The sequence below is a fragment of the Ostrinia furnacalis genome, unplaced genomic scaffold (genome assembly GCF_004193835.3).
Source record: "Ostrinia furnacalis isolate ACB-3 unplaced genomic scaffold, ASM419383v2 OfSCF4915, whole genome shotgun sequence".
Taxonomy (NCBI): domain Eukaryota; kingdom Metazoa; phylum Arthropoda; class Insecta; order Lepidoptera; family Crambidae; genus Ostrinia; species Ostrinia furnacalis.
Genome location: NW_021135154.1, coordinates 2,397,675 through 2,541,853, shown reverse-complemented (window position 1 = coordinate 2,541,853; position 144,179 = coordinate 2,397,675). Strand labels below are relative to the sequence as shown.

At 36.8% G+C, this 144,179-nt stretch overlaps 7 protein-coding genes across 8 annotated transcripts; 4 read left to right on the top strand and 3 right to left on the bottom strand.

Moving 5' to 3' along the window:
* Nucleotides 1-79,025: 79,025 nt before the first annotated feature.
* On the top strand, nt 79,026-80,056 carry LOC114360220 (uncharacterized protein C6orf203 homolog). Its single transcript, XM_028314835.1, has 4 exons — nt 79,026-79,284; nt 79,400-79,542; nt 79,628-79,700; nt 79,785-80,056. Exons 1-4 carry the CDS (start codon nt 79,108-79,110, stop codon nt 79,989-79,991), a joined length of 600 nt encoding a protein of 199 aa, XP_028170636.1. The 5' UTR covers nt 79,026-79,107; the 3' UTR covers nt 79,992-80,056.
* Nucleotides 80,053-92,331, bottom strand: LOC114360219 (DNA helicase MCM9). Of its 2 annotated transcripts, none has more exons than XM_028314833.1 (12): nt 92,187-92,331; nt 91,818-92,089; nt 91,204-91,442; nt 90,949-91,055; nt 90,529-90,748; nt 90,082-90,241; nt 86,743-86,852; nt 84,122-84,268; nt 83,124-83,248; nt 82,269-82,395; nt 82,015-82,160; nt 80,053-81,584 (listed from the first exon to the last, which is right to left on the bottom strand). In XM_028314833.1, the coding sequence occupies exons 1-12, from the start codon at nt 92,282-92,284 to the stop codon at nt 80,108-80,110; spliced, it is 3,228 nt and encodes a 1,075-aa protein (XP_028170634.1). In that variant the 5' UTR covers nt 92,285-92,331; the 3' UTR covers nt 80,053-80,107. The 2 variants fall into 2 exon arrangements, with proteins under 2 accessions (XP_028170634.1, XP_028170635.1); XM_028314834.1 differs by lacking the exons at nt 86,743-86,852; nt 90,082-90,241; nt 90,529-90,748 and adding exons at nt 84,813-84,922; nt 85,332-85,491; nt 85,728-85,947.
* Nucleotides 92,332-92,721: 390 nt separating this feature from the next.
* LOC114360206 (DNA polymerase delta subunit 3) lies at nt 92,722-94,397 on the top strand. The gene has a single exon (XM_028314814.1). It carries the CDS (start codon nt 92,825-92,827, stop codon nt 94,229-94,231), a length of 1,407 nt encoding a protein of 468 aa, XP_028170615.1. The 5' UTR covers nt 92,722-92,824; the 3' UTR covers nt 94,232-94,397.
* Nucleotides 94,398-94,533: 136 nt separating this feature from the next.
* On the bottom strand, nt 94,534-99,039 carry wda (will decrease acetylation). The gene is made up of 12 exons (XM_028314813.1): nt 98,845-99,039; nt 98,620-98,774; nt 98,052-98,426; nt 97,765-97,912; nt 97,613-97,688; nt 97,327-97,465; nt 97,064-97,243; nt 96,593-96,745; nt 96,327-96,474; nt 95,897-96,065; nt 95,182-95,413; nt 94,534-94,692 (listed from the first exon to the last, which is right to left on the bottom strand). The coding sequence occupies exons 1-12, from the start codon at nt 98,920-98,922 to the stop codon at nt 94,581-94,583; spliced, it is 1,965 nt and encodes a 654-aa protein (XP_028170614.1). The 5' UTR covers nt 98,923-99,039; the 3' UTR covers nt 94,534-94,580.
* A 935-nt stretch (nt 99,040-99,974) lies between these two features.
* On the top strand, nt 99,975-104,699 carry LOC114360175 (isatin hydrolase). The gene is made up of 5 exons (XM_028314753.1): nt 99,975-100,309; nt 102,403-102,524; nt 103,039-103,227; nt 104,005-104,181; nt 104,538-104,699. Exons 1-5 carry the CDS (start codon nt 100,104-100,106, stop codon nt 104,630-104,632), a joined length of 789 nt encoding a protein of 262 aa, XP_028170554.1. The 5' UTR covers nt 99,975-100,103; the 3' UTR covers nt 104,633-104,699.
* On the bottom strand, nt 104,696-119,991 carry qin (tudor domain-containing protein qin). The gene is made up of 23 exons (XM_028314752.1): nt 119,734-119,991; nt 118,475-118,716; nt 118,314-118,398; nt 117,820-117,951; nt 117,477-117,631; nt 117,304-117,384; nt 116,862-117,134; nt 116,668-116,759; nt 116,422-116,585; nt 115,904-116,083; nt 115,742-115,816; nt 115,504-115,656; nt 114,908-115,052; nt 114,004-114,138; nt 113,070-113,220; nt 112,142-112,270; nt 111,969-112,065; nt 111,603-111,799; nt 109,928-110,148; nt 109,199-109,426; nt 106,988-107,531; nt 106,624-106,898; nt 104,696-106,197 (listed from the first exon to the last, which is right to left on the bottom strand). The coding sequence occupies exons 1-23, from the start codon at nt 119,789-119,791 to the stop codon at nt 104,853-104,855; spliced, it is 5,157 nt and encodes a 1,718-aa protein (XP_028170553.1). The 5' UTR covers nt 119,792-119,991; the 3' UTR covers nt 104,696-104,852.
* A 1,801-nt stretch (nt 119,992-121,792) lies between these two features.
* Nucleotides 121,793-137,085, top strand: LOC114360235 (uncharacterized). The gene is made up of 4 exons (XM_028314857.1): nt 121,793-122,131; nt 123,544-123,720; nt 133,985-134,095; nt 136,754-137,085. Exons 1-4 carry the CDS (start codon nt 122,068-122,070, stop codon nt 136,981-136,983), a joined length of 582 nt encoding a protein of 193 aa, XP_028170658.1. The 5' UTR covers nt 121,793-122,067; the 3' UTR covers nt 136,984-137,085.
* Nucleotides 137,086-144,179: the final 7,094 nt, after the last annotated feature.

The following is a 144,179-nucleotide window of genomic DNA, read 5'->3' as shown; positions in this document are numbered from 1 at the left end:
GCGAATATCGCGAATATCTCGACGAATAAATTCTTTTTGATAAACTACTCACAAAAGCTATTTACGAGTAACTGGCTTGGACCAAGAAAAGAACGTGTTTTTTTAAAAGTACTTACACACGTTTTTCATGTAGATATTTAACGATTTTGAAGCCAATAGATATACCTGGTGAGTGGTGGTTCTGTTTAGGCTGTGGTAGTAGTAAGTGATGAAAGTGCCATTAATGGTGCTTTTATTACGCTCAAGTAATAATTTTATGTGCCTAGGAGTAAATTGTTTATTTAGTAGTTTACGGCTTGTTGAATTTTATGGATTCGTGATTCGACTATGTCGTTTAGTAGTGCTTGCAAATATATTTTTAAAACGCTGCTCCAATAGTAATTTATGTCAATTTCTTAATTAAAAATTTAAAAGCGTTAATAAATTGGTATCAAATAAAATATGCTTCTTTCTTTCAGGAAGCCGCTGGATGCAGACTACTTCCAACCAACCAATCTGGATATCATTGGGGGAAGCCTATGTTTGGTAGTATGTCCTCTGTATAAAATGAAGTCGGTTCGGCAGGCAGTAACACTCGAAGAACCTTAAAACATAAATTGAATTTGACTTAAATTTTAAACTGCACAATTGTAAGTTAAATTTCAGGGTCCTTTTGGCAGACATATCGATCGGCAGACCTGAGCATCAGATACCGTTATGGGGTGGCGCCATGGCGGTGGACATTATCGCCCTTTCCCGCCGTATCGCATTCGTTCTGCGTTCTAAAAGCGGAATAGTGTAGCCCCTTCACGTTGTCAGGTATACCCGTTTAAATTGTAAAGTATAACGCAGTAACCGTCTTATCAGTTAGTCTCGAGTAGTCTTTTCAAGACTCTATTTGATGACTGTTGCGGACACCATTTAAAAGACAAGAATGTACGACAAGGCAAGTGCATCTATCTGCACTTAGTTTTAGCGGCTTGAAGAGTTATATCGGTCTCCAATATACCAATTTATAAATAGTTAACAAGGTTAACTGAATTTCTCAAACTTTGATAAGTTTTTACAGACTCTCTTATCGTTTTCAGGTAAAACACATCTAAATTAGTCTAAATTATGAAGTAGGTTTTAATGACTTCCCTAAAGTTCCGTGACGAAAAACATTTGAACTCTTACTAAAAAAAGTACATGGTGGTATAGTTACAGCGAATTTCACATTTACAACCTGAAAAAATGTTTCCCTTTTAAAAGACTTTTTATAACAAAAGATAATCATGTCCTATAATTTCAAAACTAAAATTATCAAAATCAATTCAACGGCTTACACGATTTTAATAAAACAAACAAAAATAGAGACGATTATAGTGCCTTTCGGCTAAAAGTATCATTTACGAAGTTGGTTTATTAATATACCAAATAGAACAATGATATGAATCCCTTTCTATGAACAAAAGCGAATACCAGCATTAGGTACGGTTGTAACGATGCTGTCACTTTCGCTACCCCCGGGACCTCGCTAAAAGCGGACCAATGTCACGTTCGCTTAATGCACTCGATTTTTAATGTTAGGTTAATAAAATATTCTCTGTTAGTCCTCTGATTTGCTTTTAAGGTCACACAAATGGACTGAAGATGGAAAAGTTATATAAAGTACATTTCAGATCGAATTTAAGGTAAAAGGTAAGATTGTGTTCAAGACTCAAACCTAAAATAATATTCTCAAATCGTGTTAAAAATTAATAAAATAACAAATGTCATAATGTTCAAATGTCGCTTTTTGAAGCTAAAGCTAAATTAAGCTAAAGCTGAAAAATGCAGAAATGATAGGTAGGTACTCGTACCAAAGACACCATATTTTTAATTTCAAACAACAAACATTAAAATGCTAAGTAATCCATTCTTATAAACCATACCTCAATTACCTTATCATTCACAGACAGGATACAAGCTGTAAAGGACGAACGTAAATTGCAGAACATTGTAAAACCATATCGTAAGATCAACAAACAAACACAATAACGTATGAGTGGATAAAATTTTGCGTGAACGCTTTGGGGTATCATAATTCAATACGTATTTTCGGTTGGTATACGGGCCCAACATTTTATTTCGTACAAGGGTTAGGGCACATTATTGTTTACGTTATGCGCGGCCTCCGGGCGCAATTCGGCTGAATTATTGCCGGTCACCCCCTTTGTGACCGGCGAGCAGGTGTGAGCGCGCCTTTATTTATAGCTAATTTTATTATGTTTGGCTAAATGCTGATATAATTTTATTTGTTTTGGTCTTACAATTCAATTAACTTTATTGCTTTTGTTAGTTTGGAGGTCGTTAAATGTTATTGATTTATCGTGGCGACGTAATAAGGGAGGACCAAGATTTTGTTCCGTAACTTAAAATTTTCCATCCTGAGACGAATAAAATAATTGATATTTATATTCATCTCACAATTTATTCAATTTATATTTGCAAATCTCTCTGAAATAAGTCTAATTTTGTCGGATAAAGGAAAAGATGAATGGTCGCTGAGGCAGCATTCAATATCTCCAATATTGTCCCAGCAAGACATCGGCAAAACAAATAGACCATCACTCTTCCAACAATCCATTGTCCCCAATCCGGGATCGCCCAAGCTTATTGTAACGCGCAACAATATCAGGTAAACGAAGTGTTGGGCCAATGTTTGGTTAAATTGTGGCACATTTCGACCCTTTTTTGGGTTAAGATTATTTATTACATTTTTTATACCGGATCCATGCTCTTCTTACTCGTGCAAATACCTGAGTTGGCAAATTTTTAAAACACAGCTGACTGTTTAATCCCACCTAATTGTTCACACTTGTAGGTAACTCTAAATAGATAGGACCTAAATAAATGCTTATCACGGCATGTGAAACTCGAATCCGCAACCGCAGCCAGTATATCAATTGTAGGTATGCAATCAATATTCAAATTCGAATTGAATTTTCGAAAATTCTCAAATTTACGAAAAAAATACTCTAAGCGGTGAAAAGAGTATTTAATTTTCTGTTGCAGTTCATACAACATACTAATGTTATAGGCTCTAAAGGTGCAGCATGGCGCATCGAACTTAATCGAATCAAATCGATAAGATAACAAATTTTTGTCCGAATCCTCCCGAACAATGAAAGCAAATCTAGTCTATTTGTCACGGGACAGCCGCGTCGATGGTCCGCTCCGGGATATTACCGACTTCCCGCTGACTGGGAGAATGAGAATCCTTTCCCTTTCCCTTTCGTGTACGTAAATTTCGGTTTTTGCTGACTGGAAGGATAAATCCCGTATTTTTTCCTGGTCTTTATTTGTTTTAATTAATTATTATATTTATTTATTTATTATTTAGGTATATGCACATTAAATGTACCTATGTACCTACTGGAAAGTGCGTGTTACAAAACTAAGTTCAAGCTTTTTCAGCTTTTTTTGAAGCTTTTGTTTGGTTGAATTTCAATATGTCACAGAAACTGGGATTGAATTTTCTTGAAACTTTTCATTCTTAACGTTTGTGTAGGTATAATGATTGTTTGCAGAAACACTTTATTATATTTATTTATTTATTATTTAGGTATATGCACATTAAATGTACCTATGTACCTACTGGAAAGTGCGTGTTACAAAACTAAGTTCAAGCTTTTTCAGCTTTTTTTGAAGCTTTTGTTTGGTTGAATTTCAATATGTCACAGAAACTGGGATTGAATTTTCTTGAAACTTTTCATTCTTAACGTTTGTGTAGGTATAATGATTGTTTGCAGAAACACTTTATTATAGTTAAAGTGATCCTAATATTGCATTCAATATAACAAAAGTACCTAGTAAGTAACTACCGACAAATTACAGTGAATCGATTGCAGTATTGCAGTAATAAACACCAAAAATTTCGAAAATTTTCCCTAAGACTATCACATAATCCAAACAGATGACAGGGACTTGTTTATAGAGCACATTACTAAGTCTCCTGCGAGGCGGGATTATTACCAGTCTAGCAATAAGGCGCATGACGACACCTGGTAAATATGAAGGGGCGCGAAGATATTGCACGCTGTAACGCTGGTAATGAAAGGATTTCTTGATTAATTTTGCAGGAAGACAATTTCTAGAGACGGGACCCTGGCCTGATAGTTCGCGTATCACCTACGGTTGCTATATAATTATATGCCAGATGCCAGCTGGGAGCTAATCTTAGGCTCGTAGTATGAAACATAACTCAAAACTCGATTCGAATTCAAGCATTGATGCAATCATTATGATTTATTAAATATGGACCAATCTCAGATTTTATTCAAAAAGATTATTAAATGCTGTGTTTCTCCCGATTCGTTGATTAACATTTTCTCATTCTATTTTTTTATTCAGTCGAGGGTTTGCAATAATATGTTTGATTTTGTTATATTGTAAAATGATTTGCTGATTGATAGTTTACGAGAAAAATATAATTAAAAAGTATCACTGTAATCTTCAATAGCGCAAAGTGATTATTCTAGATTTTCCGATCCCTTATCACGATTGCGACAGAATATTGTAATATCACACGCTTGACTGATACCGAGGGATTTCTCCCAAATTATGCAAATACAACGTGTTGAAAGCCGGCGCTAGCGCAATCAAAGAAATCGCTCACGAAATTGGTCTCATTAGATCCCGAGCGCTTCAGGGCTACCAACTGGGTAATTTCTCTTCTGATTGAGGGAAAAGTGCGAAACGATTCAATTTAATACATTTAAAAGGAAATTTAAGAATACGTTAGATGAAAGCTTTATAGACATAATAAGTAAAACAACAAAGCTAGTAACTATTTATAATAGCAAATTATATTGTGTCGAAAAAATATTTTGTTGATTTGAATCTTGTCTCTCATCCACGGTTGTCTAGAATGAAGTCTGAAATTAATACTTTAAGTTCATGTATGTTTTTAAGTTCTTTAATTAGATACCTAAAAAACCTGCAAAAGTCATCATATGACATAGACGTTACACAAATACCTACATTTTCATACATATTATATCCAAGAATTGTTGCACCCGCCTTCCAAACACCCTGTATTTACAAACAAAGTAACTTTCCACAGAAAACAGTGGAACTCCGCCTTTGACCGTTCCAGGGTTCTTGCTAAGGGNGAGGTAAGTAAACTGCAATCGCCATCCCTGCTTAAACGCAATCGCTGAATCGCCCAGCTCGGAGTGAAAGAGCTCGTTACGTCATACTTTCCCTCCCGATGGAGGATTAGATTGAAATTGAATGGTGCTTTTAGCGGGAAATAGCCAAGTATAAAATAGGACGGCAAAAATCGAGAGTCTAGGAAATACATCGGCGGATTTCGGGATTTATGACAGCAGTAAGGGAAGAAATGAAAGTAAAAGACTTACTTCGATTGTACGCCCGGCCCATATCAATTTGAGGAAGAAGTTATTGTACGTGATATTTCAAAGACCCGAACGGCGAAATTGTTTCAATGTCTAATAAATTGTGCCTACTACTCTGTATCTAGATTGGAATCACGATTCGCTAGTGAATGAAGAAACTGAGTAGGTAATACAATTTTCTTGTTCATCTTAGTTTTATAAAATTAAAAAGAAAATCATGAAAACCAGCCTTATGAGATGAATAAAGTAAAAACCTACTCACAAGCATACAATTTGAACACTGATACAAAAGAGAAGATAATTACTTTTATCAATTTAAATGTGGCTGACTACCAAAACTGAAAATTTTCCAGTCAAGCAACGATAAAGCTTCCTGTCGATATTTAATATTAACAGCCGACTACAAAGCGAATAAAAAAGACGTGTGGAGTGTCAGCATTAACCGGCGCAGGGACCGTGATAAAGTCAGCACTAAAACATTATCTCCTGAGATGCTAATATTCCGCGCGAGATGGGGACGAACGAGTAAAGAAAAATTTAATCTGTTGACTTTTGGGTGACCACACGTCTTCACATTTTTTTAATGTTAGGTACTTTTTGTTGTCGTTTATTAGATACTCGCTTTAGAATAACATTCTGTCTGAATATGGCATTTCAGTTGTGTTTCTTTGTTTAAATCAATTATTTTTTCTTTTTTTAAAACGTGAAACTTATTTTAAATTGATTTTTCTTTTTACATAATATTAAAGCGGTAGTCAGTACGGTCACCAGTACGTCAGCTTGAGCCCATTTTTTTACAAAATTATATCTAACACAATTATCACAACAAAGCCATGAGAGGAGTTTTCGTAAAATAACGTGGTTCTTATTTTAACATAACAAATTAATTACTTTACTAAAATTCTTCCTTGTGTATTTAAGTTTAAAACGCCATTGTTCATTACTTCTAATCATGGCTACCTTACCGTCCTCTCCTGAGCGCGTCATAAAGGGGAAATTGCCTTCCTAGTTGAATTCATACCGTGGCCCGGCGACGCGAGCGCCACCTACCCTAATAACATCGCAGTTTCCTCGAAAATTTTAGTGTAGCAGACCAACGAAGCAGAATAAAGCTCCTAGTGATGGGGGTAGTGAGCTGAAATATCGATAATATTTTAACAACAGCTAATAATAAGAAAAGAACTAATAGTCAATTTGTACTTTATTCACGAACAGTTTTGATGACGAATATGAATAAGTAACACGACCACTCTGGCAAGAGTGTAACGACGAAGAAGAAGAAGAATTAATAACCAAGACCTCCAAAGCTCATTATCAGGTAGGTTTATTAGACAATTGAATTATCGACATGAAAAATGTGATATGGTATGAAAATTTCACCAGTCGCATTAAAGATAAACAATGATTTACGATTTTTCAGAGTGCTTTAGTTATTAATTTCCAAAAGCAGTACGAAGTTCGCCGGATCATCTCTATGATAATAATTTATGATACAGTAGGACGCCGATTATCCGAACGCCGATTAACCGAATCGCCAATTATCCGAATCGGTCCTAAGCTTAATATAAAAAATTAAAACCCAAGTATTTTTTGTTTTCTATTGGTGTAACAAGTTGGAACTCGCAGGAGTCTAGATATATTTCAACTGAGCGACTTGTAGAACTGTAAACACAGTTATTAAAGTTTATTCTATGTGTGACAGTTCGTTTTTAACATGCTTTTTCTTTATTACCAGTCTATGTCCGATTATCCGAATTTTCGATTATCCGAATCGACCCCGGTCCCAATTAATTCGGATAATCGGCGTTCTACTGTACTACTACTCTTTTTTTAAGCTTCCTCAACATAAATAATAAACATCGACAAACTTATAATAACTAGTCACAGCACTATCAACTCGTTTGCGCTCGTGGCATGCCAGCCGTGATAGAGGTCCGTCGCTTCCGGACTAACAAAGGAGGATAAGGCGCTGAATACGGGAAAATACGAGTTTTTACTACTGTTGCTCCACTAAAGACACGTTCCTCGGACGAACTTGCACGTCTGCTGATTTTACGGCGGCTAGCATGTTTAGAGTCGATAGCTTCACACGTCCGTTGATTAGAGATGTGGACACGTGAGTTATCGTATTTGCCGAGTTATGGCGAGGATAAAATCAAAAGTAGCTATTCAGTGCTCATTAATACCAGACTATTTTTAGAATAAAAGCTCTTCCTTTTATTTATTGACTTCATCTATTCGTGAACACATCACTGATGAATGAACAAAAAAATATGATCGTTCGTCTAGCATGCTTAAATCGATAGCTTCACACGTCCGTTGAGTAGAGATGTGGACACGTTAGTCAACGTATTTGGCGAGTTATAGCGAGGATAAATTAGAAGTAGCTAAACTTTAAACTATTTTTAGAGTATTTTTATAGCTCTATCTTTTCATTATTACTTCGCTGTCTAGCATGTTTAGAGTCGATAGCTTCACACGTCCGTTGATTAGAGATGTGGACACGTTAGTCAACGTATTTGTCGAGTTATAGCGAGGATAAATCAGAAGTAGCCATTCAGTTTTCATGAATACCAGAACACTTTTAGAGTATTTTTATAGCTCTTTCTTCGTGTATTCGTGAAGACATCACTAATAACTAGCAATTACATAAACAAGACCGGTCAAGAAGGTACTTAAAGCTTCTTTAAAAAATTGAACAGTTTTTAAATAGGTACATAATCTTCCATAAATGACTTTTCATTTCCATCGAAACGACTCGCTAACAGACATCGAGTCTTAAACATAATTAAATTATATTTTACGACTAGTACCTAATTACGTGAAATGTTCAATTCACGAATATGTCAAACGAGAATATAACTTCATAACAAAGTGGTGAGTTTAATCATATTATGATAATGAAGTTATCCGTAAGTGCGTTTTAATGAGTTATACAATGTTGGTAAACAGAATGCCCGCTGCTGCATCATGTGTCTTCTTCGTTATTGGATGCAATTTTGTACACCATTCATATTAAATTAAGTGATTTAAAACATGTTGTTTTCTGGCAGTTAGAAGTAAGATAGCTGGTTCCTCTGTGGTTGAGGGTTCCTGGTAAAGCTCGCTTCCAAATTCGGCCTGCGATGCAGTCTCACCTGATGGAGATTGGAGAGCCAAGCCAAGAACTTCCCAGTTGTGGATAAAAAAAGATATTACTCACAGCTTTCAGCATCTCCCAAAGATTGACTAATAGGATAATACTTATGCATTAAGTCCACCTTTTGTACGTTATTTGTGCAATCAAGTATTTAAATAAAAAATAAATATAATCATTTCAGCCATACGACTCACTCACTGCTGAACCTAAGCCTCCTTGAATGATTTCCTTATTGACCGATTGGTAGCGACCTGCATCCAGTGCCTTCTAACGCTGCGCTTTCCGGTACGGGGCCCTCACTCTAGAAACTTGCTGTCCCATTGGCCGTCAGTTCTGCGTAGGTACTATGTGCCCTGCACATTGCAAAAGAAAATACAATTCCTATGATATCGAAACCTACTGTATCTATGTATCTGTATCTTTAGTTCCTGTAGTTTGAAGGAGCCGCCGCGACGGGGCGCCCCTAGTGCTTGGACAAAGGACCCCCATAGCTTAACAACTCACAGCTAACGAATTAATTGTGGCCAGTCATTTATTGCTCTCGTAAAATTAAAAATTACTTACAAGGTGCGTTTTTGAAGAACACGATAAACGTTTGGAACTTGTTTAGACTAAACCAACGAGTGTCCAACTTTTTTTACAAAACAAAATATTAGATAAAACTAGTTTTCTCCTCTTAAGAGTTAACCTAAGAGTTCTTAAGTAATCATACTACCTACTTTACCTTTACCAAGGAGGTAATCTTAACATAATAAATTACAAAACGATTACTAATCATGTAATATCTATAAAACCCTGTTTTAATTTATAATTGGGTTTAACTAACTACAAAGTTATTTAATTAGACAGGCGAAATGTTTTGGTCTGAAAACGTAGTAACAGATTACATAGACAAAGCATAGTGTAAGCGGTTAAGCGTGGTTTGGTATATCTCGTAAGAATGTTCAATGGAGGTTCATCAAATATGATAGCGCAAGCACACAATCCAATAAACTTCAAATACCGTATCTCGTAAAATAACTCCAACAAATCTAGATTACAATAGTGCGACATGAACCGTTTTACGGCATTCACGGACCAACTCAAAGTTTTATAGAAAATATCGTAAAATCGTAAATGTACTCAAACGAAATAACGATACGCTCTCGAAGAACGGTTCCGCAGTCTTTTAGGAGATTTCAAAAAGATTTTAGTTGACTGGCTTCGATTGGCTTCTATTCGGTTCTGTTCAACGAAATGTTAAAACATCAACACAGCATTTTTCTCCTCTCTTCGAAAGTTAAACGTGCTTGAACACGCTATCTCAGGAACTACTAGTCCGATTTGAAAAAAAATGTGTTAGATAGCTTATCGAGGAAGGCTTTAGGCTAATACACACCGTACAGTCAGAAACGGGAAATATTATTCAAAAACTATTTTCACGCGTACGAAGTCGGGGGCACAGCTAGTTGGCTTATATTGATTAACTCAATTACTTAGAAGACGGTCAATTTAGCCAACCTATTACCTACATAAAACCGACGAAAAAGTTCAATATTACTATATGGTTTCCACGCGTGACTGCGTGACCCTACCGAATGTACATCGTAAACAAAATGCCGCGCATGTACTGTAACCGGACAATAAAATAAATGCATTCGGATGCAACCGAACGTAACTCAGACGCTCAGTGCCCCGTGGAGCACATATGCTCGGATTGAATATTGTAAAAGCTGTTAAAAACTATACGGTAGGTAAAGGGAAATTATTTCCCACATAACGTTGTAATATAGTACACTGATAAAGAAATGTGACGGGTTTGTGGCGTCTCGTGCTGTGTAGTTCAAATGGTGGTCTAAAGTGGAACGAAGTATATTTCGCTTTATGGCCTCTCTTATTGTTGCTACCGTTAGCCTGAAGAATGAATTATAAAATAAAGGTTCTTTATTATTATATTCTCTACAATTGATGTTTCAATAATAAAGGAAACGATTATTCTCCCAAAGTCATTTTGAGTTTTATTAAATTGAAGTAATAAACATTTAAAAGGCAACACAAGGGGTTATATCACATGTATCGCGGCGAATATGACAGAAACTTATGACATCCGATCAAAAAACCGATTGAGTTTGTCCAGAATATACAATAGCTATGTAAACTCCCGCCGCGCGAGTAAAAAGAATGAAAAATTCGACTGTCACGGGCTCGGTGCAATCTCGCTACATGCTTTTCAATAGGTCAATTGCGTATTTTCATAGGGTGACATTATTTAAGCTTCAATGTGAAATAAAACGAGTATTTGTGCAGTGATATTTTAATATAAATAAAATAACGAAAATTATGTGAAAATTCATTTTCTAAACCGTAAGAAAGTGATGTTGCAATGAAATCTTAAGAAATAAAGACTGCGGTCAATGAATAATTTCGAATCGAATTTTTCGATTTTGTACGTTTTTAGAAAGTTCTCAAAAAATCTCAAATACTTATACTTATTTTGAAAAACTGTTTAGATGAAATACTGAAATTTATTTTCATATTCCTTGATTACAAGTTTCACATAAAACCATAACATTCTCATTACCCCATTAATATGTCCAACATTTTGTACAACTTATTTATTTGAAGAAAGTTATATTAGACAAAAAAATACGCCAACAAAAATAAATATAATATGTAGGTATAGGTATCTTTCGAGTAACAACCTACAAAATAAGTAAATAGCCGAAGCGGGAAGCGCCCGGCCTCGATGTTTTGTCTCGGCGGTATCAGTCTGTGATTGTTCGGAGACTCCGACTTCCCCATAATTCTGCCTTCAAGATATTTCCCGTAAAATATTCGGTGCGATATGTTTTCGCGAAGTGCATGAATGGTAGTGTTGTTCGCAAGGACAGGAAAACGGTGATAAAGTACAGCGATACGTTGTCGTCCCTTTTTACGCGCTGAAAATATTGTGAAACAACATTTTTGCCAAATTACATGGACTAGTTTATAAGTTTTTAGTTTCAATCCAAAGTGTCACAATGTAATTTATGTAAGTAGTATACTAACGAGCCATTGTAGTGATGTCACAACATCGAAAGGGTTTCTAGTTTCCTCCATAATAATATTATGCATGTATTAGTTCTTTTTCTGTTACAGAACATTGATAAGTTCATAAGCTTCTTTATTTTTATCAATTGCCGTGAACGATAGTCTCATCATCAGTTGCACCATTAAAAGGAAACCCACACACATCCTACAAGAAAACAACTTCGAGGACAACTACATCTCCTATCAACGTGGAATTAACATTCAAATCAGTATCGCTGATGGAGCCGATAAAACCTGGACATTAAATGGAACTGACTTGTCAGCAGTCTATGCGCATACGAACAGCTATTTTGTAGTACATTTTATGATGGGTACTAAGGTCTGTCAAGGATGTACCGGCCACGATGTGACAACTATGACTGAATTAAGTAGTTACGTCACAATATGTTTGAAATGGACAGCACATTAAAACTGTGTCATTTTATGTAGTTGTAAAAGTTATTTTGCAATAAAAATCTATAGTCTGATGTAGAGTAACTCAACTTTTATTTAGGTGATAAAACAATTAAGTGACTAAACTACGTACGTAGTTTAAGTTAACGAGTACAAATAGCATTGGTATATTTAGTAAATATATACTTATACAGACAGAATATTCAACGCTGACTAGGTTACCTAACTTAGGCATGGTACAACTGCAGATTAAAATATTAAAATTGAGTATCCAAACTTTCAGCAATCTATATTTAGAATAGAGGAAGACCAAACAAAGCCAATAAAGCACCAATGACCACGAGACCTATAACCACGGGAGACAGTGTCACTGGCACAGAGCAGGCTCATTGTAGTTGCATGTAGTGTCTACTCTGTGAACACGGCTTTACGGCGAATCGCGGGATTTCCCCCGAGTGCACTAAAAAGCTCCTGTCAGACGACACTCCATCGGCAGTTCGGTTCGCAGTTGATGTTCTGGAGCGACACGTTGCAAATCTAACGCTTGGAATACAGGATACAGGTTTAGCAAATTTAAAACAGAGGAGCTCAATTTGGCTTACTTTCATGTTACGCTACCTCTAAGAAGCTCTGAGATGATGAAATGAATTGGCTAGAAAGTCGGAGGTTTTACTAGCTTCANTTGCATAATATTACTTTTCCATGATGCCTTTAACATAATGTTTTGATTTAAAGTGAAAAATAGGTTAAGGTGCGGCGGGGGGGGCCCCTGGGGCACCCCTAAGCCGCCTATTTTGTTTTTTTGGTACACACATAAAAGACCCCATATTAATCACATTTACCAAATCATGCGGTAATTATTCATAATAACCGGCGATTATTCATAATTTTCACATTTATCACTTTGACCGTAACATAATTTTTTTTTTTCAAAACAAAACCTTAAATAAAACTAGTTTTCTCCTCTTTAGACTTAACCTAAGAGTTCTTAAGTAATCATACATCTACTTTACCTTTACGAAAGGAGTAAACTTACATAATAAATTACAAAACTATTACTAATCATGTATCTAGTAAACCCTGTTTTAATTTAATTGAGTTTAACTAACTACAAAGTTATTTAACTAGACAGACGAAATGTTTTGTCTGGAAACATACTAACAGAGTACCTACATAAACAAAGCATAGCGTAATCGGTTAATCGTTCTCGTAAGAATTTTCAATGTAGGTTCATCAAATACTTATGATAGCGCAAGCACACAATCCAATAAACTTCAAATATTGTATCTCGTAAAATAACTTCAACAAATCTAGATTACAATAGTGCGACATGAACCGTTTTACGGCATTCACGGACCAACTCAAAGTTTTATAGAAAATATCGTAAAATCGTAAATGTACTCAAACAAAATAACGATACGCTCTCGAAGAACGGTTCCGCAGTCTTTTAGGAGATTTCAAAAAGATTTTAGTTGACTGGCTTCGATTGGCTTCTATTCGGTTCTGTTCAACGAAATGTTAAAACATCAACACAACATTTTTCTCCTTCCTTCGAAAGTTAAGACCAATTGTGCTTGAACACACTAATCTCAGGAACTACTAGTCTGATTTGAAAAAAAAAGGTGTTGGATAGCTTATTGAGGAAGGCTTTATGCTATATAACATCACATCAATAGGGGCGGGGCACTAAAAAAAACGTTGCAGAAACGGGAAATATTATTCAAAAACCATTTTCACGCCTACGAAGTCGGGGGCACAGCTAAATATGTAGTTGGCTTATATTGATTAACTCAATTACTTAGGTAGAAGACGGTCAATTTATCCAAGCATTGCCTCCATAAAACCAACCAAAAAGTCCAATATTACTATATGGTTTCCACGCGTGACTGCGTGACCCTACCGAATGTACATCGTAAACAAAATACCGCGCATGTACTGTAACCGGACAATAAAATAAATGGATTCGGATGCAACCGAACGTAAATCAGACGCTCAGTGCCCCGTGGAGCACACAATATGCCCGGATTGAATATTGTAAAAGCTGTTAAAAACTATATGGTAGTATAAAGGGAAATTATTTCCCACATAACGTTGTAATATAGTACACTGATAAAGAAATGTGACGGGTTTGTCGTGTCTCGTGCTGTGTAGTTCAAATGGTGGTCTAAAGTGGAACGAAGTATATTTCGCTTTATGGCCTCTCTTATTATTGCTACCGTTAGCCTCTACACGTGTATAATAAGAATGAATTATAAAATAAAGGTTCTTTATTATTATATTCTCTACAATTGATGTTTCAATAAAGGAAACGATTATTCTCCCAAAAGTCATTTTGAGTTTTATTAAATTGAAGTAATAAACATTTAAAAGGCAACACAAAGGGTTATATCACATGTATCGCGGCGAATATGACAGAAACTTATGACATCCGATCAAAAAACCGATTGAGTTGGTCCAGAATATACAATAGCTATGTAAACTCCCGCCGCGCGAGTAAAAAGAATGAAAAATTCGACTGTCACGGGCTCGGTACAATCTCGCTACATGCTTTTCAATTGGTCAATTGCGTATTTTCAATTTCATTTTCATTAAAAGCTTCAATGTAAAATAAAACGAGAGTTCGTGTAGTGGTATTTTAATAAAAACTAGCTGACCCAGCGAACTTTGTTCCGCCTTAATGGCAATAAATAAACAGACTTATTTATTTCAAACGGGATAAAAAGTATCCTATGTCCTTCTCCTGGCTCTAAACTACCTCCCTGACAATTTTCAGCTAAATCGGTTCAGCCGTTCTTGAGTTATAAGTGGTGTAACTAACACGACTTTCAATTAAATTCCATTTTTACGAGAATAATGTGACAATGAGTTTTCTAAACAGTAAGAAAGTGCTGTTACAATGAAAGCTTAAAAAAAAGAGAGCATGAATAATATCTGCCCGTAACGACTTTGGACGTTGTCAGAAAGTTCTCGAAATCTCAAATATCTATTCTGAAAAACACATTTCATGTAACAATCTATGAAATTTTCCATAAAACCAAAACATTCTCATTTTCCCTTCAATACGTCCAGCTGCAGTTTGGGCAACGTATTTATTTAGACTTGAGAAATCGCTTACTAAAATAATACCTATTTATCGAGATCAATCTAGAAAATAAGTAAATTGCCGAAGCGGGAAGCGCCCGGCCCCGATGTTTTGTCTCGGCGCCGGATCAGTCTGTGATTGTTCGGAGACTCCGACTTCCCCATAATTCTGCCTTCAAGATATTTCCCGTAAAATATTCGGTGCGATATGTTTTCGCGAAGTGCATGAATGGTAGTGTTGTTCGCAAGGACAGGAAAACGGTGATAAAGTACTGTATAGCGATACGTTGTCGTCCCTTTTTACGCGCTGAAAATAGGAAACAACATTTTTGCCAAATTACATGGACTAGTTTATAAGTTTTTAGTTTCAATCCAAAGTATCACAATGTAATTTATGTTAGTAGTATACTAACGAGCCATTGTTGTGATGTCACAACATCGAAAGGGTTTCTAGTTTCCTCCATAATAATATTATGCATGCATTAGTTCTTTTTCTGTTACAGAAAATTTATAAGTTCATAAGCTTCTTTATTTTTATCAATTGCCGTGAACGATAGTCTCATCATCAGTTGCACCATTAAAAGGAAACCCACACCCATCCTACAAGAAAACAACTTCGAGGACAACTACATCTCCTATCAACGTGGAATTAACATTCAAATCAGTATCGCTGATGGAGCCGATAAAACCTGGACATTAAATGGAACTGACTTGTCAGCAGTCTATGCGCATACGGACAGCTATTTTGTAGTACATTTTATGATGGGTACTAACGTCTGTCAAGGATGTACCGGCCACGATGTGACAACACTATGTCTGAATTAGTTACGCCATAATATAATATTTAAAATGGATAGCACATCAAAACTGTGTCATTTTATGTAGTTGTAAAAGTTATTTTGCAATAAAAATCTATAGTCTGATGTAGAGTAACTCAACTTTTATTTAGATGATAAAACAATTAAGTGACTTTCAAGCTGGATGTTACTCATTAAAAAAAAGAGTTTAAGTTAACGAGTACAAATAGCATTGGTATATTTAGTAAATAATTATATACTTATACAGACAGAATATTCAACGCTGACTAGGTTACCTACCTTAGGCAATGGTACAACTGCAGATTAAAATATTAAAATTTTGTATCCAAACTTTCAGCAATCTATACAGGGTGGAAACGATAAGTGATCTCACTCGATTATTTCTAAACTATACATAATATCAAAAAACTAGTTACTGATCCTGAAAGTGCTTTATGAGCTCTATCAAATGGCATTAAAAAAAGGTTACAGAATAAACTGGATCTATCCGAAAATTCAATGTTTCCAGCTTCCATACATTTGGTAAAGTTACATTATTTTAAAAACTACACATGATATCGTAAAACTGATTAATGATTCTAAAAGTGCTTCACAAGCTCTATCCAATGGTATCAATATTAAGTTACAGAATAAACGGGATCTATCCAAAAATTCAATGTTTCCTTCTTCCATACATTTAGAACTACCAGTCATGACACTCATCTCTTGACAATATTATAGCAAGTAAAGCCTACTAATGTTTTACATGAATAATTTTAAAGAAGATTACAATTTACGAGTTTATTTTAAGAGTTTATTATTAAATAAAAAAAAATATACTTCTAATTTTGTGTGTCTGGCATACATTTAGTATGGAAGCGGAAAACATTGAATTTTCAGATAGATCCAGTTTATTCTGTAACCTATTATTGGTACCATTTGAAAGAGCTCATGAAGCACTTTCAGGATCAGTAACCAGTTTTTCAATATCTTGTATAGATTAGAAATAATCGAGTGAGATCACTTAACGTTTCCACCCTGTATTTGTAATAGAGGAATACCAAACAAAGCCAATAAAGCACCCATGGCCACGAAACCTATATCAACGGGAGACACTAGCACAGAGCAGGCTCATTGTAGTTGCATGTAGTGTCTACTCTGTGAACACGGCTTTACGGCGAATCGCGGGATTTCCCCCGAGTGCACTAAAAAGCTGCTGTCAGACGACACTCCATCGGCAGTTCGGTTCGCAGTTGATGTTCTGGAGCGACACGTTGCAAATCTAACGGTTCGAATACAGGATACAGGTTTAGCAAATTTAAAACTGAAGAGTTCAATTTGGCTTATTTTTTCATGTTACGCAATAGGTAGTTGCGTAATACCTTTACGATTTGACTAAAATTAAAACAAAAGACGGTGGTAGTAATGATAAAAGCCAGAATTCCATTAGCAATTTATTACAAGCTTTGTTTTGACTAAAATTATTAAATTTTATTATACAAAGTACAAAATTGAGCTACAATGTGATAGGTACTTAATTTAATTCCTAATCCACAAAATGAAACTTAAGTAATTGGATGTTGTCTATAGATAAAACTCTTTCTGACTCGTATAAAAATCTAAAAATAACTTGTCCTTTATGCTCCGACTCGTCCTGTAGAATTCTACAATATCAATAGCGCCATTCCAGTAAAAGGATGTTCGCGGAAATGATCTCATTTCGAAATATTCTCATTACTTCGGATATCTTTTTACTTCGCTCCCCCTTTCTTGTTCGGTCAGTATTGCGAAGGTTCCCTCCCCATCGGGGAAGAAAATGACTAATAAGAAACGTCAATGATAGCAATCGACTGCACCCGAGGTTCTGCGTTAATTAAACTCAAAATGAAATGTTTGAAAGTAGAATAATTTCATAGAAAAGTTTTGATATCTCACTTAACACATGGGTTTAGGTAGGTACTCATTGACAGCCACAACGCTAGATGCAAAATGACGCAGCGACGCGAGCGCCGCACCGCCGCAACGCATTGTGTGCTTTGTCTCTGACTGTAAACCTTATAAGTACTATACAAAAGATATAAGAGAAACAATCAAAAGATATTATCGGTGATAAAAAAATTAAACGCAGTTTTACTTCTCTCCAATAAAAAAACATAACACGCACCGTTGACAGGACAACTGCCTTTCTTTCAACATCTTGATTTTAAAAAACCAATAAAAAGCGACCATTCAGATAACTTTACCGAAACGTAAAAAAAACTAGACACACTTTCGTTTCTTTTTTATCTTTGTTGGTAATAAATATGTCCGCCGCCCTCGCACACTTTAGTAAAATTCCCTACGTAGTTCTATGCTATAAATTCAAAAGATTAATGATGGATACCGAACTTATTTACCTGCGCCATGAAATGTAATCTGTCGTAATTCCAATTAATCTTAAACATACGTTTTTATGAACCGTAATCGCGGTATCATAATATTTAAAATAACAGGAATTACCGCACATGATTAATCTGAATTTAATGGCTAAGTGCAGTTTAAAGTGCAATGTTTTTGAATTTACATAATTTACTTGCTCAGTAATTAGCATACATATTTCTTGCAGTTTTGTTTACGTTGAGAACTAAGCTCGCTAGGAAAAACAGAGGATAGTTCTTTTCCCAGTTTTTTTTAATATTCCTGTGTCAGACAATAATTTACGCACGAGGCAAGCCGTGTGGTGAGGCTAGTCTAACATAATTAAAAGAACATTGCATCCCCACACTTTATATTTCACGGTGTATATTTCGCTGCGCTTATTGGTTTTAACAAGCAGTCCATAAGTACCAAACTGCAGCCCTAACCAAAGACACATTAGAGTCCTCGTGGGACCTCAAACCGAGTCCCCTGGCGGTGGGTAACGCGTGGTTCCGCTGCACATTTTACTTTACCATTAATTGGTGCATTTGGGGTACAAACCCCAAGTCCCCAGGGAAAGTAGGGGCAAACACAGCTTTTTCAATGTCAATTTATTTGCCACAAATGAATACTGATATGAATCCTACAAATGCTGTCTAGTTTCTTGTCGGAAAGTATTTACTTTTACTACATTGTAGTTGCAATAAAGTTTAATAGAAACTATGAATTTACGAGTGGCTTTGTTTGAGTAATAAAATTTTAATAGATACGAAAGTAGTACCTATCAGTATATTTTAATCTCTACATGTTAGTCTAATAGTTCGTATTATTTTGTCTAAGTTAAAAAATCAATATTTTCTATCTTCAGCAATAAACTCTTGCCAGCTGTTGAGAAAAAAAAACGATTACTGATAAGAAATATCACGTATCACAATGATCGGAGCGGCCAAAATAGTATGCATCATTTCCCAATTTCCTACTCCCACTTATTCAAATTAACCCTAAAATGCCGACGTCGATATTTCCCTCCTACATAATTTTTCACGCGCCGTCTTATGGTAACGAGGTTGCCCAACATAAAACTTCCCACATCCGTGCTCAAAGAAACCTGAGCGTTGTGCGTGCTCAAATTATCGGATCATCGCTGCCCATCGAGGGTTTTGCAGGAGTACAGAATTTCACGCGCTTGTGAAGGTTGACTCGTACCTGTAAAAAAGTATTTTATTATTTAATTGATGATTTCTTTAATGATAATTTTAATTGATGAATGATAAATTTATTTTACATCTAAATCTATACAATGACTTAATACTGAATCATAGATTTTCCAAGTTCACTGTTTCAAATTTTTCAATATAATTAAAAAAAAAATATTTCTACAATCTATGCAATATTAATTACACAAGCTACACAGCTGTTGACAACAATAGATACTATTTCAAGTGCTTGTAATCGACTGCATAATATAAAATATAAATAGGTACATTGTAAATACAGCTCTAGAAGCTTATAAGCCCTCGTAAACCAAAAACGATACAAATATTCAGCGGCTTACATCAAAAGCTTCATTTATTATGTTTACTTAACGACTTTTCCTTAGTAAATACTTCAATCAACCCCTACACTAATACGAGTGCGTAAGCTCTTATCTACCCTCATCACCGGACCTCTATAGGCGATAAAGGCTCCACTATATCATATTGGCACTTTCGACAGAGGATCGGCAATATTTCTTACGTCTTAAGGGATAGCGGAAATTCACTTAACACGCGAAGAAAAGATGGGCAGCAGTCACGCACCAACACCGCAAAAAGTCCTTCGACCGTATTGGATGACAGTTCAGAATTGTTGCTGCAGTAGCAGGGTTAACTTAAGAGGATATTTTCAAAATATGATTTGAATAAAATACTTTAAAGCTTTTTAACTATTATACATACTTTATGACTCAAATAAACGAAAAGAAGTAGTACCTCTTCTTTTCGTTACAAGTAGGGTTCCCAACTCTCCCGGATTGCCCGGGAGACTCAGCAACTANATTTTGTTGCCAGAGTTTCATCCCAGTTTTTGAAAGCGTGCGCTTAATTTTCCTTTGACAGACCAAAATTCACGCACGTGAATCCGCAAGTCAAAGCTAGTCTAACATAATTAAAAGAACATTGCATCCCCACACTTTATATTTCACGGTGTATATTTCGCTGCGCTTATTGGTTTTAACAAGCAGTCCATATGTACCAAACTGCAGCCCTAACCAAAGACACATTAGAGTCCTCGTGGGACCTCAAACCGAGTCCCTTGGCGGTGGGTAACGCGTGGTTCCGCTGCACATTTTACTTTACCATTAATTGGTGCATTTGGGGTACAAACCCCAAGTCCCCAGGGAAAGTAGGGGCAAACACAGCTTTTTCAATGTCAATTTATTTGCCACAAATGAATACTGATATGAATCCTACAAATTTTGTCTAGTTTATTGTCGGAAAGGATTTACTTTTACTAGGTACATTGTAGTTGCAATAAAGTTTAATAGAAACTATGAATTTACGAGTGGCTTTGTTTGAGTAATAAAATTTTAATAGATACGAAAGTAGTACCTATCAGTATATTTTAATCTCTACATGTTAGAATAGTTCGTAGTATGTATTTTGTCTAAGTTAAAAAATCAAGATATTTTCTATCTTCAGCAATAAACTCTTACCAGCTGTTGAGAAAAAAAAACTATTACTGATAAGAAGTATCACGTATCACAATGATCGGAGCGGCCAAAATAGTATGCATCATTTCCCAATTTCCTACTCCCACTTATTCAAATTAACCCTAAAATGCCGACGTCGATATTTCCCTCCTACATAATTTTTCACGCGCCGTCTTATGGTAACGAGGTTGCCCAACATAAAACTTCCCACATCCGTGCTCAAAGAAACCTGAGCGTTGTGCGTGCTCAAATTATCGGATCATCGCTGCCCATCGAGGGTTTTGCAGGAGTACAGAATTTCACGCACTTGTGAAGGTTGACTCGTAACTGTAAAAAGTGTTTTATTCGTATAGTCTTTTATTTTTTATTTTTATTTATTTATTTATTTCCACACACATCTTAAATGATAATTTAATTTTCATCCAAATGTATAGAATGACTTAATACAGAATCATGATTTTTTTAAGTTCACTGTTTCAAGTTTTTGAATATTATGTAATTCAAAAAATATTTCTACAACCTATGAAATATTGATTACACAATCTACACAGCTGTTGACAACAATAGATACGATTTCAAGTGCTTGTAATCAACTGCATATTAATATAAAATATAAATACATTGTAAATACAGCTCTAGAAGCTTATAAGCCCTCGTAAACCAAAAACGATACAAATATTCAGCGGCTTACATCAAAAGTTTCATTTATTATGTTTACTTAACGACTTTTCCTTAGTAAATACTTCAATCAACCCCTACACTAATACGAGTGCGTAAGCTCTTATCTACCCTCATCACCGGACCTCTATAGGCGATAAAGGCTCCACTATATCATATTGGCACTTTCGACAGAGGATCGGCAATATTTCTTACGTCTTAAGGGATAGCGGAAATTCACTTAACACGCGAAGAAAAGATGGGCAGCAGTCACGCACCAACACCGCAAAAAGTCCCTCGACCGTATTGGATCAATTGGATGACGGTTCAGAATTGTTGCTGCAGTAGCAGGGTTAACTTAAGAGGATTTTTTTAAATATGTTTTAAATAAAATACTTAAAGCTTTTTAACTAGTACACATACTTTATGACTTAATTAAACGAAAAGAAGTACCTCTTTCTTTCGTTACAAAGGCACATTTATTAGGTTATTTTTCGCATCTGTAATTTAACATTTTGTAGCAAATTAGGCCGGGTCATAATTTAATTGAAGCGTTTGCGATTGTATGTGCAGTAATGCAGTAGTAGGTAATCCATATTGCCAATGTCCTCATTAAATATTTTATAATAATCGGATTAAATTTTATCGGAAAAGGTTTCCAGCCACAACAATGCTACGAGTATGTCCGTGCTATGGTTGAATAAATTATAATTGGTTTACCGACATAATTTATGCACACGCGGACGATTCGGCTTAATTAAGAGCTCATTGTTATTGTCACAGTCCCAGTCCGACTATAAAACGAACGGAATCCATTTTGCGAGCCATATTTATCGCCAAAAATGTATTTGGGATTGGATACCTCAATTTGAATAATAGCAGAAGATAAGCATAATTTGATAACAATTATAGCTTTAAAAAATAAATCTTATTTTATATTAATTATACACATTTATCTCGATTTCATGTCGGGAATGTACGCTTTTTAATCAGCACCAAGTATACTATTTTCCCCGACCTATCTGTACCTCTAGTAGGAAAAACTTTCGAGTTCGTTTCGTTGCGTATTCAAAGTGTCATCGAAAAATTTTGTATGAAAAATTAAACAGCGCCCCCTATATTATAGCCGCCCTAGGCCACGCGGCGTGGCGTCCAACGTGGCCCTAGGCCACGCGGCGTGGCGTCCAACGTGTATTACAATTTAAGTTTAATCTTATTTTATACCTAACGTTTCAATCATCATTAACACAAAATAAAAGCCAGCTTAAGTAAACCGCAAGCCGTGTTCAATTTAGTAATCTGTGCCGAGGTATTGCAAGTTTTTGTTCCCTCATTACCAGCCTCACCCAACCGGTTGGCCAATATGCTGACGTGTAAATGTAAACAAAACAATGAGTTGCTAATTCGCCCCCGCATGACGTCACTAGGTGCGTCTAACCACAGATAGGATAATGACAAGATTTTATTAAGGATGTTAATAGATTCAGTATTATGAAAAGAAATATCTTTTATGGATCCGTATACGCTCTATCATATTTTCAAAGTTACCTACTTCGGCAGATTGACGGTGATTTAGGTAAAATATTAATGATTTAAACGCGTCCTAAATGTTACATGTCAATCGTATAGTACATACTCGTATGTAAGTTATATTAATTTTCACCTTGGTGTGAGGCTTTGGTCTAACGTGCATAGCCTAAGATTTGTAATGTTGATTTCAGGAATTGTAAGCTTCAGCCTAATTAGGTGGTCCAAAGTTCCTTGTGTTGCCTTCGTTTTCTTTCTAAAGTGTTCAGAGGACAATCGGACTTAAGCGGATCATAACCTCAATCGTTACAACTCACCCGAAACTGAACTTAAGGCACATTAAATACTCTTCTGATTCTTTAAGCTGCGATACAAGCATTAATTAGCTTAGTGCAGAAGCCGATGAAAATGTTTGTTCTATTACAAACTTAAGCACTAACTTATTTCCTAAAACAGCTTTATAACGCGTCCGCCTTTAAGCCACGAAATGCCGCTCCAGCGAATATTACATTTGTACCAAGACAGATGCCGTAATTACAAGAGGAACAAAGCTGGAGACGGAGATAAACAACGGCCTGATAAGAATATGAACACAACGAGGATTGCGTCGTGATTAACGCCTGCTGGATGAGTTTAACCCTGCAATTGCAAGCCTTTGTCTAGTTTGTTTCTGTTTTAAACAAAAGCAGCTTAATCTTGAAGACTGAAAACCCCTGCCTGTTAAGAATAACGTCTCAATGTTCAAAAATAAATGAGATCCTTTAAAAAATGCAAATTTTTTGCTTTTTTCGAATAAACTAGGCTCTGAAAAAGTTCAAAATTCATTTGATAGCAAGCATTNTGTTAACATACCCCCGGCCTTGGGAGTATCACTTCCAAAATGGGAACTTATTCAGGATCGGTTGTCATCTTCAATGGGCTGCACTGGCAGTGGGCAGATCTTGGAGAAGGCGCGTTGGACTATGCCAGATGCTGTGCGTATGTCAGCCACACGAGATACGCCGTCTTTGCCTGGGAACAGACGTATAACTCGTCCCAGCCTCCACTTCAGAGGTGGCAAGTGATCTTCTTTGATGAGCACAAGGCTGTGAAGCTTGATGTCTTCAGCATGCTGTTTCCACTTAGTTCTCAGCTGCAGCTCAGAGATGTACTCGGTTGCCCATCGCTTCCAAAAATGTTGTCGCAGTTGTTCTACTCGGCGATAGCGTGTCAGGCTGCTGGTTGGCTCACAGCTCAGGTCTCGTGAACCAGTCGCAGTCAGCGGTCGGCCGATGAGGAAATGAGCAGGGGTCAATGGTAGAAGGTCGTTTGGATCTGAGGACAGAGGTGACATGGGGCGGGAGTTCAGGACGGCCTCGATTTGAACTAATGCCGTGCTAAACTCCTCATAAGTTAAATTAGCGTTTCCTACAACACGTTTAAGGTGAAACTTACAAGACTTCACCCCCGCTTCCCAGAGACCTCCAAAATGACTTGCATAAGCAGGTATTCTATGGAACTTGATACTATTGTGCGTGGCAAAATTTGAAATTTGTTCAAAATTGTCATCTAAAAATATAGAAAGTTCTTTTTCTGCTCCTACGAAATTTTTCCCGTTATCTGAAAACATATCTACCGGTTTCCCACGTCGAGATATGAAACGTTTAAAGGCTAATATGTAATCATTTGAAGAAAGACTACTAACGAGCTCCAAATGTATAGCACGAGTAATAAAACATATGAATAAACAAATGTAACCCTTTATTAATCTAGACCCTCTTCCTTTTCTGTTTAATATCATCACTGGCCCAGCATAATCTACACCACAACGTATGAAGGGGTATCCAGGTTCTACGCGAGCACTAGGTAAATTCCCCATAATAGGTGATAAAGTTTTACCTTTGTTTCTGGTGCAAATCACACATTCACTAACGATTTTTCTTGCCAAATTCCTTGCTTTGAGAGGCCAGTAACATTCACGCATGTGTGATATTAGTAGAAGTGGGCCTGCGTGCATTAATTTCACATGTGCGTCCCTAAAAAGCAACATAGTGTAACGATTATTACTGCACAGTAGAATTGGATGTTTTTTATCGTATTCAAAACTTGAAGAATTACCTAATCTTCCTCTGATTCGAATTAGTCCAGCTTCATCTAGGAACACATTTAGTCCTAACACACGTTTCCTCTCATCCTTGTCACACTTATCAACTGACACTCCGCTCTTTAGGCACTCATAAACATGAGGAAACGTGTGTTAGGACTGAATGTGTTCCTAGATGAGGTGCCTCAGACTAGCGGATCAGGTTCAGCTGGGATAGGTAGTCTGAGGCGCAAACAAGGATAGTCTAACGTGCATAGCCTAAGATTTGTAGTTGATTTCTGATATTGTAAGCTTCAGCTTTGCTTCAGCCTAATTACGTGGTCCAAAGGTAGGCCTTCGTTTTCTTTCTAAATTTGGATTCAGAGGACGCACCATTAGGTCTAACTCATTATATCGTCAATCATACAGCTCTGTTTATGAAGAAATTTGAATATAAGGTACGCCAACTTAAGCACTAACTTAATCCCGAAAACAGCTTTTTAACGCGTCCGCCTTTAAGCCACGAAATGCCGCTCCAGCGAATATTACATTTGTACCAAGACAGATGCCGTAATTACAAGAGGAACAAAGCTGGAGACGGAGATAAACAACGGCCTGATAAGAACATGAACACAACGAGGATTGCGTCGTGATTAACGCCTGCTGGATGAGTTTAACCCTGCAATTGCAAGCCTTTGTCTAGTTTGTTTCTGTTTTAAACAAAAGCAGCTTAATCTTGAAGACTGAAAACCCCTGCCTGTTAAGAATAACGTCTCAATGTTCAAAAATAAATGAGATCCTTTAAAAAATGCAAATTTTTTGCTTTTTTCGAATAAACTAGGCTCTGAAAAAGTTCAAAATTCATTTGATAGCAAGCATTACCAAATAGAAGAAATTAGAAGCAATTGTATTGAAATATGTGATTGGACCTTTTATATTTTAGACAGCAGTAAACGTCATTACTTAACTGAAATGAACGAACAAAGCTTGAGAAAGCGGCGCCTGAAACTCTACTTCACGTAAAATATAATTTTGACGTACACAAACGCCAATTTCAGGTTATTTCATAGCAAACGGCAATTTCATATCATTATGTGAAAGCATTAAATAATTAAACCATCACATGGCTTTGTTCACGAAGCATCGATTAAGTAATTTCTTTCAGCATAGCGAAAATATAATTTTCCGTCGCGTGTCCAACGTTGTCGTGAGCCATTGTGGGTACCGATACTTCGCGTGCCGTTGTGCTACGATTTTATAACAAAGCCATAATGGTATTACAATAGGCTCAAAAACTAGCCGAAAAGTTGTGTCAAGTAATCTGTTATTTATGCTCCGATTATTTTTAAGCGCCGTATTTTGGATTATGGCTGTCGAAAATAGCGACGGCAGCTTTATTATGGTAATTTTTCTAAACAGAATTTTATTCCTTAATTTAATTGTAGTCCTACAAAGTCTCAATGAATTTATTAATTTGTTTTTATATCAGCAGGAACAGAAAATACGGAAGAAAGTTAGTGCTGAAATATTTTAAAAGTTGTCACTATAATAATGCACCACAATAACTTTGATTTTTTATCTTCAAATTCTTATTATTTATTTACCGACAAATCGAATAGAACAATTTATTATCTTTCTGCGATTGTACCAACAATAGCAGACAAAAGCGATTGTAATGTGATTTTAAGTATCGATTGCTACCATACTATCGTGTTCGATAACAAAACACGCTCGCTACATAATTGCGGTATAATTTACAAGTCACTCGTATCGCGAACACGAAGTTTTATTGAAAATACTTTTCTATTTTCAGCCAATTCTAGCCATAATGCTTTGTTATCGCCTATAATGTTAAGCAACTATTAACTGTTGTCGATGGCAGCTTTTAATGAGCTTTGTGACTTAACGAACAGGTGTATTGCAGTAAAATTATTGGTTATATTGAAACTTGGCAATCTCATAAGTAAGTGACCACTCAGCCCTTTCTATAAAAATGACAACGTAGCCAATTTATAACTAACTAGCGGCCGCCCGCGACTTCGTACGCGTGGATCTCGTTTTACCCCCCCCCCCTTCATCTATCTTCTAACTCCCGTTCCCGTGGGAATTTTGCAATATCCTGTTGTAACTAAGCTTTAAGTTTACTAAGGTACCTGCATGCCAAATTTCAAGCGTCTAACTTAAGCGGTTTAGATTTTTCATACAAAAGAATTTTCCCGCTAATTCCCGTGGGAATTCCTAAGTATGATATAACTTGCCCAGGAGTATGAAGAATAATTGTACCAAGTTTCGTTAAAATCCGTCAAGTAGTTTTTGTTTCTATAAGGAACATACAGACAGTAAGACAGACAGACAGACAGACATACAGACAGACAGACAGACAGACAAAAATTTTACTGATAGCATTTTTGGCATCAGTATCGATCACTAATCACCCCCTGATAGTTATTTTGAAAATATATTTCATGTACAGAATTGACCTCTCTACAGATTTATTATAAGTATAGATAAAGATTGTAGTATCATGTCTTCTTTAGTATCGTGTACAAACAAGAAAGATTTTACTCATTCGATGTCTTTTGTCTTTTCTTTAATTAAGCTTGTGAAAAGTCTATCTTCGAACTATGATTAGGTACACGTCTGATAGATTGAAACAAACAAATTTTAAGCTAGTAGTCGATACTCTTATCTTAGTACCTCTGGCCGGTTTTTCCTGAATTTTTTTAAAAGATTATTAGCAATTTGTAGGTATTACCCAAATTACTAATAGTCCCATTAGCCCCTCGTGTTAAAAGCTAAATAAGCTTGTGTTACGAGTGGGCTCTATTGTAGTCGAGCGGCGGTGGGATTCGAACCCGCGTTCCTCGGATCTCGAGGTGGCCACTCCGACCCCTTCTCCGTTCGGCTATCGTGGCTATAAATATCTACGAGTAATTATGTAAATCAGCAATGATGCATAGACTTGGCAGAATTCTTGCCGATACTGACGATATAACAGTGCCTTAACATGTTTTCTCCAAGTAAAATTTTGACTATCGCCAAGAACTCGTTTCACTGCATTATGCTACGTAATTCATATCCGATTTTCCAACGCTTATCGCGTAACAAAGTCACTTCGGTGTCCTAATATTAATGCATCGATTTTGTAAATTACGTGTATACAATTCCGCTGGCTATAATGACAGGCAATTGGCTGCATTTACCGGTGACCAGCACAGCCCAGTAAGCTGTCATAAAATGATACGACTCTATTGAGCTAGCGGGCAATTTGGGCGCACGTGGCTTGGCTCATTAAAAGCAATTTAACTAAAATTTGATAGTACATTTTAGGTACTTTTAGTGTTATTGGTTTATGTGCTATAAAATTAATTATTTTAATTGACAAAATATTATTATGACCGCTTTGCTCTTTCCAATTTGTGTGTCACTAGCTTTGCTGCACATCAGACTATAAAATGTAGAGTTTTATAATGCCAACGATTTTAACTTGTTTTGCTGTCGTCCGTAGTACACTAGTAGGTACATAATATAAGAATCTCAGCTCTAAGATATGACATTTTATTACGACTTATATATTTGCTGTTTGACTATCTAAAACATTCTGGTGCTAACAAACATAATAGACAATCATTTCTTCTGCAAAGCTAGCAAAACAAGACGCAACAAGGAAACAATTTAGCACGTACGGTCTCATGCGACCATTTGAGTGACTGTAACTTAATCACGCTTGTTACTGTTCACTCCGAAAAAATAGTGTGTTACACCCGAAATGTTCCAATAACTAGCTAGAGACAATTTCCACCCATTTTCACATTGCGTTTACACGCCATTTTGATTTCACAGCCAATTATGTCAGACCCCATGTCAACTAACCTGTCAGTCTAATGTTCGGTAATGCATAACCGTCGGACGATTAGCTCAAACAATGACTGATGCCAGGAAATGCAATTAACTATGTATGCATGTATGGAAGAGGAAATATCAATTCACTGAGAGGGGAGCGGCTAGTTTGAAACGGACCTGCCTCAATTATGCTGATGTCAATATAGAGGGATAAGAGGAGGGTCAGTAGCTGTATCAGACTCGGTCGGTGTTTTTGATGAAGTAAATCAATCATGCTGATTAATAAATCAAATATTGTTCTTCATCTGAAAAAATACTTGCTTGCTGGTAACTTAAATATATTCATCAAAAGTTACTCTAGAAAACAAAATCATAAAATCTTTAGTGAACCTGTGATTATGAGAATTATGTGTCTTTATTTCTATCAAAAGAAACGTATCGAGTAAGCCTGAACAAATGCTTATTTCAAAAGCTGTAAAAATACTTGGTGAAACAACGGAATTTTTAAAACTCTACAACCACTGCTAAAATTGAAAAGGAATCGGTATCCAAAGCCCGTTCTTTAAAACAAACCGTATTGGGTAAAACTCGCACGTCCTAGACGCAAAGTGAGCCAGACGAGACGCGACTCCAGCCTCTAAATCTTGCCTATTTTCCAGCTTTCCTTGCTTTCCATCGACATTTTACGTATAGAGAAAATCCACGGGAATCTCCGCCAATTTGGCGGATACATATCCGCAATTTATCCGATATCTCGACGCTCAGTGACGGGCATCGGTCTATTGTGCCGCCGGCTCAATCATGCCAAATGGATATCCGAAAATACGCAGACAGTCCTGCTATAATAGTCTCTATCTTCAGACATGCAAGATCGAATGTCACATGTAGGATACAGTCCGTAAGTGAACAGTATCTCTGCATTTTAGTCGATTTTACATTCCGATTCCGACTCGATAGAGCTATAGGGCTCGGAAATAGCTCTGTACAGGCCAGTTATGTATGTAAATTTCCAGTACGAGGCAGTTACGTTTGAACGGCCGAATATAAACTTATTAACTTACAAATTGCTTGGCTCACATGCAAATATTGGCTCATAAGCGTTAACATGTAGTACCAATAAAGGCTAAATTGTTATGTATGACCAATTTCACTGGTCGAGACCCTAACGGAACTACCTAATTCCCAATAAAATTACCCAAAGTTTGTCTGGAATTTAAGAAGCGTTAAAATTGTTTACTTTAAAAATTACGTACATCAAAGAACGGTATGGTATAGTCTGCCTACTTAAGCATAGTCAGATGCGAGCCATGCTTGGGTACAAATAGCTCCATACATTTTTCATGCACGATTTCTAGAGGTAAATATTTAATTAATAAAAAATACATTTATTGATACTCAGAAATAGCAGTAATTTATTTTGAAACCAAGTCAATAAGATTCTGATACAATTTAATTGCCTTATTTGTCGCTTTTGTTTACATAAAACCTTTCTTTGAATCACAAAACTTAATATGTACTAGCCTTGTGCTTAATATCTAGACTACATAGCAAACTCTATTAAACTATACTCACTAATTAACGTGATCCTTACAAGGGTTTTAGTTTTTTTTAACTTATAACGAACCCTAAAACTTGACAAATATTTAAAAAGGCTCCGAGCCACTCAAGCAATCGTTCAAATGTTTGCCGACGATCATACGCACACATTCCCGGTGATCTCACTAATGAAGTGTGCGCTAAATGCAAAAACATAATGATAAAATCAAAAAGCATCCCGCATTCGTATTTGAGTTATTTGTCGTCGCATTAAACAAGTGCGCGCAAAAAGTCGAGGGAAGATCAAAGGATGACGTGTCGAGTGAGTCTGAAATAACATCCCGAGTGAGGGCTGACAACTCCACTTTTTGCTTTGAATTAATGGCACGTAACCGTTGAATGTTGAGTTCGTGACGATTAAATTAATCAAGGAATGATTTTGAAAAACAACGCTTTATTTTCACTTAATAAAGCAATCAAGTGTTCTAGAAGATTTTTTTAGTTACTTCAATTCCAAACATTCACGAGAGAGAATCATAATCCTATGTTCAGCAGTGGACGTCCCATGGCTGAAATGTTGATGATGATGATGAATCATAAATCCTGCCTCAAAAGCCCAAGTTAATATTCCGTATTATTATAGCTTCGTTACCTACGCCTTTCTTTGTAGCTACGTATCTATTTTACTTCTTAGTCTAAATAAATTTTCAAAACAGTCGATGGTTACTCTTTATTCTTAGGTATGATTTAATTTTACCTACCAAACTCATCTTCGTAAGATATTCTCTTACAAACCATAATGTAAAGACCGGAAGGCTACTGAATTTTGAATGAGACGTCTTTGTGCAGCAACGAAATAATTTGAGAGTAATTTCTTCCTACTGTGATGTCAGTGTCTTTATTACTGTAATTAAATTAGATACCTGTGTGATTTTCTCGAGTTTTGATGGATTAACTATGTGATAATCAAACAACTTTAGAGTTACAAAAAGATTGGATCCATAATGAGACTGCAGACAAAGGAACAGCAGCTATCAAACGAAAAAGACTTAACGAAGCAATAGATACATACTCTATAAAATTGAAACGTCTTAATCAAAAAATATATTTTATTTATTTTAAACTAGCTTTTGCCAGCGGCTTCACCCGCGTGAAATTTAGTATGTCACAGATCGTCATAAATTATAGCCTATATGTTATTGTAGCTTATAAACAATAATACTGTAAAGTTTCATCAAAATCCGTTTAGTAGTTTTTGCGTGAAAGAGTAACAAACATCCAGACATCCACACAAACTTTCGCATTTATATTTGTAGGATTAGTAGGAAGTAGGATTTTCAAGCTTATATGCACTTAGAACACTGTACATAAGATATTGACAGCCCTATTCGACGTACTACAAACAGTAACAGGGATGTACATTGTACATATACATTCGTAAACAGAGAAAACCCACAGACCACTAACGACACTTGCACTTTGCTATCCGTCCGTTTGATATACAACGCGAGTCTCTAACCACATATTATGTTACTGTGGAGTTCAAACATATCAATGTAAACCACATTTGAGTTTGTGCCAAGTATGTATAGCTCCACGTTTACTAAAGTTTGTTTGTGAATGTTATACAAGCTAGACGTGCTTTTGTAGTTTAAATTTCACGTTTAAAACACAGAAAAAAATATTGTATTCTAGAAACTTATCACATAGCGTACCATCATGATTGGTCTCCGGTACTATTATTGTCTGTCTTTCTTTTCAAATTGCTACGAAGATGAGTCAATAAAAGTCCGCGCCAAATGGACGAGTCATTGTCATTCATTTATTTTGCATTTTTTTTCTCTCTGACAGACGTCATTCAAAGTTTAATTAAATCTAAACGGGAAACCGTGAATCCTTTGTGCATAATTATGTGCAGTATTCAATTAGCTAGGACTTGTTAAATAATGTCATCTAAAAATGATTGATCCTCAATGGTATCCATGATGAACAGTTCACCAGGTAAGAATTTGTTTATTTGCCTATACGCGCCACAGGCTGTATTATTGGATCCTCATCAGGTAGCCAATTAAACTATCTAATTAATAATGAAAATTCGAATACATTAAAACAAACGCACAGTTAAATGAGCTATCAAAACCGTAGAGATTTTATCCGCTAATTAAGGTATAAAATACCAAATAGATGGAACTGATGAGCAGCCTAACTACTAACTACTGTTGAATGGTAGTTTAATGAAATTCATTAGAAACGCTACTACTCTTAGGCTGAGTTGCACCACCTAGCTTTGACCGTAACTTTAACGATAACCGGTGGTTTTTGTATGGAGTTTGACAGATTTTTGACGTTTGTCAAAGTTAAAGTAAGATGGTGTAACCCAGCCTTAGATAGGCAGATGATAATCTCAATGTGGGTAGACTCCGGTAGCGGTAGCCATCAGTCGCCCGAGGCCGTCCATTATGAATGTGTAGAGATGTTCCACATACGAGTACCATGTTATAAATCACAGGGTATTTACCATAGTAGCTACTCGATATTTTTATTTGTGGCTGGCTTATAAATCACCATCAGTGTAATTTTCTTAAAGACTTCAATAGCATTTCGCTGAAGGGCGTTAAAATGAATATGCTGAATTACCTTAACAAGATATTGTTATTGTAGGAGTAATTTATTAGTACTTAAGTTAAGTACTTTGAAAAAATTAAAACGGATATATTGGGATTTGCAACTGTCCAAAGACGCTCTAAATTTTTCCCATAAATGTATTCCAGTTAATCCATATCTTTGTTGATTTCCACTTAACCGACTTGTAATAGATATTCTAGTAACTATATTTAGATATCACAAATTCCACTTTAAACGCACCATCAATTTAGATCCTGGAATATCACACTGAGTACTTAATGGCCTTGTCATCTATAAGGCTGTTAACATTCACTCTCCACCTCAATTTGAGTAATAAATTAGCCTAGAGCATTTGAAATGCGAAATTAAATTACCTGTTCGTGTCATAGAGTATCAGTGTCACATATCACTATCAGTAAGCTCCAGGTCTGGCACAAAATGTCCTGTACGTGAGCAGATAGTAATTATTTTAAATGCACTTGCATTAGATTGCAGTTGAGGTGGATGTTTGTTTTGATATTTTGTAAGTTAAACCTCGGACATTTTTATTGTGCGATATTAAAAGTACGTAGTTACTTCAAATAGTGCCACATATGTATGAGTATACAGGGAAAAGATAAGTGATCCCACTTGATATTATTTCTAAACTTTACAAGATATAGAAAAACTGGTTACAGACACTGAAAGTGCTTCACGAGCTCTATCAAACTGTACCAATAATTACAGAATAAACTATAGATCAATAAATTCCTATACTATAGGTATACAGGAAGAGTTTATGTATAGAGAATTGATTGACTTTACACACATACCTATTCAATTATTCATCCTTTATTAAGATAATATGGGAAGTAACTATTCCAATTCTTATTTGCATACAAACTGCAGTTGCACCAATCATACGGGGAACACGTGTTGGGCGTCTCTACATTTGACTTTGCATTTATGTAGATGCACTCAATTCATATTACACGCAGTACTACACACCTTAATTAAATTAGTCCTTGATTGCACAAGGTAATAAATCCAATGATAGAATGCATCTGAATTATACAAGCAATTTCGTGTAATCCATTGCATTAAAGGACTATACACTGGTCCAATTCCTATTACACTATTTGACGCAAAATATTGCTTGTTTAGCAATTCCTAGAGCGATTACAAACCGAACTGACAATATAATGTGAACGTTATTCCAATACTGAATAATAACTGGGGCTGGTCTACGCAAGTTATTGGTTTCAATTAATAATCATTTATTATCATGCTCAATAATAATTAGCATAACTAGACGATTTGTTGAAAATATTTTATCTAGTGCACCTGATAGATGAATGTTACCGATAAAAGATTTCATACTCAATCAATTTTGTTACTGCAATCGATCACAAAATCAAGGAAACTTGATTAGCTCTCAATTCCTAATTAAAAACAAAATAAGTTCTTTGGTTATGTTGAATATTACCAGTTTATACTTAAACGTTAATAAACAAACCACTTGTTATACTTATGAAATAAGTTAATATAAAGAACACTTTAGCATGAAAAAATATTATGCCACCTTTTCACTTAAACTTAAAAAAAGTCTTTCAGCTTTCTCTGTTTCAATTTAAAAAAAAAGTAACGAAGCGCACCCAACAGATGCAACTCCAAATACCTCAAAGAAAACTGCAACAGCAAATTTAGAAAACGGGATTATCACTTCACAAACATTCTCCCCTAGCCTGCACAAATCAATTTTGGCGATTTGTGAGTACACACAGGGTGTTTAAACTGGGGGTCCCGTTAATGGAGACACACGCATCAAACTGGCCCCTTGCTGGGACAACATTGACACGCGCGGGGGGCCTAATTAGTTTAAGCCTGCGGCTGGGTGCCTAAAGATCTGACATGTAGATGTGGAGTCAATGTCTAGATGTGTCCTCTTCAATTATTTAAAGTCATATTTTTGAATAATTGCAATAAAACTCCTCAAATTTTGAATAATGATGAATTTAAGCTTTCACTTTCGTTTGTTTTTTTTCTTCTTTCTTTTTAATCGACTTCCAAAAGAACTTTTCAAACGACGGGCTAACGGGACTATTAGTAATTTGTGCAATACAAATTACTAATAATCTTTAAAACAAAGAAAAAAGGAGGTTCTCATCCGTCTGACAAGTAGGTAACTGGTCTTTGTATTAATTTGTTCTTCTCAAAAAGTATAGTGGTCTAGTTGAAACCCATGGGTTCGATTCCCAAATGAAACACACAATTTGGTTCAATTTGGTAGTGAGCTTGAACAATCTCATTTTTATCTAACAACACCATGTCACCTTTCGTTTTTCTAAATCTAACCAGTGTTTTTGTGACCTCAGTTTTTAGAACCTAAACGAAGACTCATGTAAAAGTTTTCTTAGACTTACCACTTCCAGTAAGAGACTAGACTTCATGGTATTGTCCAGTGGGGGAACCACACGCCTTTCACATTTTAACCAGGGATCAAAAAGCTCGGACAACTCCATCGCATCACCATAATGTACGTAAGTAATTCCATTTCGTGTCTGTTAGCGGTTTCCATTTTCCATTCGTTAATGACGGCTAATTAATTCCATTTTGCGACGAAATTGAATTAACCACACAACAGATTTCCATTTTGAATTGTTATAATTAGACACGGGCTGTTGTTATCATTACTCTATTTAGAGAATAATTTTACTCTTTTTGCATTGATTTTTCTGTCTATGAACTTTGACGAATCAGACTTTTACGCCCGTTTGAATACGGGCCGATATAAACAATGTTTGCTTAAGTGAAGCAGCAAATCGGACGCACAGCGTTGAATACAGCACTGTGATTGGTTCATGTGTCACCCTGTGCGTCCAAGCGCACTGTGAGAACTCATAGTAATATTTGTGAATACGGGCATTTGTCATTGATTAATACTTACCTATAAACTATACATATTCCTAACTACGTATTTAAAAATGAACTCAACTTTATTTTTCAGATAAAATTCGCTTCGCAAGCCACATCTATGCCAGCAGTAGGTAAACAACTAAGCTATTTTCACAGATGAAACCATCATAATCCACCAAAAACCTTAGCAGTAAATAACATTTTCCCAGACAGGAACGATTTTTGGTAGGTGTAGGTCCGCCTGAAGTAATACTCCTTTGAAATTTCCTCATAACATTACGGATCTGTCTACCGCCCAAGCGAGATAGAGAGAACATCTACTAATGCAGGTAAAAAGAGAGAGATACATACTAATGCTGCCACTTCCCAACGCAGACACATAAATAAAACATGGATGCACTCGGCTCGTTCGCCAACCATCAAATATTTACCTGCTCTCATAATACCCGCGCCGGAATTGAAAGATCAACGTCATAATACTGAAATAAATAAATTATGGGATTTGATCGGCGAGACGTCAGTTAACTTCTGAATTAGTATTGTTGTGTTTTTATTTCTAGCGCAAGAAGGTAATTTTGTTGGATGCTTTTTCAGTATCTGCCGTTGCAATAATTTATTAGGTTTATTACCTAACGTCGATACTTACATAGTTACCTGGGGTTATTACTATTTTTTCAGGTAGCTGGTTAACTACAAAACACACTGCACATACCGCTCAATAATACTTATAAAAATTACATAACTGACACATAAACAATCGTAACATTAAAAAGAACACAACTAAGCCATCATGATAATGAAATGAAAAAATACAAAATGTTAGAGCCATTAATATAAGCCCTGTTTACCCGCATAATAAAATAAACAAAACGACCTAATTTACTCGTTACCTTAATGAATAGCCGACATTAACCTTAAACACAACAAGCGGTCTTTTTGTCGACGTATAAACCTTTTTTAATTTCAGTTTTATTTCAATTTTATCCTATACTAGACTGCAGCCGCGACTCTGCTCACTTGGTACGAGGTTTAAGTGATCTAAAGTTACTTACACTACATCTTATTCATAAAAATACTGGTAAATATAACTTATTTTTGTTACTTCATTTTACACATAATAGGCCAATGCCACACTTTTGGTGTGATGAAAGATGCCAGTTTTTTAATAAAAATACTTTTAGGTAGGTATGTATTTTTTATAATCTTACGCAGCAGAAGTCGTCCTGTCATTAAAAATATCCCCATAAAAAGTTCAGGTTTTCCCTAAAATGTTACCGGGAAACTTTTTCGATTTTTCTCTTCAAGAACTTTTCAATCGACGTCAACGAACGTCAAAGAATATTAATTTGAAAATATAAACTTTTGCAAATCTGTGTGCCTACCATGAGTTTACGTTAGGTGTGTTCGCTAGCGACTGCGTAAAAAAATGACATTTAAATGTATGACATATTGTGCAGAGCCCCTAGCGGCTACTTTCAAGAAATAAAATCTTCATAGAATTTTTTAACGTATTCGCTAGCGAGCTCACCTAACGTAAACTCATGGTAGGCATACAGTCCAGTCATCCTCGATTCGAGTTTTCCGCCTAGAAATACTTATCTGGTTACCTATCTACACTAAAAAGTAGGTACCGTATTAAATTGAAAAGATATATTGATTCGCGGGAAGAGCCTGGATGCGGGCAGCGCAGGACCGTTCATTGTGGAAAACCTTGGGGGAGGCCTTTGTCCAGCAGTGGACGTCATTTGGCTGAAACGAACGAACGAACGATATTGATTCAGAATCGAATAGAACTGTAATCATTTGAGCTTTACATAAACATAAACCAAAGCAATGCAAAATAACCCGTCATCATTCCGTAATATTCCCAAAAATAAATTCAGGCAGCCTGTGCTCACCAAATTCGATTTTGATACCTCCCATCAAAAAGTAATTTCCTATGAAACAAAACGCAAGAAAATTCGGATTCTTACCAATCTAAATCCAATTACTTCTACCCTATTGCCAGCGAGGAAAGCCTCGTATTTAAATAAAGCAAGTAACTTTGTATGTCACGGTATGATTAAGAAATGAGATTTTCTGTAATATTTCCATTTCAGGTAGCGAGTCAGAATATTAAAGAGGGTTAATTAAATAAGTAGAATATTGACAGCTATATTTATAAAATTTTGTAAATACAGTCAATATAAAGAGTTACCTTATTCCTTAAACTCTACTTCACGTTGACAACTTTCTTTCAGATTGATCGTATAAATTATATAATAATGAATCATTATAAAATGATTTACTAAAAACAAGTTATTTAAGTTGGTATTGTTCATATTTATTGATATGAAATCTAGTTTATAAAATTTGAAATGGTAAAAAGCGGATATTCAGTGAAACGTCTCTCTCCATCAATTCACCGCTACAAATTAACTGTAATTATTTAGGGGTGTAGCAACTAGTGGTGTTCATAAATTCGGGTTACGGTTCAGCTCAGTTGTCACGCGACTCGGTTTCCTTCTGACAACTCTGAGTTATTAAACCATGCTTAAGGTAATACCAGTCGAAACTTTTCCACTACGATTCGAAACGCCAACAAAACTAGAATGGTATTATACAAACTTTACAGTAACTTTCATATACATTTAAGTACTTTATCACTGAAAACTTTCGTGTCAAAATTGACAAAATTTGGGCGTTCTTTGGGAAACAATCTTATTTTCTTTCCAGGTATAGTAAGTGCACATACCTACGTGTTAAGTAAAAGTACATAATTCACTTGACCCAAATTACTTTAATACCGTTTACATAGAGGCAATACATATATTCTCAATTGTAACTATTAATTAGCCAAGCCAAGTAATTTCTAGAAACACAAGGTACTAAATTCCCGACTCGTAGAGCCGGCTGTACCAACGTAAATTAAAGGGTAAGAAACAATTTAAACAGGCATCAGCTAACGTGTAATTATCCGGCTGCTAAAACATCGTGTCGAACGTTGGTATTGCGTAGCTTTAATTACTTACTCTTAACGTAGGCAAGTACAGTCACACAAAATAAAACACGCGATTTTAGGTCTTATCTACAAACGCGATAAGTAATTCAGCAGCAGTGAGACAATATTGGACTCTACATTTCCTAAAAGACATTTAGAATCTAATTGCAAATAACACAAAATACCTACATAACATCAGATACATGCACCATTAAGCCTTCAGTTCTTTTTATGGCTGAATAAAATTGATATATCAAAGCTCCTTTATTCTAAAAAATCGTTATTAAAGTACGTTTAATCTTGACCTACCTACTCTACAACTACATCTATTACTATAAGTAAACGGTATTGGTTCAATGCCTACTCCATTTATTGGTAGGACTTATTCATAGGTTTTAAAAAACTCGTTCCAATAACGTTACATAATCATAGAAATGTTGACCGCAGAACTGCGGTCTCCGACTTTCGGACCACCAACAGTGGTATTAAATAACAGATTCAATTTCGCAGTCTTCCTCACTAGAAATTGGAATTCGAAATTGTGTGCGAACATACATCATCGTATTTAAATATTCGTAAACTTGTGCAATCTAAGTAGGTACTTGGTATTTCAATTTGCGTAGATACCACCTAAATAGGTACTCAATATCCATTCTAGTTCGTAGGTATACAAGTAACACCTATGTTTTACATTTAGAACTATAGTACGCAAATACACAAAATAAACAAACTGGGAAATATTATGATCTATCAAAAATCTTTTGACAGATGTTAAAACTTTTATTATATAGAGTACCTAGCTACGAAATTGAGGTTGAAGTACCAAATGTTTAAAAATATGGGTGTACTATATCTATCGGCCGCTATAAAATTTTATTATGAATTCAATTATTTACCGATAGCAACTACAGAATGTACAAAAAGTCACAACGCAGCGACGATTGATGGCCATAGATATCATAGAGCACTCAGTAATTCATTTCATTCCCTATCTTTTTTTAATGGAATTCTAAAAAAGTTCGTTACTTGTGATTTATTAACCGCGGCCTTTTAGCCGCGATAAGAGAGTAATAGAGGAAGCACCATATCGCATCCACGGGGTTAATTATAAAACTATTTTTCAATAAACTCTGAGTTATTAAAAGTTATAGTCAATGAATTTTATTGTTCAAGTTACGACATTTATGGTACAGATAACAAAATGATCCAGTTACGGAATCGCTGACGTTTTTATTACGCTGACTGTACAATTAAGATAAGGCGTATAAGAATTTTTGTTACTCTCCGATAAAATAAGTAATTTAAATTTAACACCGTTTTATGACTGAAATATCTAAAGTGCTTAGGATATCTTTTATCCTGGGGATGTGACACACGCGTTTACGGCAAAATTATCTTAAGAGGCTGAACGTTAAAAAGATTATGTTCTTTAAATCTGAGAAAATTTCATAAAACATCCTCATTTATAACGTAAATAAAAACAACTTTAAAGTTTGAACACTATTGTAAACTATATTATGTATTTCATATAGCTAAACGAAATAGTTCACTTTCGTACGTTTACTTTTAATTATTTTGTGAAGCTAATTTAAAACAAACAATGTAACATTGTAGCATTAAAACCGGCAGATAATATTCGCTTATAATCCGTCCGATAAATCTTGCTTAACCAAACTTATTTAGAGGAGCAAGAATACCCATTAATTGACACCTCTCTGTTAAAAATAAACCCCCAGATACCGTGGCGCAATGAATCACATGCACACCCCCGCACTTCCTTACATTCACACGATACTAGTGCTGTTAACGAATGCTCATATCGATAGAGTTGTTTCAATAAATTAAAATACAAATCTGGAAATTACTAGTAAGTATTTGATGACGCAACTCTACATAAGGTGATAGCCGAGACATCAAGTTTAATTTTCAAATCATTATCCAAGTAAATGCCCAAATGAAAAAATGTAGAGACCCCATTGTCTGCCAAAATCTTGTAAAAATATCCTCCAGATTTTCCATCCTATTTTCAGCAAGACCCAATTCGTGCCCCTTTTCCAATGGATCGTACTTGTACATTGGACATTTATAAAAGAATTTCAATTTCCCAATAACTAATAATCGGTTCACTTTTTATCCCGTATCGATGTTTAAAGATATTGTCGACAAGTTTATTAATACACTCACTACACTAGCAACCTGTAATTAAGCGCGGCGCACACGCAGAGGACGCGTCACTCTCGCCATAAACCTCCGGGACACGCCTCTGGTGACGCACCGACACCTTTATGTCCCACTGAGATCTGTTCATTCGGATGGTAATCGATTATCAACACTATTGTAACTTTATATTTATGAGGATGAAATTTCTAAATAGATTATATTTATATTATTGAATTTGTCACACATCATTCCAAAGGTCTACACTTTGACGGTCGCCATATCAGTGCCGGGTGGTTTCTACAGAAGTGCAACGATAGTCATAGTTGCGGATTCTAATCCTCATAGGGCAAAATATGATAGAATATCTTATAGTCTCAGTCCCAGTCTTCTCTGCAATTTAGGTGCCCAGAAGGCAATTTTTTCTTATCATCCTGTATGAATAAAATGGGATGCGCAGGAGTTGATGCAAGCGTTCGAAAATAGATGTATCAGTAACTCACCATCTCAAAAGTGTAGTAGTCAAGTTTATCATTTATAGCTATCGATAAATCATCCATCTCTGATTAACACTATCGGTGCATCTGCAATCGATGCTAGATTAACACTTACGGACTGCAATTATCCCTCGGGCAATTTGAATGTTTCGATATCCATACGTAGATGATCTTGTAATTTTCAACACGTACGATTAGATTACAATCTGGAATCCTTGTCTTCATGGTAATACGTTTTCAAAATAAATATTTTATTTTAACATCATCTTTCAATCAATGAGAGTGGTCGTATAAGTGTGGGTTATTGAAAGCTTATCATCAGGTCGAGGTGCATTAGTCTCTATTTGCTAGAATGTAGCTAGAATAGTACAACAAATCAAAGTTTACATTGCTTTTACCCAAAGTTATTTCGTAATTTGTCATTACCACATTTGCATCTTACTTGATCTGAGGTATTATTGAGCCAAGCCCGTGGGCAGACAGTGAATCACTAAGTGTTATACCAAACAACGGCGTACCGACAGAAGACGCAATTGCGCAAGACTATACGTGTGAAAGTTTAAATATCCAATACCCTTACTTAACCTAAAAGCAAAGATAAAACACCCATTTAGGCTAACTAGCCAATCGCAGATAAGGCAGATAGCTTAGTTACCGTCCTCGTAAAGATCTTTTGAAACAATCACATACAATCCACATTCCAGAGACTACAATTTTATCACTACATTCTTAAGTTTTCTTTAATCTTTCAAGAACATAATGCTTGAAACAATTAGTTGGTACTGACTCGAAAATTCCTTCTGTGTAATAATCTTGATATTTTTATCCATTTACCAAATCACATGTTGTGACCAAATTCAATCTAAGTCAGAAGTTCTTACTTTCACGTAAGCTACCTAAGTCTACTAAATATCAACTAAAAATACTGAACATTACTCTGAAGCTCTATTTAGCAATCCCTTTTCTGATTTTGTGTAATATTTACTTAAATCGTATCTATTTTAGTTTACTTGTACATACATCAATAAAACAGGCAAATTAAAATTGACAAGCCCGCGATTGCCACCCCTTTTAAAAGCGTCACTAACATCGTTACTACTAACCGATGCTCATGGGAAAACAGGAACCGTAGTCGTTTGGCGCAACTCCTCATTTCAGACCCTTGGACAGACAAAACCCATTAGGCCGGTGATAATGCACTTCGCCAGGTATTGTTTAGTGTTGCCATACAAAGCTCTCCTCGTCTGCACTATTACGACCCATTGTCTGTCTGCTTGTAGGAAATTAAAATGCAGCATTGTCTGCGAAGTATTGTTCTAATGCCCCGTGCGGGTCTTCGGAACTTTTGTTTGCTATCCGATAATCAACCGGTCATCCTTGTTCGTTAGCATCGTTAATTTTGATTGCTTGAATTAGGGGCTTTCTTTGGGTCAAATGAATTAATGTCAGAGCGAGATCGTTCCACTGATATGTGGCAGACTCCCAAGTTATATGTTAGTACGAATACTTTAACTATAGTTATCATAGTTTTATTACTCTCATCATTTATTATTAAAAATTATGGGTAATTCATCATCAATTAACAAAAGTTTTTTAATCTGATAAAAGTTAAACTGAAATTCATCATCCCAAGGGATGTCCGGGTACAAAATTAGCTACATGATGTTGTAACTTTCCCTGCAATGTTCTCAAGTTACCGCGCCGTGTAATTTTCCTCTAGGCCAACTTTTAAAACGGGCTCCCTTCCTACAAAAGTTTAAATTGTTCACTTTTTTTTCACTATCTTCGTACTGCACTCACTTTTTCCCATTTAAACTTTTTCGTTTTATTTTAAAAGCCTCTCTACGATTCTTCTGCTTAAAATACTGCACCTTGCCGTTTAGATCATAGAGTCTATAATAGAGTACATTTATCGAACACCGCAGTCAAAGTTTTTACATGATATAAATACTATTAAACTCTCCTTATTTCGATGTGGTTCCTTCAACTAAAGTCAATAACTTCCAAGCACTTGAAAATCACATAAACTTGATACACCTCGTTACTTTTATTTGACTTGGCACATCGTTTTCACTTTATAGTTCTTAGACAAAGTAAGTTTATATCCTCTTTCCCTATGATTTTTCTTTGTCGTCAGGTAATGCGTAGGATTACCATTTATTATAAACTTTGAGGACTGTTTGTCTTACAAAAGTTCCATACTATAATACCAATACCTGCTCAGGCTTGTGCATGCACATACAATGTTGCAGTGGTATCTATTGTATCTTCAAAAATATCACATAAATTTAAGATTTTACCGTTACCTTTAGATGTCACTGCTAAATATCACACATACCTCTACAATCGCTGCCTGTCTATTCAAATATTTCTATCACTTTGTTAACTCCATAATAATAGTCACTTTAATCTAACGGTGACTAAAAGCCCGTAAAAGCAATTTAACAAGAGTGTCTGCTCTTATCCCAGAAGAAGCGTAGTCCCACCTATATGTAAATCGAATGACCATCGAGTTCGAAGCTCGCCATTCTATAGCTCTCACTTAAGTCGAGTCGGTGTCGAGAGCACTCGAGTTAAGAAGGAGAATCGAACGCATTAGTGCTGAGTTAAAGCGTCGCAACTCGCGAATCGTTCCCGTTAATCTTTTTGCCCCTCAACAGTATGCACTTCTTAGAAAGACAATTCAGATAAGTATTTATGGCGGCCACGCATTCTCTTAAAACAGAATTAACATAAACTTCTCAGTTAGTCAAAACAATGGCGAGCGCTCGTCATTTGTTACGTGTTTGTTAAATGGACGAGAACTGCCCGAGGCGCGGCATACATTACGTGGGGGAGAATAAAATGTAAAATAAAGACTCATAATTTTTAACCCTTTTGACCCGCGCGAGTGGTACACACGCTACGTCCATAAAGTACCCACGTCTGTGTTAGTGCCTCTCGAATAGATTCCATATTTCTGCGTGGAATGCCGTGTGTGAGCATTCCATGTGTGAGGTACGGAGTTGTATCGCAATTTGTAAACACACCTCTGCCGTCAAAATTTGCCGGTTGCCATGGTAACCCCCTCTGCGGTTCTGCCGTGCATTCGGAATTGTTTTGGAATTTTCGACAGAGCCTCGCTGTTTAATCTCGTATTAAAACAATAAAATAGCTCAATACGAGCCAGCGCGGCTTTTACAAAAATATTTGCCGTGTGACGAGAGACTCGCAATTGTTTTTCCAGTCAGTCCCGTGTGGATTATGTCGGTTGGCAAATGCAGCGAATATTTTTTGGCTTATTATATGAGTATTACGGGTTTACTGCATGCTTTTACAAATGGCAATGCCAGATTTTGTATGGAAGGTGGCGTCTTTTTTTTTCGCGTGACCATCGACCAAACTTTGTTTTTTGATTACAAAATAGTGTAATAAACCAAACTTACTATGACATGTATACCTCTAAACTCAGTCTGAACTGAGTTACGAGCATTAGAAGTTTGATGATTTACATACTAGATTTGCTTTTTGCGCGCGAGTTTTGTAAGAAATTGCAACAAAATATTGCGATATTTTCTTATTGCGCTGATTCTACTCCACACCGATGTCTGGAGCCTTTAATGGGTGGTATTGTTTGTTTGCACATAGGTACAATGTCACTATTTTGTTGCAATTTCTTACAAAACATGCGCGCAAAAAGCAAATCTAGTATGTAAATCATCAAACTTCTAATGCTCGTAACTCAATTCAGACTGAGTTTAGAGGTATACATGTCATAGTAAGTTTGGTTTATTACACTATTTTGTATCCAAAAAACATGGTTTGGTCGATGGCCGCGCGAAAAAAAAAGACGCCAATTTCCGGCATTGTCTTTATTCAGCGATATTTTGTTCAGCTTAAATTGTTTTCTGTTGTCCGATTATTTTAAATCGAAATTTAAATAAACACTCATGCTGTCCAGAACTACTGTTTCCTTGTCAAATGTTCTGTTAGCTCTACATTTGATTTCCAATGTAAAAAAGGAAATATCTTCCCGAGTTGTCTATGGAAGCTTTAGAATTATTTGAGCATACTTAATTATCATGTACTTTCAGATTGTTCCCATTATAAATGCTAGAATAAAGCCGTGAACAAACCCTAGTGGATCTAGCAATTGGCTTTTCTAGTGCAATTTCCTATGGCGTAGCCGCAAACGCTTAAACCTGCTGTGGTGTACCCGAACACCATGAGCTATATGGAACAAGGGACCGTAATCGCTCGTTAAGGTTCATGGGCCGTGGCGACTGGGGGGTAGGGGGGCCGAAATATACCATACAGGGAAATGATAGTAATACACATCAAACAGATTGTTATTGATATGGCTGATATGTGCTCAAAATCCGAGCCGTTCGGCTTCGAGTGGTTAAGATCAATACGCCAGTTTGCGTCCATTTAGAGTTGATAAGTTTGAGAGAGAATCAAGATAAATAAACAGCAGTAAATCCCAAATTTCATATACCTACCTAAATCAATGAATTTCGCATGTTTGCACTTTTTTCATATGCAAGTTATAGTTATTTTCTACGCAATCACGGCACTACCATTATTGTGTAGAAAATAATCGCATGAAGATAATTTTATATGGGTTTACTTACTCATAGTCATCAAGGTATAAAGGTTTATTGCATTATGTTAGTACATTTGGATTACTTACATACATTCAGGCATTTACAGAAGTGGCTTTCTTTTTGGTAATGTGTCGCTATAGTTATTATCCACCGTTTTGAAGAGTAAGTCGTTTCGACCCAACCTGACTGGTGGATGCGAACAGGCCCATTGACCCTATATTCGGGTCGAGCGCTATCGTACAAATTAGTCTCGAGTATTGTAGAGTTGATTATTAATATTCACGTTATAGCAATTCTTGTATAGCAGTGTGGCAGAGCTTTATCAGAAAACTTAATTACAAGTACAGTTGACAACACTTAACTGTTATATTTGTTGCAAGATAGACCTGGTTAAAAGTTAAACAACAAATTAAGATGCACTAGAGCATTATAAATAATCTTCTGTTGTTTGTATCTAACTTCCAGAGAGAATTATCTATTTTTACTTATTACATACTTAGTTCCACAATGTCTTCTCCATAGATGGTAAAAAAAATCAGACTAAAAAATATTGTGTTTGCATTCGTTAAAATCCTAAAAATATGGCATAATTCCATACACAACTAAGTGACGTCATAAAAGCATGCAGACACGACTCGTCAATAGCATGACACGAGGGTGGTCGTTAAACTTCATGAAGCATGCACCACCACCACCATATCAACCAGTAAGGTCAGCCAGACCATCCAAACCCATGCATACTATGGTATCATTTAACAGTTCTAGGATTTCTTCATTTGTCATTGAATTCCATTCACTTAGACAATGTGATTTATTTTGGAGTTGGGTAGATACTAGTCAGTTCCAGCTTAAATAGCTCTTTCATGTTCAAAACCTGGCAAAACATATTTTCTTCTTTTACAGTGATGTAGAATAAATGTTACCAAGTATAAAAAATACGATTTGTTTGTCTTTACTAAAGATTTCATGGTACCAAATCTTATTTCAAATTATTTCCTTAAAGACATTTAATATCAGAAAATTGATTTTTCAGGCATTTCTGGGTCACCTATAAGAATTGCTGTAGAAACTTAAGTCAGAAACGTAGCTCACAAACGTTCGTACGAAATGAATAGGTTGTTTTCCTTGAACTGTGACTTCGATGCCATCCGAATGGCAAAGTGGAATGTATTGTATGAAATATTAAATACCAAGCTACGCCCGAGGCTTGACGTACGGTGTTTGTGGACTATGAGCCTTTAAAAAAATGCAAAAAATGTCCACTTTGTGTTCTGGTGACGCAACGAACAATTCTTTTTGTTCTTTGTTAGGATATTACTTTCCAAATGGCTGGAGACTTCCTTAAAGAATCTTTTTATTGTTTCAGAAACATCTTTTTCTTCGTTTACTGTAAATTGAAAAAATATTTTTCACTGTATCATCAGTGTTTTTTTTTTTTCAAGTCTTCATAGTTGGAAAGATCCAAGACTAGACGGTACCAGAAGTTTAAGAAGGTAATTACTGAAATAATCCTAACCTAAATTATTAGATTAAAGTTTAATAGAAATTTAATACTTACTCACAAACGTTTATTACCCGACTGTGCCAGAAGGAGGGTAATGTTTTCTTTTTTTGCTAGACGTTTTCTATAGTTTGATCCTTATAACTCTGGACAGGAGTGGCTCAAATTGAAAAGTAAGTATTTTTAATGTTCATACCTATAAACTTTCTCATAACTCTCACAAGCCTTAGGGTGAGTTGCACCATCTTATTTTGACAGTAATTATGACGATAACCGGTGCTTTTTGTATGGAGTTTGACAGATTTTTGACGTTTGTCAAAGTTAAAGTAAGATGGTGCAACCAAACCTTATTCTTTGCCACATATAATTTTATATCAATGATTATGATATGATATGACTACCTACTATAAAAATCCATTCACACGTGCCCGCAATAAAATAAAGTTGAATGATCCGAAGCGTTCGGTTAACGATGTAAACAAACCGAAGTTAAACAACGGAGTTTAACAAGTCTTAAGTTCCGTTAATAATTCCGAAGAAAAATATTTCGCTAAGCAACTCTGATGAGAGGCTCTTGGTGTTTGAGTAAGAGGCTGGGCCCAGCATTGTTATGATTTGCGGACTTATAATACAGTCTTTATTATTATGGACCTAGAGTCCACGATTTGGTTTTCAAGTAGTGATGTTATGAATATAATCATTTTTAATAAGATGGAGATTTGAATGAAGTATACGGACTTAAAAATTCTATTACGTAAATAGCCCTCTACTCGAAAGCTCTTTGCTAAGACTTTATCAACCAGCAGGATTCTTAGTTGAATAATACCTTCTCCTCTACCTACCTAATTCAGCAACTTTAGCTAAATACCAAGATTGTAGAATTAATTGTCGATTAATTATCAAAATACTTAGTATTTGTCAAGATAATAGGCACAGATTATAATATAGAGCTGAAATCAACTGTTTCGTCGTCGTCGTTTCAGTCAAATGACATCCACTGCTGGACAATGGCCTCCACCAAGGTTTTCCATAATTAACGGTCCTGCGTGGCGATTAGGGCAAAACCTCAAAAACCCTCCAAAATGGTAGTCCAATCAACTGTTTATTCTACAATTATCGCTGAATTACATTTGGCAATGCTGCAGATTTGTAAAATCGATTTAAAAATTAGCATTTCCGTACATCACTACCGCAGAGTAATCGGCACGTTGTTGACGAAGTTGAGAACAAGTCTCGAGTGCTCGCCAGTCTCCAGGCAGCTGGCGCAGCTGCGCCTCGTCAAATCACACAGAAGAAATACACAGAGGCACAGACTACTTTCACTAATAGAAGCTTTTTAAATCTTTGTTACTAACGTACCTTCTGAAAACTGAAAAACATATGACATCGTGCTTCTGAATGCAAGCTAAGCCGAGTAAGTCCGATTGAGCCATATTGTTTGGTTGCTCTTAAATTATAGCACCAGGACTGACCCTTATCTTGACCAGGAACTGCAGTGAGAACAAGGGTCAGAATAGTGTACGGAAAAAATATTGCATTTTTGCTGAAAAATTTGCATCATCTTACATCTTTGCTGAATTTGGGTTAGCTAATATTTTCCATTTTTAATCTATTTTATGTCCAAACTTGTCATGGTTCATTGTTCACACCTTCACCCTACACGGTGTCCACAAAAGTTAAGTTGTCTGTATACAGAACAAATAGTACGCTTCTAATATTATGCGATGTTTAGTTGTTTCGGCGATCATTTGTTTTGTAACCGACAAATATTTGGCCGGTTTGATAAATGAACAAGAATTTCAAGAGACAACTTTCGTTTGCTTTGTGGGAGTGTGTTTGACTTTATTGTTCGGTAATGTTTTTGTTAGTATTCAATATTCATCATTTTACCATTTGCATTAAGTTATTATTATACAACATTAGGTAGCTTCTACCAGGTATCTTTTTTTTTTTTTAATTCAGTGCTTTCGTTATGGGTACAAAAATAACCTAAGTTAATTTTCGACCAGTCCACAACAAAGAAAATACAGATCCATATCGAGTCCACTGCGGATACAAAATCTGAGTGAAAATCCAGGGCATGCATGTCCAAAACGGGCAAAAAACTGCATCGCAACAATATGACGGGATATGGGACGAAAAACTAAAAAAAGAATTCCGCTGCGGACCAGATATTTTAAGGAACGTGTGCATAGTGCATGAAACAAATGCACACGACAAACTCAGTCAGCATATGCAGCAAAATGTCACATTGAAACGGCTGATGTTATCCATAAAATGCGCTATTTTATTTACAGTGACGGAATATACTTTGATACACACAGTATATTAGTTTTAACCTGGAGTTTTGCATACAAAGGTTGGTAGAATACATCATGTTTCAGCATTAGCAGTCTTTGCATTGTCGATTCAACTCCATTAAAGCTCTGAAGCAACATGACAAACTGTTGCTTTCCCTCACACTTCAGTTTAATAGACCTAAAATTGAGGAGAAAATATTTACAAATCATACGAACAGCTTCAATTCCACTTGAGTCCAAAGACACACATCTTCAAAACTTATTACGTCTCTGAGAATTCGCCCCGTCCCAAACATATGCATTTAAAGTGTCAGCTTAAAATTATTTACGATTTCTCTACGACATCGGAAGACCAACATTATTTGTCGAGGAATAAAGAGCATTGTCATTTCAAAATACTCTATCTCTATTTACATGCACTTTAAAAGTATATAATCCCCGTTAACAAGATCAATATTTCACAAGCGATAAAACTGAATTTCTTTCCGAATCCTATAAATGTTTGAAAATCATCTGCATCTCGTAAAATATCGGAATTACAACAGATTTAACTGAAAGTTATTAATGTTTTGGTCCTGCGGTAGGTCCAGGGCCGGATTAACCATCTCGGGGCCCCTAGGCACAGCTCGTTTTGGGCCCCCCTTTTTTTTGTCGCGGAAGAAATGCTTTGCGCACCGTCACCACTGCCGGGGGACAGGGTGGTGTGTGGGACTCAAAAGGACGGGGTAGGTATACCAACTAAAACCTCCACGGCGTTCCGTCATCGCCCAAGTGGGGGTGTCGCTAGTGTCCGCCCGTAGCCTTAGACTTCTGGAACACCACCGGCGACAGCTCGCCTACACGACGGACCCTACACGCCCACCTTGTGGGGGGCCCACGGGAATGGCCCGAAACGCCAAGCCGTTCCCGTCAGACGGAGGTGACAAGGGTGCCCCCGCACCCCCGGCCTGCTGGCCGCCACCTGGAGGGAGAGTAGAACGGTCGTACAACCGCCTTCTCCACCCCTTTCTCCGCCTGCGGAGCGATGAGGCGAGAGGATCGTACTTCAGCTCGCGCTCCGCTGCCTCTTTCTGAAGGATGACCTCTTCGTAAAAGGAGGCGACCGCCATCCAGCATCCTTCACTTCCCAGCATGGCGTTGACCAGGCTCGGAAGCGAAAGATCCCGGCCCACGACCGCAGTGAGGACACGGCGCTACTCCTCCCAGCACAGCGGGGATTCCTCTCGCCCGATCCTATGCAGGTACGAACCGAAGCAGCCATGTCCGGTTAGCACCTACGCCAGACGGAACGTGAGGAACCCGTCCGGTCGTTCGAACTATTGGTCCAGAACAGGACCAATGACGTCCAGGATTGCGGCGGCCAAACTGCGCGCGAGTCATGTATTCCTTCCAGCGGTCGATCATGATCTCGCGCACTTCCTGCCTGACGGCGCCGCGCCGCTCCGGGGCCGGGCGCTTTCCACGCGCCTTCGGGTCTGCCATCCAGTGATAGATGACAGACAAGATTTCAGCTTCTAGCTCCCAATGAGGAGTACCAGCGAGGACGCACGCCGCAGAGTGCCCTACCGTTCGGTAGGTCCTTGCGACTTTCTCCCTCTTGTTGAGTGCGTCCGCCCAGATTGAAGCGCCATGCTCCTCAGAACGCCGGCATAAAGTCGACGACACCTCGTTTGTGGCCCTCCCAAATTCGGGAGGAGCCAACTCAGTGCGCCGGCTGCCTTGAGGAGGCATGGCGCTAGCCCGTTGAAATGCGGGATAAAATGCCACCTCCCGTCAAGCGTGAGGCCCAGATATTTCATCTTAGACGTCAATCCTAACGTCCTCAATCACAATGTGGGCGTCGGGAGGGCCCGGAAAGAAGAGGGCCTCAGTCTTCTCCAGCGCGACTTTCAGGCCGAGGTGTCGTATTCTGCGAGCGACTAATGTGCCGCCAGCCGTGCCGCGGCCCCAAATGTCTTCCCATAGCATATGAAACTCATGCCCGCGAGAAGGACGCCCCGGAGGAGCCAGTTGAAGCCTAGGTTCCACAAGAGTGGACCGAGTACCGAACCCTGCGGAACCCCGCTGGCTACGCCGCGCCGTTAGAGCTGGCTGTCTCTGTTAACATACAGGACTTCGCGATTCCGTAAGTAATCGGCCAGCAGCGCTCGAAGGTACTGACACTGAGGCACTTTGTGATGTTGAAGTGCCTAGAGTATGGTGGAATGAGGGATGGTATTGAAAGCGTTGGCTATATCGAATAATACAGCCAACACACCCACAGTCACCCCTCTCCCTAGCCTCCGCAGTGAGGCTTTATAGCCTCTGAAGGGTGTCGACGGTCGACCTGTCATGTAAACCAAAGCAGTAATGTCAACGTTACGAAAATGAATTAGGTTCCACAACATCCAAATAATTATGACGATTGAATGTGTAAACCAAAATAAGACGAAGTTTTAAGGTGGTTTGAGTTTTGTTACATAAAAATGATTTTTAACATTTTTTTTTTTTCATTTTATAATCGAGAGTGCTGGGCCCCTGGTCATAGTGGGCCCCTAGGCACTGGCCTAAAGTGCCTTATGGATAATACGGCACTGGGTAGGTCCGACGAATCTCAATAACGCAGATCCCTGCCGTGTTTTTACAATAACATCATAGTGTAATGATCTCTAAGCTGACTGGATATAGAGTCTGTTATGGCGTGAATTAAATCGACATGTGGCGAGAAATATCTTGGGACTCGAAGAACAAATCGTAACGTTCGTTCCGTGAAGTGCTAATCCTTAACATATGTGACAAAAAAATTACCAAAGATAAGGGTCAATTTCGAGAATACGGCTTGCAGTACATTCATTCAGCTATAAAAAGCGGCGGATCAACGCACGGATTGACAATGACAAGCGTTAGCGCAGCGTTTATTTATTCGTACAAGTATTCCCTTTTAGCCTGAGACAAAACAAGGATTCTCTAGATAAGTGTTACTCGCTTTAAGACAAGCTATATTATGGTAATAACTTTGCCTCGGAACGGAAAGACGCGACGGCACGGCGCAGGATATTAAATTAAAAAGATATTTGTGGGTTGGTGAGGAATTTTTAAGTAAAATATCCTTTCATGTTCATGAATATTAAAATTTTAATGCACATTTTCTTTTCTCTCTGGGTCAGTGGATGCATTTTTCTGTAAGGTAAAGGACTAAGGAAAAGCCAGACTGTCTTAAAATTTTCTAATTTGCTATTCAGACTTACCTTACCTATTTTGTAGGTACCCCCTTTTCATTAAAAAAATGTATTCATTTTCTTATTGTATCCCTCAGTTTTACCGGACCTTTCCAATTGTATTTTTACCATTACCAAAATGAATTCAGGCTAGTCTATTATTAAAGTTTTACGTTAATTGACACTTTGCGCCCCCGAGTAGTGCTGTCATCAATGGGACAAAGTACCAACAAATGCATAGTTCGACGTCCCCATAAAACGTAGTTCGGATCGGGCGCTGGCACCACAAAAACTATCGAATGTGTAATTGAGTCGTCGTGACTCACCCCGCACATCTGCTGTGAAACTTGGACGCTGTGTGGTAAGTTGTTATTAGAAAAAAACTAAAGGTTAACTAATTTAACAGTAGTATAAGTATTGAAGGAAAAAACATCAGAAACAATGAAAACCAGGAAAAGTACCTACATTAAACTATGGCATAATATTGCGGTTACAATCTTTGATTAATCAGATTACATTAATTTGATTAGATGCTGGTCCTGAAAATATAAAAAGTACCTACTTAAAGACACACTACATACTTTTATACATGAACTAATAAAACAGAAACTAGATACGGGTTACTAACAACTGCTAAACTGCACTCGTACTTAGGTTCTATTGATCAAACTACATAGTTGCATAATGTCACGAATTTGTAAACATGTAACCTAATTTCCGTAATCTGTCAGTAACAGTCGGTAAATAGAACTGATTACCTACTAAAGATAAAATTTGACTGATATGACTGGCCACGTGCAATGCATGCCTACGTTTGCTTATTAGCTTAAATGCATTTTTTGGATAACTGTTCCTTTGTTCTGAAATATTTTCAATTCTGGTAAATCTTTTCACAAAAGCGAAACGTTCTAATCTGACAATAAATCAAACAAAGCAATATTTATAAAATATGAATTTCAGCCCAGATAGCCTCTGAAATTTTTCAGAAATTTCACCCATGAACTCTAAAAGCCAATCAGATTTATCAATCAAATAAATAAAATATAAATAAATAAATAAATAAAAAAAATATCAAAGCTAATGCTTTACGTATTTCTTTTTGATTTTTGATTTTTGTCAAAACTTCTCTAAGAATTAGTAACGCATTTTTAGACAGTTCACTTACGCCCGTATTCACAAACGATACTTGCTTAAGTGAAGCAGCAAATCGAAAGCACAGCGTTGAATAGAGCTCTGTGATTGGTTCATGTGTCACCCACCTCATAGTAATGTTTGTGAATACGGGCGATATTTCTACAATCAGCCTACGAAAATAACTCTACAAATATACACCGACCCAGCCTGCTACCTACAATGTCGCGTTCGCCTATCCCTATCCCCAAGGCACAGCACGGTTTAGTTCCGGTACTCCACCAGTCTTTGTTTCCCGCTAATAGCGGTGTATTATTTAGCGAACGGGGGACTTCTTTAATGGACTACAAAACTAGAAAACGAGGGGCGGAAAAGATTAGATTTCTTATCGCACCGCAAACGGCTGACTATGGCATACGGTGACGAATCGTATTGATTGAATGATCGTGGTAGGGATGACTTGGATGAGTCAATGTCACAATTAAATTGTAATCTATTAAGGAATAAGTATTAGAGCAAATATCTCTGTTGTCTTAATTCAAAAAGGGGTCCAAGTGTCCAACCCACAAAAATACTTTTGGGTTTTGTAGCATAATAACTGACAGTAAATCTAGATTTACAGTGTAGACCGACCTAGCGGTCTACACTGAATGGGTGACTTCAATATAAGAGTCGTCATCACAAGACTGTTTGTCTATCTTTGTGTGGTTTACTTTTCCAGACTAGATTAATAGATAATAATGAACGAGGTCGGCGAGACAGATAAGTAATACCCATTTCATAACTCCCATATCTAACGAACTCCATTCAGCGGCGAACTATTCAAAGCTTCATTTGCAAGCTGCCATAAGCAAGCTAATTCAGTTCAAAGTTTCCCAACTTCCTTCCACCACATCCCTAGTGGTCAATGAGTGAATTAAGCAGAGTTACCCTTAGCCCGCGTCCACACAAATACTTAATGAAACTTACTTAAAAAATAAAAATGACAGTACTATTAGAGTCAAAGCACACGATGCGTTGCGACGCTGCACCGAATAAAGATCTCGCGGTTAGGGTTGCCAGGTCCAAAACAAAAGCCGGAGTCTGTGCTCCATTTTGGCCGGACAAGGCCGTAAAAAGCCAAACATGTCCGGCTAAAGATGGCAACCCTACTCGCGGTAGCAGCGACACGCCGCACAGTGGTCCCGATTTAATAAAACATGGACATTGATGCTAGAGGCACGAAAATTTTTTTGATGGTTACTGCTATGATNTCATGTTCGTGAATATTAAAATTTTAATGCACATTCTCTTTTCTCTCTGGGTCAGTGGATGCATTTTTCTGAAAGGTAAAAAGCCAGACTGTATCTTAAAAATATTCCAATTTTTCTATTCAGGCTTACTTTACCTATTTTCTACCCCTTTCATTAACAAAAAATGTAAGTATTCATTTTCTTATCGTATCCCACAGTTTTACCGGACCTTTCCGATTGTATTTTTACCATTACCAAAATGAATTCAGGCTAGTCTATTATTAAAGTTTTACGTTAATTGACACTTTGCGCCCCCGAGTAGAGCTGTCATCAATGGGACAAAGTACCAACAAATGCATAGTTCGACGTCCCCATAAAACGTAGTTCGGATCGGGCGCTGGCACCACAAAAACTATCGAATGTGTAATTGAGTCGTCGTGACTCACCCCGCACATCTGCTGTGAAACTTGGACGCTGTGTGGTAAGTTGTTATTAGAAAAACGAAATACTAGATGGACAATGAACATCAATCGCTAAACTGTATTGATCAAACAACTCGTATATTGTTGGATAATGTCACCAATTTGTAAACACGTACGTAACTAACCTAATTTCCGTAATCTGTCAGTAAATAGAACTGATTACAAGATAAAATTTGACTGATATGACGGTTGGCCACGTGCAGTTAGCTTAAATGCATTTTTTGTTCTAAAATATTTTCAATTCTGGTAATTTTTTTTCACGACGTAACATTATTATCTGACTACAGTTAAACAAAGCAAGATTTACCAAAATATGAATTTCAGCCCAGATAACCTCTGAAAAATATCCATAAAGCCAACCAGATTATCAAAACGCTAAAAAAGTCAAAACGTCTCATTTAAGAATTAGTGACGCGTCTTTACAAGATCTAGAGTTTACTTTTTTCTACAATCAGCCTACGAAAATGACTCTAAAATGACAAATCTACACTGCCCCAGCTACCTACAATGTCGCGTTCGTCTATCCCTATCCCCAAGGCACAGCACGGTTTAGTTCCGGTACTCCACCAGTCTTTGTTTCCCGCTAATAGCGGTGTATTATTTAGCGAGCGGGGGACTTCTTTAATGGACTACAAAACTAGAAAACGAGGGGCGGAAAAGATTAGATTTCTTATCGCACCGCAAACGGCTGACTATGGCATACGGTGACGAATCGTATTCATTGAATGATCGTGGTAGGGATGACTTGGATGAGTCAAGCAATGTTACAATTAAACTGTAATCTATTAGTAGAGCAAACCATCTCTGATGTCGTATTTAAAAAGTGGTGCCCAATATACAAAAACCATTTGGTGCATAATAACTGACAGTTAATCTACGTCGGTCTATAGGTGCTGAATGGAATTCAATGTTAAGAGTCATCTTCACAAGAGTCTTTATTTATCTTTGTGTGGTTTACTTTTCCAGACTAGATTAATAGATAATAATGATAACTAGGTCGGCGAGACAGATAAGTAATACCCATTTCATAACTCCCATATCTAACGAACTCCATTCAGCGGCGAACTATTCAAAGCTTCATTTGCAAGCTGCCATAAGCAAGCTAATTCAGTTCAAAGTTTCCCAACTCCCTTCCACTACATCCCTAGTGGTCAATGAGTGAATTAACCAGAGTTAACCTTAACCCGCGTCCACACAAATTACGTATCACTGCAAAAATGACGGTACCATTAGAGCCAAAGCACACGATGCGTTGCGACTTGCAACGCTGCACCGAAAAAACATAGAAAAAAACCAAATAAAGATCTCGCGGTAGCTGGCGACACGCCGTACCGCGCCGTGCCGTAGCCACAGATATTTAGTAAGAAGACGTAACGATACCGCTTCGGCGTCGCACCGCCGCGGCAATGCACCGTGTGCTTTGGCTCTTACCCTTAGCCCGCGTCCACACAAACACTCATCACCGCAAAAATGACAGTAGCATTACAGTAAAGTTCGTTACACACATGCGGGTTGCACTAATTCACACCCGCACTGTTGGAGCGTCAGCATCAGATGGTGGGCGTGACGTAAACACCCGTATTATACGCCTAAAACTCCATTCAAACTCATGCCTAATTATGGTCACTCAAGCATATCTTCAACCCTGTGATCGCTATGTAAACCAAATTAAAAACTGGCTGATTTATGCTTACTGAGAGCTGAAAACAATCTGCACTTATTCATTTTTTATCGCTACTGGTAGATACTATTTCCTTCTTTAAATTTTTACCTTTTTAAAACACCATAAACATTTATGTAATTTGAATTCTACAAACCGTAAAACACTAGTTGCATTTTAGGTGTAAGTACGTAATTAAGAACTGGACTTTGTAATTTTATAAATGAAACACATAACACAAAAACCCCAGCTAACCAAATGCCATATACTCGCAATGTGCCGACAATAAAACGCGTGCTCTACAAATTAAACAAATTCTATTAAAATTAATTAACACGTTGACGGTACCACACTAAACTAACTCCACAACCACTAACCCTATTCCCTTGCCATAGAGAGTTAGAGACTACATTAGGAATGCAGGTGCGATGATGGAACCGACCGGATTACGTGATGATCCAATCATCTGCTTAGAGAATAGAGACGTTAATCGAGTTAATGCGTATCGCCTGATTGTTATGGAGCTTAGTAATTAGGATTCCAAGACATTATAATTATATGTAGGTACATTGTATACTAAGGGAATGTTATTGTGGAAAACCTTGGGGGAGACCTTTGTCCAGCAGTGGACGTCATTTGGCTGAAACGAACGAACGACCTATGGGAATACAGATGTAAGTATTTATAGATAGTTTTTGTTTTTTCATTCGTTTCAGCCAAATGACACACACTGGACAAAGGTCTCCCCCAAGGATTTCCATAACGACCGTTAAGGCGCTGCCCGCATCCAGGTACTTCCCGCGACCTTCACCAGATCGTCGGTCTACCTAGTTAAATAAAGGCCTGCCCATACTAGGTCTTCAGCTTCTCTTTGTTTCTTACTGATAATAAAAAAAGCAGAAACGACTAAAAGTATACTGCTGTTAAAATTTATAACTCATTTAGCACGAGACTTAATTATCTACTCTCATTTGTTTTGTTGTGTTCTTAATATGGAACTTTAAGAACCATTTAATCATTATTTTTCCAATAAGAAACACTTAAGCCATAAAAATATAAAATCTCAAGGCATTACCTAAATGCCAACGGCCGAGATGAACGCTTGGCATTTATGATACAACCTCCTATCACGGAGTTTCAAAATAATGCATTACCCTTTGCTATTAATGGAACGCCTACATGCGGTATTTACCTCAAAATGGGTCATAATATTTAAGAAATAATGTGAGTTCTCGTGTCTTAATCGACGTCAGAATTAATATAACAATGCCTTTGCCTTTGCGTTTTTTAAATGTACGAAAAAAAAGTTACCTACGTTGTTTCTATAAACATTGGAAAAACGAATTCCTAGATAATCAAATTAAAAAAAGGATCGACAAACGGTTATTCCAAAACACATTTCGAAAACATTACCTGTTTTTTTTTTCTAAAAAATCGTCAAAGGAGTCAAGATTCACACTGATAAACGAAACGGCTTCCTCGAAATAAAAAAAAACAACCGCATGCGATCTTTTTTCTATAACGTGACACTGGCAGCAAATCCCTAAGGAATAAATTATAGTTCGTGAATATCCAGATAAACATCTCTAGCCCCTGGACCCGCAGGCATGTCCCCTAAAAGTGACAAAATGAATGACTGCCTCTATTTTGGGAGAAAAATTGAATTAGCAACCACTAATCATTTTAACTAATACAGGAAGTGATACATTACATTATTTGAGGGCTCCTCCTTCTCGTGATTAATTGTCCTAATTTAAAGTTTTAATGGGTCTGAAACAGGAATAGCGGTGCTAATCTAATAACTCAAATTGGATTTCCGAGGATGATGGAGTTATAAATTTTGTACGATTACACAATCAGCGGAACTAACTTTAGGGAATTGGGTTAATAATACATTAAGATGTAAGTTCTGTTATGAAAACGTTAATCATTATTTTCGTGTTTAGTAGAGATTAGGTCGAATGTTTATCTGACTAATAAGCATCTGTGATTAAAAATACAAGTACACACATGCATTAAGTACCTAAGAACTGACGTCATTATTGTGGTGTCATGCTTTATCAGGCATTATGTACCTGATCTTATTGAGTCGTCTTAATATGCTTTCATCACATAATCACATTTCTACTTCTTCATAACAATCATTTATCTAAACTTGAAATATCTTAATCAGTTAAGTTATGTTCACTTAAGATAATCTGGTTAAACATTCTGGAAAAGAATTTACAGTCTTTTCCAGAGTGTTTAACTATTGATCGTAGAGACGTCATGGACATGGATATTGCACCATCTTACTTTAACTATAACAAACAAGCCTGTCAAACTCCATACAAAACACCGGTTATAGTGATAATTACGGTTTAAAGTTAAGGGGCTGCAACTCATTCTTCGCCTAAATTAACTGCCGCTCAAATAACCACACAAACTTGAACAAGTAAAATTTCCAAGACGCTCACATTACAGCCAGTTCTAACGAGTCCAAGCGCATATGCCCATTATAAGCTCATTTTGTCAGCTAACAGGTTGATGCGGGTTTAATTAAAATACTCGTCATCCATCATCGTCGTATTGATTTTGCGTCGCGTGCATTTGGCACGCCGCCCGCTCGTCCGTTATCAATTAGCCGTTGATGGCTGACAGAGGTATTCTCTGGACAAACAAGCCAAGTGTCATGGGAGAATGTTTTGGATGCCGGCATTTGGTTGAATACATATGAAGTACATTAGGCACATCAGAATCTAAGGCAACGTGAAGTACATTATTAGGCACATCTAAAACTATACGAGTAGAAGATGCGGACTCAGAACAAAGAGGGGGACTTTTAAAATCAGAATCATCTCAAAAAATTAAATAAGAACCTAATCAACATATTAAATTGACGCAGATTAGCTTAGCTTAAAAACTTATGAAAAAATTACTCAAGCTTAAGAAATTATTAGGATAATTTAGGTAAGTACTTCTAAAAGACTCGTCGAGAGTTTAGACAGTTACATTATTTCTAAAGTAAGATTGAAATCCTTGGAAGGCGTACATACATTCTATGCTAAATTATAATCTACTTAATCATACAGCGAATGGTAGATAAATATGTAACATAAATCAAGTAAAATGCATTGCGCTCCATCTCCCTGTCACAATAAAATGAACGGAGAAAGGAAACGTGCCCCATTCTCAAAATTGAGCTGACCATCAAAACGTAAAACAGGATAAATAACAACGCTGCCGTCTTAATACGATAAACGGTTAACTCCAATAAAACTAAACAAGTTAAACGCCTGGCCAATAAACCACAAAGTAGATGCGCCGGCGCAGAGCCGTATTTGGGCATGTATAATCATAATCATTACGAATCATTACAGCACATTATGATTTTATACCCAAAATGAGCGGACATCACAAAATTCCAAGCATGAATCTTTTCGCTGTAAGCGATCATTAAACTCAAAAGTATAATTAAGAAAACAAAGCCTAAGTGATTCCTAAAGAAGAAACTACAAAGGTTTTAATGCCAGGTGCCATACAAACTTTCAAAGAAGACGCAACGTCATCCATAATAAGGTCGAAGCTAATAGGTACGAGTTACGACGCCTAGTAAGAAATCCCTAAATACATCCCTGTTCCTGCAGCCACAGACGCAACTAGATTAAAGAAGAAAAAGTTAATTTAGCTTCAAATAAAATACACAAGATAAAATAAGTTTTGTGTCAAAAATGTTTTCAGGTATCTAAGAGTGAACCACGATACTGGTTTTCAGTGGGTACAAGGGACTCTTCTTTTCATGTTGTATGAAACAAAGTGCGTCCAACGTGCGATGACTAACGCTGATTTACCATATGCAACCCCAGGACATAAACACTGCTAAACGGGCTTGTAGTAATAAATTTCAGTCAAGTTATATCATTGCTTTTGAATTATAGCTCAGAATCGCCGTCTGCTTCGTAGTATCTGACCGCCTGTAGCTTCGGTTGTTCCAATGTATAGTATTTCGTGTCGGGCGACGGTTTGTTCAAAATTTTAAATTTAGAATGGAAAACAGCATTCGTGTTATTCGAAATTTAAAATTCAGAATGGAAAATAACGGCGTGGGGCGTTCTTAAAATGGAATTTTCCTACGTCTAGCGATAAACGCTATCTTGGGCTAAGAGGCATAATTCCTAAAACAATCTGGAAGCTGGACCCAGGCCAGGGTTGTTGGTGCATTGCGCAGCGGAACAAAAACTTTGACGGTAAACACGTGTAGCATAAAGATCAGAACCAATTTCTAACTGCATCTAAAGTTACGATTTGTGATGCCGTATTTTGGATATTGATGTCCGGAGTTGGAATTCAGTTTTATATCCACAGTGAATATTTATACTAGAACTAGGATGAAATGTTTTAATTATGTCTGTAATAAAACCGTATATTCACAACGGAAATAAATTGAGAATTAAATAAAAGTTATAGTACTTTTATTAATATTACCCCAACATTAAAATACACCATTTTTATCACCATGAGTGTCCATCCAAATAAGTACGTAATTGCCATAGCTAGAATTTGTATCAATAAAACCTCGAACACATCTCAGAAGGACATAGCCAAAAGAAAACAGCTATATTTGGTTTGTCTTGTTCTTCTTCGTAATATGTTTGTCACCGTAAAATTGTGAATTCCGTCAGATTATAATTTGACGTAGTTAAATTACAATCTAACCTAACCTAACCCACTGTTAGTTTACAATCTAACGCGTTATATATATTATAAACTGACAGAGTTCACAATTTCACGTTGACATGTCCAAGATTTCACTGTTGTCGTTTTACTACACTTAATTTACGAAATTTTATAAAGAAATATGGATTTTAATACTTCTTAATTTTCGTCATCTGAACCTTCTGATCAATCTGGTATCAAATTCAAGAATTTTTTGTTGTTTAACTCTGTCTCAGCAACTTAAGCAATAACCTAAAGCGCAAGCATTCACAAAGATACTTATGAAACTAGCGAGCGCGTCAAAAAAATCTATGAAGATTTTAGTTCTTGAAAATATCCGCTAAGGTCGCTGTACAATTCGTCACTTTTTTTACGCGCTCACTAGTTTGTAGGACGTTTGAAGTAAACTCACACTAAGCCCTCAGGTTCGTTTATGATCTGGCTTTATTGTTTTGACTATTAAGATGGGTGTTTCTTGATCCGAGGGCAGAGGTCACAATATCATGAGTATTATATTGTGTGGGCGGGTTTTACTGCACATTTTAGTGGCAACAGTAAAATAAGTCGGGCCCGACGTCCTGGGACGTCCGACATCATTGTTATGTTCCTCAAGACTTCTTTATAGGCCCTTCGGCTAAACTGTTCGACGTTGCATTCTTTCTAGTGCTGTTTTCTATGTTTTGTAATTCCCTTGTTTGTTTTTCTGGGTTTTTATTGTACAGGATCGAAGGTTTTGTTATTTGCTTTATCTTACTTTATAGCGGTGTCCGTTAAGAACAAGCGTTCTCTTGACGTAACGACCACAGATTAATGTTTCTTTTCTGTGTGTCTTAAAGACCTTTTGTTTCAACCCTGTGAATAAAATACTTACTTTATGTCTGCAAGAGTCACACTTATATATCGTCCATCATATTTAACTGCATACTATTGTTAACCCTAAATTGTCGATGGTTCCCAAGCCCAACGCACTTACTGTAACTAATGATTCAATAACAAGGGCTTCTCAGACCCGGCGCATGTTAGTAAACAAGCCAACCTGTAAGGAATTAACCCTAGCGGTCGCCGGTCGGATGTTATCTGTGAGCATGTTAGATGTTAGTTTACTTACGACTATGTAGCGTGTACTTGATGACAAAACCTTCTTGTAAAGGCTAACGCACCTTTACTAGCATTCCTTACGTTAATTGCAAAACACTTGATTTTTGTAAGTATGGTTTCAAAGCTTTTTAACTTTCTAAAAAACTCAGAATCCTAGCTTTAGCTAGAAAAAGCAAGTATCTAAGTACCTTAAGACTGAACATAAAGCTTAACTTTTGATGGCCACGGTTTTGGCAAAGGCAAAGAAAGTTAAGTACCTACTGTGTTACTGTGTACCTATGTTGCACCAAAATGTAATGGAGAAAAACCCCGGCCTATTTTGATTATTATGGGAGTTACTGAAAGATGTATGTTCTTTAGTACTATACAAGCTTTAATGATGATGCCTAAGTCAATATTATCACATGACGTGCCATGAGAAATTTGTATACCTACCTAGGCCTGTGATACACTGACCGATCCACGATTTATACAGACATCATCAACGTTTATTTTACCCAGAAATTCTATTTTGCGCTATACCTGTTTGACACAAAATGTTTTGTGAACCACGTGAAATTGAACCGTAAACGTCATCCAAAAGCTTTTAAAGCATTTAAAAACTTTCAGCCATAGCAGCACATTTCTATTTTGCTGTTGTTTTAACGCGAAATGTTTTTTTTTTTACGAGCTTTTCAACGAATTTCGTTTTGTAGAAAAGAAACGTTTTGCTCTGAATAAAATGTATTGAGCGACAATAATCTCTCTCGACCTACCTACTAATAAACCATAGACAATTTTCATTTAATAAAGACTTTCCACACCATGTCAACCATGACATGAAGAAGGATGTTATTCATTAAGTGCGGCGAATGGCGGTTAAGGCAAATTATTATCACCAGCGCCCCTCGGCTGAGTGGATAACCGTGAAATCAGTCATAAAACTTGCATTAGTGAGGTTCATAAACCCTGGCCCATGTGGTCCAATCGTAAACTAAACTGTTGAAAAAATGGACAAGGGTGAGCCTGGCTAGTTAAATGATGAACCAAGGGAAAATTATAAGTACGTACATATTAATAAGCTAGTGGCAAAATATCGAACTCTGTCTGACTAATGTCAGAAAGTTTATTTCTGAAATTGAAAACGAGTTTAATACCTATGCCTCGCGTAGTACCTTTTAAAGTACCTAACATTGGTTTTTGATAAAAACAAATGAATGAGCTTTTACGCACTTCTGTACCTTCAAAATTAAAAATTTCGTATAGTTCTTAAGGAACCCTAAATTATGTAGCTTCTTAAAGTTATAAAAGTCTAAATTGAGATTATTGATACCGGTAACTTTAATATTGTCTTTAACTTTATTGACACTTTCGCTTCCCCGACGCAGCTGTGGATCATTTTACTATCACTCTATTTAATGCTTAAATTAATAAATGTGCTCTAATCATTTTTGTACTATTTATGGAGTCTTAGACTCAAATATAAACAAAAGAGTAGATCTCTATCATAAGTAATCTATTCATAGACTTAACACAACATTTAACAGTAGTAGGTAGGCTTATGTAACTTCATTCTAAAGTTACCAAAAAGTCACATTAATAACGTAACGCAGGGACGTAACGTAACGTAACCTATCAAATGACCACTAATGACACCGTCTCAAAAATCCATAGCCCATCTTATGAACATCCTTCATCTGAGACTGACGTATAATTATATTCTCTAAAGTTAGTTTAACGGTCCAGTAGCCCTAACTCTGGTAGCGATGAAGTGTCGACTTTGATAAACGATACGCTATCTCGGGCGACAAATCGGAATCGAGTTCGCTCGAGGGTACGAGAGTGGCCTGTTGCACTAATAGCTACTAATAGATCATAGGTATAGGAAAAATAATAGTATTTAATTAAGTTCCATTGCATTATAGTTATTGCAATTCACGAAGGCGACTGAGCTTTACGTGTGTGGTGGCTCGCTACTGATCACATTTCAAAAATTTTGATAGACATTACACTATCGTTATGTGCATGTACACGTACACACATAAATAAAGCTCACTCGCCTTCGTGAGTTGCAAGAACTTTACATTGCCTGCCTACTTTGCTATTTGCAATTTATACACTTTTAGAGTAGGCGCACACCGTTGATTTTTAGTTGGCCGATAGTTGCGCACTCCCATACATGCCCATACTGATCAACTGCCCGACTAAGTAAACTATCGGCCGACGAAAAATCAACGGTGTGCGCCTACTCTTACTCATCCTCTCATTTGACATTATACTTAAGCAGTTTGTGATTTGCATTTGAGGATATTACTTAACCATTACATGACTAATTAGAAAGTGCTGGTTATCTAAGGTTATTGACGATTATTGTATTTTGGCCGTCAAGTCGATTATCAGGTTTGCGGAGTCCGGTTGACAGAAAAATATGACACTGTCTTCTCCAAATTACAGCACTTGCCATATGTATATCCATATTGTCTCGAAGCGATGGTAGGGCCCAAAAGATAAGGAGACATGTAAAGTGCCCCATAAGGGCTACCTTTTTCTTTTTTTATTATTTTCTATTGACGTTCATAAGTGCCACTTGTGGTCTAAACTGAATAAATATTTTTGATTTTGATTTTGATTTTGATTTTGACATACTTGAGAGAAAACCTGTGTTGGGCGTGGCAACAGGTCCTAAATTATCGACTGTCTATGTGATGATACTACATTCATTATAGTGCCTCTCGAAACGTCCGTGTCACCACCTTAGTATCGATCATTTGGATCCTATGAGAGATTTTTGAATATCTTCCAGATCTTTGGCTGTTCCTTGATTACTTACTAATTTAATAAAGTAACGACCAAATGTCAGTTGTAGGTATAATTAATTTTTAAGTAGGATTTTGTGAAATTCAAAATAATCGATCGTAATTACAGATAATGATTGATCACTGTTAGCAGGTCACCACCAAAGCTACAATGAGGAATAAGGAATCGAGCAATCGAATTAGTCTCCCCAAATCAATTGCAGCTGTCAGATGCCTTGAGGCTATCAGCTCGGTGGCGCACATGATTTGATATTGACATCGGATCTTAGACGTTATATTTCTGGAAATAGAGTTTGATATTTCAGCCACTCAGTTGTCTTAAGTTACTTTTGGTGCACCATTTTAACCTGGTTTAATGATGATAGTAATTAAAATAAAATAAATTCCAATATAAAGTTTTATCTGAAGGAAAACATAAGGAAATCCAACTAGTGGGGTTCTCTAGGTTTTTTAACGCGATTTATCACCTATATTTTAAACTAGCTGACCCGGCGAACTTTGTTTCACCTTAATGGCAATAAATAAGCAGACTTTTTTTTTAATTTCGAACGGGATAAAAAGTATCCTATGTCCTTCTCCTGGCTCTAAACTACCTCCCTGACAATTTTCAGCTAAATCGATTCAGCCGTTCTTGAGTTATAAGTGGAGTAACTAACACGACTTTCTTTTATATATATAGATGAACGCAAAGATGCTAAGATTGTAAACTATGCAGCCTGTATTCATCGCAAAATAAAACAAAAAAGAAAACCTGGTTTCGGAACGCCCCATTTTCAACACTGTAGGTAGGTACCTTTTGCCTGGGAGACCGTTAAAATAATGTACTGAAAGAAATTATACCCAAACTCAAAGCTTTCTTTTCATCAAAAAATATTTTACCGCGAAACATAAAGTCACAATTCAAACGTGTAGTCAAGTGTTCGCGAGTTTAAATTGTGAAACTACATCACAATAAGCCTATTGTTCACGCTTAATAGACCTAGAAGTGGTTTATTGGAGCCGGTAGCTGTTGCCATGTAACATTAACTGAAACCTGAGCGTGGGTATTCATAACTTCCGTAGGCGAGCCGACCGCCGATATACAAGGTGTTACAAATAATATCTAAACAGAAATTCAAAGTTAAGTTTAGTACAAGGCTTAGGCTTTGAATCCTTTAAATACAAAGTAGGTTCTGTTTAGGGCTTAGGTTGAATCCTTTGCCTTCGTTAGGGGTGTTTTTGTTTTCAAATTGATTAAATTAAATGTTAATTTTCAACTTACCCACTAAAATACTGAGTTTTAAGCTAACAGCAGCATTCTATTTACAATAGAAGTAGCACAATTTCATTCTTTATTTAAATCAATTTTACCTTATCATTCAACAACGTAGAATACCTACCTACCATTATAAATCAGTAAGTTAGTTTAAAAACAACAATTGGGAATACAATTTTATATTAATAGGTAAATAGGTACTTACCTAGTTAGCTACATTTTATACATGCTGAAATTTCTTGCGCCTGCAACAAATTCGCTTTTCAAAAGTTTGCTTAAAAGCTGTCTAAAGAAAACTAACAACAATTTAACCGTCTAAAGTTACGACCCAAAGCCCCTTTAAAAGCTTTGATTTGCCAAAGCTTTTAATCTAAACACTGAAATCACGATTGGCACTAATTTGTTGAACAAGTTGCAAAGGAGTCTAGAAAATGGTATTGAAGCAATTCTCTACCTTTGTTTGCACTTTGTAGAGTTAGCAGATTCAGAACTAGACATTTTTTTTAAAATAATTCTGTTTGAAACATACATTTTTTGCCTGGATACTACATTTTTCGAGTTACTTAAATCTTTAAATGTTTTTATTCGATTTTAGATCGTGCTGCTTTTTGACCTCCTATGCAGGTTAATTTGTAGATTATGTAATTATTACCTATGTCTAACATTTTATTTAAATATTTTCCAAAAACCTGTATTAAGTTAGTGACAAAAATATCTAAGTTATACTTTCTACCCGGTAGCATCCGTGACTTATGTAGTTCCATTTCATTATTTAATTAATGCCTCCCACTTGCGTCTATTCCCCTTATCGCCGTCAGAACGGGACAACCATAAACTGTGTCAAATTAAAAACCCCTTTGAACTCGCCGTAAACATAATCGTAATACGAAAATAAAAAGATCGTTCCGAATGGGAGACATGTGTCCACATGCTAAGAGAAGAACCGTGTATAATGTGATTAAGTGTGGACGATTCTTGAGCTCCACAGTGCAAGTGAAGACAGTAGGTAACTCATGATTTTTAAGAGATGACAGATAGAGTAACTAATTCACATCGCTCAATTAGTAATATCATTAGCGTCTTAGTAATATCTTTCGCGTCAGCCAAATTACGCCCACTGCTGGACAAGAAGGCCTCCCCCAAGAATTTTCGAAACGATTGTTGTGGAAATCCTTAAGAGATCATAAAAACATTTAGGTACCTATCATATATTTCGGGTTAATATTTTGGATGTCCAAAACTGTTACATTATTAAGCTAACCCCAATATAAAGCCTAAATAGCGCTATGCATTAAACCTTAAAGTTCATAACTACCGAATCTACCGATATAGGTAATATGATGTAACCGAACATGAAACAAATAATTTGCTGTAAGTAGTAGTATTTGAACTTATGTCCGGTGGTCGTACAAACGGAAACTACTGAAACACATAACTGCACTACGCTTTGTATGACATACTCTTAATTATTGCTATGAAAGTGAGAGTTATATTTTTAAATGGTCTCAGGGCGCTGACTGTTCGTTGCGGCCGTGATTATGCCTAGCCTCTTTTTAAGAGATCCTTTTGTTGTTGTAACGCGAGAATCCCAACTAATATTATAAATGCGAAAGTAACTCTGTCTGTCTGTCTGTCTGTCTGTCTGTCTGTCTGTCTGTTACGCTTTTCCGCTTAAACCTCGCAACCGATTTTGATGAAATTTGGCATAGAGATAGTTTGAGTCCCGGGAAAGAACATAGGATAGTTTTTATCCCGGTTTTTGAAACAGGGACGCGCGCGATAAAGTTTTTCTGTGACAGACAAAATTCCACGCGGGCGAAGCCGCGGGCGGAAAGCTAGTGTCTCTATAATTAGTTCCCCTCCAGCATGAGATGCCATTAATATTTGAGAAACAATGTGTCAAAAAAACTGAGATGAGGGTCAAGTCTGGATACCGCTTCTCACAAATGTCATGAATAATAATTTATCTTAATAAGCACGTATTAGGAACAAACGCTTTGGTATTCGTGACTAAGACCTCTTGTCTAATATTTCTCGTCAGTTGAAGAGCCTAACCAACTTAATTAAATTTGAAATATTCATCGTAGATAAATATTTATTAAATCCTACTGCTTCTCTATTAACTTGGCTGAAATTCAGAAAAGGAAAATCCACGAATTGGTGGATAAAAATACACGCCCGGAAATCCAGTCATATTATTACTATCGATGAGATTTCGAGGTGTGTACATTTGGTGTCTGTCTGGCTCATAGGGTTGCCAAAAATTATAAATTATGTAGATATGTTACGGTCAAAGTGATAAATGTGAAAATTATGAATAATCGCCGGTTATTATGAATAATTACCGCATGATTTGGTAAATGTGATTAATATGAGGTCATTTATGTGTGTATAAAACTAAATAGGCGGCTTAGGGGTGGCCCAAGGGCNTGGTCTCTTCTTTTTTGACAATATAATTTGGCCACAAACTTAGCAAAAGTTATTTGGGCTTAATTTACACTGCCATGGTGACATTTTAAAACAAGTGAAAATGTTAAAATAATACTTAAACGCAATTAAAATAAAGTAGAAACTCCGTCACGGCTAACAAGACAGCTTACTTAGGTTAATGTGGATATCTCAAAAACTTGACGTGATAAAAATATGAGACGTATATTTTTGTAATAAGGGGGCTGATAGAAAACACATCCAATATGAATTATCTTTGGGTAAAAGAAAAACTTTTTTTTTGTAAACTAGTGATATTTATTAAATCCTACTGCTTCTCTATTAACTTGGCTGAAATTCAGAAAAGGAAAATCCTATCAACACTACACCAGACATGGACACTGCCGCTCAAATGCGAATTGGTGGATAAAAATACACGCCCGGAAATCCAGTCATATTATTACTATCGATGAGATTGCGAGGTGTGTACATTTGGTGTCTGTCTGGCTCATAGGGTTGCCAAAAATTATAAATTATGAAATACCTACTTAGCTTATGTAGGTATTAAAAACAAGACTAAAGTAAAAAACTTAATGCGCTGAAATATCGGTAAATACTTAATAGGAGATGCGTCTTATTAAGTTAGCACACCTAACAATTATCAACATTTCATCAAGCCTGTCTTTGAATGTGTTTGGTCTAAATTTTAAGTTCAAACTATCATCAAATCGAATCTATAATATTATGCATGACGTTTTATCGATTCAAAATACGACCCGATTTAACTAGAACTAGCAGCCGCTATTTTCAGGTGTGGCTAGGCGATAAGCTGCTGAAAAAAGACAACATCCAGTTACCAGCTCTACGGTGACGCCTGTAGTAAGATAACACGGTGCAATACAGACGGACTCGAGTGTCTCTCCCACGGCCCGAGACACGCGCTCCCGGGTATCTGTGTCAATATTCCTGATGGTAGTTTTTTGCCAGATTTGGTTTTTTTTTTTTGGGTAAAAGAAAGTTCAGTTCCAAAACTCACTCATTGGACAAAATTGAACATTGTCGTACGTAAGAAAGAATGGTAATAGCAAGACGTAAATATACCGTTTTGATTCAAGGAACCATTATAAGACAGCCCAATGAACCAATTTTAGCCTCAACCCGATCAGCCCCCTAATCTTCCAAGTCGTTTGTTGTAGTCGTAGGTCGTCAATACATCAAAGCGTAATTACAATCACGTGGGCGATACTTTACAAACATAACCAATCATGTCAGTTACAGTTTTGACGTGATCCAAGTGTGGTAAACAAAGGCCAAGTGCAGTCTTCGCCGGGAGTGATGGGACAAGTACCTGACTAGTTGTCGATACTCTACCTATCTACATCCAACAACTTAGTGTGCTTGATCGTTCTGTTCTTTTTCAATGATGTGGATAGTTAGAGTCACCATAACCCAGGTATCAGATTTAGCCTAGGCGCAGACCACAAAATAGACTATTCATGAGCTTAATGCCAGGCGTTTACTTTTACTTCGTATGAAAGCAAAATAGCATACAAAAATTGCATGCAGCGCTGCACTAAGTAATGAAGCCGAAGAGGCGAGCCTGTAGCCTGAGGCGGAGCTGCGGACGAATGTCCAACTTGTACAATAACTCGCGGCTTCGTTTCTTTGGGCTCTGGTGGAAACCGTCGGGTTTTAGTGGGTAGGCCCCGCCTTTAGTGGGTAGGCAGGGAGACTCCCACATAACCCACCGTCCACATTGACCAGAGGGTATGCGCAAAGCATTTCCCGGCTTAAAAAAAATATAAAAAGATTCTTAACTATCGATATGCTATTGATTGATACTCGATATATCAACAGCAGCAACACTAGTTTACTCAGAGCGGGGTGGTCTGAGAACGATTGTGAACGGCCATGCGCCGTGCACCGCGGTTACGCCCTCATATTCAAACTGCGGTAAGAATCGACGACTCGTAAAATTTATTATTTTTACCAGTAAACGTACACACTTGAAGGATTATTTTCGGACTTCAAGGGTTAGTTTAGAATGATGCATGATCTGTTAGATAGTTCCATGGTATCTAGGTACTAGGAATAGCATATAAAAAACTTACTAAAATAATGCAAAACACACAAAATTCACTCCGATATAAGTACCTAAATAGGTACTTACTCCAAAGTTTTAAAGAATTACACGATAGACAAGAGTCAAGTAGGTACCTACCTAAGTAATATGCGAATAGAAGAAAATAACTAATGAAATAATTATAATAGTGGAGGACAACGGAGCTTTTTTGGTTTCGATGTCCACCACTGAGGGACAGAGCAACTCATTTCTTCTCAATGTCCACCAGTAGGGCCCAACGGGAAGATTTCAGTAGCGCTGTCCCCCACTGGTGGACATTGCAACTTTTTTTTTCGATGTCCACCAGTGGTGGACAAATAGTGGGGGACATCGGGAATAAACGAAATTTACGAAAATTATTTTGTAAATAAATACATGAATTTGGAACTCCGCTATCTGAAGCGGAGCAGCACGCCTAGCTTTAATAAATCAACATTATCTAATTTATTTAAATGGGTGATTAACAAAACAACAATATTTATTTTATTATTAAGAGAATTTATTCCATTAAGTATAACACTGATAATATACGGTAATATAATACGGCTACTGAAGGTAGACATCGATAGTAGAGACTAGAGTAATATTATTTTAAGTGTGTGTACGAATGAGCCTACCATAAAATGACTAAATCCATAAATCATTTTGAACCCTATATTTCGATACATTTTATATAGATAAAATAAAGTTCAAAATATATCAATGAGAAAGTTTGTCATTTTGTGGTGGTGGTAACTTAAAATCTACAGGTAGGTATGAATGAGCTACGATTACACAAACTCTTATGCTACAAATATTAACTAACAAATATTATAATTATTGTTAAACAGAGTTACAAAAGTACACAAGTTTTCATTAAAATTCATTCAAAAACTTTATCTTTAAATCCTAAAATCGCATTCATACAACGCCATCTATTGAGTGAGAGTATAACCTCTCTCTTTTTACATCTCTCCAAATTCTCCAATACTGCCCTGCCAATGTCACAAATACATACATACGTACAAACTTAATGAGAATCAGTTTTAGTAACTTGCATAATAAGCTCAGTTTAGGTCCAACGTCTTGGCACAAATACACATTTTGTTAACACTTAGGCGGTTATCACACTGCGCCGCGCTCCGCCGCGTAGCGCGGGGCGACAGATTTAATCATTGTATGCAAGAACCTCAGTTTGTATAGAAAACACGCGCGGCACTTCACACTGACAACGCATCCGCGCGCGTGATTTTTTATTTATAACTAGCTTTCCGCCCGCGGCTTCGCCCGCGTGGAATTTTGTCTGTCACAGAAAAACTTTATCGGGCGCGTCCCTGTTTCAAAAACCGGGATAAAAACTATCCTATGTTCTTTCCCGGGACTCAAACTATCTCTATGCCAAATTTCATCAAAATCGGTTGCGAGGTTTAAGCGGGAAAGCGTAACAGACAGACAGACAGACAGAGTTACTTTCGCATTTATAATATTAGTTGGGATTAGTTGGGATATGAAAATCACGCGCTCCGCGGCGGAGCGCAGCGCAGTGTGATAACCGCCTTAGAATAAAATGACTACAAACTCAATAAAAATTACATTACCCTTTAATAAATCTACTTTTTTACATAATAAACTTAAGATTTTTTGTACACATGACTAGAAAAAGGAAAAATATTAAATATCAGGTTTTTATCTTATTAAGTCTTAAGTCAAAAAATTATGTATGTACTTATCCAACCACAAATTGGATTTTTTATTTATAAAATGATGTTAAAAAAAAACCATTTGTTTACAAAACATGTTTGTGTAAATTACTACATTGTATTACAAAATTAGATTGATTTTATTACTCTGAATTAAGTTTATTAATGATCATAAATTTATAATCTAATATAAGGTTTTAGTCATTAAATGATATATTTTTTAAATTTTGATAGATAAATAAATATTCCAAACTTATTTAACCAATTTGGTGAAAAATTTCATTTCTGACCAAATACACACGTAATCTTCTCTTAAAGTTGTAACACTGCATGAGCAATAAAATTGTTGGGCTATTTTGACACAATGCTCTTTAGTAGGGAAGAAAACTCAATGACACTCGCAAAAGCATCAGAACAGAGTGGTACAGTACTAAATTATATTTAAGTTTTCCATTTGAGCTAATTTTGATCTACACCGTGTTAGAAATTAAGCAATGAAAATATGAAATGTCGAAGTTAGATCAATATAATTTCTAATAGTCAATAAAAACTTTCAAATGTATCCCAGAATTTTTATTTAAATTACTTGCCTTAGTACTATTTATTTCTTTTAATGATTGGATATGAATATTAAATTCTTAAGTAAATAAATAATAACCCTCCTACCAATCTAGAAAGCTATGGTATTATCCGTGTCTGTTTCTTCTTTATCGCTCTCTATATCACCATCACCATCCCGTTGCTCCCGCGATGGCACCGTTGATCCTGCCAGCTGGACACCTTTACGAGGCATGAGACTGATAGCATCAAGTCTGAAGAGTTTGTGGACATTTGAGGCCCTTGCAACCAGATCTTTGCCAGCAGTGATATAGCATCCTTTAGGGCAAAATGTCACCACCAGCCCCTTATCTGTCATCTGTTTTATAGAAATCAAGTTTCTTATCAATAGTGGAACATAAAGAACTTTACGCAGCCTTAAAGCGTGTTTTTGTCCTTTAAGCAGCAAGTTCACGTGGCCATATCCCTCACTATACATTTTCTGGTTGTATCGAATGATCTCCCTTGGAGTGTATGGAACAAAATTGTTCAATACTTTAATGTCGTTTGTCATGTGGTAGCTTGCGATTGAATCTACATACCAGCCATCATCGGCGTCTGCTGGTTTCAAAGGAACATCAAAGGGGTCTGGTACGGAGCCAGAAGCGATAGCATTTTGGATGTCTTCTACTTTTAAAGCCAATGGTGGTTTTTTTGCAGTTGATTCCTGTTCGGCGGGATTGCATAAATGATGCCCCAGTTTATTACAAACCATACACCTCATCTTCGCAGTTGTGTGAATGCAATTTACTTCAAAAATATCACCAACTGTACCTTGGTTCTCACTTCACCAACTTTACAATTCAATTAAAGAAGAAATGTGCAAATATCAAAGATTACACTTAATAAATGTACAAAATACAAATAATGTGCAATGTAACGCTGCAATATTGATTTTAATCACTTTATAATAGCTTTTCAATCAAATCTAGACCGGCATTGAGATCACATCAAACAGCCTCATCTGTGCAACAAACAACAAACAAACCAAACTGGGTGCAAGCAACATACTTTTTAATCTGTGAATCGGTGCGACGAACTGCGAATTCTTGGCGGGAAACGGAAATGACGTCAATAGCGGCATGGTAAATACAATAGCATTTTATTTTATTTCTATTAGCTGAATATTAATTGTGATATAAAGATTAATAATTATTAAGCGCGCATGTAATCGATTAACATGCATCATAACATAACCGTGCAAATTGCAATACATTTTACTAACGAAAGAAATTGTCGTCGTCCATCATCATTAGTTTGAATCACAGATAAGGATAGATGCAGCATGTGTCAAAATTTGTATGAAGCCGAGCGTGCCACTTTTTAAACGTCATTAGTGTCATTTTAGCGAATTTTAGTGATTGCCGCAACGTAAAAGTAATCGTATCATCGTACTGCATTCGCAAAGTCATCGAATGATATCGTGTGACTCGATTCAAAAATTAATTAATTCCGATAAAACTGATATTTTGTTAAATTTATAGCTAGTCTGACTGTGTATTAAAATAATTATGTAGCGGTAGACGTTATTCTACAATTCTACATTATTAATTTGCAAATAATATTTTTGTTGTGCCTAATGTTCTTTCATAAACAAAATCTCGGGCGTCGTATACATAGTAGTAATAGTGTATACCGCGATCACTGACCTAACTTCTTGAATTGTATATTTCGACGTTATACAGTGCACTCTGTCTTCCGCGATCACTGATCTAACTTGTTTTATAATTCTTCTTCTGCTACTTTATTCTAATTAATTACATATTTGTTATTCGTTGCTGTTAATTACAATTCTCAATCCGTAAATAATTTCTTCTCTCTTCCGTGTTCGTACTACTGTCCTCGTAAAATCATCGTATCCGATTGTTGTAATCGGATTACATGAACATCACTCGAACATGTATGTCCATTTGGACATATCGGAATGGCACGCTTTGACTAGCAACTTGCTGTATCTACTCTAATCCATATCTGTGGAGATAACACATGATTTTAAACGTCAAGTCAATTTGACAAGTCTCACACAAAATCACAGATTATAGTCTTTTTCACGCACAGATAAAGATAGATGCAGCATGTGTCAAAATCTGTATGAAGCCGAGCGTGCCACTTTTTAAACGTCATTAGTGTCATTTTAGCGAATTTTAGTGATTGCCGCAACGTAAAAGTAATCGTATCATCGTACTGCATTCGCAAAGTCATCGAATGATATCGTGTGACTCGATTCAAAAATTAATTAATTCCGATAAAACTGATATTTTGTTAAATTTATAGCTAGTCTGACTGTGGATTAAAATAATTATGTAGCGGTAGACGTTATTCTACAATTCTACATTATTAATTTGCAAATAATATTTTTGTTGTGCCTAATGTTTATGAAAGTAATGATCGTTATTCCATTATGTTAAATAGTACTACTAGTAATTCATACTTAATTCCATACTTTTAAATATCCTAGTAAGTAAATGACCTAGTTTCATAAAATAAAGACTATTTTACTCAAGCTTTTTATTTTTAATAAATGTAAAAATGCGTAGTTTTGCCAATACGTTTTTTTTCATAAAGCTTAGTCAGGTACCTAGTTTTGAAGATATTTCTAAACGACAAAATCTCGGGCGTCGTATACATAGTAGTAATAGTGTATACTGCGATCACTGACCTAACTTCTTGATTTGTATATTTCGACGTTATACAGTGCACTCTGTCTTCCGCGATCACTGATCTAACTTGTTTTATAATTCTTCTTCTGCTACTTTATTCTAATTAATTACATATTTGTTACTCGTTGCTGTTAATTACAATTCTCAATCCGTAAATAATTTCTTCTCTCTACCGTGTTCGTACTACTGTCCTCGTAAAATCATCGTATCCGATTGTTGTAATCGGATTACATGAACATCACTCGACCATGTATGTCCATTTGGACATATCGGAATGGCACGCTTTGACTAGCAACTTGCTGTATCTACTCTAATCCATATCTGTGGTTTGAATCTTCCTCTGTGGTTTGAATAGTTTGTATGGACCACGTGGTATCCTCACAAAAAAAGTAAAAACAGGGACTTCTTGGCGGGAATGTGAAGCGTCATGTTAGCGGTTTTGTTTTATTTCCTCAAATTCGTGTTTGGGCGACTATTAATGTGTAATAATGGTGGATTATTAACCATTAAGTGTTCGTGAACGTGCATGAGTGTGGGCAAGTGAAGCAGAACAGTGCATCGTTATTCTTCTGGTTCTCTCAAGTTGTCCATAGGAGTGAGACCTCCTTAAAAAGCCTCCTTGTAAAGCACCACAACTTTACTGAGACTCAAAGGGTGGGAAGGGGTATCATCTATCATCCTTCATTATTTCATTATAATACTTGATCTCATTTTGTAACTCGTAAGTCGTATCACATAAATACTTGAAAATGGCACAAATCAAGTCGACCTCGACGTGTATTGCCAACATCATCAAAAAAGAAGAAGAAGAAGTAAAAACAGCTGATATTGACAACTGACATTGACAATCATAGAGAAAAGTAATACATAGGAAATAGAGAACCCTCTCTGTCAAATTTTTGAGCCTACTAATTGACAGCCTGGTGTTAAATTCGCTGTACTTAACCTACGTACGTAACGCTCACATACACACATAGTACACGCACACATACATACATAAAGTCCACGCACACATACACACAGTTCACGCACACANAAACCATTATAATCTGTGTCTAAAATTTCATTAAATTTGGATACAATGTTTAGATCTTGTTTATCAATTGGGAGAAAACAAATATTTATAGGGACTAAGAGAGATTCAATACTGCAATGAAACAATGGTAAGTGTTTTGAACGGAATATGGGAGAGGACAGAGACATTAATTTATTGTAGCTGTGCAAAAGACAAGGAATAGTTTTATGTTTCCAATAGTCTGAAATGGGAACTTTTTCTGATAAGCAGTGAAGTTTTGGGAAAAGTTGATGATTTGAGAAATTGAATGTACGAAAGAGGAATTTATCACACAGAAACTGCCGTCTAAATTTGAGAGGAGGATCACAACATTCAACTTGAAGCGCATTTACTGGACTACTTTTCATGGCTCCTGTTACAATTCTGAGAGCTTTTGACTGTATCAGATCTAATTTTTTAAAAGCAGATTTATTGCCTGGCTCGAGAAGAAACATGCCGTAGTCCAGAACACTTCTGATGAGAGCATTGTATATAAGCTTCATTGAAAAAGGGTGAGCTCCCCACCAAACTCCAGATAAACATCTGAGAATATTTATTCTTTTTTCACACTTTTCTGCAATATACTCGCAGTGTTGATTTCCAGTCAGTTTTGAGTCTAGAATTACTCCCAGAAATTTGTGATGAGGTTTTACAGGAATCAAATCATTATCATAAGAAATTTGGACAGGAGGTGGATTTCTCAATCTTGAAAAAATTACTGTGGCACTTTTATTAGCAGATAAGTTTAATCCATTATTATCAAGCCAGGATTTTAAATTAGATAGTGAAGAAGTAAGTGCTGACGCAGCAACTTCTATTTTCTTATCAATATTATAAAACAGCAATTGACAATGACATTTTGTTTTGTGTGATTTGCGTCCTTGTGATTGTGTAATTCAACTTTAATTTTAATTAAAACAACTCATTTAAAAATGAATTCGCTATGGAGGCGTGTAATAAGACCATCTTACATCAATAATTATATATATAAGCAAGTATCAAGCCAAAGATGCGTACACAATTTCATGTTAAAAAACATAAACATAACCTCAACAGTAGTTAAATATCCTCCGATTATGCTAAACTCTTCGCGATTTAAGTCTAAAAAGGTAAACATTTTGTATTAGGAAGCATTAACTTTTAATAATTGAGCTATTTTCGATGTGTTATTGTTTGTGGAATAAAATCTGTGTTATTTTTTATCTAGATTCTTGTTTCTTTCAGCAACATGCACAGGACTCTGATGACGAAGGTGATGTACAGTCCGATGATTCTTCTTTGTCACGTGATTCCAAAGTAGTCAAATTCAACACCACTACCATGCGCACTGATGTTATACTGAAGTCGGCACTTGGAGTAGCTAGAAAGTAAGTTTGCGAATTTAATTTAAATTCTGTCACTAATTTCTGCAATATCTTAGTTCTGCTTAATTTTAAATATCTTTGATTTCAGCAAAATAGAGCAAGTTTTTTATGAAAGCAAAATAAGAGTAAATGGAAAGAAAATTCTCAAAAAGAGTGCATCGGTAAGGATCCATTATTTAATATGCAATACAAATTATTTCGTTACTAAAGTTTTTTATCAAGATCCTAATATTTTTTCTCCATAGGTAAAAGTTGGAGATGAGGTTGACGTGATCAAATCAGTCAGTCCCAAAAACCCTGACCACTTATATGTATCAAGAGTAGAAATTATAAATGTAGCTGCCACAGAAGATAATATTGTGGTCACAGCAAGAAGGTTTAAGAATTTACTAATAGAAAATTATGAAAAAGACCCTTATAAATCTGGAGCTGTGGATCCTGACACTCAATAATCCATGGAAAACTTGTTTTAATAGTGCAATAATGTAGACATTTAAGAAAACAATATTTTTAACAACATGAGTTTTATTTAAAAAATAACAACTGTAAATTCATGATTCCTTACTCTTTAGATATCTAAATCTATATCACAGTCTGAACTTTCAAATATTGATATTTGGGAGTTAGGCACTGATCTCACTTTTGTAGCACTGTTTTCTATACAGGGAACATTGCTAGGTGATTGTTTTTCTATCTTTTCTTCATCACAGTCTGAACTTTCAAATATTGATATTTGTGAGTTAGTTACTGACTTTAGTTTACTAGGTCTGTTTGCTGAACATAGAACTCTAGAATCTTCTAATTTTACTTTAGCATTTTTGTTGGGCGACTGTTTTTCTGTTTTATCTTCATCACAGAAGCTTTCAAATATCGATATTTGTGAGTTGGTTACTGACGACTTCGGTTTTGCAGCGCTTTTGGATGAACAAGGAACACTAACTGTACTAATATCTTCTATTTTCACTACAGTATTTTTACTTGGTGACTGTTTTTCAGTTTTTTCTTCATAAAATTTACTCAGGTCATGTTTCTCTGTGAACTGAAATTGTTTCAATTTATCTAATGTTTTATTTGAAGTTGCACCATTTGAAGATTCTTTTGCTGGTTTTGTTTTCTCTGTACTTTTGTTTACTTTCATTTCAGTTTGTTTTTTTGTAGATGATTCTCCCTTCTCAGTATGTTTTTCCATTTTATTTAGGTCAGGCTGTTTGTTTGTTTTTCTAATATTACCTTCATATAAATGATTATCTGATTCCTCATTGTTTCTTAATTCTAAATTATCTTTATCATCATGATTTTCACTTTCAAATTTTAAATCTATTCCTAATTCAGAAAATATGTCATTAACACTGGGTACAGCATTGAGAATCAATGTTTCATCTCTTGTGTCTTCCTCACTTTCTGTTGAACTTGCTTCTGTTTTCTTAGATCTCTTTAATTTCTTATTTTTAACCAGTTTTACATCAATGGTCACCTCTTTTCGTTTCCGTTTGTTTGTATTCTTTTTCTTCACTAATTTTGGTATTTCTTTCTCTTCTTTGTTTAATGTTGCGTGTTTCTTTAATGTTTCAGCGAATTTGCTGTTCACATTGGCATCATTAAAATTGTTTGTGTTTTCTTTGTCTTTGAAAGCATCCTCATCATCACAATTTTGCCGAATTTTCTTACCATTAAAATATGAACTTGTCACCAAAGTAGCAGACAGTGGAATGTTATCATCTGTCACGTCATCGTATTTAGCGAACAATTGATAATTTCCTTTATCGACATCATTTTCTAAGGTCTTATGATCTACTTGGAGCAATTTTCCGTAGTATAACAGTTCATTTTTCCATATGTCAGGTAGTTTTAGTTTTGTGAGTAGTTTCTTTGCTGTACACAAGTAGTCGAAGTCGGGGCACCGTTGGAACGTGGAATGTAATGCATCCACCGTGTCACTCAAAGTGCAGTCCTGCATGGAGAGGTCTACAAGGGAGACGGCTACTATGGCGTCCACTGGCAGAATGGTTGTGCGGAACATAAGGCGGCAGTGAGCTTGCGACAGCCTAAAACACGAAAATTATAAAGTTTCATCATAGCATCAACCATTATTTGTTTTTTAAATTACACCTGAAAAATTAATTACCAATCTTACCATGGAAATTTATTTATTTATTAATAGGTACAGTTACAGTACATAGAATACTACTTATTTAGTAAAAAAATACAGCTACAAATGAATGACAATGATAAAAAATGTTGAAGTACAATCAATAGCTATCAATTCTATCAACACCAAGGCGAGTGTATTCCTTGGCTGGTGAAATAGTACAGAAAACATAACATAATGTAACAGAGCTGTGATTCTTAGTCTAAAAATCTTGTCGCATTTAATGTAAATAAAAAAAAACCTATACCCGCTCCACTACACAGAAACTAACACAATTTTACCTGTAATATGAATGATATAAATGAAACACGCAACACAATACATACCTCACTAAACTGTCGAGCATTCTTACAGTGGTACGAGACGGGTCCCTGTATTCCGATTTTCTTTGCGTCATGTAGTAAGACTGCAGTATCATATTGGCAGACTTCGTCATGGTTGTCGGTCGGGGTCCCACTAAGCTTATGTACATCTAGAATTTGGCATATATTTCTATTTAACATCAAACATTTCCCCAATAGATTTTGAATCTTAAAAAGCCGTAAAGAAAATTATTTATTAGCAAAAAATAAGTAGTTACCTGTAATTTTTCAAGGCTCCACTCTTTTTTTGATGCCGAATTGGAATCTCCAAATAAAATGTAAGACGAGACTAGTTTATCCCATGCTTTGTTCTTGGAATCCAAAAGAATGAATATCAAATCGAACCTGAAACAAAAAGACAATGCCGGAAATTGGCGTCTTTTTTTTTCGCGCGGCCATCGACCAAACCATGTTTTTTGGTTACAAAATAGTGTAATAAACCAAACTTACTATGACATGACTACGAGCGTTAGAAGTTTGATGATTTTACATACTAGATTTGCTTTTTGCGCGCAAGTTTGGTAAGAAATTGCGACGAAATAGTGACGTCTTTTTTTATTGCGCTGATTCTGCTCCACACTGATGGCTGGAGCCTATAATGGATGGTATTGTTTGTTTACACATACAATATCACTATTTTGTTGCAATTTCTTACAAAACTTGCGCGCAGAAAGCAAATCTAGTATGTAAAATCATCAAACTTCTAATGCTCGTAACTTAGTTCAGACTGAGTTTAGAGGTATACATGTCATAGTAAGTTTGGTTCATTACACTATTTTGTAATCAAAAAAATATGGTCGATGGCCGCGCGAAAAAAAAAAGACGCCACCTTCCATACAAAATCTGGCATTGCCATTTCTTCTTCATTTTAGCTTAGACAATCCTTAGTCGCCATATACTCATGTCCGAAATACCGCAGTGTCTCAAGACAAAAGTATTCGAGCAGTGTGTGTTGCCAGTGTTGATATATGGATCCGAAACGTGGTCGCTTACTATGGGCCTCATAAGAAGGCTCAAGGTCACCCAAAGGGCGATGGAGCGGGCTATGCTCGGNACAATAAATTTTCATTTACCTACTTAACAAAGGAGTCTGGAGCGATACGTTAACACTCAGAGGCTGATCAGTTTGGTAGTGGCCCTTCGGGTTGCACGCGGCGATGACCGCGCAACGCGTGTTCAGTTTGCATACGATGCCAGCCTGCGGAAAAAACAAGGACTTAAAATCAGGTCGTGCTCGAACACTTAGAACGCATCAGACAGAAATTAATAATTTCTGTTGCAAAACTTGTCCTTAACTACATCATAATAGGTATTACTAGGCCCCCACTAGGTGGACCGAAGATCTGGTGAAAGCAGTGTCGTATCTATACCATCCAATGAGGGCTATCGTTTTAGCGCGCTTACCAGTTAGCGCCACTGTAGAGTAAGGTCCTGTCACTTGCTAGTAGCGAAGACAGTGGCGCCAACTTGTGAGCGCTAAAGTGGTAGGAGGACTATCGTATTTGCACTCATCAAGATGGCGCCACTGTAGAGTAAGGTGCTGTCAATCGCCAGGGGTGCCAACTGTTAAGTATAAAAACGATAGCCCTCATTCCAAGGCCCGTGGCATTTGAGGGGGGGCCCTGGCCCCTTGGTTGGTATCATAACACGTATGAATAAGTACCTACTATCATCTATCATTTCGAATCGGTAACCCAAACCATTTAACGTGTGCATTTTACTTAAATCATTTTTTTTAGCTCGGCCCTTTGGATTCGGGGCCCCTTGTAGTTACGTCACTGGGCGAATGTTGCTGGAAGAAAGCGAGCAGCGTAGGACCGGTCTATATGGAAATCACCGGTCCGGTCGTTACAGCACTTGCCATATTATTATGTTTGTCTCGAAGCGCTGGTAGGGCCCAAAAGATAAGGAGACATGTAAAGTGCCCTATAAGGGCTACCTTTTCTTTTTTTTTTCTTATTTTCTATTGACGTTCATAAGTGCCACTTGTGGTCTAAACTGAATAAATATTTTTGATTTTTGAATCCTTAGGGGAGGCCTTTGTCCAGCAGTGGACAGTAGTATCATTTACCTTGGCGATGGAGATAGTCTGCTGCTCCATAGCTTCGTGTATGGCGGTGCGGTCGTGCTCGCTAAGCTGGGATATCTCGTCGATACAGCACACGCCGCCGTCTGAGAGCACTAAAGCTCCCGCTTCTAACTGCCATTCGCCATCCTCCTGATAATACAAAAAAGTACAATATCACTTAGGTGGTTATCACACTGCGCCGCGCTCCACCGCGGAGCGCGGGGCGACAGATTTAATCATTGTATGCAAGTACCTCAGTTTGTATAGAAAACACGCGCGGCACTTCACACTGACAACGCGTCCGCGCGCGTGATTTTTTATATGAAAATCACGCGTTCCGCAGTGTGATAACCGCCTTATAAGTAAAAAATATTTATATTTAATGCAAAATACTTGTAACAAAATAAGCTTTCAGTATTTGGCCGTATACAGAAAGAAAGCTGGAATCTTATAAGCGCTTACCAGCGCTTGCTAGCGCTGGTCCGTTTCACAAAGGAAGCAAGTTGAATGGCATTTTATATGGCAGCGTCCAGCGCTGACCAGCACGTGTTGAACCTTGTCGGCGCCGTTCAGTTCTTATCGGCGCGCGTTCATATATTTTCCTGCGTGGGTTACCAGCGCTGGTAAGCGCTTAAGTTTCCAGTTTTCTTTCTGTATACGGCCTTTAGCTGTATAGGTAAGTTCGGCTTCTTACCCTAAGCGCCGCACAAGTGAGTCCAGCACGGGTACTGCCGGCCCCAGACGTGAACACAGATCGCGCGGTGAGATCCGCTCCCGTACGTAGCAACTGTGACTTGCCGGTGCCTGAAATGTAAATCATTTAATAAGGGTCTGTTTACTACCTAATAAAGTCCCTGATAGCCTAAACATGTATTTTAAAATCAAAATCAAAATTATCTTTATTTGTTTAGACTAATTAAATTAGTTCTTGCAAATCGTCAAATGCTCTTAAGGAGCCTATACATGTCTCATTCTTTTTTTGCCCTACCAGCGCTTCGAGACAAACATTTGGCAAGTGCTGAGAAGAAGCGCCGCAACAAACTCACTTTACATAGATGTGTCGCTACAGGTTTCATCCAAAGGACGGCCACTGCTGGACAAAGGCCACCGTCAAAGATTTCCACGATGACCGGTCCTGCGGTGCCTGCATTCAGGCGTTTCTCGCGACTTTCACTAGATCATCAATCCACTTAATTATAAAACTATTGTTTACCTGGATCGCCTACCAACAGCAAGTGACACTGCCCGCGCACTCTAGTAGTATGGCTGTCGTCTGGTGACGTATTTTTTTCCACCTCACTCTCTGCTATATGATTTGAGCCTGTTATCACAGTCAGCAACACTGCCAGTTTGACCAAATGGAGGCCATAGACCTGTAATTATTATTATTTTCTTTATAATATCAGTTTAAATTCAATTCTCAATTAGAACAGTTTAATCCTGTAGTTAGGCCTTTTTATAATTTACAAAAAGTGCCGAAAATATTAATGCTTCTTTATTTTATTTTTCATATAGTAAGACCAACACAAATTCGCGCGTTAAGAACGCATTGTTTTTGGCAAAGACTTATGTCCAAGTGTGGACTTAAACAATTAGTTTATACACTCACCTGAGGACACACTGAAGCTAATATACGGTCTCTTCCTTTCAAAGGACAACCTTCGAACTTAGACCAGAATTCGCTGAAGCACTCTTTAACATCCGGAGCAGCAGTCACCACATCTGACCGTTGAGAATTGCAGACTTCCACAAAGTTGGCTTGGAGCACCAACTCCACTTCAGCTTTCTTGTTCTGGACGGTAGGACGCCACCGGCGACGTACTGTACCACTGTTATGAAGGATTGGTTTAGGTAAATGTTTTTCATGGAAAAATCTACTGTCTCAGCAAGGGCTCAAGATCCCATGAGCTTTGTCTTTTTAAGTGACTACTGTTACCACTGAGTTATAGAGAGAGACATAGTATGCGATTTCACACTTCATCCTATCTGAATTCAAAAANTGTCGTATCTATACCATCCAATGAGGGCTATCCAGTGGCGTAGCTTGGGGGGGGCAGGGGGGGCCATGGCCCCGGGCGGCATATGAAAGGGGGCGGCGGATAAGAAAAAAAAACATTAGCACGAAAAAAACATTAACAACAGCACGAAGAGTACATTTTTAATCTATTTTTTTAAGTAATAGTAACATAAATATTTAAGGAGCTTATAGATGACCCACGCTGAACTGTCCCACCAAACTCAATGACAGGGGGGCGCTACCATCGTTCAACTATATGGTTTCCAACATGGCAAAAATCGAAACCAGCGATCCGGTATTGACGGTGGCGCCCCACTGTCAATGTCATGCATAGGACAGTTCAGTATTTTGGAACTATACTTACCCCTCTAAAACTTGCGCCACAGATAATCNGTGGTTGAGGATTTCGGGTGAAGCTCGCTTCCACCTTCGGCCTGATCGTCACTTACCATCAGGTGAGATACAGGCCAAGAGCTTCCTCGATGTGGATTAAAAAAAAAAAAAAATATTTTCCTGCGCGGGTTACCAGCGCTGGTAAGCGCTTATAAGTTTCCAGTTTTCTTTCTGTATACGGCCTTTAGCTGTATAGGTAACTTCGGCTTCTTACCCTAAGCGCCGCACATGTGAGGCCAGCACGAGTGCTTCCCGCCCCAGACGTGAACACAGATCGCGCGGTGAGATCCGCTCCCGTACGTAGCAACTGTGACTTGCCGGTGCCTGAAATGTAAATCATTTACTAAGGGTCTGTATACTACCTAATAAAGTCCCTGATAGCCTAGATCAGTGTTTTTCAAGGGGTCGCGAAGCCTCTATAGGGAGGTCGCAAGAGGTCGTAAAGACTACCTCGTTAAAAAAATCAGTAAAGTTTTCAAGATAGATTTATCAGACATCTAATTATGAAGATGCGTAAATGTTGTATGGATTGAAGTATTCAGTCTTTACGAGGGCGGCACTGAAAATTTCGGGAATCAAGGAAGTGAAACAACATTACTATTTAAAAATGTATTTATTGCTTTTTAAAGTATTCTCCGCGAAATTTGACACATTTTTCCATACACGAAACCAATCATTGAAGCAACCATTGCATTCGGAAGTTTAGGTCTCCAAAATGGCCGTTTTGTAAGTTTCCACAGCTNTTCAAAATTAGCTAAAATGGTAACTTTTAGCAGTAATTAAATCTGTAACTTGCTGCAAATATCTAATGAATTCAAACAATTATTTTAAAAAATAGCTTTGATACATACACTCGCGAGCAAAGGTATGGAATCACTTACATGAAGTTGTTTCCACGCGATCTTGTGTACTAACGAATTTGTTAGTAACAAAAACGTGCTTGTCGGTGACCTGCCGTCAGTTTGCAGCCTGTGGTAGGCCTTTTTGGAATCAAATTTTATTGCTCATATCTTAGACGAACTGTCCACTCGCTAACAGCTATCCTACGAACATTTCTGAGCTCTTGCTGGACGTCGATACTAGTCAAATGACGATTTCATAGAGAGGTTGACATGAAAAAACGGTCATCGCTCTGTGATGTGCACCGGCGCTGTTCAGAACTTGGTCTCGGGATAAAGCCACCAGTCTCCCGAAAGCGTCTTAAAACTTTCGAAACCCAGGACTGGCTTATGTGGAGCTGATGTGCGACAGCCCGCTGGCTGAGCCCTTCTTGCAACAGTGCAACGATTTGTTCTACTTCTGAAGGTGTAGAATCCCAGGTAAAGTGTCAAAAGAAGCGGAAATGTGTATGGATCAACGTGTGAAAGCAAAAATCCGAAAACACTTGCTTTTATGGGGGGTAAATAGGCTGCAACTCGCGACGTATCAACAGTTGATACATGTCTTTTTCCTTACTTCTTCACATTAGGCGGGACATCTTTTTAAATACTGGTGTGATTTAAATGAATTTGGTATCAATTTAAAGTTAAAAGTTTAATCTTTAAAATGGTGCTACTTTTTTTGTTACTGACAAATTGGTTAGTACACAAGATCGCGTGTAAACAACTTCATGTAAGTGATTCCATACTTTTGCTCGCAAGTGTATTATACATTTTTCAAACCACCTTTTTAATTTCGGTCTATAACAAAAGTAATCAAGAAAAAATATGGTGGCGCTGGTTAGCTAGGGTACAACCTTTAATAATATTAAGCACATAATATGTTATCTATATACTTATAATAAATCTGTAGAGAGGTCAATTCTGTACATGAAATATATTTTCAAAATAACTATCAGGGGGTGATTTGTGATCGATACTGATGCCAAAAATGCAATCAGTAAAATTTTTGTCTGTCTGTCTGTCTGTCTGTCTGTATGTTCCTTATAGAAACAAAAATTACTCTACGGGTTTTAACGAAACTTGGTACAATTATTCTTCATACTCCTGGGCAGGTTATAGGATACTTAGGAATTCCCACGGGAACGGGAATCAGCGGGAAAATCCTTTTGTATGAAAAATCTAAACCGCTTAAGTTAGACGCTTGAAATTTGGCATGCAGGTACCTCAGTAAACTTAAAGCTTAGTTACAACAGGATATTGCAAAATTCCCACGGGAACGGGAGTTAGCGGGAAAAAACATTTATATGAAAAATCTAAACCGCTTAAGTTAGACGCTTGAATTTTGGCATGCAGGTACCTTAGTAAACTTAAAGCTTAGTTACAACAGGATATTGCAAAATTCCCACGGGAACGGGAGTTAGTGGGAAAAAACATTTGTATGACAAATCTAAACCGCGTAAGATAGACGCTTGACGTAATAACTTTTAAACTAAGCGGTATATCCTGATAAAATAAAAACAGTAATAATGCTAAATAACAGGCGATACTAAAAAAATACATAAAATACACAAAAAAGGCCAACAAATAATAAATGATCATAGCAAATGTTGTGATAGGGATAGAGAATTTACAAAGATAATACGATAGAAAATAATACAAAGTAATAAAAACCACCTGTTGTAGGAGCATTTTTTTGAGAAATTTATCAAATAACCAAAAAAATACGAATTTTTAAGCAGATTTTTTTCAAAAAATATCATTTTTTATTATTTGTTGGCATTTTCTGGGTATTTTATGTATTTTTACAGTATCGTCTGTTATTTAGCATTATTACTGTTTTTATTTTATTAGGATATACCGCTCAGTTTAAAAGTTATTACGTTTTTTTTACAATATAAAGTAATTGGAAGAAAAAAAATTCTATAAAAAATTCAAAAGAAGTCTCAAAAAATTTTTGACCTCTTTTTTGTCAATAAAAATAGGTCTATTTTAATCTATTTTCATATGTAGGTATACTTTAACGTGACTCACACTGTATACCTAGTGTTACATANTTAAATAAATAAATGGTATACGATTTTTAAAACCCTGGACTTTGCAATTAAATAGATTTTAATATGACTGGAACAGTGGAAATATTCCATTCCCGATACTTTTAGTGCAGCCCTCGTACAATATATTTGTACCATTATAAAATGCATGAAAAAAAAGCGAGCGGTCGGGGGGTCGCGAAATATTTTTTCATGCTAGGGAGGTCGTGTCATGAAAAAGGTTGAAAAACACTGGCCTAGATCTCAAGTCAAGGTTTGGTGTTTTAACGAAACATGTATTTTACATAGATGTGTCGCTGCCGGTTTCATCCAAAGGACGTCTATTGCTTGACAAGAGCCTCCCCCAAAGATTTTCACAAGGACCTGTGTTGCCCGCATCCAGGTGTTTCCCGCGACCTTCACTAGATCATCAATCCACTTAATTGAAAGTAACTTAGTAGCACTTAACTGAAAGTGTTGTGAATGCTTATACTAAAACGTTTGTTTTTATTTGTATAGAGAACAATAGTGTCTAGACAAACCTAAAGAGGATTTAGGACGCTATTTGGATCAAATATGTAATTGCTCAATAATGAATAATAAATAAATAAATAAATAATAAATTATAAAACTATTGTTTACCTGGATCGCCTACCAACAGCAAGTGGCACTGCCCGCGCACTCTAGTAGTATGGCTGTCGTCTGGTGACGCATTTTTTTCCACCTCACTCTCTGCTATATGATTTGAGCCTGTTATAACAGTCAGCAACACTGCCAGTTTGACCAAATGGAGGCCATAGACCTGGAATGATTATTTAGTTTCTTTATAATGTGAGCTTAATTTAGATTAATGTAACTTCTGAGTTATTTCCTATTATCATTTGGTAAAAGAGTGCTAAAAATCACAATTTTACTTGACACCATAAATCTTTAATTCCTGAGTTGAACAAATTATGCAATGAAAGGACAACAGGCACGATTGTTTTCACAAAGGTAAAATGAGTATTACGCACGCGCGTAACGCTACAAACGCGTTCTTTTTGCAAAGACATGTCCAAGTGTGGACTAAAAGAAGTAGAATAAACTCACCTGAGGACACACTGAAGCTAATATACGGTCTCTTCCTTTCAAAGGGCAAGCTTCAAACTTAGACCAGAATTCGCTGAAGCACTCTTTAACATCCGGAGCAGCGGTCACCACATCAGACCGTTGAGAATTGCAGACTTCCACAAAGTTGGCTTGGAGCACCAACTCCACTTCAGCTTTCTTGTTCTGGGCGGTAGGACGCCACCGGCGACGAACTGTACCACTGTGTTGTTAGAAGGATTGGTTTAGTAAACGATTTTCATGGAAAAATCTACTGTCTCAGCAAGGGCTCAAGATCCCATGAGCTTTGTTTTTTAAAATGACTGTTACCACTGAGTTATAGAGAGAGATATAGTAAGCGATTTCACACTTCATCCTATCTGAATTCAAAAATATGTATTGGTACTTTTCAGCAATTCTTACCAAATGTTTACATCATCTCCAGGTTTACAACTGTCAACCAGATCATTTTCAAGGACTACCCACATCGATCCAGGTATAGTTCCTATGCTTAACTTATTTACTAACTCCTGTAAGTGAAAAAATATTATTTTACTTAATGTTTACAGAGTTGTACAAACTAATAGAGAATGGTTAGAACCACATGTGAGTAGAGGTGATAGTTAATTTTAAATTATTCTATAAGTATTAGTATTAGTATTTAGTCTTTAAAGTTACCTGAATTTTGATTTCCTGATAATCTTTACAATGTTCCCTTGATACTAAGTGAACTTGTGTNACTTGTGAGAAAGTTGAACTTTTACACCTTGTGTCTTCGTTCCCACACTTTGCTGGTGCTTTCAAAATGTATCGGTTTTCAAAGTCTGCTTCCACTTCATTTTCATACTTGCATTTCATGCAGACATATTTTCTCTGATATTCTAACATTTTTGCTTGTGTTACTCTTACAACTGTTCCTGTTAAATTAATTTTATTAATGATGTATAAATCAAACGAGTCTTTTCTTTTGCTCAATTGGTCAAGTTGTGCAGAGAAGAGAGAAGTCCATACTATGTTTTTAAAGCACATCTCATAATTTAAAAAAAGTAGTGTGAATGAAAACTTAGTAACTGCTATGTTAGTAAATATAGTTCTTGCAACTCACAAAGCAAATGAGCTTTACTTGTTTGTGTACATGTACATGCAAATAATAATAAGTGTAATGTCTATCAAAACTTTTGAAAAATGAATGGTAGCGAGCCACCACACATGTAAAGCTCACTCGCCTTCATGAATTGCAACAACTATACCTAATAATAAAATTTATTCATTATAATAAACAACTTTTTTACCTGTGACCTTCAAAAAACATCCCAGATCTATATTTTTTGGAAATACAGTCCGATGTAATTCAGGACAAACTGGCAAACCAAAGAATCTAGCATGTACATTCTTCTTTAACGACTTGAAATTTAGTTTTACCACTTGTTGTTTATATTCGTCTTGTTCTAATATCTTTTGTTGGGCCTTTATTATGTCCCTACTACAAGTAGGCAAACTGTCTACAGGATTGCAAAGAACTTTGTCACCCACATCTGGATGAGTTTCAAAAAGTTTCAGAAAGCTGTAAATTTATAACATTAACATTTTATTAATACCTGATGATCAGTTTACTGGAAATTAGAAATAGATTTATGAAATCTTCAAAAGTTTACACTCACTCAATTTTGATACTAAAATAGCCCAAATTGTCTTCATCTGATATAATTTGTAAACAGTCTTGATCGTGGAACTTTAAAATATATTCCAATATCATCATTATTCATGTATTTACATCAATATTAATAATTTCATTCAAAATTAAAATCGCGGCTGGCCGAAACATTAAATTGTCAAATTGACATTTAGTTGACATTTGACAAGTCCCAGTAGGGATGCGTCTTTTGCACTATTCAATAATTTATTAATTGAATAGTTTTATTTATAGATTGAAAGTTAAAAGTAGGAAAAGGCACACAACAACTTAAAAAGCCAAAAACGAGCGCAGTCAACGCAACGTCACGCGCCATTATGTTGACGGCACAAGGGGAACAATGATTCAGTTACGAATGTATACAAAACTTTTCTGAGTTGATAAGTGTGCTATGACCTTAACAAGGCTGGTTTTAAGATCAGTGTACTTGATCTCCTTTGCCAAACTGAAATGGGTAAATATTAAAAACAAAGAGTGCGTCGGCGCCGTCAGCTGTCATAAATGTCATCGTCTCCAAATGTCAAAAAAGTGCGCTCAAAAAACAACAGAAGCGTTCACAAGCGTTGAAAAAACAAATTACCTATCTTTCATTTATTCCAATAAAGTATGGTTAAAATTTCTGAAAATATGAATACTCTGAAAGAGATGTTGCTGGACGAACGGAAGCTAGTCACGTATGTATCACTTAGCAAAGAAATGTGTATTCATGTGAACGAAAGCAAGTCCCTTCTGAAAGAAATAATTGATTATCTAAAGAAGAAAGACCCCGATATTCAGCTTAACATTAATTACATGATATCTGGATTGTTAGAAACCAATAAAGCTCAAACTACGGTTTGTAACGAGACAGAATTAGAAAAAATTAAAAACAATCTGAAAGTGTTATTCTACCAACATGTGTACAGTGTAAGCGTGGGAACACCGTCAGTAGATAATGTCTCACTTATGGCACTTATTAATTTATCAGATTTTTCGCTATGCACTGGACTTGTAAAGAGTAACTCTTGTGTTAAGAGGTCACCTGAAGAAATAGGAGGTTTGAAAACTAACAGCCAACAAAATGTTATGATTGAGCAGAAACCCAGTAGTTCTGGTACAAAAGTAGTAAAACAAGAAAAGAAAAATGACAACAATAAAGTAAATGATGTCAAACAAGTCGCTAAGATTCAAGAAACAAAATCGGAGCCCATTATTAAAAGTGAAGTTGTTTCACCTAAAAAAGAGTCTTCAAGTAATAATGTCCAAAAATCGGACAACAAAAAGGTCAACAAGTCTCAAAAAGGTATTGCAGGATTTTTCAACAAATCTAATAGTGTCCCTGCTAAGAAAGTGGTAAATGGCACTAAAGAAATAGAACAAAAGAATAGTTTAAAGCAAATAACACCTCTAGTGAAGGATACCACTGAAGTCAAAGTTGAGAAAATGGATGTGGATGAAGAAGTTCCTGAACAATCTGAGAAAGTTATAGAAGTTTCTGAACAATCCAAGAAAGTTGTAGAATCCAAGAAACAGAACACTGTAGCACCAGCAAAAGAGAATAATAAAACACTCAATACAATTAAAAAGAATGCCAAAGTTGATAAGAAAAGAAAAAGAGTTCTGCATGTCTCTGATAGTGAAGATGAAGAGGAGAAAGATGATCCTTTCAAACCAGAGCCTGTGGCTATGGAAGACTCTGAAGATGAGATTCCACCAACTCCATTAGTTAACACAGTCAAAATAACTTCAGGAATAGTCAACCCCAAGAAAAAAAGAAAGATTGTGGATAAAACCTACACTGATGAGGATGGTTACATTTTAACTAAGAAGGAGGAAATCTATGAAAGTTGTTCTGAAAATGAGGAAGAAGCTAGTATTAAAGAAAATGTCCAACACATAAATAAGGTGAAGAAAGAAGTTTCACCCCCAGAAAAGAAAAATGCTACCAAAAATACCAAAAAGAAGATAGCTTCACCTCAAAAAGGGAAACAAGCTACACTAATGAGTTTCTTCAAAAAAGTACCTCAGAAATAATTTTCATTTACATGTTTATTGTAACAGTCCTACAAAATATTTTTATTACATGATGAGATAGATACTTGATAAAATAGATCTATGTAATAATTTGTAGCTAGAAAAACTACTATTGAATGTCACTTGAAATAAAATCATGAGTAATTTTTTATTAGTTTCCTGGAGATAGAACAATTAAGTTATTTTGAACATGATTAGGAGTTTTACTTTTTGAAACAAATGTAATACATAACTTTATACAGGGATGTTTAGGAAGGACACTAATTGTTTTTTGTCATAATTGTTGAAAATAAAAGAGCATGTAAATATTGAACTTATTTTAATACATATTAAAGTTGTGACAGTATGTTTATCTTTTTGTTCCAATCGCGACCACCCAGTCAGGATGGACTTGTACATCTACCAGATATGAGCATTTTGTGTTGTAAGTTGCAGACTGCACATCTTGGCTGGATACTTGTCTGTAGACAAATAAATAAAATTAATAAATTAGAATAATTAGTTCTAAAAATGTAACTAAGTTACAGATACAAAACATATTTCCAAATACAAGTCACATTGTACACAATGATGTAAAGGAAATTTACAAGTGACTAAGGCCCAGAACAGACGGTGAAACGCAACTGCAACGAAACTGCAACTGCTAGTTACTTTTGAGTTGCATCTAAGTTTCTGCCATAGCGTCCGTTAAGAGACCACACATGACGCGACCAGTTTGAAAATTTTAGTTTCAGTTTGAATCATCAGAAAGTTGCAGTTTCGTTGCAGTTGCGTTTCACCGTCTGTTCTGGGCCTAAGAAGTATGTTTGTACTACTTGTGAGCAGAGATCACATCTCAACACACTGTCAGATAAAATTAATTTGAGTGGTGTAGAAGCAAACCTGCATCATCATGATATATTGGTTTTTTAAAACAATAAATAGTAATAACAATTATTATTTTTACTTACTTGTTTTTAGGATGATTGTCCCATAGAACTTTGACTACTCCATCCATTCCAGCAGAGCAGAGAAGTGAATTCTCTATGGACAAATCACTTGGATCAGACTGGACTCTGTTTGTAAGACTGGCTTTCCCCACAGCTGACCAGTCGAGGGCAGTGATCTTTCCATGGTGTCCCCTGTGTTCATGCACACTGGTGCAAGTTCCTAAATCCCATATCTTTATTTTCTTATCATCACCTATAACAAATATGAAGCATTTTAGAAAAATTGCACAGTTTTTAATTTTATTAAAGCCTGGTCCGTGAGCACGTAGAATTTTGTCCAATGACCCCAAGCTACCCATCCTTATCGCTCGCGCGTAATTATGTTGCTGTCGCGCTCGCACACTCACTGCGGGCGCCCGTCACACAGTCGCGACAGCAATATAATTACGCGCGAGCGGTAAGGATGGGTAGCTTGGGGTCATTGGACAAAATTCTACGTGCTCACGGACCAGGCTTTAGGTATAATGCATGGAACAATAAAAGTTATGCAAAATTGGGTGTACTTAGAAGCCTTTGACACCCTCAGTCTGTCTCAAAAAGAGGCTGCTCAAGTTGATGCGACATGCGAGGCTTTAGATTCGGAAGGTTGATTAGTGCTGCTGCTGGACCGCTTATGTGTGTAGCAAATACTGGCCAGTGGGCGGCGTTACTTATGAGTGGCGATAGCGATACTGACCAGCGCTGGCGAGGTAGTCGCCAGACGGTGCGAATGCGAGCGCTCGCACCACGCCACGGTGTCCCCATAACACCCGCACTAGACGCGCGTCGCACACGGTCCATAGACGCACGGAGCGGTCTGCCCCACCTGTCGCTATGTACGCCTCATTTGGGTGGAACTTTACGGCCTGCAAATGATATTAGAGTAGCTGAAATATTTAAACACAAAACGAGTACGGTAAAAATAATTCTAAAGATATTAGCACAACCCGGTCGAGATACTGCGAACCTCGCTGAAATGCGACTCTCCCTCACACTCACCACATCTCCCTTGTTCGCCGCGTTCGTACTTGAGCGTCGATGTCACGTCACGGCGCCGGGTACGCAGTTAACTCGACCGCGCAATAGTCTTATAAATTACTGGCCAGTTACTTCGAATTTAAACTTACCGTGACATCGGAATTGTGCCCCACAAATACCCTGACTGGGAATGTTCTATCTAGGGACCAAAGCTTCGCAGTTCTGTCGTGAGATCCTGTTACTATGAATGGTGAATTTTCTGCAATATCCATGCACCAAATTGGATAGTTGTGGCCCCTGCAATGGAATAGAATGAAGTAGGTATTCCATAAACAGAAACATAAGGTTGCAAAAAATATATTATTTTGGTTTATTAGAACTGCTCTGTAACATAATTAGTAGTATTTAAGGGTACCTGTAAACAGATGCGCAAGAGTAGTCGAAAAGTCGCCACGCTCTCATCGTGTTATCATGCGAGACAGACAGGATCAATTGCTCCTGAGCTAGCACCTTCACCGCTTGGATGGGACCCGTGTGACCTCTAAGAGGCTGCCCTGTGTTCACTTGTCTGTAACAGAAAAGTGCGGATAAGTGAAAATAATGAAATCTGATTGGTTATTCAACACTTCTTCACTCCGCTCTGCCTTGGTGGAAACCGGGTGGAAATTGAAAGGAGACAAATATTTCTTTTTGAAAATTATATTTTATGATAATAAGGCCCCTCGCCCACGGCAACTTTTTGTAGCGTTTCTGTAGTCGCGATGCGGTCGCTAGCTGTGTGCCGTGTGCTGTAGTGCGTTGCAAATGCGACAAACGCGCGTTAGTAGCGATGCTGTCACTACAAAATGTCACCGTGGGCGAGGGCCTTAAGGAATATTTCACTTACAAAGTGTTATCCTCAGGTGTAGGTTCAGGTGGAACAAAACAGGCTAATTCAAACTCTGATATATTGCGGTTCACTATGCGCTTCACATTATTTTGTCCAAGGTCCCATATCCTAATTTCTGAGTTGCTAAAGCCACCACATAGCAAATTGCAGTTCAGATCTGTCGTAGCACATATTAAGCTGGGGAGAAAACACAAGTATGTATAAAGTAAAGTTAAATAATTCAAAGTTGAGAATTTGCATAAAAATGTTTTATGACTTACTGAGAATCAGGTGCAGCTACTTTATAAAGTTTAAGTGGCGCCATGGACTCTCTTACCCCCCTTATAGCATCTTGCAATTCTCTTAATTCTTTATCAACAATTGGGTATTCTGTGTGGCCATTACATTTTGAGAATATGTCTGCAACAAAAACACATTTTTAAGTGGCTATTTCATTAAATGAATATTATTGGCACAAAGTAAACAATAAAGTTTTTAGGGCAATTAGGGAGATATAACAAGGGAGTATAAGGTTTTCAGCTGTTTATGAGAAAATTAATGGATTACCATTTACATCAGGAACTTTCTCTTCTGTATTCATTCTTGTGGCATTTATTTCTTCTTCCATTTGATCTTCATCATCCTGTAAATTATATTACTTTACAATACCAAACAAAATAAAATAAAAAATATTGTTGACAAGTTTATTAGTTACTTACTGAATTCTTTTTATTGGTGTCACTATTTATATCAATGTGAAACCAAGTCTGCAGTACTTGTATCAATAAGACATGCCCTTGCTTGGCCAAATAGCTTTTGAGCATGTTGAGAGCATCTTGAGACAGGTAAATATCGTATTTGCATGATCTGAAATAGGTGTACAATTATGAAAATTCAGTTGAACAGATTTCTTAGGACAATCTGACATTTAAATACTACATTCGTATTCCGTCCGATCCGTCTGCTCGTTTGCCTCGTCAAATAATAAAAAAAAAACAATACATACCTAAATGCAGCAATAGAAGGCCTTGTTTCTACTTCTTGTAATGTGTAAATAGAACCAATATCATCGAGTATTTGATTCATGAAATCTTTCTCAGGAGTTTCATTATCAATTGTGCCATTTTGCAACGAATTGAACAGTTGTTCTAAACTGTTGGGCCGGTATAAAGCAGAGGGAAGGTTGCCATCTATTGGTTGATGGTAGGAGAGGTCTTTTTGGGGCAATGTGGCTGAGTGCCTTTTGAGAAACATTTGAGCTTGACCACCATGGCCTCCCCTCAGCATCTCAAGGTAGAGATGGCAGAGCAACGGACATAGTAAGCCAAGTAATTCATTTTTAACTTTCTCCACATTTATCTCTTTGATGAAGTTTACTAATCTGTAAACAGATAAAGCATAAAATAAACAATACAATATACAAATGCTAAGGTAGTTTAAATGTTCTGCACTTTTTTTCTAAGAAATAAAAATAATGTGTGTGAACAAAAATAACACACTGTTGAAACAATGCCCAATATTAATGAAATGAAATAATAACTGACATATTAAGTATAAAATATTAAATAACTCACTTTGTGTACTGAACATCATACTGGCCAGGATCACTATTGATGCAAGAGAACAAGATGGAATTTGCTCTGCTGGATTCACACTGTACTATTGTGGCGACTGCCATTTGTTCAGCGCTTCTATTCAATGAATTATTGCTACTAAACAAATCGAGGTCCTAAAAATCAGATAATTTTATAAAAGAGCGAAAAGTAAACAATAAAATGCAGATGTAAAAAAATACTTACCGGGTAATTTCGACGTTCAAGGTATGAAGTAACTGCAGCTTTGACTGCATCATTTCGAGTCTTTTTTATCAAAGACATTGATTTGAAGAAATCAATAGTTTTATTATATTGGATCTCACTTTTTTACCTTTTCTTGTCCCTCAGAAAAATATTGCAAAAAATATTTTTGCTTTTGCTAAATAAATTTGACAGTTGACACTGACAGTTCATATTTTTATAGTTCCTTTTGCAGGATATGGCAAAGGCATTTTGCCATACAGCCAAATCTTCATTACCCGACTGTGCCAGAAGGAGGGTTATGTTTTTTTTATTTCATCCTTTCGTCATTCATTTTTACACAAAAACCCCTTAAATTTTGGACTAAATAAAAAAAGTCTTTCTCTTTCTTCTAACCTGTCGCAGTACAAGTTTGGCGAACTCACTCATAATAATTCGATCTATATGTTGACCACCAGGATGGTAAAATAATTGATGAGCAAAACAGGCTATTTAATAATAAAACTTCAGGTAACTTACAAATATTAACCTGTACCTGTACCTAACTTCGTAACTTCAATGTACCTGGATTTCCGATACTTACTTACAGAAAGAGCTTACAATAATAATTTGATCTCCAGGAATGAAGGACTGATCCCAAAATTACCATAATTTCTCATGATTTTAAATGGTTTATTTTATTAATAAGCCCCTACCTATAAGAGCCATCCATTTAAGTAAGTAAGAGATGTCTCTATTTGAACCATTTCAAGCTATGATTTCAAGGGCCACCCTGTATTTAATCCTTAATATTACTGTATGTAGGAATTTTACATGAACAGCCGCAGAGTATCATTTAATTGGAAAAAAAATACAAAAAGGATGGCACACAGTATTTTTGTGCCGTGTAGTCTCCTAGGTAAATAAATACTTAAGTATAGTCCATTATCTTTATCTGTGAAGCTGTGAAGTAATAAGTAGCGTGGTTTGATGATAAAAATGTTGATGAGATAAAATGATAGTTTATCTACACTTCTGATTGAGTAGAATAATAAAATCTCAAAATTACACTATTCCTATGTGAAAAAGTTAATATCTACAATAAAAAACACCTAAGCTAAATTTTTATCAACGAAAAGTAAAAACCCGTGGTTCTCTCTTGATAACCCCGTATAAAGTGGGTAGGACAGTCTGTTAGTGTATCATTTCACTAACAAGGAAGGACGTTAATTTCTGAGTTTGATAAACCGATCGGCGCAGTAGTGCTAGCAGTCCCATCCGAGATGTCTTTAACAGCGCTCGTATTGTTCGCGGTTTGCCTGACAGCCACAGCGGAGAATCGCAATGCTCTAAACGAAATTATATTCAGCGGCGATTTCGAATTTATTGATCTGACACATCCGTTTGATAATCAAACTATTTACTGGCCTGGGGTTCAAAATTTTGTGTTCACTCGGAAGATAGCAAACTTGGAACCCGACGGATCATGGTATGGACATAGATTAATTGTCTTTTCTAATATGCACTAATACACACAAGTAATCTATACTAATATTATAAATGCGAAAGTAACTCTCGTCTGTCTGTCTTGCCTTCACGCCTAAACCACTGAACCGATTTTGTTGAAAGGCATACTTAGAGATAGTTTGAGTCCCGGAAAAGGACATAGGATTTGTAGTTTGTATCCCGGTTTTTGAAACAGGCACGCGCGCGATAAAGTTTTTCTGTGACAGACAAAATTCCACGCGGGAGAAGCCGCGGGCGGAAAGCTAGTACCTAATAACTAATATTGTTGCACAACAATAAATGCATCGTTCAGCGATAACTTATCTAGAGGTCCCGGAATAACACAGTTAACTTATTTACAATGTGGACTAGCAACCTACCTACGTAAATAATATTACAATTAAGAAAGAAAGAAAGAAAACAATTATTGCTATGTACATCGCAATGGGACCTTAGCATAAATGACCGTGGCCCACGGTGAGGAAGGCCCACGACGCTGGTTTATAGTGTGCCCCATGCCGAGTGGGAGTCACGGACACTAACTAGCTAATTAGTAGCTACAAATATGTACCTAGCCAAATTAGAATAGGTACTAGAAATAAAAAAAAATATAAGAATAGGAGATACAATGTAGGCTTGCTTTATTGAATATTTTATACTTACCTAAGTAGGTAGGTAGGTAACTTTTTTTACTGATACAAAAAAAAAAGAAACAGAAAATATAAAATGCATAATTTCGATAAGTGGCCTAATCGCTATCAAGCGATCTCGTTCAGGCAACCGGGACTAAAAGACAATGAAATAAGGTTTTGATACTTTGGAGCACAGATAATATAATACTAGTCTTTGGAGTAACACCACAGTAACACATTGTTATTTTAAAATTCTTTACATCAGTGTTTTTCAACTTGTGGGTCGCGAGCGACCCCTTACTAGGGGTTACAACATCCTTGTATCTTTATAAAATGCATGAAAAAAAGCGGGGGTCGTGTCATGGACATAGCTGGGCACCGTTAATCAAATAGTTAACTTCGTTAATCGTTAAACCGTTAATAAAAAAATTAACTTCGTTAAACGTTAAAACGTTACATTTCGCAAGATTTAACGCAATTTAACGTTAATCGTTAATCATGTATCGCGCATGGAATTTATTCCTCTTTTATGTTTGCGCTACAAGCTTAATCGAAATTATTTGAACCATGCATAAGTACAATTATTTTTTTCGTTTTAGTACAACTGCATTTCAGAATAAAAACTTGTTTTTAAAAAAGTTTTTTAATTATTATAATTTTATTCACTTTTTAGTAGTATCTCAATTTCAGAGCCTTGGTTCAATTACAATACAATTTAGTTAGCACCAAAGTGCTCGAAAAGACAAATCCAGCAAACCCAAACTCGATTAGTTTCAACCGTTTCGTTTAGGAATTCCTATGGCCACCTCCTGACTCCATCATCAGGACCCTGGACATCATCTAGTACTAAAGTGCTCGAAAACACAAATCCAACGAACCCAAATTCGATGCGATGCCGCCGTTTCATTAAGGAGTTCCTATGGCCAAGACATGACTCCATCATCAGACCAGCTCAATGGTACCATAACATTGCATTGTCATCGTACTTACATAAGTATACCAAATTTCTCAATCGGTTCAAGAAAACTGGTCTTAAATTCAGTTGCAAGAGTTGTCCCACACATACTAACAAGTGTCGTTAGTGATCTGGTTACAAAAACTGTTATTTTGGGTTCTGGAAGTTCTGGAAACCCGAACGTACTTGTCAGAACGCGTTTTTCTAGCGTTTTTCAGCGTGCCTGCTCTGTATCTTTTTGGAAAATAATTGGTACTGGATTAACGATTAACGGACTTAGGATAATTTAACGGAAGTTAACGTATCCGTTAACATTTTTCAAAGTTAACTTAAAAGTTAATCCGTTAATAGAAATGTTAACTTCGTTAATTAACGATTAACGGATTAACGAGTTAATGCCCAGCTATGGTCATGGAAAAGGTTGAAAAACGCTGCTTTACATCATCGCATTGAGGTAAGCATTACCGAATTAAATTCGTATATTTCTAGGTATGCTGCAAACGAATTTGCTGCCGGAGAGCATGGAGGCACGCATTTGGACGCCCCTTATCATTTTTATAGACAAGGACTGCGCGCCGGTGAACTGCCATTAGATTCGCTTATCGTTCCGTGTAAGTATTTTTACTTTTTACCATTAAAAATAAAAGACGCCTGAATTAAGATTACGACAAGTCTTAGTATACGTAAGTAATTTATAGTAGGTAGGTATACAGCGACGATGACGCTTAAATGTATTGTAAATATTGTAATACCTACTTAATATTTGTATTTTCATATTAAAATAAAAACGTTACTACCTACATAAAATTCGACTCTGGCTATAAGGATTGGTCTTTACCAAGATAACTCAACTCAATAGGCATACAAAATACAGCTGTTGTAATAATGCTTAATATTATAAAAAATCATTAACGTTTTATTGCGTTTTTAACGTTATGTTGTTACCACCATCGAACTGAATGAAAATTGGGTTGTCGCATCTAATTTTTTTTTAATAACTTGAAAAAAATCCTAATGCCTATGGTAGGGAATCGAACCAATGACCCTTCGCTTGCCGGGCGATTACAAGTTAATTTTAAAAATTTAATTACGTGGGTAATTACAATTTTAGTTTGTTATTTTCAGTGATTATAGTCGATATAAGCAGTCGGGTAAATGACGATCCAAATTTTGTTCTATACAAAATACATTTGGATTATATGCTCAATGCAGAACAAAAATGTATAATCATTTTCAAATTCGGATGGAGTAAATTTTACAATGATAAACAGAAATACCTTGGGATGACTGACAATGGAAAACTGAATTTTCCGGGTAAGGTACACATAACAATAAATACATCACTATCTCACATTTCCTTGCATGGAAAATTGTACCTACTATTATTCAACATCAAATTCCAATTCAATTGTGTGGAACAGCTAATAAAAATAAATAGGTCGCGCAGCGAAAGTTGAGACGAACACATTAGTCAAACTGATGAATAAAATGGCTTATTTGAATACACACCTCTAGACTAAGAGCTAAGTGAACGCCAGAACTACGTCATTTTATAAAAGCTGAAAGTTTGTCAGCGTATGCTCCCAAGGGTCATGGTGGCTTTGGGAGCTACCCTAAAAAACTGCCTGAACTGTCAAAACTGTCTGGCTGTTGGGGAAAATACTTCTAATTATTGCCCAAATATTATACATTTATAGTATAACGATAGTAGAAGAATTACAGTCTATTGAATATACAGAAAAAGTCACCGTAATAGTTAGACTTACGTTATACCATAAAATCTGATTTTTAACAACAGCCAGACTAGCTCTTAGTTTACTCTGTCACACACAACACATTCAAGTTCAAATTTCGAATACACTAGCTGCCTCACTCTTGCTAAATGAGTGTAAGTGAGACAGAAAGCACTTGTCAGTCCGACTGCGATTTCAACGTAGTAATACAAATATTTGCTTGTGTTGTGGCGGTTGTCTCAACTCTCTTTGCGCGACCTATAATTTCGGTAATTTCGATGGGTGTGCAAACTATCGAAAAAGATAGTTCAAGCGTGGCACTCGCTTAGTTAAGCTCTAAATATATTTTTTATTACAGGTTTGAGTGAGGAAATAGCAACGTGGATAACGACCTCATATAAGAAGGTTGTTGGCATCGGTGTAGATGTCGCTTCAGTAGACCCTGGCTCAAGCCAAGATTATCCAGTACACAAAGTAGCTTCTAGTGCTGGGTTGTACAACATTGAAAATGTCAATCTAAGTAGGGATATACCCGGTAAGTATTTATAACCGACTATGAAAAAAGGAGTAACCTTCGTTGTTAATTCGACTTCACTTGTTACTTGGCTAAAAATAATTTGTGTTAAGACTGCTGAGCTGATAATATTCTACCACTTAACATCTGTAATGTGTAAAAGATTAGGGCAACATTTCAGGGGTCTTAAATTCAAATTCTTTATTGCTCCAATGTTGGTATATAAAAGTTCTTACATATAGACATAGATCTCACATATATACATATAGAATAGTCTTAAAGAAAAAGTTAATTTAATTATCTTAAACATGTATTTATATGTAAATTAGTTTTTACTGTCTGAAATTCTAAATAATCTTTATTTTATTCTTTTTCAGAATATGGTTGCACTGCCATAGTATTGCCAATGAAAATAAGACAGGGAACTGGAGCACCAGTACGATTTGTAGCCATTTGCCCCAAGAAACATTAATTTGCTTCGATTAGTATGATTGAATTTATAAGAAATCTATGCGTAGTAAAGAAAACCAATGAATAGATTCGTTTTTTTAATGTTTATACCATTAATATAAGCTTATTTGAATAAGACCCGCATAACGAGACGAGTATTGACTACGTAACGTCTACTATAATCAAACTTAACATAGTTACTTATAAAAGAAAAAATATTTTGAAAACATTTGAGACAACACTTAGGCGTCTGAATTAACAATATCAGACTTTAGAAAAACGCCTTTACTGATAAGGCTTTCGTATACCAATTCATTGGCGTCATTTCTTAGTTCAACAATTGGGTATGGATCAATGTAGTTGATCACTTTAGCAGTGAAAGGGCCTTTTTCTAAAAATGTACTGGCGAACTCCTTTGATATCAAATCTATTTCTAAGTCTTGATTAAGTTCAACACCATGTATCTTTACTTGTATAGAAGCGGGCGGAAGGTGAGAAAAATCATCTGTTATTTCTCTAGCATCAGCTAAAGAAATTATTTCAATATTTCCGTAATCCACATAACGAACTTTGATTAGGTTTTTCTCTTCACTGTGTTGTAAGATGGACGCCCTATACCACTGGGCATCTTCATGGAACAGAGCAACGCAAGCTTTATTTTCAAATATGCCGTTCAACGGACTCATATTTTCACCTTGCTCTTGCAATTTACGGAACATCTCTTCATATATTAGATTAGTTTCATCGTCGTGGATAATATTAAGTTCCATTGTTTTGGTATCGTTAATAATAGTAACGTTGCACAGAAATTCAGTTTTATCGAATTTCGGGTATGTTGTAAATTTTTCTTCTATTTCATCTTCGTCGTCGTCATCATCGAGCAATTTATTCCAGTCTTTCCCTCGCATAGCTCTCACATCGATGGAATCTGCCGATGTCGACATCGGGCCCGTTTCAGTCGATTCCTCAACAATATAATCAGGGCCAGAATCAGATTCGATTGCTTCTTCAGCGAGTTTATCAACGGTTGGAGGCGCGTACTTTCGTACACAAGCCTTACTACCGTCAGTGTATACAGCCATTTCAAATTCCACCAAGTGGTCGTTTAGCCACAACTTATCATATTTCAGTTCTATTGGTGTCACATCGCCGTCAGTTTCACCGGATACTTTAATAAGGCATTTCTTTTCGACCATAAATTTGTGAATATAGTCTAAAATTTGTCTGTTCCAGTGGTCGTCCACTGGTTTGATCCGGCTCAAGACACATTTGTGGGCTTGTATAGGTATTTGGTACAGCGCAATGCTCTTGCGTAAATCCTCATAAGAACAAGTTTCTTCATTACCATAATCGATATACTGCACAACACAACTGGATATGTCATCACAGACCTCGAGAATTCGTCCTCTGTAAAAACGTTTATCTAGATAGTATAATGCGACGCATGGCTCACCAACGGACCACTTGACAAATTTAGCTCTAGGGTCGGGGTTCTTGAAACGAATGTCTAATGCTTTACGAATCAAATCCAGGGTATCTTGCTGACACACATCGTGGAGGTATATTACTCCGTCATTGTCTATGTACCTGTAAATAAAAATTGGGAGTTCTAAATGTTACCAGGTACTTTCTACTATTTATAGACTCAACGGGACTAAGCAGTGAACTCTAAAGACAAGGGCTGCCACAATAGATCAAACCTGGTCGAGTTGGCGCAAATAAAGGCCCAAAAACCAATAATAATAATAAATACCAGGTACTTTCAAAAGTAAATCTACATGTAGGCTTTAACAATAATAAATACATATTCTTGGACATTATACAATGCGTCATACAGTCCCAAACTAAACAGAGCTTGTACAATGGGTAATTAGGTAACCAATCAGATAATAATGGAAATATACTTTATACTTTTTTTTTTATTTATACGTCTTATACACAGAAAACACCCAAATCGATATCGGGGATCAAACCCGAAAATACAACTCTTATAATAACAGTAGACAAACTTACGTAGGCATTCCTGTGAACTCTTTGTTAGGCAGTTTTTCTGCTGGCAGCCAATCAGAAATGAACACCGTGTCTGCATTCTTCAAGAATTCATTCATTTCATCAGTAACCTCATCAAGTACATTTGGTGAGGGGGTATCGCTTACAGACTCACTGTCATCTTTTAGAAGTGGTTTTATGGGCATGGATTCCAACTGAAGCCATTCATTTACTGATCCTGTTATATTTAGAAATGATAACATTTCATCATCACTGCCTAGATTCTCAGGAGAAGTGACCTGTAAAATAAAATATGTTATTAAAAGTATATTTCCAATAAAGCATTTATTTCAATATATCTAATGAAAATATTGATCAAAAACTTTACCTCCTGAACTTTATCTGGTATCCCCAAACCCTGTTCAATGATTTTCTTGTTCAAACACCGCCATTCGGATTTATTAGGCTCCAAAGCGCCGCCTTGAGTGGTGTGATACACCCAGATTTCGATGGGCATGCTTTTGTTTTTGAATGAGCCTAATTTGGTGATGAATATTCTCTTGTAGGCATCTAGGAGTTCCTTGAGGTACTCCTTCGTGAGAGACGGCCACTCGTCGCCGACTGCTGGGATGACGCCGCACAGGTGGCATTTGATAGCGGCGTCGCCTACCGCCGCGAATTCATTCGGCAGCTCCTTCAAGCTGGCGGTCGGCACCGTCTCAATACACGCGAAATCCGAGTAAAATATCTTCGCATTGTCCTTTTCAAATTCGACTATGACGGCGCGCCGCCACGTCTGCGATTGAGCACAAATCGTGCAGCATCTGTCACCGACCGCCCATTCGCTTTTGCCCTGAGTTTTCGTCGTCGTATAGTACTTTTGTATTTTTTCATACAAATCGTGGAACAATTTGTTCTGATGGAGCAGCGAGATGTATAGCAACGACGGGGATTGGTAATGCAGAAGTTTGGCTTCCAGCCGGAGCGGACCCTTATCTTTTGCTTCCAAATCTTGTTCTTTTATTTTCTTTTTAGGAGAACTTTGTTTTTTCAGGATGGTCACTTCAGGTTTTGGTTTTCGGTATTGTTTCGGTGGGTCAAGAGGAGACTTGTTTGTAATGACTTGATCTTGGGCGTCATTTTTGTTGAACTTGAATAATCTGAAATAAGTTATTTTTGAGTCAATACGTGAAAGAAATTAATAATACAAATGATTCTTTTAAGAATTTGTTACTTTGCGAATTAGCCTTGCTGAGAATCGGTTGGTGTTTTGAGAACTAAGCATTTTGCGAATAATTGGGATAAACTAAATTGTGTTCTCAAAATCAAACATACTGTTTACGAAAAGTTTCGAATTGAAGGGGTGAGTGGACAAAGGTGTTATCTGACAAAACTGAAGAATCGGCTTTTTTGCATGAACATAGGTTTCAAGTGATGATAAAATCGACTAATGAGCTCAAAACACGCAATTTTGTAACGTGTCAAACCTTAAGAAAGGTGTTATCTGACAAGCATTCATACATTTCAGGATTCAAATGTGATATGAGCAGATTAACATTTTCAAACACTCATAACTCATTTTGTTAGTTAAGACCTTTGTCCACTCACTCCTTCAATTCAGTATTATAGCCAGTCAAAATACGCTCAATTCAACACATACCCGAACGTGACAGCAAACTTGTGCTTGATCATCTCATTGTTGATACAGATGACGTCTTCGACGTCAGTCTTGTCGTATAGCGTGACGCCCACGGCGCGGGCGCGGGTGTCGTCCACGTGTAGCTCCAACAAGCGCTCTTGGTACTTGCGCAGGAGCGCCACAGAGCCGGTGCTCCACTTCTTGTTGAGAGGAGTCACGCCCGCTAGGTAGCATTCCGTGGCCTGGAATTCAATATTGACTTTTGTCTTGAAAGTTCACTATAAGACTATGGATGTGTGGTGTAAGGCTGTATGTTATAAACGCCATCAGTTCGTCACGTGTAGTTGTGATCTCTTGTTACACGCTGACGTCAGAGCATAGACAATATACAGACGTAGAATGGAACGATTACGCTGAAATCGAACAGCGCGTTCACCTTTTAATAGGAGACTGCAGTGGCGGCGTAGCATGGGTTGGCACCCGGTTGACATAGACCGCAGATTTGCCATGCAGATGCGCCAGTGAGTACTAATCTGCACGACTTGTGTCACCCCCTGATGCTTGGCACCTGGGGCGGGTACTAGTACTACGCCGCTACTAGGAGACTGTAACCTAGCATCAAAGTTGCGCAATAGAACGTGCTATAGCTCCTATTTCAGGCGCTTTGCCAGATTGCTGGCACTGCGTAATTTGGAACCATGACAAAGGCAGTAAGTACGCAGTAGTCGCTTCTTTTCTTCCTCGAAGAACAAAGAAGCGTGGCATCAATTCAAATTGATGAATGACCAGACAAGTGGCACTCTTTTTGATCGAATCGACACCGTTCACGGAGCGATGTAATTCCAAAACACGGGAGCTAAAGTCTTTCGACTGTCACGTTTTGTCACAGCCCTAGGGCTGGTATCNTTTTGTATTTTTTCATACAAATCGTGGAACAATTTGTTCTGATGGAGCAGCGAGATGTATAGCAACGACGGGGATTGGTAATGCAGAAGTTTGGCTTCCAGCCGGAGCGGACCCTTATCTTTTGCTTCCAAATCTTGTTCTTTTATTTTCTTTTTAGGAGAACTTTGTTTTTTCAGGATGGTCACTTCAGGTTTTGGTTTTCGGTATTGTTTCGGTGGGTCAAGAGGAGACTTGTTTGTAATGACTTGATCTTGGGCGTCATTTTTGTTGAACTTGAATAATCTGAAATAAGTTATTTTTGAGTCAATACGTGAAAGAAATTAATAATACAAATGATTCTTTTAAGAATTTGTTACTTTGCGAATTAGCCTTGCTGAGAATCGGTTGGTGTTTTGAGAACTAAGCATTTTGCGAATAATTGGGACAAACTAAATTGTGTTTTCAAAATCAAACATACCGTTTACGAAAAGTTTCGAATTGAAGGGGTGAGTGGACAAAGGTGTTATCTGACAAAACTGAAGAATCGGCTTTTTTGCATGAACATAGGTTTCAAGTGATGATAAAATCGACTAATGAGCTCAAAACACGCAATTTTGTAACGTGTCAAACCTTAAGAAAGGTGTTATCTGACATGCATTCATACATTTCAGGATTCAAATGTGGTATGAGCAGATTAACATTTTCAAACACTCATAACTCATTTTGTTAGTTAAGACCTTTGTCCACTCACTCCTTCAATTCAGTATTATAGCCAGTCAAAATACGCTCAATTCTAACACATACCCGAACGTGACAGCAAACTTGTGCTTGATCATCTCATTGTTGATACAGATCACGTCTTCGACGTCAGTCTTGTCGTATAGCGTAACGCCCACGGCGCGGGCGCGGGTGTCATCCACGTGTAGTTCCAACAAGCGCTCTTGATACTTGCGCAGGAGCGCCACAGAGCCGGTGCTCCACTTCTTGTTGAGAGGAGTCACGCCCGCTAGGTAGCATTCCGTGGCCTGGAATTCAATATTGACTTTTGTCTTGATATGTTCACTATAAGAGACTGGATGTGCGGTGTAAGGCTGTGGTCTCTAATAAACGCCATAGTTGTGATCTCTGTTACACGTTGACGTCAGAGCATGGACAACATACAGTCGTCGATCGGAACGATTACGCTGAAATTGAACCTTTTGAAGACCGCTACCTAGTAGCTTCAAAGCTACGCAATAGAACGTGCTAGAGCTCCTATTGCAGGCGTTTTGTCAGATTGCTGGCACTGCGTAGTTTAGTTAGAACCATGACAAGGCAGTAAGTACGCAGTAGTCGTTTCTTTTCTTCCTCAAAGAACAAAGAGGCGTGGCATCAATTCAAATTGATGAATGACCAGACAAGTGGCACTCTTTTTGATCGAATCGACACCGTTCACGGAGCGATGTAATTCCAAAACACCGGAGCTAAAGTCTTTAGACTGTCACTTTTGTCACTTGTCTAGGGCTGCACAGTGTTTTATTTTGGCTTAGAAGCGGACATCCCTGTTTTATTAATTCAATCGTTAGATATTACTATTATGTATACAATTGATGAAGGAACTAGTAGTTGTATTTGTTTAGTTTCGAAGAAATATTCGATTTTGTGATTTTATAAAAAAAACTGTTTTAGAAGCATATTTTCTAAAAAAATTACATTAAGTCAGAATTTTGTAAATAAATTTACCTATCACTATAACGTCTACCTTTATGTAAAAATAAATGGTTATTGCTGCAGTAATTTAGGAATTATTTAATAATTTATGATTTTCAGAAAACATTTTTTTCTCTGTTGTCCTAGAAAAATGGCAGCTAGACTTACTTTATATTGATGCATGATATAATTATCTATAATACCTGAAAATATTACTTGCCTATCCCGTGGAAGTTCGAGGGCTGGTATCTCGACGCTGCAAAGTGGGCGGTACTCACGAGCGCCTTGGCCGCGGTGAAGTGGCGGTGGATGCGGCGCAGCGAGCCCCAGTGCGCCAGCAGCGACGCGCTCCCAAGAGTGTCTCGACGCCTGCACAGTGGGCGGTACTCACGAGCGCCTTGGCCGCGGTGAAGTGGCGGTGGATGCGGCGCAGCGAGCCCCAGTGCGCCAGCAGCGACGCGCTCCCAAGAGTGTCTCGACGCCTGCACAGTGGGCGGTACTCACGAGCGCCTTGGCCGCGGTGAAGTGGCGGTGGATGCGGCGCAGCGAGCCCCAGTGCGCCAGCAGCGACGCGCCGCAGTCTGGCAGCAGAAGACGCGCGCGGCCGCGGCCAGGCAGCTTCATCACGAGCGCGCTCCCAAGAAGCGTCTTGACGCTGCACAGTGGGCGGTACTCACGAGCGCCTTGGCCGCGGTGAAGTGGCGGTGGATGCGGCGCAGCGAGCCCCAGTGCGCCAGCAGCGGCGCGCTCCCAAGAGTGTCTCGACGCCTGCACAGTGGGCGGTACTCACGAGCGCCTTGGCCGCGGTGAAGTGGCGGTGGATGCGGCGCAGCGAGCCCCAGTGCGCCAGCAGCGACGCGCCGCAGTCTGGTAGCAGAAGACGCGCGCGGCCGCGGCCAGGCAGCTCCATGACGATGGCGCGCTCCCAAGACGACAGCTCCGGTTGCTCCGCGCGATACTTGTCGGTGTTCACGACGCATACCATGCCTAATAAAAAACATTATTGAAAAAAAAAAAAAACAAAACTCCGGTGTCACAGTGACACCGGGGGTAGTTGCGTTTTAGATGCACCAAGCCAAACATGTCCACAGAAAAGTTTCAGTTTTTAATGTTTGTGTATCACAATGACAATATTTGTGATTAAAAGTTCACTTACCAATTTCAGGTAGATAAATACTGCCGTTGTTAACGCCCAGACTGTACTCTTGATCCAGATCTTCACATAACTTCTCATATATGCTTTGCAAATGACGCTGAAATGTGGTGTAATTCAAAATTAATTCACTATTAAATTGTGAGTCAAATCATCAAAATATTTCTTCCACTTACCTTTCTTACGTAGAATTTATCTGGGCTAACAATATGTGTAATGTACGCCTCCTCAATGGACTTTGGTTTGAAGTCATTGTTGCTCATGAATATTTTTGGCCTATCCATTATGTTCGTTGGTGATGGATACTAAAACAAATTATGAAAAGATGATCAACGAAAGTTCTAGTCAAGTATACTTTTTACTACACAATTAATAAAAAAACAATTACATAATAATGCGTTGTTGCATTATTTAAATAACTCTTCATCGTGAATTAAACGCGATACGCGGTAGGCAATAATAATACTCTTTTGTCTGACGATTCGATCGACTTGCGGTGGCAGTGGTCACTGGCTGACTGGAGTGTCGAGTAGTCAATCAGTAAGTGGGGTAGAACTATTTAATTCTACCCACATGTTATTTTTTCGCCAGCACCGTCACACACTACACTATGTCCATTTAAACTGAATTCCCATTAATGAGTTATTTTGAATAAACAATATTCAAACCAGTTGGACAGTACATAGTAATAGAGAACAGTTGTATGGAATGCTGAAATCTTCTGTGAATAAATGCAGAGTTCGTTTGTTTCAGCCAAATGACGTCCACTGCTGGACAAAAACCTCCCCCAAGGATTTCCATAACGACCGGTTCCCGCGACCTTCATCAGATCGTTATTGGTAATGCAGAGTTATTGGTAGTTAATAATTATAAACCTGCCGTTGGGGCAGCAAAGATCTCGAGTGGCGACCACGGGCCGGAAGACATAGTATGGGTAGGCCTCCCACTAGGTGGACCGACGATCTGGTGAAGGTCGCGGGAAGAGCCTGGATGCAGGCAGCGTAGGACCGGTCATTATGGAAATCCTTGGGGAAGGCAGGCAGCGGACGTCATTTGGCTGAAACCAACGAATTTTAAACCTAAAAATATTTATTTAATACTCACAGGCAGCCTCGGGTTGATCAGTTTGGCGCGGTCGTGGAACACCAGCGCGTGCGCAACGCTCACGCTGTCTTCGAAAGTCGTGACGTCACACTCGTACGTCACCATGCACTCGTTAGAGCGGATGTGGCGGACGTGCATGACCGCTTGTTTACTTGGAAAATAAAAGATTTCATTATTATTTATTCTGCTATATTTACATAATATTACATTGATAGGGAATATAGGAATCGCAATATTGTTCTAAATAAAATTAAGACCAAAAGGGCTTAGGATACGCGCCGCGATAAGCGTTTATCACGCCATTTTATCGATTTTACGCGATAAGCCCATACATTTGTCGTCTAAAAACCTCTATAAGATTTTCATTGCGTGCATCCTAGCCCGGCTGAAAAGTTTAGGGTGGATTTATGGATGTTTGTTACTGCTTCACGCAAAACTACAGGGCAGATGAATTCTAATGTAACTTTTGATGTACGGAGATCAAGCTAACAGTGGCTTCTTTTCTCGTTGTCTTACAGGCTATTTTGCAACAAGTGTCATTACACTTTATTTACAACTAGCTTTCCGCCCGCGGCTTTGCCCGCGTGGAATTTTGTCTGTCACAGAAAAACTTTATCGTGATCGTGCGCGTCCCTGTTTCAAAAACTGGGATAAAACTATCCTATGTCCTTTCCGGGGACTCNGGGGACTCGTATCTCTATGCCAAATTTCATCAAAATCGGTTCAGTGGTTTAGGCGTGAAAGCAAGACAGACAGACAGACTGACAGAGTTGCTTTCGCATTTATAATATTAGTAAGTATAGATTACACGTTGTCGGCTGTACTTGTGTATTATGTTTATCAAAACCCACTCAAACTTGCGCTTTGATGAATGTTTGTTATTGATTATGGTTTGGAATTTGAGCCAAATAAACAATTACAAGTATTTACTTACTTGTCGATAATATTCTGGATAAGGATGGAGTCGTCGCTTGTCCATCTTCCGGTTTTAGGTACGCAGTTTGCCAGTGAGCAGTTTAGAGCTAGTGGGCTCGGATCTTGAAGCCTTGCCGGCGGCAGCAAACGCAACCTAAGCATTTAATAAATACCCGTATTCACAAACGATGCTTGCATATACAGGGTGTTAGGTAAATGGGTATATGAGCCGACACTAGCCCATGTTAACATGGTCATATAAATGGTATGGTGAAGTCAGAAAATTGATATCATCATTTTAATTTTTTTTAATTTTCATACAAAATAAATTTTATAAAATCCGATTTGTATGAAAATAAAAATAATTAAAATGAAGATATCAATTTTCTGACTTCACCATACCATTTATATGACTATGTTAACATGGGCTAGTGTCGGCTCATATACCCATTTACCTAACACCCTGTAGAACGCACAGCGTTGTATAGAGCTCTGTGATTGGTTCTTGTGTCACCCTGTGCACGCACACTGTGAGACCTCATAGTAATGTTTGTGAATACGGACGTTAGTTAAGTGAATAATACCTTACGCTGACTAAGCGCAATAGCGAAAACTAAACATCTTACTCGAGAAAAAATACAATGGAATTTGTAGTTCATAGCAGAATAACAGTCCCTCTGTATGTAGCTGGAGTAAGGAATAACAAAAGAAGGTTGTTTACAAACAATGGTTATCTACTGATAAAATTTTTGCAACCTCATCTAAATCTAAATAATGTTAGGGTTCTAAGATGTAATCTTAATTTGACTCTATTATAATCATTATATTATTGGCTTATAAAATTGTCGAAGTCAATTAACTTACTAAGTTTACTGTATTCAGAACCTCCTCCTTTTTTTGAAGTCGATCAAAATTCTACTCACTTGTCAATCCCCACAAATTCGATGCTGCCAAAGTCGAAGCAAAACACTTGCACTTGTATCTGACTTTGATTTTTGCGATCAATCCGCATGACGCGGCATCTCTGCCACATATTGTCCGCCTTGTTGAATACGAGGTACACTTTACCTGTGTGCGATAGACGTTGATTACTAGAGTAACATTGGCATGTGTGTTTATGATGATTAAGGATTACGCGAAATGTAATATGAACTGAAGGAATAATAATATACTGTTACACCTTTGTTTATATTGTACCGACTGTTTAGGATTAGTTATTATTTTGTAGCTGTTCATGTTCATTCGTTAGATTTTATTTCTTTTACCTAGCATCTGACTGAATTGAATTGTCGAAACATTTTTTATCAGCATGGATTAAAAGCGAGTATCTAAGGGCTTTGAATGAAAAACGAATATTTTAAGAGAGACCTAAGCTGAGTTGCACTACCTAACTTTAACAGTAACTATAACGATAACCGGTGTTTTTTATGGATTTTGACAGATTACTGACGTTTGTTAAAGCCGAAGTAAGATGGTGCAGCCCAGCCCTAGTGTACAATTACAATGGTTAGGTACATACCTTCAGTTATATGGTTGACAGACGGTTTCGGCATAGAGTTTGCATTACGGAACTCTCTTATCATATCTTTTACGAGCCTTTGATGGCAAGAACGCTGCACAAAGAAGTTGTGTGGATCAACTATATGCGTTATGTAGATTAACTCCTGGGAGCCTGAAATATGCAAAAAACGTACAAATTTAGTCAAAAGAATTCGAAGACTGCCTAGAGATAAGGAAAATAGAATATTTATAATTACCTTCATATATCGGTTTCGGGTGACGGCTTTCTTCAAATGGCTGAACATGTTGAACGATCGGTCTGTTTGGCTCATCTAAAAATAAAAAATAGGTATTTGTTATTATATTTACTACCAGTTTTTGGTAAGACGAGCAACATTTACTTAGACAAAATATCTTACTTCGTGTAATGTAGCTTTTGTACGAGGATTCGCTGTCACAGGAGTTGAGTGACGACACGGAACCACTCTTGCTGCGATACTTAGGCGCGTTCATGGAAAACCCAGGTTTATAATCTCGGGTGGCATTGCTTCTGTTCTCTTCTGTATCAGCAGGCTTCTTTTTCTTTTGCTGTCTCACATCTGAATAAAAGACATGCGAAATGAGAAGGGGAGAAAGACCAGTTATGATAACTAGGTTTAAAAGTTGCATATCTTCCCAAGGCTATTAATACACAAAAAAGTTAAAGTCAGAGGGTAAGGCGTGGGATCTTAAGCCCACAGAATGTAAAACATATCACCTCCCCAAAAGATTTGATCACATAAATAGATCATTACCCGTCGCATTGATGCTAGGACTTCATTGAACTAGAATAATTATAATAGCAGCTCAAAAAAGGCATGGAATGGTAAAAAACATACAGTAACTTTCCCATAAATTAAAAATAATTTTATTGTAAGTCAACTATAAAATAACATACCTTTTGGCAGTTCAGGTGGGTAAACCGGTGCAGTTGGAGCGGGTGGTATTTCTACGTCAGCCCCTAGTTCCAAAGTGGACTGCAGTTTATACACCGACTTTACATTTCCTTCTAGGTGTATGTAATCCGTTATCAAAGCACACAAGTCTTCGTTAACTGCCACCCTGAATGGATAAAAAAGTTAAATCATGACGTAACATACTGTGTGGGTTTGATTAAGTATTTAAAGTAATTTAAGTTACTTACTTTAGAGGATCATTACTATTTTCGTCTTTGCTCAAATACCATGGTGCATTGATTATTTCCTTTGCACTCTCCAAAAGTACTGAAAGATTAATCTGAAACAGAAATGTAATATGAAATAACCAAATAATGTAAAAGAAGATGAGTATGCTCAAGCTTAAGATACATTTTAGTATTTTTATATAATTGGCTTTTACCTGTTTCTGCTTTTCAGGATCTGACGAGCAATTAATAGTGTTTAAGACTTTCTTCGCATTTTTTAAGGCATTAGAAACATCATTTTTAGCTTTTCGTAGTGAGTCCTTTTCAGCAGATTTCAATGTAAGTATTATATCTATCACTTCTTTTTTGTGACTTTGAATTTTGGATGTTAGTTTAGAAAAGTGTTGTTCTATATCTGCTATTATATTGGTGAGCTCACAAGTAGCACCTGTGTCGTTTTCCATATTGTGCAATATGTTGCCAATGTCCTGTAAAGATGAATTAAAGGTAACAGCTTTCAAAGAATTAAAATTCATAGAAAAACCAAACAAATGACGAAGTATGAACAGACATTTTGAAGATCTCCACCTATCAGGCTCATTAGATCAATAAAAAAGCATGACATCTTCATTGAGTAGGTAAAAAAATTATACTTACTACAGCTGTTTTAGTCAGTCTCTTATAAGTTTCGTCGACTTTAGGCGATATTTGGTTTATATCTTCATAGAATTTTGCATTCTGCAATATAGTTCAAGTGTTAAAGTATAAATATAAAAAGAGGAGCATATAGTAATAAACATCTAAATACGATTTTTTGACACAATACTTACTACTTCCTGCATAGACACCACATTATGGTCCTTGCATGACTTTTCACCACCGACCATCAAGCAGTCCATACAAATGGATTTAGAACAATCATTGCAGTAATAGTCAAGAGGTTTATCTTTGTGTACTTTGCAGTGGTTGGGTTCCATTACTTCTTCTAGAAGAAATATACAATTTGTTAATAAAACATCAATCAATGATTTGATTTTGCCCGTTCATCATTAATCCCTAATTTTTAAGTGACTCCTATGAAAACAAAATTCCTGTTGTGTGTTACCATGGGGGTCACTTAAAAATTAGGGATTGATGGTGAAAACGGGCATTAGACTATTAAGTTCAGTTTACCAATATTAGTCAGGACATGGTTTTTAAACACAACAAAGTTTTTGTGTGTTTTATTAAAACATGTATCACATAAAATTGTGGCACATTGTTTGCACATTTTTGTTGTAGGAATATGGCACTCCAAACATTGGCCTGTAAACAAAATAACATCAAAACTAAAAATAATCATAATATTAATAAATACTTAAATATCATCAACACAAAAACCAAAACAACACAAAAATTATTCAAATAATATTGCTAACATTATCAATTCAAAAACAAACGGCTAAAAAAAATTATTGCTAGAGGTCCTAGTCATCCTTTGGACCAAGCAGGTAAGCAATACAAGCTATAAAAATAAATACGATATTTAACAACTACTGCTCGAGTTATCCAGTGCTCCGTCTGCAGTTGCAGAATCTACAGTGTGTAGGTACTGCCTGTTAAAACGTCATTAATGAGAATAGTCATTAGCGTTATATCAAAAGAACTTAAGAAAACCAAGATAATACCTTTGGTGCTGTCAACGCTTTGGATAATTTTTTGTAAATCAATGTAGTAATCTTCGTGTTTTCCATTTTGCGTCTGGCTGTTATCCTGAATGTAAATAAAAGAGTTTGAAATACTTTTATTGTTTTAAATTCAAAGTTATCCCTATTTGGTAACAGCTTACCTCCATGAATTGTAAAGTGAGTTCTCCCAGCAGAAATACATTTACTGGGAATACTTGGTACAATAACGACTTGTTCAAAGATGACAAAGCCACATCGGATGATTTGACTTCCATATCATTGTGGCATACTTTGCACTCTATGGGTTCAGCAAATTTAACAATATTCCTGATGCATGATTCGCACATAGAATGCCCACATTTTAGGAAAAGTGGGATGTTTCCCCTGAGCACAGGAGTCAGCGCTAAAAATATGAAATAGACCATTACACAACTTATAAATAATGCAGATGTAGCTAATGAAAGTCCATATCAATACAATAATTAATTAAGAGTACCTGATAACTAATTATACCAATTATATTTACTTTAAGCCCTACATTCAATATGTATGATAAATATTTATAACACAGTTAATTTATCAACTGCCACAAACTTGCTGGGAACCTTGAGGCTGCTATAATTTCCAGGAACATTGATTTCAGCAATGTTGATTCATCCTTATCGATAAACAAAAGCCTACCATAATAGGCCTTACCACATTGTACCTACTATGTATCTGTTGGATTGTGGACATATTTATTTTTAATACATTTTATCTTCTTATAATTGTTGTTTTGAAATAAATGAGTTTTTAGCCAACAGTTCATATTTTTTGTAAGATAAGTTTTTGTTATCAATAAATTGATCAAATTAACTTTATCAAAATATTCTGTAGCGACTTATAAATAAAGAATGACCACTCAAACACACAGGATATGTAAACAACAAACAATTTAAAACCATTGTGGGTAGGTAGATAAACAAATGTATATTATGAAAAATAAACAATAATAAGAACAAACTATGCCGTGGCATATCTATCGGAAGGCTAGACAGTGCCTTGTATCGGAACCCTAAACCGGGGAGCCCTTGGACTGTGATCGACCAAGCCTGTATTGAACTAAGTACATATATTTTAAAAAGAGTTTTCAAAATAAAGAGTTTTTAAACAAACTACCTTCAGAATATTAATATTGTGTAACTGATAACACTTTCTTAATAGCATTTAGAATTATTACAGGAGAATTCCCAACAAGTTTCGGCTAGTTTTAATTTGACATTGGATAGGACAACCGACCTGATTTTTAGTTACGTAGGCATGGAATAATAAGTACGTAGGTAGGTATCCATGATAACAAAACAAAAAGGCTGTTGGCATCTTGGAAGCTAGTGGTTTTTAATAACAATAAAAAATAAATTTTATTTTCACTGATACTCACATCGTAAGTTGTAGAGCTGACTGCAGTTCGGACAAATTTTCTTCAGTTTTTCGTCCATTGTGAAGCTTTGAATTTTTTAGTTATTTATGTATCTTTTTCAAGACACAGCATTTATAGAGCAAAGATTTAAAATATCTTAAAGTGGGCAGGCGAAATTAAGAAGTAAGATGATTGAAGATCATCTACATTCATAATTTTCAAAAAATCCCACAGGAAAGACCCGGTACATACCCCGCCGGACGAAAAACAACAGACAGGAAGAGAAAAAAAAACAAACACAGACTAACTAGGGATGTAGATCTATCTGTTCAATTGAATTCGATTAATTTGATTACTCATGGATTTTATTCCATTATTAGTTTGACTGTCATTTATTTAATCATTTATCACCCGTTTTACGTAAGAATCACAAAATACTCGTGATACGTACGACAGTTCATTTAACCAGCATGTGCAGCAGTCAACAACACATCCTAAATTCCCAAATCGATTGTACGAAATATGAACTATCAATCAATTGTTACCTCATTACCTCTGTACCTGTACGTCACTATTACAAAATGATGGAGGCCACTGGACGGTTGACAGAGCCCCGATTACGGTAACTTTTATAACGTCTACAATCCAGACGCGTTTCTGATTCTGCGATACGATTGGTCAAAACAGCTGACGTACGCTGTTGAACGACCAATCGTATCGCAGAATCGAGAAGCGTGTCTGGATTGTTGACGTTAAAAATTACCGTAATCGGGGCTCTGGGTTGATTGGTCGAATGGCTGTCAACAATCCATTTTAGAGGTTTGTCGACCAAGAGAGACAGTTGAGAGTTGGTTGTAATTTTGAATTACTCTTAAATTTAAAAACAATTACAATAGTTTATCCTGATGAATAATATTATAATTATAAAATCATTACAACTGCAACCTAGGTAAGAGCCGACATTGGCCCATTTAATACTTTTTCGCTTTGATTTTTATATTTCCAACAAGCTTCGTAAACAAAGCATCCCCATTTTTCTTTGACAAAATTGGCGGCAACGCGGAAAGTTAGCTTGGAAAACAGTTTTTTTAGTTTGATGGTTATTCAGCCCCCCTAGACAAAACGCACTTTTTGATCGAATCGAAAATCGAATCCGTCAAAACTCCATACAAAAAAGGGGCTTTTCGACCACTTATCGACTGGTTTGCGATTATAATTTGCACTTTGTCTAGACCCACAGTAGGTAACAAACAAGTTTATTTTGTTTTTTTTTTTACAGCACATTCATCATGTTATTATTATTTATTAGGTATTTGAAAAATGGTAAAGCAACTGCGATATTCGTCATTCGAAATAGGCTCTATTTCCTTGGATTTCGAACAACGCATTAAAATTATTTTAAGTAGGTATTTGAAAACATGGTAAAACAACTGATTAACTAGTTATTCGAAGTAGGCTCTATTTTCTTGGATTTCGAGTTTACCATTTTATGTAATGTAAAGATTTAATGTTTTCTTTTAATTTTATTATCATGTTTGTTATAATAATTGACCCTAACTATAGATGCAATAAAAGTACAGGTTGTAATTTTAACAGATTTTAATACTTAGTCGGTTCGAATCCCGGGTGTTACAAGCGAATTTTCGGAAATATTTGAATGAATTTTTCATTATTTTCAAAAATAAAGGAATGTTTTCTTTGAGAAAAATTTCTATCTGCAGTTATAATATATGACGTGGCATTACAAAATTCCACCCTGTATATGGATTTTTGAAGGCTTGCATGAAACTGAATGCTTTCAGAGTTTTAGAAAATACTGCAGAAGGACGCCCTAATGTTCCAGAAGACAAGGAGGATTTGGTTTACGCAGAGGATGCAGATATCCTAGATGTTTCGGCCTCCCTGATGAGTAAAAAGGTTAGTAGGTATAGCTTACGTAGAATAAAGTTGGTCATATCTTTCTCGTAGTGGAAAAAATTCTCAAAGCTATCCAATTTTGGAATCTGTTAGAGTACCTATGCAGCTTATTAGTTTAAAGACACCAAACCGCAAGTGCTGCGAAGAGATAGAGGTCAGTTAGTGCAGTCCAACAGTTAGTTAAGAGGCTTGAGGTAAAGCGCGCGCCAGCACTGCGCGTTTGACTGCCTCCGAAAGCGCACGCGAGTATCGTTTGCGCAACATATAAACCAACACCGCGACGTATATAAAGCCATAAGCCACAGTTACGAAATTCGTCAATCCTTTTCTGAGACCTTCAGTCGACTTCAATGCCGGCTTGAGCCTTACCGATTGTGACACGATCGTGCGGGATATGTGTTATGGTGATTGAATTTGAACGTAACGTAACTGTCTAAGATGAATAGACCCGCGGCGCAGGGCGTGATGCCCGTCGTGCTGCTGTTGCTGTTGGCGACTACTGGTAAGATTAAAACTTTATAGACACTATTATTAATTGTACATTACAATATGGTTATAGGTAGTTATAATGGACATGGTTGGAAGGTGTAGGTACAATTTATTTAAGTACCTAATACTTGCACACATAAAATACAGTAAATTGTCATTTGGCACTAAGTATCCTCCAGTCAACTTTAGAGGAGAAATGAACATAATTATTAGGATGGTGCATCCACATATATACCTACATATTTATTTTTCAGTACAGTACAGGCATTAATCTACACCGCTTTGCGTATATTTCCACATTGAGCGAAGCATAATGTAAATGCCGAGAACTTTGAAGGTTTCATGTAATTCCCACATAATAATATTGTAAACATTCACATTGTATGATACCAAGTTAAAAGACTAGAACACTCGTAATTAGCGAATATTCACCACATAGCCGGCCTAGCCTGCTATGCTACAAGTAAATATTTATCAGCACTAGCCCACTTTAGTCTACTGCTGGACACAGGCCTTCCCTACCCAATACACGTTATCTAGCTGGTCATCGGCTAATTGATTTCCCTAGTGCTTGAGGCCAACACACGTTTAATTTTAACTTGAGTCTAGGTGTACTTAGAAATTCATAAGTCTAGATCTAGATAAAGTTCGTTGTCTGACACTTAACAAAAGTTAAATCAAATCAAAGTCTGATCCCCACATTCATAAAGGGTTTCCACCTAAACGCAGTTTTGTGATTTTAAAAAGATAGTTTGCGGTATTTAGGTGCTTCGCTAGTTGGCGTTGTTTAGATCGACCACTTCTTGCGCTCTACTTACTTCTCGACCAACACTGATAACGTAGTTGTTACAATACCATAACAAGTGTAGTGTGTTGACTGGCCATTATTAATTTAGTCCGTTCCTTTCATCATCATCATCATCACTGTTGATCAAGCTTCCTCCAATGATTTTCATATTGACCGGTTGGTAGCGGCCTGCTTATTTCGTTACTTTTATAAGGTTAACTATTTCTTTCAATCTTTCGTTACCTTTATGAGGTTGTTCCTTTCAGCCACATAGGGACTATTCTCGCCTATCGTTCTCACCGCTGCAACTCCTGTGTAGCCAGGATCTACAGCTTAACCGCCAATAAAAACCCAACGACGGTCAAGTTTATCCCGGGAGAAAGTTAAAGTGTCATTGGACCCGCAACGAAAATCAGAAGAGGAGTAAAGTTTCAACCACAAAATGTTTTTAAATTAATTTCTGCAGGCACTTCAGAAGAAGACAGTCGCGTGAAGCTTACACGCGATCTAACGTAATCAACTGTTCAACACTGATAAAAGGCTGTCGTTGCCTAGCCATTTATTAATTAAATCCCTTTAGTGGTTAAAGGGATTTAATTAATAAAAGGCAAATCATAATATAAGTAATTAATTCTCAGGTACTTCAGAAGAAGGTAGCCGCGTGAAGCGCTTACGAGCAGACGCGTCTAATGTAGCGAGGGAGCCTGCGCAAGCGCTGGACGCGCCAGAACCGGAGGCTGATGCAGCGCCCGCCCCTCACGCTTTCCTCAGTCCTTCAGTCAAGGAATACCTGGAGCTTGGAATGGCTATTCCAGGTGAGTTGGCTGAGCCAACTTGGCTCTGAGCGTTGTTAATCTGGGGAACAAGTTTAACATTAGAATAATACATTAGGTACTGCAAACATGTTTTAAGGGTTTTATGGTCTCTAAGAACTAATGGCTCAAAATAACATGGAACGAACCGTAATGAAGGAGACCGTACCTACCTTTGGCAAGGAGTTGGTTTTCAGTGCGCGCGAGCGATTTTTCATGCCTATGACTGTGCGGGAGAAAAATTCTCAGTTTTCTAAACCTAAAGAGAATATACATGTACCTACTCGTAATATATTCACACTTGTGTCATTCTGTGTTATTGTATCTTATAAGCTAATCATTCATGCCTCGAGTTATAAAAATAATTTTCAGTAGATTATTCTAAGCGTTAATTAGGAATAGAAAGTAAGGACGTGTAAAGGAACTATACCGGCACTTAACCAGCATCTTAGGATCTTATCAATTTGCAATTATTATGGTTGTATGTACTTACTTAAAGTGATATTTTATCGATTACTTACGTAATATCCGAGTACTAATGAGGTTTACAATCAAATAAGCTGTGATGTACATGTCCATAATTATCTATTTAATTATATAACAAGTTCTATATTTTATTTTTAAATAACTTGAAAAAATCGAATTGTCTAAGGTGGGAATTTTAATCCAACTTAAATTCCCTCGTGTTCATTCATTAGAATGTTCGGGGTGTCTTTGCAGTGTTTATGTAACGTATCCCGTGTCAAAAGGGCGTAGCAATTATTTTATAATTACGATAAAAATCAATTTAGGTACTTACTTACTTACTTATTCGCAGTGGAGGCTGATCTTTTAATTTTTATTTTCAGTCAAACATAGCTATAATAAAATAACTACATAAATTATTAATTAGCTTTAATAAATTAAACTCCACTTAATAGTTGTTGTGACAACTAATAAAATTAATATTTTATTTTATATGCATTGCGAATGACATTTACAAAACGATTAAGTTAGACATGTTACTTACTTAAGTAAAGAATTAATTAATTTTTGATTATTAAAATTAATTCCCATAATCATACTCAACACCTCCCTACATAGATTTTGATTTAAAAGTTGTATGTACTTACTCATACGTACTGTCTTTAAGATTGTCAACATTGTATCGAAAAGTTAGAAGTATGGTCTGTTACATTTTATATGGTTGTTGTGTACCTACCTACTAAGATTTCGTAAGTTATCCTGAAATTAACATTATTAAACGGTTACTTAAATAACCAATAGTTTCAATGTTATGTTTGAATACGTGTAGTTTTCAGCGTCGTTTCAGTATGCGAGCCTTTATTTATATTATTTTTAATTTCCCTAGTATCAACATCAACGAATATAAAATATTAATCATCGGTAATAGGAAGATTAATACTGTAAGTAGCTCAATGTGTTTAAGCTAACCATGTAGTACCTATTTACTTGTACATAGATTTTACCGATCATAGTTCTCACGGATAGACCATTGAATAGAATAAAAGATATAGATAAATTAAAAATACTTATAAAACTTAGTTGGCCTCGACATTTGTACCGCATAAAGTTTATAGACATGTTTACGGATCTCAGGCTAATCAATGAGATTAGAGTGGTTGTCTATGATGATGCTGCTCTTCCTTTATTTTTAAATTGGGGAGTATCACTAATGATGTTAAGGTAAATGTCTAGTAAAAATCGTGTGAGTAAACCTGCGTTTACTATGCTAGGATCTTGTCGCTTTAAGTTTAAGGGAGTGATCAGGGAGATTGTAATGTATGTACAGACGACAGCACAGAAAATTATATTTATGGTTTATTTAATGAATAGTAAAATTATTAAAAGATAGGTAAATACTTCATGAGTTGCCACAGTGTCTTGACGTACGACTCTACATTATTCTAAATGATACTCGCAACTAATTCGATAGTAGCAGAACAAATGCCATTAAAGTGTTCTCCCAACTGGAGCTCTTAGGTTTCATTTGTCCATTAACTGTCCTTTACAGTAGTGATGAGCTACGAGCAATAGTTATTCGTGATCAAGGTGTCTAACAAGATAAGTCAAGGTTGTTCATTTAGATGCACTAGGCATGACTCAGAGGAAACATTTATGGACAGCATTTATTACATGAACTTAAATTGGAATTTATTTAAGTAACCTCTAATAATAATTATTTCAGCAATAAGCTGTAAAGAACTTAATGTAGAATATTGACTGAATACGAATTGATGTATTTAATCCTGGACCGTATTTTCCGATCCTTCCTTTTTAACTGAAGATATGTGACATCCACGCCCAATTCCTCTCAACAACATAAAGTACTACAGATTTGTAGCTTCCGTTTTTATCTGGGTTAAAAATACATAATAGAGTTAAAATAAATGGCCGATTCACTATCTCAGTCCATGTTTAAGCTCTATCATTAGTAGAAACCATTGTTTAGTCAGCTTTGGTCGGGCACGAATCAGCAGGGCGTGTCTATGGTGCTCACAGTAACCTTGCCGGGTCTTTGTCTTTATAGATTAACTCTTAATTGTGCCAACAATCGTGCATTATGGGCGAGGTCATGCGCTTGCGCTTAGTCTAAGTTTGGACACAACTTACAACGCGAAGATGCTGTGCCCATGTTTGAATGAATTGATATTCGCTAATTACTTTGTTTACTGATTCGAGCGTAAAATGAGGGCTTTAAGCAACATTACAGCCTTTTGAAGAGTTGCTGACTTCTTATTCAAATATTGACGATTATGTTACGACCTACTTCGAATTTAAGTTGGGAAACTAGAACCATATTTAAATAATTAACAGCGATGGGTTGAATTAAACGGGAAATTATATAACGTTAAGCATTAGCAGTAAAAACTATACACACACAAGCTATTTAACACAGTCGTAAATCTTCAAATTAGAGTTATTTGTAGTGACATTGTATTTACAAACTTAAAAAAACACAGAGTGCAATCTGCATTGATTAGCGTCAAGTTATCGATGATTGATTATGATTACAGTTTGTAAGTAGAAATTAATATTTATATTGTAAAATAGGTACTATTAAGGCGCATCGTGTCGACAATGCTGCGCCGGCGCGCATAATTTGCCGCATTTGCGTGCATCCAAGTGATTAGGAAATCTGAAGTTTATTGGCAACGAACACAATATGTCTCTGGCAACAAATAAATGGGTCACACGTGTTTTGCAACAAATAATGGAACATTAAACATTTTTGCAGTTAGTCATCATTTGATTCATGTTTGTAATTGTTGGTTCATTTCCCCCAATCATTGGTTTTGTAGAGACGCGCTTGGCAACTATATTCAACAACTAGTACTGTTTCGATTTTGCGTGTGTCCTCAAGATAGAGTTCTAGAAAGTTATTTATTTATTAATTAACCATCTTTAATAGGAATGACCTATAAAATAAAGTGTGCCTACCTATCTATTAATAAGAATACTTATTCGGTTGATTGTACGATTAATTATTAGAACATCTTCTGATCCTTCAATCAAGATCATCAAACCTGATTAAGATCACTATAAAACTTCAGTCAACGTTTTATAACACCTATAAACAAATTAAGTCATCATGTACGCCGTTATATCACATCACGCAATTGCAATGTAAAATAATATAAAAATTGCTAATTACCGTAGTTTTGAGTCATTCACTTGTCGAGCAACCCGCCCTGACATTCTGTGCACCGCTAAGGTCATTCGAAGGCAGTCATGTGTGCCCGGTATCACAGCTAGATGAGATCCCCATATAGATAGTAGGGCTGTGCCCTTAGTTCTGACACCTACATAAATTTAATGAATTTTGGTAGAGATAGATTTGACATTAGGCAAAGAGCTTTGTTGAAAATAATCTTGATGAGGGTGAAATGGAAGAAAGTTTTAGAGCTTTTAGTTTATCTAAATCTAGAGAGATGTTTAAACGAATGCTTTAACATAATGATGATTTTCAGTAAATTAGTCAGATAGCTTTTGATAGCTCTAGCAAGGATACAGGAAACAGGTAAATTAAGGAAATTCGCTTAAAGTTTAAAATAATATTTGTTATTATTTTTATAAAAATGCAAAAATAGAACCGATTTGTTAATTGGTACGTCAAATCAAGTTAACTTTTTTAAATCTGTTTTCAAATTAAACCATTAATTACAAGTTTGATTACGTTTTGCAACGGAACCTAATTATCTTTGTATGAGCTTGTAATATCTGCCGGTACCTTCACATCGGTCACAGAACAGGAAATTCTGAACGACGGAGCTGCTTGCAATGATTGTTTATACTACATTTAGGTCAATGTCGCATTGTTTTATGACTTTTTTTCTTTTATAACTTGAACATTATTTATAAACTATTATTTATACACATGTTTTTTTCGTTTATGTTTAATATGCAAGTTTAAAAACATTTTCTCCTCATGCCCCTTACTCAACTCTAAAGAAACATTATTTTTATCAAAAATATGCTGTAGAAGGTATAACGGTTATATACGAGGTCTATAACCGCCGCAGATGGTCCATGATGCATTGCATTCTACTAGTAAAACGTGGTGCTTTTGTTTGGTTCTGAAGAGACCTTTTAATAAAATGCTATTATAAGTCACAATCAAACCAGTTTAGTCGCTTCTAGAACATCACAGCAACCGCAACGAAAGCAAGGTACAGGCGACAGCAGATCAGACATTTTTGGTTACAAAATTCGCTCATATTGCAACTACGTAAGTGTCACAATGTGAAGCTTAACGTGCTGTTGTTTGTACCTAAAACTGCGATAAAAGTGCCGCAATGATACATCACTCTGATAACTTAATGATCGGTTATTGCAGCAATTAAAGTTGGGTCATTCTAAAATCCATGCAAATAGATATTGTTATTGTCGTAGGCTTGAAGTTGCAACTATTGTTTATAAGAATTTTCACACCTTTTTGCATCAAAGAGCGAACTCTACTGCTTAAGTTTGAGTTAACGATTTATTTCTGGATTTTGTGTTATGCAATTCGCATTTGTTATTATGTATTGGACAAGGCTATTACCGGTCGTCGGTTTGTAGACATTTAGCGTGACAATAATAATTGTTTCCTGTGATCACGTAATTTTTGGCAGGCAAACAATGCACGAGGTGAGGTATTGATGGATAATTGCGAAGGAATGGCCGGCGACGACGTGTGGGTGTGCACACAATGGCTTAAGCTATATAAAGGCTATATAAATTATACATGTAGAGGTACTGTCAGATGGTGCCACGAAACTTGTCATGTGCTCAAATTAGTAGCAGATCTGCTATAATATTAATGACATTACGTAATAAGGATGTTTAAAATGAGCTCATCAACGAAGTGGTTTACTCGTAGGTATATTACAGATTGAAGCTTAGATGCAGATTCATTTTCAAGCAGAGGCTTTTGATTGTTAGTAAAACAAATGATAGTCTATGACTGAGATTGAATTAAGTTTTTATCTTTGTTTTGTAATAATGAGGTAAAGTTTATCTACACAGCTATCTATCATCAACAGAAAACTTAGGACAGTTAAATGTCATACATGGTAAACCTGGCATGACATATTCTAATATTAATAAAAAAAATTGACATTCAAAAACCTATATTGCAATAATTTGTTAACCCTGATCCATTGGTCATTGTAACATTCGCAACTGGCACGCCCGTGAGCGTATGCGCCTCATGCAGTGTTGCACGATATCTTATTCACTACGATTATACTTGACAGTGCGATAACGCGTTGAATGGCAATAAAAACATTGACTAAAGGTTAACTGAAGCTTAATGGTCGTAGATTAAAATACCAACGTTGTCGTTATGAGGTTTAGTTTTTTAGTAGAGCTAGAGTTAAAATTAAGAAAAAAGCTATCACTGAAAAATGAGGCTCATGACAGTAAGACTTCATGATAAACTTTAAAGTTCATTTTTCTTAGGTATCCTAAATTTTTGATCTAATTTCGTGAAAAATACTCGTTTAGAATAGTAAAACTACTGAAATATTTTAATTTTTCATGATGTACCACTTGGATCCGTATGATATTTATTTATTTTGTTTATTTATTTTGTTATATGCAACGGTTGACTGTTTAGCAGGCACATCACATTTATACACGCACAGGTCCCAACGACTCATTTTCATTCCACATTATAGAGAGAGAGAGACGTTTGTTTTGTTAATTTTACTTATTCTGCGGTAAATAAACGACACCTAAACAGAATTATAACGTCATTATTACTATTACATAAAAATGAAGTTTCGCCAATGAGACTATTATAATAATAAGTTAGGAACATCCGAGACTTATTTTGCATATTATAAGGCAGCATGAAGTCATTACTAAATATTATTATAATGAGTGTTTACATTTAACATCCACTACATTTGTGGAGCCTGTCAAGCCGGTTTCGCGAAGATGCCTCCCCGGTTTTATACAATATGACTTCTTGTATTATTTTGTGTCTAGGGTAATTCGATATACATGAAATATTGATAATTGCACAGGTTTTGCATGCCAAAAAGGCGAGTAGGTATCGTACTAAAGTGATTTGATTTGACTTTGTGAGCGTCGTAAGTTTCAAGTTTTATAATGACTGCAATAAAACTTATCCAAATTAACTTACATTTCAATTATGGTTATATTTATACCGAATCTCGTATTCTGAGACGATGATTGGTACCAGTAACAGATTTTAAATTATTCTTGAATTTTAATCAACTTTTGAGCGTGTTTTAATTAAGTAAAATAATAGAGTTATTCCTAAAGCTCATTTTCATTACGTAATAGCTATTTCATTTATCCATCACCCACTTCCCATATTAGTATTTAGTATATTCATGTTATACGACATTATTTTGAGTACAACAACATTGAGTTCAATTAGAAACAGTGTGTCAATTGAACAAGCCTAGTTTTGTTGGTTACATAATACAAGTTTTCACTGTCAATGCCGGAGTTGTAAATGTGGCATGTTTGAGTCCTTAGAAGCTTAGGTAAATTGTTATGTAAATGACCTTCCAACGTACTTGTCCGTCCTTTTTGGTCTTTATTGCTTATTCTTTGATTTTGTTTTGCACTTAGCACCTCAACCGGTGGCATTTGGAGACCTTTACACTATCTACTACCTGTATGATGATTGTTTTTGTCACTTTTTGACTTCTTGGGGTTTTTACGTTAAAATTAGGTATTCTCAACCAATATGAGAGCTTGAGTTCTCTTGTAACACAACTCTATAAGTTAGCTATACTTTGTACGTGTGCGCGTTACGATAGTGTCTTGTGTACCTTCTGGTTTTCCTCAGTACTTAAATCATAATCTGGTTGTATGCAACTGTTACGAAAAACCTCACCATGCGTTCGCTAACTGTTGTATAATAGCTCTCAGTATGAACTATCATTAGGTGTAAGACCGTTACTATTCCGCATTGGCTAATTACGAGTCGACAGTTGTGGGGAAATGAAGATTGTTCCAAGACAGTGGATATGACTAAAAATTTTGAGTCTAGTAAAGTAAGGATGTAACCAAGAAAGAGGTCCAAAATATTGTATCAATTCCTTTCATATCGCTAATAGAGTTTGTATGTTATTTAGTTTCCACTGTAGGAGAACAACCCTCGCAGGCAATGGAGCAGTGCAGTGGAGGATTTGGCCTCCATTCCTTACGCTTGCCATTTGAATTTGGTTGGATACTGTTGCTAGTATTTTGTACCTTGGTCGCCTTTTACGACATAAACATGAAGAGTAGGAGTGGTCTGCTCTGCCGGAATCACACGACTAAGTTTTATATTTACTTGTAATGATTACAGATGAAAGGCAATTACCACCTAAGTCACTGTTTATTATAAAACTAAACGTTTATGCAATATCTTGACAGTTACATAAAATCGTTTATGCTTCTGGCAATACGTTGGTTTGGCTACTCAGACGGGGTTGCACATTTACGTTTACTACGACAAGCATTTATTCGTAGCGATTGCATCCTGATATGACCAAATCAATTTGCAGGTAGATATATCAAAAATGGCTAGGACGAGTTAACTATCAATTAAGGGCCCATGTTTGGAAATAAATCAGTTACCAATAATACGCTTCTGGGCACTGATTTCTGGTTCTAGCTCCTCTTGCAAAGTGAATCTGAATCGAGCTATTAACGCCTCTCACTGCATTGTGCAAGTAGGACTGGTGCAAGCCCGATATTCGCCCGTTACGTGCACGGTTGCATCAATTGTGCTTGCTCTCTGAATTAATAAGAGTCAAAGGTCGAGTTGTTACTGGACATTCCTGGAAAACCATTGGAGCTCTCAATCAAACGATTATCGCTTTACAAAACGGAACAATGTCAAAAGTCACAAAAACTCAAAATGATCATCTGGCCCCTTCAGTCGACTGCTAGTCAAATACATAATCCATTTTTAGTTTTTTTTTTTAAGTTCTTAGATACGTTTAACTAACTATGTTTTATTTCCTTTAAGGAACTAACTAACCAAATCATTAACAACTGACAAGATTGGCATAAAACTTATAAGTTAGTATTAATAAGAGCTACACCAATCTTTGTGCTCTTTGTCCTAGACTATTATGCTATTTATTGGTAATTTATGTCATAAATTATTACATTCGAATGTTCTCCCAGAGCTGGAATGATCCGGAGGTCAGCAGGGCAGAGTGAAAGTGGTTATAGCCAGCGAACTTTCGCATCTTTACTGCCGGGACCTATTATGCGCTAGGCTTTGCCTTTACAGAAAATCGTGCCTCAAATTAAATGGGTAGGTTCAAGCTCGATCAAGAATCGTTTGAAATTGTTAGATTCAATAATGATCGCCTGATTCAATCTGAAATTATAATGATAGTTACGTCGCTGTATTATTTAGGTAAACTAATAATAATGATTAAAGAGGCTATCGTTTTCAACATTATGAAACTGAAATTAGGCAGTTAATAAGCTATTTATTCATTAATGAACGAACTGTTCGTTTATTAATGTTATTATTAAACAGTTTTGAGTAAAATCTTATTTATTACACAACAGAATTAATACTGCATGTTACTTACAAGACATGTATGAAGTGTTCCATTATAATGAGCAATAATTTTCAAGTAACAGTAGACCTGAATACCTTTGACAAATACATTTCGAATTCGTACGAACACCACACGTGTGACTATAAATAATAATAACTGCTCACAGGGCGCGCCGGTTCAAACCGCTCAAAGGTTCCACACTAATTATTGTGGGAGCCAGCTTACCTCTATCAAGATCTAGCATTATTTATGACCGCGTTACACACACTCGACTTATTACAGTCATGTGTTCCGATCTCAATTTGTTAAAATCACATTATCAACATTAACGAGTTATATCCAAGGTCAATCATGAGGTTTATAGGTAATTTAACATGTTTTTGTACCAAATATCATTTACATTCTTGTTAAAATAATTATTTTCAAAGGAAGCAGACGTCAAAGATAATGTTAAACCTCAATTTATTTGACTAGATTATTGAAGTCACGTAANATTAGTGTCATTCTCACACTATCATCATCGGTTGCCTAACATCATGATGCGTGCGTTTGATACTATTCTGTAGCTCAACTTTCGGCTGGCGCGGCAACCACATAAAAAGCCTAAGTAAAGCCGGACAGGCTGGACAAGCCAATATTTGGCCGGATAAGACCGTAAAAAGCCAAACATGTCCGGCTAAAGCCGGACACCTGGCAACCCTAACCGCGTTACACACGCTCGACTTATTACAGTCATGTGTTCCGATCTCAATTTGTTAAAATCACATTATCAACATTAACGAGTTATTTCCAAGGTCAGTCATGAGATTTATAGGTAATTTAACATGTTTTTGTACCAAATATCATTTACATTCTTGATAATAATTATTTTCAAAGCAAGTAGACGTCAAAGTTAATGTTAAACCTCAATTTATTTGGTTATATTATTAAAGTCACGTTACGCCTACAAAAGACATCAACGCGTTAAGTGACTTCTTATCACTTGATATTTAAGAAGCAATTACTCGTACTTTTGATATCGTACCCTTACCGTTTATTCCATTAATCATTTACCATACATTGCCTATTTTGGGTACAGAACATTCACAAATCTTTTTGCGTTATTAATAAATCAAGATAATTAGTTTTTACACAATTCTATGATTATGAATGTATTACTTGCACTTAAATATAGTTTTCTATACTTATTAATATTTAATCTTTCTTGTATACTAATATGAAACTTCACGTGATTTCAGGAAAACCTGGAACTGACTACCCAGTGCTGGGCGCGGTGCCCTACACAAACTTCTATTGCGACGAGCAGCCGTACCCTGGTTTCTTCGCCGATATGGAAACCAGATGCCAAGGTATAATTTCTACAGTTTTAACAAGCAAATAAATAGTTTTAGAACTATTTCTAATATATGATATTGAAGTTTATATTGGCTTCATAATGATTCAGTCGTATTTGGGACCAATTTTTATTTCGTCTCCGAAAAAAAATCATTCATTTAAGTTACGTGAATTATCAAAAATGTTACTATGTTTGACTATAAAAATACGTAATTGAGACTATTTCAAGACATTTAGAAAATATTTGATTTAAAAAAAAAGTTAAACCTTTTGAGTTCAGAGAGTATAAATTCTGATTATTCTAATATTTCGATTTCCTCTAATATCAAAATCAAATAGTCCGGTAACCCAGTGGACTATATACCAGATTTAAGAACTCGTCGTCCTTGGTTCAATATCAGGACCATGCGAGATGTTACTGTATCCATTAGCATTTTCTACAGATCGAGTCGGTGGATCACAGAGCCATATTTGGCAGGCAAGCATAATTTATGAAAACAGATTAATCTCTCAAAAATCGAATCCACACTAATATTTATAAATGCGAAAGTAATTCTGTTTGTCTGTCTGTGTTGCTTTCACGCCTAAAACACTGAAACGATTTTGATGAAATTTGGCATAGAGATAGTTCGAGTCCCGGAAAAGGGCAAAGGATAGTTTTTTGACACGTGCGAAAAAGTGTGACAGACAAAATTTCACGCGGGCGAAGCCGCGGGCAGAAAGCTAGTGTTGCTATAAAAGTATTGTTATCATAGGAACTTGTTATTGAATTTGGTATTAGTATTAAAAGCTTTCAAGGCAAAAGCGCCTTTTGATTTTTATCCGCCGAACGTAGGCAAACGCAATTTAAAGGAACTTTGGTGCCATAATGTATCATTAAAAATTAAATTAACAACATGAAATTGTAGGCGTATACAATGTAATGGTTGTATTGTTTGAAGTGTAAACGTTTAGTTGGCGATTAATTGAAAATAATCTTTAACATAACGCTGTAGGGTTTAGAGTTAATTGTTACAGATTGAATAGTCAGATGTTTTATTCAATTGTTTGTCGCATGTTTTATAAAGGTAGCTATTTATTATACTGACGCACATCTCTGTCCGAAAAGTGATATTATACAGCTGTCACTATCGCGACCTTGGCCGTGCCAAGATGATTAAGTATACCGACCTTATGGCAGTCTGAGGTCAACTAATTATAGCAAAAAGCTACCCGGAAGATGCTCTCGACATGAAATGTTAGGTCAAGTTCGTGAGATCCGCTATTCTGCCTTACTTTTAATGATTCAATTTGGTTGTCTTCGTCGATAGGCCTTAATGTTCTCCCGGCGTTTAAGAGCTCAATTTGAAGTGTCTAATTGATATTTTAGCATTAATTTGCAATAAAAGGTAGCTCAATTTCAACTTCGTCAATAACAAGATTACAAAAATAACCTTGGTTGGTGTACAATGTTCTATCAATCAAATGGTCATGTCAAATTTAAGCACCATTTAAGATTTGAAATTGAATTTCTAATATCTTTACGTTCTATACCAGTTATACCATTAATGTATACATGTTTTGTGATATTAAATTATTATTAACCTTTGAAAACCAGTCACAAAGTTGGTACACTTAGATCTCCCTTCACGTGTCTTATCAATCCTGCCAGCAGTATGTCTTGAGTAACCATACCTAATGTAATTCTAAAGTTAGGAGTTTAAATTTTTTTTTATTAAATTAAATTAAGTAAATAAGCTTTACACGTCAGGAAATTATAATTTCTAGGTTAGTTTGATGCTTAAAGCATAACCATGTTATCCCAAAGTAAAGTTACGTAGTAGGATGCATCGTGTTGCAACTGAAGCCTTGAATGGGCATGGCTGCGTGCTGCGACATTAGAGTTCTTAGAAATGTGTTAAGTGTCACGCAGAAATACGTGCGTATTGAACTTTTAGTTGTATATTTACATAAAAGGCCTTCGAATCTCCAATGAATAGGCCTCTTTCTTACATCAGGCCATATTGTGGTCAAGAGCAAGCGTATACTTTGGTAAATGGTATCATCTTCTTACGTTTATCTTTATGATGTTTTCTTAGACCAATATTAAAAAGTTTGGCTCTTGATCAATAATTATTTTTATGTTTGAACCTTTAATGAGTCAAACCTACTTCTAGTCCTAATTAGAAAATTGCTTTGAAAACGAAGTACCTACTCGATGAAATTTTCTTTGTGATTCCTATTATTCAATGCATATTAATTTGTTGAGCTTTGTTTTTATAGTAAAAGAAAGTAGAAGACTGATTCACTGATTTTTAAAATTAGTCAAATTTTCAAATTAATAATTTCTTTTTATGACCTTGCACAAGGAATTTAGGGATCACTTTTTTATGTAATGTAGATACGATAGTGTCTAGTTAATGAGGGCTATCGTTTTAGCGCTCACCAGTTAGCGCCACTGTAGGTAGAGTAAGGTCCTGTCACTTGCTAGTAGCGAAGACAGTGGCACCAACTGGTGAGCGCTAAAGTGGTAGGAGGACTATCGCATTTGCACTCCTCAAGATGGCGCCACTGTAGAGTAAGGTCCTGTCAATCGCCAGGGGTGCCAATTGTTAAGTATAAAAACGATAGCCCTCATTGTCCCTTACGACATTTATCTCTAAGCTCTACATAATTATTACTTCTTTTTCCAGCCTGGCACTACTGCGACATCGACGGCCGGCAAGCTTCCTTCCTCTGCCCCAACGGGACAGTATTCTCCCAAGGGGTGGCGTCCTGCGACTGGTGGTTCAACGTCCGCTGCGCCTTATCACCAGCCCTCTACCCTCTTAACGCGCGACTCTATAGAAGGAGGAGAAAGAACTCCCGCCCGAAGCCTCACCGGGTCATAGATAAGGAGCTGGTCGATGAAATATTCTTGTAGATAGTAGATGTAGTTGAATGTAGTGATTTGTGATTGATACTGAACGGTCTATCAAAAATCTAAAGCCCGGTCTGTGAGCACGTAGATTTTGTCCAATACCCCCGAGCTACCCATCCTTATCGCTCGCGCGTAATTATATTGCTGTCGCGACTGTGCGACGGGCGCCCGCAGTGTGTGTGCGAGTGCGACAGCAACATAATTACGCGCGAGCGATAATGATGGGTAGCTTGGGGTCATTGGACAAAATTCTACGTGCTCACGGACCAGGCTTTAGTAACTTTTATGTATAATCAAGATTCCAGTAGCTAGTCTCATTTATTCCGAAAGCTAAAAAGAACAATATGAAAATGAAAAGGCTGAATACAATTGAAAACTTAATTTTTCTGTACCGCAATTACCAAGCTAGTCTCATTTATTCCGAAATAATTTTGACTATATGTATGGGCCGTCAAAAACTTACATACCGCGATTCAACCTACACACAGCGCCATCTATTGGTAACTCAAAACACTACATATATGACGCTTAACATTAAACATAACCCTCGCAAGGGGTGGCGTCGTGCGACTGGTGGTTCAACGTCCGCTGCGCCTTATCACCCGCCCTCTATCCTCTCAACGCGCGTCTCTATAGAAGGAGGAGAAAGAACTCCCGCCCGAAGCCTCACCGGGTCATAGATAAGGAGCTGGTCGATGAAATTTTCTTGTAGATAGTAGACGTAGTTGTATGTAGTGATTTGTGATTGATACTGAACGGTCTATCAAAAATCTAAAGCCCGGTCTGTGAGCACGTAGAATTTTGTCCAATACCCCCAAGCTACCCATCCTTATCGCTCGCGCGTAATTATATTGCTGTCGCGACTGTGCGACGGGCGCCCGCAGTGAGTGTGCGAGTGCGACAGCAACATAATTACGCGCGAGCGATAAGGATGGGTAGCTTGGGGTCATTGGACAAAATTCTACGTGCTCACGGACCAGGCTTTAGTAACTTTTATGTATAATCAAGATTCCAGTAGCTAGTCTCATTTATTCCGAAATAATTTTGACTATATGTATCGGCCGTCAAAAACTTACTACCGCGATTCAACCTACACACAGCGCCATCTATCGGTAACTCAAAACACTACATATATGAAGCTTAAACACAGACCTCCCAAGGGGTGGCTTCCTGCGACTGGTGGTTCAACGTCCGCTGCGCCTTGTCACCCGCTTTATATCCTCTCAACGCGCGTCTCTATAGAAGGAGGAGAAAGAACTCCCGCCCGAAGCCTCACCGGGTCATAGATAAGGAGCTGGTCGATGAAATTTTCTTGTAGATAGTAGACGTAGTTTGTTGTAGTGATTTGTGATTGATACTGAACGGTCTATCAAAAATCTAGTTAGACTCTCCCGCACTCAATCTGTACAAGTTCCAAAAAGCCCACAGAAAGTAACTTGAATAGAACCAAGATTCCAGTGGCAAGTCTCATTTATTCCGATATAATTTTGACTAAATGTATGGGCCGTCAAAAACTTACATACCGCGATTCAACCTACACACAGCGCCATCTATCGGTAACTCAAAACACTACATATTATTATATGACGCTTAACATTAAACACAACCCTCTCAACGCGCGTCTCTATAGAAGGAGGAGAAAGAACTCCCGCCCGAAGCCTCACCGGGTCATAGATAAGGAGCTTGTCGATGAAATATTCTTGTAGATAGTAGGTAATTTAGCGTTAGCGCACACTAGGCGACTCGCGACAGCGACAGCTCGGCGACTTAGACGCGACGACAGGCCAGCTGCAGCCGACAAGTTCATATATTTTGTTTGAAGCTTCGCACACTTGGCGTCAAAGTTGCAGAGTCGCGATGACAAGTCTAGTCGAAGAGCAGTCGCTGTCGCGTGCCACTTAGTGTACTCTTATTTCGCGAGGCGTAAGATGAGCTTTGCATTTGAGTGAGAGATCATCAAAAGTAGTCAGACAAAAAATTAAAAAACATTCGCATTTAATGTTTGTTTGGAAAAATTTAACACAAAAACTAAATACTAAGGCTGAGTAGCGCCCTCCTGACAATATCATAGCTGGTGGTTCAACGTCCGCTGCGCCTTATCACCAGCCCTCTACCCTCTTAACGCGCGTCTCTACAGAAGGAGGAGAAAGAACTCCCGCCCGAAGCCTCACCGGGTCATAGATAAGGAGCTTGTCGATGAAATTTTCTTGTAGTTAGTAGACGTAGTTGTATGTAGTGATTTGTGATTGATACTGAACGGTCTATCAAAAAACTAGTTAGTCTCTCCCGCACTCAATCTGTACAAGTTCCAAAAAGCCCACAGGACGTAACTTGAATAGAACCAAGATTCCAGTGGCAAGTCTCATTTATTCCGAAATAATTTTGACTATATGTATGGGCCGTTAAAAACTTACATACCGCGATTCAGTCTACAAACAGCGCCATCTATCGGTAACTCAAAACACTACATATATGAAGCTTAACATTGAACATAACCCTCGCAAGGGGTGGCGTCGTGCGACTGGTGGTTCAACGTCCGCTGCGCCTTATCACCAGCCCTCTACCCTCTTAACGCGCGTCTCTATAGAAGGAGGAGAAAGAACTCCCGCCCGAAGCCTCACCGGGTCATAGATAAGGAGCTTGTCGATGAAATTTTCTTGTAGATAGTAGACGTAGTTAGTTGTAGTGATTTGTGATTGATACTGAACGGTCTATCAAAAATCTAGTTAGACTCTCCCGCACTCAATCTGTACAAGTCAAAAAGCCCACAGAAAGTAACTTGAATAGAACCAAGATTCCAGTGGCAAGTCTCATTTATTCCGAAATAATTTTGACTACATGTATGGGCCGTCAAAAACTTACATACCGCGATTCAACCTACACACAGCGCCATCTATCGGTAACTCAAAACACTACATATTATTATATGACGCTTAACATTAAACACAACCGGAACCCTCTCAACGCGCTCTATAGAAGGAGGAGAAAGAACTCCCGCCCGAAGCCTCACCGGGTCATAGATAAGGAGCTTGTCGATGAAATATTCTTGTAGATAGTAGAAGTAGCTGTTAGTGAGTTTTTTTGATTAATACTAAACGGTCTATCAGTAATAAATTTTACTATACGTATGGGTCGTCAAAAACTTACTACCGCGATTCAACCTACACACAGCGCCATCTATCGGTAACTCAAAACACTACATATATGAAGCCTAACATTAAACACAACCCTCCCAAGGGGTGGCGTCGTGCGACTGGTGGTTCAACGTCCGCTGCGCCTTATCACCAGCCCTCTACCCTCTTAACGCGCGTCTCTATAGAAGGAGGAGAAAGAACTCCCGCCCGAAGCCTCACCGGGTCATAGATAAGGAGCTGGTCGATGAAATATTCTTGTAGATAGTAGACGTAGTTGTATGTAGTGATTTGTGATTGATACTGGACGGTCTATCAAAAATCTAAAGCCCGGTCCGTGAGCACGTAGAATTTTGTCCAATGACCCCAAGCTACCCATCCTTATCGCTCGCGCATAATTATATTGCTGTCGCGACTGTGCGACGGGCGCCCGCAGTGAATGTGCGAGCTCGATAGCAACATATTTACGCGCGAGCGATAAGGATGGAAAGCTTGGGGTCATTGGACAAAATTCTACGTGCTCGCAGACCAGACTATAGTTAGTTTCTCCCGCACTCAATCTGTACAAGTGCCAAAAAGTTCACAGAAAGTAATCAAGATTATAGTGGCAAGTCTCATTTATTCCGAAATAATTTTGACTATATGTATGGGCCGTCAAAAACTTACTACCGCGATTCAACCTACACATAGCGCCATCCATCGGTCACTCAAAATACTATTATATGAAGCTTAACATTAAACACAACCCTCCCAAGGGGTGGCGTCGTGCGACTGGTGGTTCAACGTCCGCTGCGCCTTATCACCCGCCCTCTACCCTCTTAACGCGCGTCTCTATAGAAGGAGGAGAAAGAACTCTCGCCTGAAGCCTCACCGGGTCATAGATAAGGAGCTTGTCGATGAAATAGTGTTGTAGATAGTAGACGTTAGTTGTATCTAGTGATTTGTGATTGATACTGAACGGTCTATCAAAAATCTAAGGCCCGGTCTGTGAGCACGTAGAATTTTGTCCAATACCCCCAAGCTGGGTAGCTTGGGGGTATTGGGTATTGGATATCCTTATCGCTCGCGCGTAATTATATTGCTGTCGCGACTGTGCGACGGGCGCCCGCAGTGAGCGTGCGAGTGCGACAGCAAGATAATTACGCGCGAGCGATAAGGATGGGTAGCTTGGGGTCATTGGACAAAATTCTACGTGCTCATGGACCAGGCTTTAGTAACTTTTATGTATAATCAAGATTCCAGTAGCTAGTCTCATTTATTCCGAAATAATGTTGACTATATGTATTTGCCGTCAAAAACTTACTACCGCGATTCAACCTACACACAGCGCCATCTATCGGTAACTCAAAACACTACATATATGACGCTTAACATTAAACACAACCCTCTCAAAGCACGTCTCTATAGAAGGAGGAGAAAGAACTCTCGCCCGAAGCCTCACCGGGTCATAGATAAGGAGCTTGTCGATGAAATATTCTTGTAGATAGTAGACGTAGTTAGTTGTAGTGATTTGTGATTGATACTGAACGTTTTGTAAAACTTTTTAGTAGTGTCATATTTTTCGAAAGCATTTAATTATATCAACTCTGGAACAAAAATTGCCTTGAACAAAATATTTTATGGTATTCAGTACGATCTTAATTTTGCCCTATCTTTAAAAGCATTTAATTAAACCAATATTAAAATATGAAATTGCCTTGCATGGTCTTCAAGAATCAATATTTTGCTCTAAAATCTTCATGGTATTGAATGAACATTGTACAGTATTAAATTAACTAATTAGTTTTCTTCCATAATAAAAGTAGTACAATAACACGATATTGTCAAAAGTTTACTGAAAATACTTTGAATTCACTATCACGAAAATGAAAGCTAAAAAGAACAATATGAAAACATAAAGGCTGAATACAATTGAAAACTTAATTTTTCTATAGCGCAATTACCTAACTTCTAACCAAAATTGAATTGTCTACAGCAGTAGACAATTTTGTCAGGAATTTTCAGTAGGTATTTTCTTTTATTTTCTATAACGCATAGAGTTGATTTACTGATTGATTGTATCACTTTATTGAAAGCGTTAGCTGTTAACTACCTACCTACACAATGAGAAAAAATAAGAAAAGAACTCAAAGCCCGATTAACACTGTGCTCGCTTAGTAAGGCTCTACAAAAGAGAAGAAATACCATTGTGTAACAAACGATCCCGATAGTGCCTATTAGATGAAGAATTAATCGATAATGGGAAACTGTAAATATCGAATCATTTTCCAGAAATCAAGGGTTGCTATTTGCAAACATTTTGGGCCTACCCTGTACGTTATTTATTAAAAACTAAAATAAAAAAACAATATTGAATTTTGTAGTGTCATCTTACAAACTAAGTATCACACAGCTTTTTTTGTACGTTGGAAGGAATACAAGCACTTACAGCTTTTCTATCTAGCTTTAAATACATAATGCTGTATGATACATTTTCCTGTAGCATAATGCCTACCTATCGTACCATATTTGTATAGTACATTTCTCATATTAATCACCATGAAGAGGCATTTTATTTTACAGAGCCGTCACAATAGATATTGATTAATGTAATAGTTTCTGTACAAGCAAAGAAACATATTATTACTGAATCAAAATCATTGATATGTTGGTATTTATCCATGATGATTGATCATTATGACCTTTTGTTTGGAGCCTTACTCAGCAAAAAATAAAGTTTACGCAACAAACGAAATCATCTTTTAGACATGCCTGTGTTTTTTATTTTAATGAATAAAACATAAGTAGTTGTATGATTGATTCAGCATGGCGCATACCTATATTAGTAATATCCAGGGCCTATGTTTATTTATTAACTAGGCTTATTCCCAAAAGTCTATTGTTCTTCTTTATACTAAGAAAATACTTTTATTTTTAATGTCCTTGAACTGCAAGTTGGGAATCAAAGTATGTTTAAAAAAATACCTAATAGAGTTGTGAACCTTTGGGAATAAGCCATTTATTATAAGAGTGGACAGTGCCTACACAATAAAAATACTCTACTGAAGCTGAGCTTGTATTGTTTTTCTCGCAGTGATTCTACCAGCCCAAACTTTTCTATAAATCAAGGCAATATTGAAATATTTTGGTTTTGCGAATTTAATCCAGTATTTATTCTGATTCAGTAGCAATTGTAAATATAATGTAGTTTAGCTTTGTTTCCTATTTGCCTTATTATATCGCAGCAAACCTCTTAGTAGCTCTAGTCGTTTAGGTTATTGTTTAATTCTGTACAGATGTGTTACAGTTAGCATATTATCGTATTATTTACTGCTATGCTGTATTTGTTTATACTCAATGCATAAGTAGTAGGTATATCTATTGTACGTACATGGACCCCTTTACTATTAGATTTCGATCGATATGGAAAAAGATAATAACACTGAATTATTTTCTAAAACAAATATCCAGAAACAGATGTACTTTTATGTTTGGTCTAGAATTAAATTGTGTAAAAAGCTTTTTCTAAATTTAAATTAATTTAGAATTAAGTCTGTAATTTGGTACCTACTTACTAGATGTAATTAATGCTTCGTAGCATTTATAACGTTTGATAATGTTGTTTATTCAGTAAAATTTAATCTAAACTATAATTGGGATGGGTTTATGTGCCATGAATTGCCCCAAATAGAAAAAAACAATTTGATTATAATTGGAAAACATTTATAGAACTTTTTGATTTTTCTTAACAATTTAATAAGAACATTGATGTAAGTGATGTGATCCATTTAGAGATAAAGAAAACTAGAATATACAATTTTTTATTATTAAATAGGTCATAGGTAGGTACATAAACAATTTTAATTTAGGTATAAAAATGTAATATGTACTATTTTTATGTTTCTATGATAAATAATATTTGATATTAGGAATACAAGTGACTTAAAATTTTGTAAGCATTAAGTTAATTAATGTACTTATCAATAAATATTTTGTTAAAGTGTAACAAAACTGTTTTTATTGGTAAACGAAAGAGAGAGAAGTCCTTGATATGATAGTGCATGTAAGAGTTTTAAGCTTAACTTTTAG

Coding starts and splice junctions, on each gene's coding strand:
- LOC114360175 (XM_028314753.1), top strand. CDS start 100,104: ATGTCTTTAACAGCGCTCGTATTGTTCGCGGTTTGCCTGACAGCCACA. Junction 100,310..102,402: donor TTGGAACCCGACGGATCATG/GTATGGACATAG, acceptor GTATATTTCTAG/GTATGCTGCAAACGAATTTG. Junction 104,182..104,537: donor TCTAAGTAGGGATATACCCG/GTAAGTATTTAT, acceptor ATTCTTTTTCAG/AATATGGTTGCACTGCCATA.
- LOC114360206 (XM_028314814.1), top strand. CDS start 92,825: ATGGTTAAAATTTCTGAAAATATGAATACTCTGAAAGAGATGTTGCTG.
- wda (XM_028314813.1), bottom strand. CDS start 98,922: ATGTCTTTGATAAAAAAGACTCGAAATGATGCAGTCAAAGCTGCAGTT. Junction 96,475..96,592: donor TCTTGCGCATCTGTTTACAG/GTACCCTTAAAT, acceptor ATTCCATTGCAG/GGGCCACAACTATCCAATTT. Junction 95,414..95,896: donor CGACTACCTCGCCAGCGCTG/GTCAGTATCGCT, acceptor TATTTGTTATAG/GTGATGATAAGAAAATAAAG.
- qin (XM_028314752.1), bottom strand. CDS start 119,791: ATGGACGAAAAACTGAAGAAAATTTGTCCGAACTGCAGTCAGCTCTAC. Junction 114,139..114,907: donor GAATTTGTGGGGATTGACAA/GTGAGTAGAATT, acceptor TTAAATGCTTAG/GTTGCGTTTGCTGCCGCCGG. Junction 106,899..106,987: donor TACCAGATAAAGTTCAGGAG/GTAAAGTTTTTG, acceptor TTTATTTTACAG/GTCACTTCTCCTGAGAATCT.
- LOC114360220 (XM_028314835.1), top strand. CDS start 79,108: ATGAATTCGCTATGGAGGCGTGTAATAAGACCATCTTACATCAATAAT. Junction 79,285..79,399: donor CGCGATTTAAGTCTAAAAAG/GTAAACATTTTG, acceptor TGTTTCTTTCAG/CAACATGCACAGGACTCTGA. Junction 79,543..79,627: donor GCACTTGGAGTAGCTAGAAA/GTAAGTTTGCGA, acceptor CTTTGATTTCAG/CAAAATAGAGCAAGTTTTTT.
- LOC114360235 (XM_028314857.1), top strand. CDS start 122,068: ATGAATAGACCCGCGGCGCAGGGCGTGATGCCCGTCGTGCTGCTGTTG. Junction 122,132..123,543: donor GTTGCTGTTGGCGACTACTG/GTAAGATTAAAA, acceptor ATTAATTCTCAG/GTACTTCAGAAGAAGGTAGC. Junction 134,096..136,753: donor TATGGAAACCAGATGCCAAG/GTATAATTTCTA, acceptor TTCTTTTTCCAG/CCTGGCACTACTGCGACATC.